General features: G+C 37.5%; 17 protein-coding genes, 3 long non-coding RNA genes and 1 other non-coding gene across 40 annotated transcripts; 17 read left to right on the top strand and 4 right to left on the bottom strand.

The window, feature by feature from the left end:
* The first annotated feature begins 16353 nt into the window (after positions 1 to 16353).
* LOC126600968 (uncharacterized) lies at positions 16354 to 20729 on the top strand. Of its 4 annotated transcripts, none has more exons than XR_007615649.1 (4): positions 16354 to 16797; positions 17009 to 18543; positions 19275 to 19308; positions 20262 to 20729. It is a non-coding gene; the product is annotated as an uncharacterized LOC126600968 (long non-coding RNA). The 4 variants fall into 4 exon arrangements; XR_007615647.1 differs by having other exon boundaries at positions 16909 to 18543; XR_007615648.1 differs by having other exon boundaries at positions 16354 to 17102; positions 17245 to 18543.
* Positions 20730 to 22088: 1359 nt separating this feature from the next.
* LOC126600252 (nascent polypeptide-associated complex subunit beta-like) lies at positions 22089 to 24811 on the top strand. Its single transcript, XM_050266835.1, has 6 exons — positions 22089 to 22263; positions 23356 to 23423; positions 23793 to 23941; positions 24038 to 24094; positions 24342 to 24380; positions 24462 to 24811. The coding sequence occupies exons 2-6, from the start codon at positions 23356 to 23358 to the stop codon at positions 24638 to 24640; spliced, it is 492 nt and encodes a 163-aa protein (XP_050122792.1). The 5' UTR covers positions 22089 to 22263; the 3' UTR covers positions 24641 to 24811.
* A 3006-nt stretch (positions 24812 to 27817) lies between these two features.
* On the bottom strand, positions 27818 to 29368 carry LOC126600986 (putative GEM-like protein 8). Its single transcript, XM_050267679.1, has 4 exons — positions 29241 to 29368; positions 28805 to 29142; positions 28639 to 28719; positions 27818 to 28480 (listed from the first exon to the last, which is right to left on the bottom strand). Exons 2-4 carry the CDS (start codon positions 28992 to 28994, stop codon positions 27996 to 27998), a joined length of 756 nt encoding a protein of 251 aa, XP_050123636.1. The 5' UTR covers positions 28995 to 29142; positions 29241 to 29368; the 3' UTR covers positions 27818 to 27995.
* Positions 29369 to 29506: 138 nt separating this feature from the next.
* Positions 29507 to 30130, top strand: LOC126600987 (uncharacterized). Its single transcript, XR_007615654.1, has 2 exons — positions 29507 to 29743; positions 29838 to 30130. It is a non-coding gene; the product is annotated as an uncharacterized LOC126600987 (long non-coding RNA).
* Positions 30131 to 36375: 6245 nt separating this feature from the next.
* On the top strand, positions 36376 to 40454 carry LOC126599732 (probable metal-nicotianamine transporter YSL7). The gene is made up of 6 exons (XM_050266147.1): positions 36376 to 37038; positions 38038 to 38192; positions 38380 to 38477; positions 38564 to 38698; positions 38825 to 39014; positions 39125 to 40454. The coding sequence occupies exons 1-6, from the start codon at positions 36537 to 36539 to the stop codon at positions 40244 to 40246; spliced, it is 2202 nt and encodes a 733-aa protein (XP_050122104.1). The 5' UTR covers positions 36376 to 36536; the 3' UTR covers positions 40247 to 40454.
* A 63-nt stretch (positions 40455 to 40517) lies between these two features.
* Positions 40518 to 46187, bottom strand: LOC126599735 (DNA-binding protein RHL1). 6 transcript variants are annotated; one of them, XR_007615231.1, is made up of 13 exons: positions 45593 to 46187; positions 45401 to 45511; positions 44662 to 44748; positions 44366 to 44571; positions 43616 to 43731; positions 43241 to 43467; positions 42853 to 42946; positions 42718 to 42767; positions 42531 to 42579; positions 41740 to 41782; positions 41116 to 41150; positions 40803 to 40839; positions 40518 to 40683 (listed from the first exon to the last, which is right to left on the bottom strand). XR_007615231.1 is itself a non-coding variant. In XM_050266151.1 (13 exons), exons 1-12 carry the CDS (start codon positions 45926 to 45928, stop codon positions 40804 to 40806), a joined length of 1389 nt encoding a protein of 462 aa, XP_050122108.1. In that variant the 5' UTR covers positions 45929 to 46186; the 3' UTR covers positions 40518 to 40683; position 40803. The 6 variants fall into 6 exon arrangements, 5 of the variants coding, with proteins under 5 accessions (XP_050122108.1, XP_050122110.1, XP_050122106.1 ...); XM_050266151.1 differs by having other exon boundaries at positions 41116 to 41157; positions 41748 to 41782; positions 45593 to 46186; XM_050266153.1 differs by having other exon boundaries at positions 40518 to 40839.
* Positions 46188 to 46623: 436 nt separating this feature from the next.
* LOC126599730 (plastid division protein CDP1, chloroplastic-like) lies at positions 46624 to 51929 on the top strand. The gene is made up of 12 exons (XM_050266145.1): positions 46624 to 47219; positions 47557 to 47670; positions 47772 to 47909; positions 48250 to 48354; positions 48446 to 48568; positions 48852 to 49220; positions 49369 to 49464; positions 49603 to 49722; positions 50088 to 50153; positions 50240 to 51013; positions 51125 to 51315; positions 51449 to 51929. The coding sequence occupies exons 1-12, from the start codon at positions 46941 to 46943 to the stop codon at positions 51531 to 51533; spliced, it is 2460 nt and encodes an 819-aa protein (XP_050122102.1). The 5' UTR covers positions 46624 to 46940; the 3' UTR covers positions 51534 to 51929.
* Positions 51930 to 52355: 426 nt separating this feature from the next.
* LOC126599738 (succinate--CoA ligase [ADP-forming] subunit alpha-2, mitochondrial-like) lies at positions 52356 to 56191 on the top strand. Its single transcript, XM_050266158.1, has 7 exons — positions 52356 to 52712; positions 53407 to 53616; positions 53917 to 54087; positions 54310 to 54433; positions 55201 to 55262; positions 55465 to 55546; positions 55638 to 56191. Exons 1-7 carry the CDS (start codon positions 52497 to 52499, stop codon positions 55775 to 55777), a joined length of 1005 nt encoding a protein of 334 aa, XP_050122115.1. The 5' UTR covers positions 52356 to 52496; the 3' UTR covers positions 55778 to 56191.
* Positions 56192 to 59757: 3566 nt separating this feature from the next.
* LOC126599740 (DNA-directed RNA polymerase II subunit RPB7-like) lies at positions 59758 to 70098 on the bottom strand. The gene is made up of 6 exons (XM_050266161.1): positions 69817 to 70098; positions 68438 to 68609; positions 68263 to 68313; positions 67599 to 67664; positions 67445 to 67513; positions 59758 to 60042 (listed from the first exon to the last, which is right to left on the bottom strand). The coding sequence occupies exons 1-6, from the start codon at positions 69924 to 69926 to the stop codon at positions 59980 to 59982; spliced, it is 531 nt and encodes a 176-aa protein (XP_050122118.1). The 5' UTR covers positions 69927 to 70098; the 3' UTR covers positions 59758 to 59979.
* Positions 70099 to 70247: 149 nt separating this feature from the next.
* On the top strand, positions 70248 to 74775 carry LOC126599731 (dolichyl-diphosphooligosaccharide--protein glycosyltransferase subunit STT3B). The gene is made up of 6 exons (XM_050266146.1): positions 70248 to 71428; positions 71568 to 72104; positions 72479 to 72933; positions 73134 to 73256; positions 73875 to 73934; positions 74350 to 74775. The coding sequence occupies exons 1-6, from the start codon at positions 70502 to 70504 to the stop codon at positions 74477 to 74479; spliced, it is 2232 nt and encodes a 743-aa protein (XP_050122103.1). The 5' UTR covers positions 70248 to 70501; the 3' UTR covers positions 74480 to 74775.
* A 223-nt stretch (positions 74776 to 74998) lies between these two features.
* On the top strand, positions 74999 to 77407 carry LOC126599733 (putative pentatricopeptide repeat-containing protein At3g15130). The gene has a single exon (XM_050266148.1). The coding sequence runs from the start codon at positions 75234 to 75236 to the stop codon at positions 77016 to 77018; it is 1785 nt and encodes a 594-aa protein (XP_050122105.1). The 5' UTR covers positions 74999 to 75233; the 3' UTR covers positions 77019 to 77407.
* Positions 77408 to 79353: 1946 nt separating this feature from the next.
* On the top strand, positions 79354 to 83302 carry LOC126599736 (E3 ubiquitin-protein ligase RING1-like). 2 transcript variants are annotated; one of them, XM_050266156.1, is made up of 2 exons: positions 79354 to 80693; positions 83118 to 83302. In XM_050266156.1, the coding sequence occupies exon 1, from the start codon at positions 79518 to 79520 to the stop codon at positions 80682 to 80684; it is 1167 nt and encodes a 388-aa protein (XP_050122113.1). In that variant the 5' UTR covers positions 79354 to 79517; the 3' UTR covers positions 80685 to 80693; positions 83118 to 83302. The 2 variants fall into 2 exon arrangements, with proteins under 2 accessions (XP_050122113.1, XP_050122112.1); XM_050266155.1 differs by having other exon boundaries at positions 79356 to 80693; positions 83112 to 83302.
* Positions 83303 to 86226: 2924 nt separating this feature from the next.
* On the top strand, positions 86227 to 88782 carry LOC126599737 (uncharacterized). The gene is made up of 3 exons (XM_050266157.1): positions 86227 to 86907; positions 87047 to 87171; positions 87551 to 88782. Exons 1-3 carry the CDS (start codon positions 86779 to 86781, stop codon positions 88341 to 88343), a joined length of 1047 nt encoding a protein of 348 aa, XP_050122114.1. The 5' UTR covers positions 86227 to 86778; the 3' UTR covers positions 88344 to 88782.
* Positions 88783 to 89134: 352 nt separating this feature from the next.
* On the bottom strand, positions 89135 to 89821 carry LOC126599739 (protein phosphatase 1 regulatory subunit INH3-like). The gene has a single exon (XM_050266160.1). The coding sequence runs from the start codon at positions 89700 to 89702 to the stop codon at positions 89361 to 89363; it is 342 nt and encodes a 113-aa protein (XP_050122117.1). The 5' UTR covers positions 89703 to 89821; the 3' UTR covers positions 89135 to 89360.
* A 1205-nt stretch (positions 89822 to 91026) lies between these two features.
* TRNAF-GAA (transfer RNA phenylalanine (anticodon GAA)) lies at positions 91027 to 91099 on the top strand. Its single transcript has one exon. It is a non-coding gene; the product is annotated as a tRNA-Phe (tRNA).
* A 117-nt stretch (positions 91100 to 91216) lies between these two features.
* Positions 91217 to 91802, top strand: LOC126600540 (sufE-like protein 1, chloroplastic/mitochondrial). The gene has a single exon (XM_050267116.1). The coding sequence runs from the start codon at positions 91268 to 91270 to the stop codon at positions 91598 to 91600; it is 333 nt and encodes a 110-aa protein (XP_050123073.1). The 5' UTR covers positions 91217 to 91267; the 3' UTR covers positions 91601 to 91802.
* Positions 91803 to 91934: 132 nt separating this feature from the next.
* On the top strand, positions 91935 to 95500 carry LOC126600539 (probable ADP-ribosylation factor GTPase-activating protein AGD15). Of its 9 annotated transcripts, none has more exons than XR_007615466.1 (10): positions 91935 to 92398; positions 92516 to 92574; positions 92733 to 92823; positions 93238 to 93292; positions 93511 to 93601; positions 93702 to 93903; positions 94010 to 94121; positions 94327 to 94393; positions 94532 to 94712; positions 94960 to 95500. XR_007615466.1 is itself a non-coding variant. In XM_050267115.1 (7 exons), the coding sequence occupies exons 1-7, from the start codon at positions 92276 to 92278 to the stop codon at positions 94026 to 94028; spliced, it is 630 nt and encodes a 209-aa protein (XP_050123072.1). In that variant the 5' UTR covers positions 91935 to 92275; the 3' UTR covers positions 94029 to 94318. The 9 variants fall into 9 exon arrangements, 2 of the variants coding, with proteins under 2 accessions (XP_050123072.1, XP_050123071.1); XR_007615467.1 differs by having other exon boundaries at positions 94010 to 94141; positions 94532 to 94677; XR_007615465.1 differs by having other exon boundaries at positions 94010 to 94141.
* A 10022-nt stretch (positions 95501 to 105522) lies between these two features.
* Positions 105523 to 106656, top strand: LOC126599201 (uncharacterized). The gene has a single exon (XM_050265527.1). The coding sequence runs from the start codon at positions 105523 to 105525 to the stop codon at positions 106654 to 106656; it is 1134 nt and encodes a 377-aa protein (XP_050121484.1).
* A 2019-nt stretch (positions 106657 to 108675) lies between these two features.
* LOC126600182 (dehydrogenase/reductase SDR family member FEY-like) lies at positions 108676 to 112436 on the top strand. Its single transcript, XM_050266745.1, has 8 exons — positions 108676 to 109075; positions 109303 to 109423; positions 109514 to 109631; positions 109730 to 109866; positions 110063 to 110164; positions 110601 to 110693; positions 110897 to 110969; positions 111729 to 112436. Exons 1-8 carry the CDS (start codon positions 108843 to 108845, stop codon positions 111989 to 111991), a joined length of 1140 nt encoding a protein of 379 aa, XP_050122702.1. The 5' UTR covers positions 108676 to 108842; the 3' UTR covers positions 111992 to 112436.
* Positions 112437 to 112730: 294 nt separating this feature from the next.
* LOC126600183 (kinase-interacting family protein-like) lies at positions 112731 to 116808 on the top strand. Of its 3 annotated transcripts, none has more exons than XM_050266748.1 (3): positions 112731 to 112900; positions 114332 to 114505; positions 115606 to 116808. In XM_050266748.1, the coding sequence occupies exons 2-3, from the start codon at positions 114466 to 114468 to the stop codon at positions 116613 to 116615; spliced, it is 1050 nt and encodes a 349-aa protein (XP_050122705.1). In that variant the 5' UTR covers positions 112731 to 112900; positions 114332 to 114465; the 3' UTR covers positions 116616 to 116808. The 3 variants fall into 3 exon arrangements, with proteins under 3 accessions (XP_050122705.1, XP_050122704.1, XP_050122706.1); XM_050266747.1 differs by having other exon boundaries at positions 112731 to 113200; XM_050266749.1 differs by lacking the exons at positions 112731 to 112900; positions 114332 to 114505 and adding an exon at positions 115230 to 115385.
* Positions 116809 to 129753: 12945 nt separating this feature from the next.
* On the top strand, positions 129754 to 131514 carry LOC126599219 (uncharacterized). The gene is made up of 3 exons (XR_007615042.1): positions 129754 to 130135; positions 130622 to 130685; positions 131365 to 131514. It is a non-coding gene; the product is annotated as an uncharacterized LOC126599219 (long non-coding RNA).
* Positions 131515 to 138730: the final 7216 nt, after the last annotated feature.

The raw sequence follows: 138730 nt of genomic DNA, 5'->3' as shown, positions 1-138730 counted from the left end.
AGAGAAAATTAGCTTGAACTTGTAGCTATTCGTGGGTCATATATATATTTCCTCTTGGAGATGTATATAATGTATAGGTAGGGGTGGTTCGGTATGGGATACCGAAACCTTAGTCCCGATTCCCAAACCGAAAATTTCGGTATTCCCAATTTCAATACCGATCCCAAACCAAAATTTCGGGAATCCCAATTTTCGGTAATCCCAAAATAGTTTCAGTATTTCGGGACAATCGAGAATCCTGAAATATTTTTGGGCTTTTGTGATTATGTATTCCCAATTCCCATAGCTGTTATATTTTCACTGAAATAATCAGGTGCATACTTCAAACATTATTGTGCTTCTTGTTTTCCTTCGTTTCGTGATTGTTCTTCCATTACTAGTTTCAACTTCATACTCCCGATGAGTTACCTGCCATGAAGTTGAGGGGGTAGAAGGAATAATGCATGAATTGATCAAACGATATCGGTAGGCAACATTAAACTCTTAAACAACCACCAGTGCAACCGCGGATAAGTTTTATATGATATTTTCTTTTTTAGTATTGAGACGCAATTATAAATTTATAACCTATAGAACATAGTTGTTTTACCATTTAAGAATACACTAGAAGGCAAACCTATTACAGAAGTTATACCTTTTTGTGATTATGTGGAATACTCATTACACTTCTGGTGTTTATGTTCTCTACTTTCTTCAACAACTTTGACACTAATGTTTGTGTTACTTCCAGTAAAGGTGACTCCTATCAATGAAATAGAATGACACATAACACATATCATAATCCTTCATATCTTTATGTTGCAGGGATGAAAAATAAAGTAACATGATTTTTTCATTATTGTGCCAACATGATTTAGATATATTATTATCTCTGTGTGTATATATATATATAATAATTAAAAATATATATTTCTGTTCGGTATGGGAATACCGAAATATTGGAAAGACAATCCCGATTCCCATACTGAAATTTCGGTATTTTTTTGGGATAGCATACCCAAAATTTTGGGAAAATCGGTTTGGGACATTTTCGGTTTGGGATCGGTATTTTTTCAGTTTGGTTTGGGATTTTTGGGAAATTTTTTCACCCCTATGTATAGGTATTATAGCGGGTCATATATATATTTCCTCTTGGAGATGTATATAATGTATAGGTATTATATATGTAATAGGAAAAACTTAACCTTTGTCATGACTGTGATGGTAAGAATATAAACTACAAGTAGGTACTGTTAAGTGTTAACAAATTAAGTAAGAAATTAATATGAATATTTAGACAGTGCATGCATATATATAGTTTTAGTTTTAGACTTTTGATTGACTAAGACATGCATGCATATGAATAAGCATACGCCATGAATTAGCAAATTAGCAATTGCTTGCTTGCTAGGAGCAAGACGGATTCATAAAAAAGAACAGGATTTTATGGGAGCTCAGATCTCTGGGCTGCGCAACGTCATATATAAATATATATATAGAAAGTGTTTGAGTTGATGGTCACATATACATATTACGTACTTTTTATTAGTTCTCTTTTTTATGCAACTCATCATTTCATAATATATGTTGCATTCTTAGACATCTTCAACTATGGGCTAAATGCCAAATTGCCCTCCTATTTGCCCCCCCCCCCCCCCCAAAACCCAACCCTAAAAGCTAAAAGCCAAACCCAAGCCAAATTCCCACCAAAATTTAGCCCAGGATTCGATGTGAGCCTCACCAAAATGAATGAAATCCGGCGTCCGTGCGCCAATCCCCCTCCCCCACCCACTCGCCTGACACGCGTGACGCGCAATCCTTCAGACAGACAAGGCCCCACCCACGTGGGCCTGTTGGCCACCTTTCCCAGGTGCCCTAATGGCTACTTTGATCCGACGGTCCCGATCAACAGGCCGTTCCAACGGCCTAGATTCAAATTTAAATTTTGTTTGTTTTTATATTTATATATTTATTGAATCCAACGGCTGAGATCGAATAGAATCAAATCTAATGGTAAAAAAAAAGATCTAACGACTCAAATTTAAATCCAACGACTAAAATAATTAAAAAAATTTATTTAACTCAAAATTTACCAAAAAACTCTATAAATACCTATGTATTTGTTCAAACATCCACACAAAACTCACTTTTCTCCCACAATTATTCCAAATTTTCTTTCTACCATTTCCAAATTTTGTGTTTAAACATCTCTATCATGATTTTCATATTCTTTCATAGTGTTACATGAGTTTCATATATGGATTTAGTGATTTTTCAATATTTATCGAAATTTAAATATTTTTAGATTAAAATGTTCATAGAATTAATTTACGATAGTCTACATAATATTTTTTTAAAGTAAATTTAAGAAAAAAATGAGCCCAAGTTTATTCTTTAATAATCCCGGGCTAAAATTGTAGGTTAGAAGGATTGGAGTAAAAAAACTGTTTTTGGGCTAAAAACTAAATTGTTCAGGCTAAAAAATTTGGCTTTTAGCCCAACGGTTGGAGATGATCTTACGTGGACAAATGAGGTGTTCCATTTCATTTTCAATTCCATATCTGATGCAGTTGTTATTTGTATTTATTTAACAATCTGTTTTTACCATGCCAAAAATATGGAATATTTCCCCTTTTTTTTTCCTAATTTTAAATCGAATTTCCCATCGATGAAATACTACCTTGTATACATTCAAGCTTGTTCAAGGGTACTCTACGTCCACATTCGAACATTTTTCATCATCCCTGACTCCTGAGCGACATATAGCCAGACCGGACATCCGCAGGCCCACGGCCGAGCAGCTTCCATGAGCCCACCGTCAAGAGCCGTGAGAGCTCCACGTGCATGGACATGTTGCATCACCGAAGCATATATATCTAACTCCAGCTTCTGATTTGCCGAGGCCGGTGACTGGGACGGAAACAAATCTAAAGTATCTCCTCTTTTATTAAAAAAATAAAAAATAAAAAGGGAAAGAAGCACGTGGCTAGCGTGGCTATGCTTTTTATACATTTGCCGATTTCGGCTAAGGTAGAGGCCTAGAGGCAGTTGGTGTTGCGTTAGGATGCCGCTGCCTATATTGGACATCGATCGAGATTTTTACTTGATGAATGAATGATGATATGAGAGGTGCACGCCACTCCAGGCAACAAAGTATACCAGTCTGGTCCACTTCTTGCGTGCCACGTTGGAAGATTGTCAACGCAAAAAAAATGCTCAGTGGCCGCGCCTGGTTTTTTTTTGTTTTTTTTATTGTCAACATATGATTTATTGACCGAGGAAAATGTTATTGACATAAATTCTATAAAAAAATGCTAGTAGTTCAACTGGATAAAGAAGTTCAAACATAGCACATGATGACCCAACATAGCACATGATGACCCAAGACTTTGTCAGCTGAAGCAAATCGGCTTCGCCACAACTATTATATACCTCATCAATTCTTTGTTTGAGTCACCGTTACGCGGTTAGAATCACAAAACACAAAGGCTATAAAACAAAACCGCATATGCAAAGAAGTTCTAAATGAAAACAAATCTAATCCCTAATTTTACAACTACAAATATGCCCAAAGAATATGCAACTTTGCCTCTAAAATACTCAGCAAAAGAAATAAGCAATCAATAATAGTAACCATATCCACCACTTGATGACCAACTAGAAAAAACTTATGATGGCAATAAAGCAAGAAAATAAAACCCATCAGAATCGTAGAAGAATGCGGCGTGGAGACCCAAACTAGCTGCAAAGTGGTTTTGCACACATTCATCTGAGTGCGCAATATAAAATATCAATGATATTGGAAATATCGGTAGTCCAAAAACATGAAAATTTCGATGGAAATATCGGGATATTATCGATATCGATACAAATTGAATAAAAACCACGGAAATTGTAAGAAAAACTTGGAAATTTTTATTGAAACTTTGCAAGATGTTTATTTAGTCAATTATATATTAGTTTATCGCAAAAAATTGGAAGGAAATGCATTGCATGATAGATATAACTGATTTAAGTTGATTATATAGCGAGATGGCAAACATTGTGAGTGTAGAAAATATGTAGTAATTAATGAAAGAAGTTTAAACACACCATAATCATTTATATATAATGAATTAGTACAATATTTTACACTTTATACATTGCATGGTAAGATACATGAGTGACTTAGCAAGGTCTAAAATATCGATGATATCGGAAATATCGGTAGTCCAAAAAAATATCGGTAGTCCAAAAACCCGGAAATTTCGATGGAAATATCGGGATATTATTAATATTTTAGACCATGGCAACGACTTACTCTCGAGGTGGATAGCAAACACAGTGGTTAGAAGAGGCTTCTCAATGGAAAACAAGCATTTAGCAGACAAACTGGAATTTATGGACTGAGGAGTGGAAGAGTAGAGAAGAACGCACATGTGATGCACAACGGAAGAAGAACTAAGTAGTTGGTTCATTAGATTGAGAACACAGGGCAGATAAACTGTGACAACCCGTCCCGAATAAAAATATATTTTCTCCCCGAATGTGTGAAAATGATGATTATACCCTTGGGGCTTAGTGACATGGATTTACGTATATAGTTTTAAATTATTTTTCTCGTTGACGTAATTAAATTGTACGCGTCATCATAAACGTGTTGACGCGAGTTAGGGCCTAATCGAGTTCGTAACGGAAATGTTACGAATGAATAAGTGGAATTGGGTTGGGGTTGGTTTTATTTCCATTTGGACTCAATTGCTTAAACCCTAAATTCTATAGCCCAATTAGGGCTTGAGATTTGTTCTTCTTTTGGCTAACTCGTGACCACACACACACACGTGTAAGTCTGTACGACCCGAGTCCTCCAATCTTCAAACACCATCAAAACCTCACAGATCGAACTTCTAAGGACCACCTTCGAGTTCCTTGCATCCCCACGAGCCTATTTGTTCGAAGAAAGGATGTCGGAATCGAGAAGAACCATAAGCTCCGGCGAGGTCTTTGTCACTCCAATGTGATCGTGGACATTTCACGAGATTATAATCTAAAAAAGGGTCCTAATCGACTCTATAAGGATCCTAGGCTAGTTTTGGAGTGGTTCGAACGTCGATATACTCGGGTTTGTCGAGTTCCAATTTTGCCCGGTTGTGTTGAGCTATTTTCCAACCAGTTCCTGAAGGTTTTAGGTCCCCAAATATGTATGATTATGTTCTCCTTGTTGATAGCTTCAAATCTATATAAACTTTGTGAATTTTGGTTGAAAAACGAAGTAGAAACTAAGGTTTTAAGATTTTCCAGAATCCGGCGTTGCAGATGGCGGTCAGCGGCAGCTTCGGCGAAGCCACCAGAGAAGACAGAATATTCCGTCAATTTTGATGGAATATACTAACGGCGTCAAGTAAATTTAACGGAATATGCTTCTATTTAACAAAATATTTTTCCTAACGTCGTTGGGGATTCCATCAGTGTGCCAGGCATGTGCCTGCGCGTGGCTAGCACATGAGGGCGCGTGAGACATCAAATTTTTTTTCTAAAATATAGGGATGCTCGTGGTGTTGAGTAAGCCACGATGATATATTCAAACACCCCAATTGAGCAACACGTGAGAAGTTATTGCACGGTTTTGGTTATGTACTTTCGAATTAACGTTAAATTAGTTGTTTCGCATATAGGTGAGACGTTTCCAGAGGACGAGCGTAGCCATGCGAGACTTGGGGGTTACGACCCTGCTACATACCAGTGAGTGGGCTTTTGGTTTTCTATATATATGTATATATATTTTCCATTTTCCTATAAATGGTTTTAAATGGATTTACGTTTTTAAATGCCATGTCAATTGCATTACATTTTGGTATATGCATTAGTATAGATATGCATATTATTGCATGACGCTGCGGACGCCCAGGTAAACTTCAGGTGAGTACATATTGATGATAGTAATTTCAGTGTGTATGGTTATGTTTAGATGCATTTAGTGCTCATTATCTTGCACCCCGGTGTTAGTGCTCCATCCGAGACCAGGGTCTAGCCTTCACGTGATCATTCACCTCCCGCACCATACACTCACCTTGGATCCAAGGCAGGTGCTAGCCTGTCGTACAGACCACATTAGGTGGTTCCGACTCGTATATGACTTACGATACTTTGCACAGCCTTCATGTAATCGTAGCACTTGAGGGCATCTATTTACACCCAGCCTGTCATACAGACCATATTAGGTGGTTCCGACTCTTATGCAAAAATTGGTAGATGAGTTATAGGCTCAACCGTACATGTCACGTTAGGTGACTCTGGCTAACATATCAGTTTACATTGATTTATTTGACCTGTCTTACTTATTTCATTGCTGAGATACTTGACATGGCATATACTTGGTTTTCACTACCTTTGAGCATGATTTCTACATACGTATGTATTACTATTTTCTAGGAAATTATACGGGTATTACGGTGATGGGTTATTATTTTTGGAAAGAGAAATGGTTTTAAAAAGCTTTGTTTTTACCCACTCACATTTTCTGTTTTGCGCCCCTCCAGGTTCTAGTTAGACATTCTTGTTGGTAGCTTACGAGGACTCTACAGCGGTTCTGACATACTTCAATTAATGTAGGAACTTTATTTCATGTCCTGTATAATTAATACTTAGCCTGCTGGACTGCACTTAGGTTACCTATGCTCTGAATATATATATCTACACTTTAAATACCTTCACTCGCACTTATATATTTGTCTAGTGTAAACTAGTTGGTTTTGGTTTTTATTTACCCACATTTTCATATCACTATCACTTCCGCACTGCACACATGGCTACGTCACCTTCACGTGACGGCCAACATGCCTCGATTCTGGTCGGGGTGTGTCATAAACTATTCGGCGCCTCATCAAGAGTTTAAAACTCATAATCTTGAGAGAGCAATTTTTTAGTGTGATGAATGGGCACAACACTAATAATGCTATCAAATTATTATATTTATTTTTCACAAATTTAATTTTTTTCACTTGTAAGTGAGAGGTTTTAGGTTCGATTCTCTCCAAAGGCGAATTTGAACCACATTATTGTTACCTCATTGTAAGGCTTAGCCTACTCCCCACCCCTTAGTGTAGATAAATATAGTTTGTTTAAAAAAACATAACATATCAATTTTGTCATTTAGCAGTACACAAAATGTGCCACTTAATAGTACAATCTAGTGGTATTCCTTTTCACTTATAAGTAAGAAGTCTTATATTTTATTCTTGCCAAAGGTGAATTTGAACCAAATTATTACTAGCCCATTATGAGTCTTAACCCACTCATCCACCCCTTAGTGTAGATAATATCTTTTGTTCAAAAAAAAAAAATACATAGCACATGAAAAAATTATTACTTGACTTGACTTATGTATAAGAAGCCTATAAAAATTCTCTTCACAATGACATCCAGATAAAGCTAAAATGGAGTAAGATTATCTCCCCTCAAATCTTCCTCCCCTCCAATCCCCTCACCTTTGTACTTCTCTCTCTATAAAAAGTCAACTTATAGATAGAGAAAGACAAAGAGGAAAATGTGAGAGAAATATAGGAATTTAGAAAGAAAGAGAATCTTACTCCGACTGAAATGGAAAGCATGACCACAGGTCCACAACTACAGATAAGTAGCACCAATCATGAGTGAGAGTGGGGCCTGACCTGAGCTATTTTGGTTTGTTTTGATTAAGGTCATTGTGGATGCAAATTTCTTTCTCCTTGATCTTGGACAATTTTGCACCTACAAAACAATTAACACCTTAGGTTAAGGCCAAGAGCCTCACGCGCCCATGATGAATGGGGGGGCTTTGGCCGAAGAACCTCCAATGCCAAAGTTAGAATTTAGAGAGAAAGAGTGTTTAGAGAATTTTGGGATTTTTGCCAAAGTGTTGGAATTGGTTTTTTTGGTGAGAATGAGAGTATATTTATAGGGATAGGAGGTGGCTAGGGTTTTTTGGGTTTAATTTAGGTTTAATTAGGAGTTACAAAATTGATTATTTGTATAAATGGGGTAATAAAATGGAGAAAGGTGAAAAAGGTTAGGAAAATGGAGGTGGCCGGCCTCTTAGCAGTTTTAGGTGTAAATGGGTGTTTTAATTGATAATTAAGGGATTGATTAGGTAATTAATCCCTTAATTAATCAATTTTTAGGGAACATGAAAGGAAAATATCATTTAGCTAATTGATTAGCTAAATAATGGAATACAAAATATATAGAATAAATTAGGTTTTAGGAATTACCTTATAGAAAGGATTTGATGAAATAGGCTTTAAATTGTTACCTATTTTGGGCACTTTTGACTTGGTTTAGGGATGATTGCCCGCTGCTCGCGCGTAGGAATCCCAGTATGCCTCAAGGGTATTTTTGTCCTCTTTTACCCAAGAATCCACATGTCGCCTTGCGATTATTTTTGGCTCCACAAATGCCCCCACACCTGTTGGGCTGCTCGTAGGAAAGGGCAGCAGGTGTATAGATCATCTTGCTTTAGGAAACGTGGGACTGCTTCCTATTTTGATGTAGATTCTCTCTTTAATAGGAAATTAGATCCTTCTAGGAAAGGGAAATAAATTTCTCTCAAAGCCTATTTAAGTCCACCTTAAGTGGGTTATTAAATCAACTTTGGAGAGCGAATTATTCTACCCTACAAGAGAGAGATAGCTTAGAGGATATTTGTTCCCCTCCTCTAGCAATTTTCTACATCTTACCCGTGCAAATGACCGTCTTTCGTTGCTTTCTTCGTCTTCTTCATGTCGCACTGAGGTAAGAAAAAATTAATTTTCCTTGTCTTCTTCTTGGATGGTGCTACATCAGGGCAGCCGTCGGGGTGGTGCGGCATGTTGGCTGACATGGGCCAGGAGTCTGCTCGGCATGGGCCGATGAGGTATTGTGGCATGGACCACTGCTTTAAGCTGCTCGACTTGGCTTAAACCAAAGGCAGCTTGTATGGCTGGGGCCACGGATTGTGGCGATGTGGCGCAGTGCTAGCTGAGTCACATGGCTCATGTCTTTTTGGGCTTTTGGACATGACGCGAGCTAGGCAGGTGATTGAGAAAAATGAAGAGGTTGCGGGCCTCATGAGCTGCTGGAATGTTGGGTTGAACTCTCATGCTGGGTACCACGAGTGGCGTTGGCTACTTTAACTCTCTTCGTTAGGAGAAACGTGGGCTGCTCCCAAAATAAGAGGTGAATAGGATCAATGCGGATGCATTGGCTCGTCCAATCACTGTTGTGGATCCTGTTGCAAGTGAATGTGGGAAAAGGGATCTTCCCTGCCTGCTCAAGAGATGCCGGCTAAGAAAAAACCAAAGACTTATTTCGCTGCTTATGCAAATGATGAAAAGTTGATTACTGCTTATAATCAAATGATCCACTTCAAGAGAATCGTCGATAGGCTTGAACCCCAAGTGTTGGAACTTCAAGGTGTACTGAAGATCGACGAAAGTTTGAAGAAATAAGTGGATGAGCTGCAGCGCGTCCATGTTGGTATTGGTGAAGTAGTTGGAGAAGTTGGTGCCCAGGCTGGAGCAGTCAAGGGTGATGCCGCTGCTAAGAGCTTCGCGGCTGCTGAAGGTGTGGCGACCGAATAGTCGTGGGATGTTCAGGCTGCTAAAGTGTAGTCATCTAGGTAGCCTTTAAGATTTTCTTTGTTTTTCCTTGTAGCTCTTGTTTTGCTTGAACTCCTTCAGCCTTTGCTAGTCGTTTATAAACATGTTTTCCTTAGCTTTTCTTCATTTTTGCTTCTTTTGTTCATGCCCTAACCTTTAGACTTGATAGATCAGTGGCAAACATGCTACTTTTTTATAAGCAGACAAGCTCGCGTAGCCTATGCAGCCGTAGATGTTGGTGTAGAACTTTGCAAAGTCGTTAGCCATTGGGTTGGCAGCCGGATGCCTTACTTACAGAAGCAGACAAGTCCGCGTAACCACTAGGCTGTTAACCTTGACGTTCTCCAATTCTGTAGGTTGCGTAGCAAGTATCACAACACTTTAGGACTTGGTGTAGGTTATTCCACGCTTGGCAGAAGTGAAGCTTATCGACTACGTAGCATGTCGGCAGTGGATAAAACTTTATATATGCGTGCTAGCTTGTTTAACCTTTCACAAGAATGTGTGGTTGTATAAGTCTAGTGCGGCTTTACTGCTCGAAGGGCAAGCTGTAGGCAGTCTTCCGGAATCCGTAGGCTACCTTAGTGCACTCGGTAGCAGCTTTAGGATTCCAGGGCAGCCGTCCATCGGATGTACTGCGTAATGTGCCATCTCCGTCTCTAGGGCCCGGTTCCTCACGGATTAGGCTAAGAGACCCAAAATCCTTCAGTTAGCTAAACCTTGAAAAAACCATTGCAGCTACTTCTAGGAATCCCTTCGCAAGCCATCGTGCATCTAGTTATACTAGGGCAGCCCGGCTCATCCACGTCTGGATATTCAGAGTGTAGAGTTTATCCTCCCATTCTTGGAGAGCTGACCCATGTGGGTGTCGGGGAATTGGTTTACCTTCTCGCGTTAGAGAGCAATTAGTTTACCCTCTCGCACTGGAGAACATGGTTGGTCCCTCTGGGGGTGCAATTCCTACGGTAAGTCCCTAAGAAAGGCGCAGTCTTCTTTTGAAGTGTAGGAGTGATCAGTTGTTGTAAGCATGCAGCCAAGCCAAGTTGTGATTACTTCTGAATTCCTCATTAAAAAACGAGTTAAACGAACGAGAACTTAGATATAAAGTAAGAACTGCATAACAACTGAATAATCCTCGGTTGGTGAGGTAGTGCCCTTCGAGCTGCTTGAGTCTTCAGGCTTTGATGTAGCGAGAGGTCACACATGGTACTTCCTCAGATTGTAGGCGTTCCACTGTTTTTCGATCTTTTTGTCGTTTTATGATGGCGAAGGTGTAATTGTTCTTGCCACCTACTCTGCTGATCTTGTATAGACTTTCCTAGATGGGATCCATATTTTTGGAGCCTTTTCTACTGGTAGTGATGAAGGTTTTTCTTATGACCAGATCTCCGGGCTGGAACTGCCGGATCTTGGCTCTTTTGTTGTAGCTGGAGAGGAGCTAATGCTGGTAAGCTGCAATGCGAGTGATAGTTTGTTCGCGCCTCTCTTCTGCCAGATCTAAGCTTGTAGCCATCTCCATTCGATTGCTCATCTTTTGGTTGTGTGATACGCCATAGACATTCTTGGAGTTCGTCTGGCCATTTTCTTTTCTTAATGGTGGGGGATTTCTTGTGGCAGTCGAGGATCATCTTAGTGGATGCTTTGGCTCGCTTATTGCCTTGAGGATATCTTAGCGTAGACATGTGCTGCTTGATACCATATTTTTGGAAAAACTTCGCCAAATTTTTGCCCACGAATTACGGGCCGTTGTCGATGACGATGGATTAAAAGATGCCAAATCGGCAAATGATACTCCTTCATATGAAGCGCTCTATGTCTGCCTGAACCATGATCGTCATGGGCTCTGCTTCTACTTATTTGGTGAAGTAGTCGGTTACCACGATCATCATGCCTTTGCCCCTGGTAGTCTGGCTGGTGATTAGCTAGGACTCGGAATGAATGGAAAGTTTTTTCACCACCAAGTCTTTTGTCATTCGAATGCCTGCTAATGGGGCTTCGTACTCTGCTTCGTTGTTAGATGCTTTGAAGTTTAGAGTGATCGCCTGCTTAAGCATTGAAACGTCTGGGGTGGCAAGAACCACGAATACTCACGAGCCTTCGTAGTTGGATGCGCCGTCGACATGCAAATGCCAGAAATCTCTATTGAGGGAGCAGGTGTGGCTAAAGTGTGCTCAGCTGCCTTCGGGGCGTCGTTGGGCCGAGTTGTTACGTTCGTCAGAAAACTTTGCATCTGCCAGGGTCTACGCCTTTATCGTCGCTGGTTTGGATACGACGAAATAGTGCGTCATGATGACGACTGCTTGCATTTGAAGGTAAAACTTAAGCTTTTGGGTTACAACAATTATCGCCAAAGTTAGCTTTTGAATTTTTAATAGCATCGAGGAGAGCTTTTGAACTGTAGAATACAGGTAACTGTAGAATACAGGTAGTCGGGCCTCCAGCTCTTCTCGCATGATGGTAGAGCTTATTGCTACTTTAGATACCGTCAAACATGCGAATAAGTCATCCGCTGCTTCTAGGGAGGTGATGTCGGGTACTTCTTCAAGTTCTTGAATGTGCATTGGCGAGCCTCATCCCAAAGTGCATGCTTCTCTGCCTAAGTAAAAGAGTCTGCTAGAGTTAGATCTTCTTTCATGATCAATTTTCCGAATAGCGGGTGGTCTGCTGGAAGTCCTTTTTAGAAGGCTGCTCTAGGTATCGAGTCATTGCATCCGACTATTTTTGCCTTCTCTACTTTGAACCTTCTTACATAGTCGCGAGGCGATTCTTTTGGGTTCTTCTTGACGTCGAACAAATGGTCAGACTTCTTTTTGATCGAGCGATAAGATGAATATTCTTTGGTGAAAACCAAAGAAAGTTCGTAGAAATTCTGGATGGATTGTGGCGGCAGGGTGTAGAACCAATCTTGCGCATCACCTTGTAGAGTGGTGGCGAATATCTTGCATATGAGATCATCGTTATTTCGATAAAGGATCATTGCGCTTCGGTAGTGCTTTAAGTGTCTCTTCGGGTCTTCAACCCCTTTGAAAGATGTGAAATGTGGCATGCTGAACTCGCGTGGAGGCTCTGTCTGCTCGATCTCGTCCGTGAAGGGTGACCTGCTTATGTTGGTCATGTTTCGTCGTAGTGCCTCGTCGGTGACCTCGTTGCGTTGGAAATCATGCAATCGCTTGGTCAATAGTCTCTCTACTTTTTCCTGAATTTGCCTTTGTTGGGGTAGCGGAGCTCTCAGCTGCCCCCAGCCATGACTTGCTGGTCTAGGCTGCTATTCCATGTGTTTGGCTCGTCTATGCCACGGATGCAGTGCATGTGGTGCGTTCCTAGCAGGCGAACGAGTTCTTCGCAGGCTGCTAGTTGAACTTGAGCTGGATTGAGTGACTACTTCTCTCCGTCCGTCGTGTTGCCTACTCTGATGTGAGGTGGATGATGCTTCTTGTGGGCTTAGCAGCGAATGGACAATTTGTCCGAAAGGTTACTCATGTTGACTATCGGAGTATGACCCCAACCGTGAATGTATGCTCATCCGTGGGCCTAGTCGAGAGTGCATGTTCCTCTGTGCGCTAAGACGGGAATGTACACTGCTCAAACGTTCGGCTCGTGGCTGGTCGAGTGGCTGCTTACCGGAACGCTGCTGGAAAGGTCCATCTGCCTTTGTCCTACTTCGGGATACCTCGTCCGGGGCACGTTGGATCCTGATGCATTGCAAAAGTTGATTCACCAAGGTTGTTTGTTGTGCAAGAACGCTCGTCAACTCTATGACTTGTCGAGACAAGTATTGTTCGCCATTTGGATTGGAAGAGCTTGGAAGGAATGCGCCTCCTTGGGCAGTGGAAGGGTGGTAGACTCCGGGCGCGAGATTTGAGTTGGGAAATGTCAAATCCACGAAAAAATATGGTGAGAATGCCCCCGGCTCGATGGTAGGTCCGGATGGTTGAGATAGTCTTGGGCCGACTTGGGCTGCTTGGAAAGCTACTGGAGCAGGATGGGCCGTGAGTGTGGGCTGCTCAACTGGAGCTGGCTGGGCCATGAGAGTGGGTTGCTCGTCGGGAGCAGGCTGGGTCACGAGAGCAGGCTGCTCGGCAGGAGCAGGTTGGGCGGTGAGAGTGGGCTGCTCGACGGAAGTAGGCTGGACCACGAGAGTGGGTTGCTCGTCGGGAACAGGCTGGGTCACGAGAACAGGCTGCTTGGCAGGAGCAGGCTGGGCCACGGGAGTGGGCTGCTTGACGGAAGCAGGCTGAACCACAGGAGTGGGCTGCTCGTCGGGAGTAGGCTGCTCGATGGAAGCAGGCTGGACCACGGGAATGGGCTGCTCGTCGGAAGCAAGCTGGGTCACGAAAGCAGGCTGCTTGGCAGGAGCAAGCTGCTTAGTATATGATGCATGCGAATGAGAAGCTTGGGCCCGGGCCCCTACAAACTTGGATGGCACAACTTGGGTCGTGGCCTTGGTGCCGTGAGCCTTGGATGGCACGGCTCGAGCCATGGTGAAAGCACCATGGACCTCGCCACGGGTGGCTACCGAGGTAGCCACCGTGGTGGTTCCCATGGTGGAAACTCGTGGTGGTGGTGCTGCTCCACTTATTGTCGCATTTAGCCTCACGGATCTCCGCAATCCCATTTCTTGAACATTAGAATTTTCACTTGTGGAATTTTCTAAATTTCTAGCCATTATATTTTGCTTATACGTTTTATCAAAGAACCTCTGCAAGTAAAAAATTATAATAATAAAAACGTATGAAAAATATTCAAATGGACTAGAAAATAAAGAAAAAACCTTTTTGTGCGAGAGTCTTCTACGAGTATGGATTTCAACTCTCAATGAAAGTACCAATTTGTGGATGCAAATTTCTTCATCCTTGATCTTGGACAATTTTGCACCTACAAAACAATTAACACCTTAGGTTAAGGCCAAGAGCCTTACGCGCCCATGATGAATGGGGGGGTTTGGCCGAAGAACCTCCGATGTCAAAGTTAGAATTTCGAGAAAGAGAGTGTTTAGAGAATTTTGGGATTTTTGCCAAAGTGTTGGAATTGGCTTTTTTGGTGAGAATGAGAGTATATTTATAGGGATAGGAGGTGGCTAGGGTTTTTTGGGTTTAATTTAGGTTTAATTAAGAGTTACAAAATTGATTATTTGTATAAATGGGGTAATAAAATGGAGAAAAGTGAAAAAGGTTAGGAAAAGGGAGGTGGCCGGCCTCTTAGTAGTTTTAGGTGTGAATGGGTGTTTTAATTGATAATTAAGAGATTGATTAGGTAATTAATCCCTTAATTAATCAATTTTTAGGGAATATAAAGGAAAATATCATTTAGCTAATTGATTAGCTAAATAATGGAATACAAAATATATAGAATAAATTAGGTTTTAGGAATTACCTTATAGAAAGGATTTGATGAAATAGACTTTAAATTGTTACCTATTTTGGGCACTTTTGACTTGGTTTAGGGATGATTGCCCGCTGCTCGCGCGTAGGAATCTCAGTATGCCTTAAGGGTATTTTTGTCTTCTTTTACCCAAGATCCACGTGTCGCCTTGCGATTATTTTTAGCTCCACAACCATTATCTGTCCAAGGCTTTTTAAGCCATCTCCAACCGAATGAGGGGTAAAGGACCATGTTTAGCCATATAGCCTTGTAAGAAATTTTATTTTAATGAACAGTGTCATATCATATTTTATACCATCTTCAACCAAGAGGATCATAGGCCAAATATAATCCTTTGACAAAAAATTCATCTCCAATCGAGGAGACCAAAAGGCTATAAGCCAAACAGAACCCCCTCAATAAATTATTATTTTAATTGAATTAATATAGGTAATTAAATTAAACGACCATATTAAAATAAGGTTTTCGGACATATTTTAAGTGCCACCTGCCACAATAACGAAAAAAGTGTGGTATTGTTGCACCTGCCACGAAGTCAAGCTTGACATTCTAACGTTGGAGGGCTGGCTGGAAATGGCTAACCCGCTGACCTATTTGTGGGTTTTGGCCCGATAGGGCCCACAAACCATTTGACCTAGCCCTCGGTTGGAGACGATTTTCGTGTCATTTCAAGCTATTTTTAACCTTATGACCCTTTGATTGGAGATATGACCTTATTGCTCCAAAGAAGGCTCAAGAAACAACAGGCCTAATGGTCGCTAGTGAAGGGTATTTTTATCTTTCAAAAAAATCGAACATTCAAAATGTGCAGAAAATTGCAACGGTCCGCTAATCAAATGCTTCCCTCTGGGGAGGGAGGGAGGGAGAGAAACCCTAATTGGAAAAGAAAATCCATTTTTCTTTTGTGGGTTTGATTTGATACTTGGATTTTTCTATTTACTTATTATTTTGGATTGGCTTTTTAGTCAAAATGGTTTTTGAAATTTGCATAACACATAACTGTAATTCTCAAGATTTAAAATTAATAGAAGTGATCCCTGAGATTATCCATCATCCATTATTTTGGTAATTTTGTTAAAAAAACTTCGTTAAGTTGAAAGTATAATACATAACTTTAGACCCTGAGATTTGCATAACACATAATTTTGGTCCCTAGATTTGCATAATATATAACTTTAGTCTCTGAAATTGTCTACTATCCATCATTTTGATCATTCCGTTAAAAAGCTTAGGGACCACTTAACAGAGTTTTTTAATGGAATGACCAAAATAATGGATGATGAATAATCCCAATGACCACTACTATTGATTTTAAATCTAAAAAACTAAATTATGTGTAATGAAAATCTCAGAAACCATTTTAACTAAAAAAAAAAACCCAAATTTTAGAGCAGCAAGAGCTATATATTTAGTAAATAGAGAGAGGGAGAGGGAGAGAGAGAGAAACCCTAATCGGAAAAGAAAGTCCATTTTTCTTTTGTGAGTTTGATTCGATACTTGGATTTTTCTATTTACTTATTACTTTGAATTTTAGAGCAGCAGGAGCTATTTATTTAGTAAATAGTTGATTTGATAAGTTGTTTGTAAATTGCCTGCTCTCTAGTTTCTATTTATTTGTTATTGGGTGTTGGTGTTAAAGAATCAAGAGTTAATGGCCGCCGTAGATTTGAAGAAATCAGCAAAAACCCTAACAGCCGGTGATGAAAGTAAGATTACAAGTCGGACATCGGAAAATATGATCAAGCCTTGTCACTCCCACTTCTACAAATCCTAATCCCAGTTCCAATCCCAATATCCCAATCCCAATCCAGGAGGCTGATTGCCAACCCCAGCTTCCGCTCAGGTAAGTAAACCATCCCTTATTTCTCCACACCTTATACTACTTTCTCATTACCTTTCCTTTATAAAAACAATTCTGTTTAAAATTAGTCTATATGTTTTTGTAAATGTGTAGATATAGGATTATAGCGGAATTGTTTGCTCATATGAACTGTTCCTTGAGATTGCTTCTTCTGCGTAAAAGGTCGCCTACTGTTCAAAATGTTTTTGCTCAGGTGAAAGTCATGGCACAAAGATAATGCCTAACCCTTCACAATATTCCTGTTTGATAGTGCATTTCTTTCATATGCTGGTTGGCGCCTAGCGGTGGTGGGTGTTGCTTTTCCACTTATAACCAAGTGTTCTTCTTTTCCTTTCCTTTCCTTTTTTCAGAAAGTTCTTGCACATGCATCTTACTTAACTGAAATTTGTACTTCCGGAAACCATAAAGATAGATAGTATTTTGGTGCAGGACTAGAAAACTCTATGCACCAATCCAGATATGAATATCACCTTGCTAGTTGATGTTGTAGAAACTCACTCTCAAGTATCTGACTTTATGGCTCTGCGCCAAGTTTTTAATTTTAGGCTTATTCATTTCTTTGCCCTGCATCCTGAGGTACGCCTACTCTTTCTCAGAATATTTTCCCCACTTTTCCTTCTTCAATATGAAAGACTGCTGCAAGCTCCTTGATTGGTTCTAATAGGTATGTTTTAGCAAATGAAACTTGACTATATAAAACAGAAGATGTGGATCTCAACTGTATAGGACATGAATAATGCCTAAAAATGTTAATTTAGCTTCATTTGAGTGACATATGATAGTCTCGTGGTATATGAAATGTTAGCGATCAGATTGAGCTGGCTTCAACTTAGTGATTCTGCTTTGTAGGATCGGGATTAGTTATTTGGTGACACCTAAAAGATGAAACAGTTGCATGCCAGAAAGTTTGATTGAGTAATTTTCAGATGACTGCCCATTTTGTATAAATGTACAAAGAAAAGATTAAGTTTATTTCAACAAATTGATTATGTTTCCTCCACTTGGGCATACCTCTTTGCATCCTGTATTTGATTAATCGGATAGGTAATATTCTATGTAATATTTGGGTGTTAAAAGATAAAAGAAATGAACTCGTGCATTTTTATTTTTGAGATCAAGGCTTGTGATGTTCTAGATGCCATTTTGGTAGAGCCTTTTAGCCAAAGACAGCGTGTTGTTGTTGCTCAAACAGAAAAGACCCAACTCTTAGCATCTCCATCCCCCACACCATCTGATGGTGTTAGGAACAACAAAAATGGGCAGAATAAAGTATTTACTATTCAATCTTCCAATTTTAAGAGTAAATCGGAGCTAGATATCTAAAAATGGGAAGTAGAAGGAATCATGTTTTGAGTTTCATATTATCAACCACACAGTACAGCTGAACCACCCACAATGCTCTATTGCTTCAAGTGTATCTGAAAGCCCTCATGTAAAGCTCACCTCATCTGCTGACAGTTTCAGGTACAACTACCTGCACTATTGACACCAAGGAGACCAATGCCCAGTTGTGACGCCGAGCATGAGACAATAAACAGCCAATCAACATCATGTTATACGCCTGCAAAAAGAATTCTAAACTTCTCGCACTCGGAAGGTGATAAGATTGCATTGGATTGTATGACAGATTAGTCAGACTACTACAAAGTTGTAAACCAAAACATCCCTAAGACTACAGAAACACCTTTTGAGGATGAAAATGTTACTTTTTCTCTGGAACCACAAAAGGTATGTTATTTTAGAACTTTTCAATTATTCTAGTAAATTGGCATTGGCATACTTTAAATTTAGTTCTTTACTGTTTTCTTAAACTTGCATAGTCATAACTTTCTTTTCTAAAGGGTGTTGAATTGATTGACTTGGGGCAATTTTAAATTTTGTCAAGTGAAGTGTTTATTTCAAGGTTCATGATGAGATCAACTAGATTTACTGCATCAAAACTCTGGTATTTTTCCTCTGGTGTGTGTGTATTCATTTATCTTAAGAAAGTTAATACTATCCATCAATTCTGCATGATATGACACCAGGAAATATAATGATGTTACTTTTGTCCAAGTAGATATTGTTTATGAGAACTTAAATGTGCAATCCCTTTTTTTGTACTTTTTACCTGTTACATTATTTGAACTTAATTCTGTCTCCCACTAACGTGGAGCCTATAGGTCAAGCAGATAATTGGTTACGCTGATAAGGATTCCAAGAGGAATCAAAACAGTGCATCACTGTGCCATCAAATCTCTGCTTGCATAGATGATGGGGTTACTATAGTTCACGGGATATTCAAGTCTTTAAACTGGTCCCTAATCACAAATTGTGCACAAGATATTTATGACTTATGAGTAGCTTGGATATTGTTAAAAGAAGTGTGTGTCAATGAGTTAAACTCTTACTTTTTTTTTTGTTGCATTATCTAAACTAGGTGTTTCATGACTTGACCTTTTTTTTTTTTCTCTTTTCAGGAGAAGTCAAAGAACATATTGATCTTCTTAAAAGGTATGTTCCAAATTTGTTCCATATGGAGTTGTATTCTAGTGGAGATATTGTGCACAAGTAATCTTCATTTTTATTTCGTTAATTTGTCAGTAACATCCTTACACATGAAGAGATGTCTGGTATGTGATTAGAAGATTTGATAAGATCAATGTTGTTAGGCCTTTTCCAGTGACATCAGTTTCTCGTAAGAATATCAAAATTTTTGTAAAAAATACCGTGAGAAATATCCTTCTCGTGTCCCCCAAAGGAAGGTTCTTATGCGTTGCCCACTATTCCCCCTGCGGTGGGGAATGATCTTTCTGGCCCATGGTGTGCGCAAAACCTTATAACACAAGGGATGAGCACATGATAGGTTGTTCTTTTTAATGTTAATGTTGGGCAGGAGCACCCACGCAATGTTAAGAGAATCTCAAATTGGTTAGGAACGTTGAATTTGTTTTTACTACAGTGTATTATTCGATTGAAGGTTATGTAGGGGAAATCTCAGGTTTAACCCTTAATAATAAAGCATTTCTAGGATCTCTTGTTCAGGTGTGGTCATATATCTTGTTCAAATTTGGTATGTCTTGTTCAGTTTTATGAGGGAAAAATTATATCAAGAAGTTCCTGATTATCCTTTGTAGATTACAAGTTTATTTGTTGTGAAGAGACTATATTCACATTCCAAATTACTTTTTCCACACTTTTTAATTTTTTTAATATTTTTTGATATTCTACACCTGACTAACACTTGATAGAAAATATTAAAAAAAATTAAAAGAGTGTGGAAGACGTAATTTGCGATGTGTGAATATAATTTTTATTTTTGTATTATGGATATTTGTTTTTCATCATCTTATTCAAAAGCTTGTCACGACGATTTTCTTTCATACTGTTTTTTCATTTTAGAAGTTGGAAGCAAATCAGTTGTCTGTCAAATTGATATTTTTTTGTCTGATGATAATGACGTGCAGAATCAAGAAGGTGGCTGATTCAAAATCAGTTGTGTCAAAGTTTGAGGAGAAGAGGATACAAGTGTACAAGTGACACTGTGACAAGATTCGATCAACCGGAATTAGATCCTCTTCGGATCTCCTCACCGAGGATCCGGATAATCAATTAATACCAACCGTTCATCAAAGATCGTGCAGTCATAATTGAATGTTTTTTATATTTTAAAAAAAGTAAAGTAATCTCATTTTGTGTGAAAATTTTAAATTTCTTTTTTTATGACCGTGCGGTATTTTGATGAACGGTTGTTATTAATTGATCTTCGGGATCCCAATGAGGGAATCCAAAGATGATCTAATTCCTTTAGATATATAAAAGAATAAAATTGTGATCGTACGATTTTTGATGAACCGTTGTTATTAATTGATTCCGGGGATCCTCAATGAGGAAATTTGGAGAGGATCTAATTCCCGATCAACCAATTGAATTGATACAGCGGCCCTGCAATGCAATATATATATATATTTATTTATTTATTTATTTGTTGACAAAAAAATTATGAATTTATTCGACAACTTGCAAAAAAATATGAACTTATTCGACAACTTAATTCATTCACATGAGATGGGCAGGCATGGTCATTCACCTTTAGATTATGAATGGTGAAGAAAAATGAATGTGCTTTTGAGCCTTAATATCAAATTCAAAGGAGGTGATCACAAATCATTGATTATCCAGAGCCCATGATTTCATCGGTTTTAAACTCATGACCTCTTTTAATATAAACATGACTAAGAAGACACGTTACACATTGTTAAGAAAACTCACGAACATTATTAATACACTATTCCACTAGAATAAGTATTAATTCAAGAAACAAAATACAATTTATAATGTACTTACTTATTGACTGTATATTTGTATAGATAGGTATTTGTTCACACGTGTGATGACAATATTTGTATTGAGTTTGATATTAAGTTTGTGATTCTTGTGACTTGGGTGGGTGGATCGGTAACTAATTATAAAGTATTTTTGTAAATATTCTATCATTTGTATAAAAAAAGAAAAGACAAATTTTATGCGTGTCTTTCATATGGTATAGTAAATGTATGTGCTTAATATATAGTTGTTTATGTATCTATATATAAAAAAATTATAATGTAAATTAAGCAAATATTCTTATGATAGTTGTTTATGCATCTTTTAAAAAAAATTATAATGTAATTTAAGCAAATATTTTTAGGAATACAACGATATGTTGGCGCTTAAGAGTAATGAGATAAATTGGTATCAAAGTTATTAGCCATGAAACTCAAATATAAGACTCTTTTACTTACGTGTGAAGAAGAATACCACTAATTAATGGCAATTGAGTAATTAGCTAGAAAAAAAACTTTTTAAAGGTGATATGAATAAATTTTGTAATAAGGCGAGACATACGAGGTCAAGTTCAACTTGTAAGCGAGACATATGGCATCAAGTTCAAATTATTTAGAAATCTTAAATGTCATTAAAAAAAAATTATTATTGGTCTGGTTTCTATAAAAATTAAGAAATTTAGAATAACAATGATGGAGATTAGTTGAAAGAATACATAGACTCAAATCCACTTGTATACCTTATTTGCATCTCAATGGAAACTGTACTTTTAAGAAAAAATTAAACCAAAATCTAAAATAAGTCTAAATTTAAATTTGTCCACCATTTGGAAAAGAATGTATATAAACCTTTGGGTTTATTTTCTTTTTCTTTTTCCTTTAGCCGACGCGGGCTGGAGTGTACATCCCATCAGAAAACGAGGTGATAATCAAACCCTATCAGGAACGCACCACGTGGCAAGAGAGGTGGGTTGGTGACCGTCGGATGTTGAGGAGAGGCGAGAGAGGGTTTTTATAGCGAGAGAGAAAACCTAACCATAGCGCCGTCTGAGGTGAAGGCTCTGGATTCGTGATCTTTTTATCTTCTTATCCCGAACGCACAAACCCTAGGGAGGCCAAAACCCCCAAATCCCCCAACGCCAAGGTGAAGACTTTCTCACTCGCTCTCTCTCTTGTCGTCAATCCTTTTATTTTATTGATGGAATCTGTTCCTGTTTCTGTTTTGTTTACTGGAATAGGTCGTTTGTTTTATTTCTCTTGTGCTTGTTTGCTGGTTAATCAAGTGATTGAGGATGGTTTATTGAGCAGTGCACCCATTGTATTGTGTTTGTTTTTGTTTGTAATTTGTTGCTGTTTGCGTCGTTGAAGCTTGTTCGTTGGTGGGTAAAGCTAAATCAATCATTTCTGGTGCAAATTTTGTAGTTTTGGATTTCTAGTTTTGATCGTGTGGACAGCCAAAGAGTACGTTTGAAATGTTTACTCGATGGGATTCCGAATGCATCTGCCACAGCTGTGCACTTATTGTTATGTCGTCATGGGTGTCACTGTATAAGTAGAAGCGTCTTCGGGCGAATGGTTGTGATAGTGCCCAATTATGAATTGTGAACGTGAACGGGGTTTTACTTCGACAGTGTCACCAGTATTACTTTGTCAAATTTGGTAGACTTGTTTGTATTCAGTCGTATAGGTCTATATATATATATATATATATATACACACACACATATATTCTCTTGCTTACTTGTCATTGTGGCCTTATGCCTTTAAACCGCTTGCTTATTCCCATTTCATTATATGTCTCCTAACATGGTTAACTTGTTCTCCCATCTTTTAAAGAAGATAAACTGAACTTTGAAGATTTTTTTTAATGTTTATAGGATTTGGAAGATGTTTTGAACTCAATTATTCAGTGTGCCAAGTTGTATAATTGATGCGTCTTTTCTTTGGTTGCATGTTGTCACCTCATGGAGTGTTTTTATTGAAGTTTCTATAATTCATGCTTATCTTTCTTAATACAATATGAGATTGAAGAAACAAGATAACCGAAAGTGGAAATGAATTGTTCATTATTTGACACTTGTAAAACAAAAGGCTTTGTGAGCTGGAGGTTTTACTGCTTAAAACTTAGATTAACAATAATGTAATTAAAGATGCAATGTTTTGTCTCTTGAAACTTTTTGTGCATGTCTCAATTAAAACTCATGACTTCATCTCATTATACACTTACTTTATGCAGATGAATAGGGAGAAGCTTATGAAGATGGCTGGTGCGGTTCGCACTGGTGGGAAGGGCAGCGTGAGAAGGTGAGTTAACTCTCACTTTGAAAGTCCTCTTGTCCACCAATCTAATTCAGAGTCCGAATCTTCAAGTGCTAGCTTTAATGATTATGTGTTGGATATTCTTGTGATTGATGATTTATGTGATGTGGTTACCCTGATGGTATGTTGAGTAAATTGTTTTTACTATGTTTTGCTTTTCTTAAGAGGATCTTCATTTGGCGTTTGATCGACTTCTTTGTGCAATCACTTTATAATAAAAATTACTGCCTGTTTGGCAATAGTTTCAGTATAAAACATAGTCATCAGTGGTTTTGTAGTTATCTCACTTCTGTTGCATTATCTTCCTGTTGTCTGTATGTGATTTTGCTTATTAATTTATTCTCTTAACTTCAGGAAGAAGAAGGCTGTTCACAAGACAACCACCACAGATGACAAAAGGCTTCAGAGCACCCTTAAGAGAATAGGGGTGAATGCTATACCTGCTATCGAGGAAGTTAACATATTTAAGGATGACGTAGTTATCCAGTTCATAAACCCCAAAGGTGAAGCCAGCCCTAAAAAACTCTGGTCCTGTATATTATCAGTTTGTTTCAAGTTTTTTCCCCCTAATAGTTGATGATTTTCCTTGTACGTTTCAGTTCAAGCTTCAATTGCTGCCAACACTTGGGTTGTTAGTGGCTCTCCTCAAACAAAGAGTATGCTACTATTTCTTTTGAGTTTTTTTGAGTTTGAAATTTGTTTAGAATATCAGACCATCTGGCAAAACAACACACTGCTTGAGTTTTAAAATATCAAACATATTTTCATTTGTGTGGCTGTGCCCTGACATCACGATGCATTTGGCTTTTGATGGCCAATTCTGTTGTTGTTTATACCTTTGATTGTCTTTTTTTAGATTTTAGACATATTTTCATGTAACTTGACATATAATCTTTATTGTAGAGTTGCAAGATATTCTTCCCAGTATTATCAGCCACTTGGGTAAGTGTGCTTGTAAACCTTTTTATTTTGTTCTTGACAGAGAGTTGTCAAATTCTTTTTCACACCTTTGATTATTTTCAGGGCCAGATAACTTGGACAATTTGAAGAAGTTGGCTGAGCAGTTCCAGAAGCAAGCACCTAGTGCTGGTGGAGCCGCTGCACAAGAGGACGATGATGATGAGGTTCCCGAGCTTGTGGCTGGGGAAACATTTGAAGCCGCTGCAGAGGAGAAGAACAAGGAGGAGAATCAAGCTTCTTAGGGAATTTTAAGGGGATTTTGTGTCATTTTATATACTTTTGACGCCGGGGAAGTTTTTGATTTTGTTTTTACCTTGTCATGTCTGACCATGTTTGATGGATTCTCCTTATGATACATTGGGTAGTAAGTCACTCTTATCTTTTGGTTAAAATTTAGTTTTACTATTTCTTAATTTTTGGTCAATTATTGTGCTTAATTGTGTTGAAATTGGATGATCCTTGTTAAAATAACGAAACATGCAACAGAGTCTGCGAGGATGATCATGATATGCAAAAGCCTTCATCAGTAACCAAAAGCACCTTTGGCGGTTTTGCATCGAACAATTGATGAATCTGCATCTAGCAATGCTTTCATCATTACGCTCTCCGACTTTAGAAGGCAAATAGCACACCTCAACAGTTGGGAGTCGTCTATCAGTTGGCAGTTTGAGTGTAGGGCTGGTTTGGTATGGGATATTGAACTGAAAATGGCATGTCAAATCCTGAATCGAAAATTTTGGGGATGGGAATCCGACGACCGATCCTGAACTGAAATTTTGAGATTCCCAAAATTGAACCCGCATTAAAATCAAAATCATCTAGATTGAAATTGAAATCATCCGAACATGCATTAAAAACTCAAATTGAAATCAAGGACAAAGTGACAGTGAATCGGGGAACATTGATGGTCGAGAGAGACAGAGTGAAGAGATAGTCAAACGCACCTGCATCCTCCTCCTGACCCGAGCCCCCAATTTGAAACCCTAACCTTAATTCAATACCCCACACACACAGAGATTGGAGAGAATCGATAACGGGGGTAAAGTTGTGAGATGTGGTGGTGGCCAGAGTGGAGAGAGTTCTTCGGAGTGAGATTGTGAGATGGTGGGTGGCTGCTGAGCTTCGAATTCGAGAAGGAGAGACATAAAGAGTATGAGACTGAGGGAACTTAAGGTTTGAAGGTTTGAGCCCTTCAAACGAAGCCAAAATCTTGGTCGAGATCGACAATGTTATTAGCTGAGTTGCTGCCATTCCTGCAACGTGTTTTTCAGCAAGGGATGAGAAGTCGAGAGAGAGAGAGAGAGAGAGAGAGAGGTCAGTCAAGAAAGAGAGGTGAGTCACTTGTGTGATGTGGCCGGATTTGAAGACGGCAAATAGACGAGAGAAATGGGCGAAGGATGAGAGAGCAGGGTGAGGTGAGGTCGAAAGAGAGTGAGGGTTTTATTTGGATTCAACAATTGAGATTAAATCTCAACCAAATTTGATGACTGTTACAATCCCAAATATTCGAGATCGGTTCAGGATAAAATGAGAGAGTGAGGGCTTCATCCCCACCACCGATGCACTCACACATGTTTGAGAAAGATCGAGAATAAAATTGTGGGATCGGTTCAAGATTGGGTACCGAAATTTTTGGAATTTTTGATTTGAGATTTTTTCGATTTGGTTTTAGAATTTTTTCGGTTCGATTTGGAATTTTTGATATTTTTTTTCCAACCTAGAGTATCTGTAAGCGCATGTGTCGGTATCTTTCTCAAATCTTTCATTTTATTCTCTATGCGAGTACACGTATCATCTCCATCGTCCACCGTGAAAACCGCCCCAATGGTTCCCACTATCTCCCTGTCAAAACTTATCAAGACAAACCCTTGTTTCTGTGTCCTCACACGGCAAAGGTTGCGAAAAATCACCGCAAAATCAGATCCAAATTGGTTGTCTACTGAACTCAGGTAATGTTACAGGCCCACCGGAAAGCGAGAAACTTGTATTGTCGCCCAAGTCCACTGCGTGTTGTGCCTGCTTGCCTGCCAATGTCGTGGGTACTCCAGTGTCTCAATTTCTTTTTGCAACACTGTTAAACAACATATTCTGGAGTGCCGTGGGTACTCCAGTGTCTTAATTTCCACGACTACATGTATCACAAAGAAAATATTTGTTAGGCTATATTGGATTAATAGTTCCCGTGATGACAGGATAATCGGATGATAGTTTCATAATGAAAAAATTCGGATTTAAACCTTCGTGGTAAACTCCATTAGGATTCAAACTCAAATCAACATTTCCGTCAATTCTCCGTTAACTCATTCAGCCTTTATAACCAAAAAGAACAAAAAAAAAACTCATTCATCCAAGACTGAATTTTTTGCTTCATGCTTCGATTCCATTCAAAGCTCTTTTGCCCATAAGAGAAACTAGATTTAGTTTTTTTTTATAGGAGTGTGCTATCCACATACCCTTTTTACTTCTCATACACCCCTTGTTAATTTTTGTCCGTTAATTTCTTCAATTCATCCGATCCAACGGTCGAAAACCAAAAAATTGTGAGAGAATATCACACCCCTTTTTATATATATGCAGCACTAAAAAAAACTCATTTCGTCAACTTTTCTGTTAACCCACCCCGTCTTTTTCCCAGATGGAAGAACTGAAATCTAATCCCAAGAACCAACCAGCCAACAAAAACCAATCGATGGTTCGACAAATTCGTTGAGAATCGCACACCTATATATCAAGCAAAATAAAAGCCAAGAAACATGAAAAAAGGAGCATAAATCAATGGTTTGTTTCTGAGATTTGTTTCTGTGACTGTTAAATCCCCCTTATTTCATCTTGGACCTCCTTGTTGAGGATTGCACGTAATCTTTGTTTGGGGTTTGATTGTTTTGTACCGCCAGGTATGGGGCTGTTTTGGCCTCTACCTTTGATGAACACTATCGTTTTATCTATAATAAAAACAACAAGGGGAAACTGAATAGAGAGAGAGGAGGAGGCAGGCCGGAAGTCTGGAGAAAAAAATGAGAGAGAGAGAGAGATGGGATGCAGAGAAGCAGGCGGGCAGAGGTAGAACCCAAGTGGGTGATAAGCTATCCCGAAAAAAGCCAAGGGGAGAGGTGTGGGAATGTTAAGTACATAAATGTTAATTTTGGACTTGAATCCTAATGGATTTCACCACGAGTATTTAAATCAGAATTTTTTTACCACGGGAGCTATCCTGAGATTACTCTATTAGTACGAGGACCATTAATCCAATTTAGCCTATTTGTTTTAGATGACGGCGAAGGAGAACTAACAACATCAGTTATGATGTTTGTATGGTGAATTAATGTCGTATATGGTATGCGGACAGTTAATCCCCAATGTTTTAAAACAAATGATTTATAGAAAATTAAGCAACCCCAACCAGTTCGAAGAACCGCGCATGAAATTGACATGATTGATATTATAAACCCAGGCAAAAAAAGGGTAAAACTAAAACCTTGAGGAAAATAAAAACACATGTAGAAGCTAATTACTGGAGATGAGCCAGCTCTCGTTAATTTGCTCATCTCCAAATTACAAAACACGTCTTGCTAATTGCTAATGTGCTGCCTGCATTTTCTAGTTGTGGTTGGCAATGGAAAGGGCCTTGTGAAGATTTCTGAAAGCTTTCTCGTAGCGCAAGAATCCCATGAACCAGAAGTCGAAATCATCGTGGGTAACTATTTCAATGTACTTCTGTTGTGGTTTGTTGACATTCTCGCTTTGGTTCACTGTTTTGATCTTCCTTATTGGTATCCGAACTTTGTAATGCGTTCTGAGGAGTTGCAGTTGTCCAGCAGCAGCAGGACCAGAAGCAGGAGGAGAAGGGAGAGTGATGGGTCTTTCGCTGCAAAAAGCAAGCTTTTGGGTAGAAATGAAAAGGAGGCCAGGAATGGGACCGGCGGTGGTGGATAGGTAGCATTGGGAGGCCTTCAAGAGCTCTTCTCCTTGGCTGACACCGAATATCTGTTTAAAAATATTGGCCCTCCCACCCTCTTGAATGATTCTTGCCCCCAAACTCAACTTGCCCTTCACTGTTTCTGACAGCTTGTGCCCAAGTTTCACTGCAATTCGAATTCCAATTTATTCACATATGCAAGTATAAATATATATATATATATATATATATATATATATATATATATATCATCTATGATTGATTCTATAGCTTAATTAGGTTGTATTAGGAGGACAGGAATTAATAAGACCGACTGACTCTCACCGTGGTCGCGTATCCTGTATGCGAAACTGCTACTTTTCTTCCCTAATTTTTTGTTGAGGCCCTTCCTCGAATCATCTCCATCTGTACTTGCAAAAATATATACATTAACTACACTTGCAAAACAAACAAGCATACAGTAGAGAGACGAAGAGAGAGGGGGACGTACAGGTGGAGGTGGCTTTGAAGGAGGAAGATGAGTGTGCAGAAGAAGAAGGACTATGGCATAAGCTGATAGGTTCAGATAAAGAAGATGCCTGCCTTTGCCTTTCTGGTGTTGTATCACTATCATAATCATACGAGTGCATCATGTACGGACTGCTACTGGCAACAAATTGATCTGCAAATTTCTCATTCATTTCCACTTTCTAAACTTTCTGAACTCTGAAAGATGTTGTAAGCGTGTATAGATCTGCCTGCGTGCCTGCGTGCCTGCGTGCCTGCAGCCTCCTCTCCTTAAAAGATGGTGCTTCATGTGCTAATTTATCACCGTCTTTATAATTGTATCTGGCAATTCAATAGCATCAATATTATATTATATTATATTAGAAGAATTGCTCTTATTATATTATATTATATTCAAGCGACAAGCATCAAGCACCCACCACAAGGAAGGAAGTTTCAAAGATTCTGCTCATACATAATATTATATGGCGTTGTTGACTATATATCGAAGAACCTTGTTACCCTATTTTGAATGAAACATCCTTCTAGAACACGTCGCAATTTCATGGCAATTGCCAGTTGCCTGCCTAGGCCCAGGCCCAGGCCCATCTTGGAAAATTGTAAGAGGAAAAACTAGAGTCAACAAAGGGTGGCTGTGGCTCAAGGTCAAGAAGATAAAAGGACATTCAACTCAATTCAACAATAAGACAATTTGGATAAACCCCTAAAAGGAGGAGGAGGGCTACTCCTTCCCCCTTTCCATTAGTTGTGTACTTGTGTGCCTTTGTCTAGGTTTCACAACAAACTAACTATAAATTACAATAAAGAGAGTGTATGCTGCTGTCTGTGCTGTGCTAGAATTGCCTCCACCATATCCATGTGAGTCCAAGACTGCCCTTAACACCAGACTGCCAGTTCGGAATAGTGGCGGAAGGAGGATGAGGTAATTCGCTTGGCACCATTTCATTTGAGTTTTTGAGATTTTATTAGTGATTTGATTGGAAGGAATTGAATTGAATTGAATTTCCTAATGACAGACTAACCATGCCAGCGTTGTCTATTCAATAGCCAATATTTCTCCACCCTCCTATTGTCCTTGCCCAATGGCCCGACGGGATAAGATAAGGACCCTCACCAAACACGACAATGGCAATGGCACTGCCATCCCTTTTATTTTATTTTATTTTTTATTTTTTGTTTCTTTTCAATAAACAATATTATCTACACTAAGGTTAGTGGGGAAGTGGATTAAGCCTCACAATGGCTAGCAATTTGGTTCAAATTTGCTTTGACAAGAATCGAACATAATGTCTCACATTTACAAGTAAAACGGAATACTATTAGACCGTAGTACTAAGCGACGAATTCATCATCTTATTTACAAAAACAATAAAAACAATTCAAATTAGGATAACTCTTAAACTAAGCGAATGAGGTTTCTTAATCCAAAATGGATTATTCATAACTTTGCCAAATATTTTGTCAATGATGTGATTTTGACGCCTCTACACAAAATGCTCATCGTTTCTTTTAAATTACCACATTACACAAAAGGATTAAACCTGTAAAACAAGTCGAATAACACGACAAGGTTAGGAAAAAAAAAAAGACAAACATGTATGTCAAGATGCACATTAGTTTGAGAAGTGAGAGCTAGGCAAGCCAACATATAATCCTAAAACAAAGCAGCACGAGCAGCAGGTAGAGAGGAATCATGTCATATCATAGTTGGAGAAGACAAGCTCATGTTAGAAAAATTGTCACCAACAAAATTTCATTCGCGATAATGTGATAGGCGTAGAAAGGTAAATGTAAAATTTGTTGCCCCACGTAAGGAAATAAATATACAAAATAATCTAACGAAGGCCAAATTTGTGTACAAGCAAAATGATCATGATGCATGCAAAGGGATCATCTTCGGATTCCTTCCACATAATCCTCCTCATCAAACAATCCAGACTTTTGAAATTTGATCCAACAGTTAAAGTTAGTATAACTTTTAGAGTGAGCTTGTGTTTGTAGCCGTTGGATCAAATTTTAAGGATCTCGATTGTTTAATATGCAGAATTAGGTGGTCCATTAAGTAGTGTTCAGGGTTGTCCATGATACACTTGAAGCAAAAAAAAAAAGCTTGGAAATGTCCTTAAGAGATCCTTCGAATGTCTCGTATGGGACCCAAGAGTGCCCACCAATGTTTGGTAAAATGCTCACTCGATAGATCACTCGGCGGCAAGCATCTACAAAACTCGGTAGGATTCGCTTGGCATTTGTTAACATGCTCCCTATGAAGCTTTGTAGCATAGCTGATCATATGACTACATGTCAACTAATTGTTTGAGTGTTGTGCGCGCTGTTTCCATTTAAAAAAAAAAAAAGTTGAATCTTTTATATTAAGTTGAGAGTTGAGACCCCGAAATTAGAAATCCATATCTGTCACTGCGTGTTTGCGATCTTGCAGACGATGTATGATCTCTTTCTCAATCTCACTGGTTTGATTTATTTTTCTTTTTTAATCGGTACACACGTGTATAGTATACGCGCGCCCAACTAGGATCTTTTCCTAAACTATTCTCTATTCCTAAGGATAATGACATGGACCCGTAATTTTAGCCACATAATTTTATTTGTAGAACCAAAACTAAATAAAGCAGCACTCTGGGTCTCAGTGGCCATATCTGCCAATTATTTCGTGTTGTTTGGCTGATCTGTCTAGTATTCAACACTCAGGAATAACAATGGTTCAGTTTGAGAACGAAAAATGCTATATTTATCTCCACAACTACGAAAATTAATCATATTTATCCGCAAATTAACGATCAGGGATTATTCATAACAATACTCATTAGGTAACGGATTTCCCATCAATTAACGGTTATATCCATCTTCATCAATACAAAAATATATTCGTTCAGTTGACGCATAATAAATTAGTAGATATTAATTTCGTTATTAAACATTTAATGTATAAAATGATTCAATGAACGAATCTTGTAGAGTATAAAAATTAAAATATTGAATTTAAATCATTAACGATGTCGGTTGATATTTTATATCTCTCATAAGAACCATTAAACTCTCTTTGATTTTGATTCAAAACTTTTTAACTTTCTCACAAACTACTCAAACAATGCAACTTTTGTATTCTCAAGTAATGAGTTCGTTGAATAATGAATACACACACACACTATATATATATATATATATATATATATATATATATATATATATTATCGTTCAATAATATTATATAGGGTTTTTATCATAAAGATTTTTTAAATCAATCCACCATATCAAGATAGTCATTGAAATTGAAATGTAATTTTTGAAAATGAGTGTCACAAATCAATAGTCTTTCTGTCACATATATGTCAAAATTTTTGTTATGTGCTGATGTGACACATAACTAAGACCTACAAGTTTATTTAAATTTGTCATGGATTAAAAATGTTTAAAAAAAATTTAAAAAAATTTATTTTATATGATTAAAAATCCTAAAAAGGGAAAAAAAGAAAAAAGAAGGAGAAGATGCATTATCTTCTTCCCGAACTGAACTTGCAGCCCGTGAATCCCAGAATATCAGAGCTTATATTCTGCAAAGGTAGATGAGTTATTGTTTGGACCAAATTTACATCATCAGTCCGTGCAATCAAGATCGTTGAGTAAGTATAGTTCTTAACCGTCGGATTGAAAAGTGAAGATATTTTTGTTATTATTAAAAGATAATATTATGTTTTTTGTCATAGTAATTATTTTTTAATTTGGATTATCTTAGCATTATATCTTCGAACAAGTATACAGTTCGAGTGAACTTGGGATTATTGCTATCAGATTAGAGAAACTTGGTAGATAAGGTTTGAAAAGCCATGGTGCATGTGCGGATGGTTTATGGAGAAGCCTAGATAGGCTTGGCTTTTGGTGGTGATGTGATAAGTCTAAGATTTAATAGTCTTAGATAATGATGACAAGCCTAGGTAGGCTAGGCTATGATGATAAGACTTTTATTTGGATAGGTTTTTGTGAGGTTTGGAAAATAGTGAACATCTATATGAAGGATATGCCTTGGTCTCTTATGCGGATTAATTTCAGTTCCGCGGAAAAGAATTGCAGTTGGACTCTACAAGCACCATCAGGCTGTGCTAGGTAGATATCCAATGCTATAAATACATGAAGGCTACGCAACATTCAGGGACCTCCAACTTAACACACAAACTGTCATGCGCAAACCTTCGTTTTATGCGAAACCTCTCAACAACCTTGAGATTTTTATTTTCCTTTTTCGCCAACACATCTTCTTGAGATTTTTATTTTCCTTTTTCCTCAACACATCTTCAGTTTGGATAAACAGCATTGTGAATGCAACCGGTGAACATCTTCAGTTTGGATAAACATCACTGTTGTCGTAGAATCAGCCGATCGTGAAGCACCTTCAGTTTGGATAAACAGCACTGCGACGGGGCCGACTGGTTATCTATCCAAGTCTCGGTCGAGAAGGATTTTCGAATCCTTATTGGCAGAGGTCATCTCATTAGCCTTTTTGGCGAAGTGAAATGTTACAAGTTACTACATTCGGCACATTGAAAGCCGAATTTGATATTGAACTTCGCAGAACTAGCAGCCTTGTCTTCAGGCTCAAGAATTCGAAGGTCGAGATGTGTTCCTTCCTCGGCCGCAGTCGCAAGATCAAGAAGTCAGCAACGCACCCAACGCAACATCAACAAATTTTACACCTCGCTCGAGCTCGGCCAACGAGTTGGCATGCCCGCATACAACCGAAGGACGTAGTTAGCTCATTAGTTACTCGACCTGCGCGCCACGTAGGTTGGTAGTTTTTAGGGTCAACAGTTACAGAAAAATTAAACAAGAAAAAAGATACATATACTAATAGATTAATTATAAGGATAAGAAGAAAACAAGATGGAGATGATCCCCACCCTTTCATCCCCGGCTCTGACTACACCGGCAGTTTAATTTGAAACAAGGGATTTATGTCAAACGGCAGTTTAAAATATGCGTGCCTGTGCTTAATTTGAAACAAGGAAAGGGAATTTTTAACTCTTCTTATAATTTCCCATGGTTTCCTACTACTACTATTATTATTATTATTAACCTTTTTGGGTATGTTTGGATGAGAGTTTTATAAAATTCAAGGGATTTATGTCAAACTAAAAAAAACTGAACTATAAATGTAGCATAGAGGCATTAAATAAAGATGGCATTATCCACACCCATTCACCTCTCACTCAACCTTTGTTAATTTCTATAATTTGATTTTCTTCAATTCATTCGATATGACAATTAAAAATTGTGAGGAATGTAGAAGATAAAAAAAATGTGTGTGAAGAGTACCATCCTTAAACAAACCAACCATGAGCATTACAAAAGTATGTCAGTGAGATTTGCAAAACTCTAATTGGGAGGTGTCATTTACAAAACCCTTCCATATGCTTTTATAACCCTCATGCAGGGTTTCTCTAATCCCTTCCACACATTATTTTATGGTCAATTTCTTCATAACTTGACATCAATCCTTTGAATCTTGTAAAACCCTCGTCCAAACATACCCTTGATAAAGAACAAAACATGGGCAAAACAACAATTTTGGACCGTATAAGACAATACTCTTCTTCAACCAATCTTTATTTATTAACATATTTTTATCGTGTAAATGTGAAATTAAAGATTATTTAGTCATCTATATATATCAAATCAACAATTTTAATAAGAATTAACATCCTTATATTGAATGTTCTATTTATTTAATGATGGCAGTTATATATGTAAATATTAGTAAAGTGTAAATAATAGTCTTTTGTCGCATATGTAATACCAATTGTAACTCCTATATATATTCTACTCTAGAGATTAATGAATATACAAGAAATTCCCCATATATTGTTTTTATGTATTTTTGGTATTTAGCATGTTGAATTCAACTTTTAAAACATATGAATGACTAAAGGGCTAGTTAATGACTAAAGGGCTAGTTTGTTATTATTGTGCTTTAAAAAAAACTAATTTGCTTTAATAATAAATAGCTGTAAAATAAAGTTGTTAATTTTTTTTTTGTAAAGTGAACTTTTATATAAAACTGATGTGAATATATTAAATGATTAAAAATGATATGATATTAAATATAATAATTGCCAAAGAAAATAATGTCAGGGCAAAAATTGTAATTTTGTAAAATATATGGGGGTATACTTGCCATTTGAAAACGTTGTTCACTATGCTCTAAAGAAACACTTTTTTCAGAAGCATGGTAAACTCTACTTCTGTTTTTCTACTGTCATTGATAGCATTTGATGTTCCAAATTTTCTTAATAAGCTACCTTTAATAAAAGTACTACAACTCTAAATCAGCCCTAAATAATTTACAAGCAGTTGTGGTATGATGAAATAAGAAAGAAAAATGCTAAGAAGACTCTCTATAGATTAGAGTCCCACTTTGAAAAGTTTCCTTGACATTTCTAAGTAAGAAATTTATGACCTTATTTAAAAAAAAAAAAGGATACCCTCTTAACCGTTGGATTTGACTTTAATAAAATCATGTGGTTGAGATTCTGTGGTCTGTGATTTAATCTCAACCACATAATTTCATTAAAGTCAAATCTAATGGTTAAGAGGATGTCCCTATTTTTTTTTTAAAAACGGGATTCCTTCCCTTAAAAGGCCTGTATATATATATATATTATTTTATTTTTTAAATCTGGAACAAACAATATTATCTAAATTAATGGGAAAAAAGATAAGTTTAGCCTCACAATGAGCTAACAATAACGTGCTTTAAATTTATCTTTGACAAGAATCAAACCTAAAACTTCTTATTTATAAGTAAAAAAAAATACTACTACATTGTAGTTCTAAATAGCTAGTTATGAAAGTTGAAGCTTTGAAATGCGTGTCCGTAAGATAGATGAAGACGTAGATTTCGAGGTGTTGGTTGTTCAACTTGCTCGCTAATCCCTTTCCTTTCCCACCTCTAAGGCTGGTATTTATTTAATACTTGATAATTAATTGCAGAGAGTATTAATGTATGATGTATTCAGGATACGAATGATTAGTATTATTAGTTGACCTGAGTTGGCCGTTAACCCCTGGTTCCCTACTAAAAGGGAAGCCTCGCAGTTTCTTTCTCAAGCCAAGTGGAAAGAAGCGGATGAAGTTATTTGAATTTTTGAAATTTAATTCAACGGTTAAAAATAAAGATTTATTTTAAAAATTATATTAATTTTAACTGTTGAATTAAATTTTAAAAATCTGGATCACATCCGTCAACTTTGGTATAAAAGATTTAGAGATAATCTATTTCCAGTAGAAAAATCCGTATGATGGGGTCACTCTTGTGCACGCCTAACCTGTTACTCGTCCACCTGTCAAGTGAGAGTGTAGCTTAATTTGTATATTTCAACATTTCTGTATCGTCCGCACTCCACGACCCCACACACACACGAGTCGCAGACGTATTCAATATTCATGTCTCTTTCGTTTCCTTGGAAAAACCTTTCCCTTTCTTTTACTCTGTTTTTTACTCCTTTTTAACTTTTCTTAGAATATCATCAAATTTCAGTCCTTTATTTCGCTTTAAATTGCAGGCTCCTCCTTTCATGGACTCTCTCAGTAGTGAGTCGTACTCGTATTATATATTCCACACTACTAGGACTACTACCACCACAGGCAGGCAGACAGGCAGGCAGGATTCCAATACATAACAATTGTACAATAGTATTAGTAGTAAGATGGGGGGTCTAGACACTCAGAGGCCGTATCAACTTGAAGAAGATGATAACGATCGTCATCATCATAACATAAATTCATCACCATCATCAGGAGATGCGGAGCTGGATTCCCAGCACCAGACTATGACAACGAACAAGAAGAAGAACAAGTACGTGGTGGTGGAAGACGATGACGATGACACGGCAAAGGAAGAATTACTGTCGGTGGAGAAGTTGTTCGAGAACCAACCAGTGCCGTCATGGCGGGAGCAGCTCACGTTCAGAGCCTTCTTCATAAGCTTCGTCCTCAGCATCCTCTTCAGCGTCATCGTCATGAAGCTCAACCTCACCACCGGTATTATCCCCTCTCTCAACGTCTCTGCGGGTCTCTTGGGCTTCTTCTTTGTCAGGACTTGGACCAAGTTCCTCGAGAGGTGCGGCCTCCTCAACCAGCCCTTCACCAGGCAGGAGAACACCGTCATCCAGACCTGCGTCGTTGCCTCCTCCGGGATCGCCTTCAGCGGTGCGCTATTCTTTCATTATTCTTGATTTGCTAGTTTCATCAGATTAATATTCAATTCAGAACTAGATCCTCTGCCATCCATCCATCCGTCCGTCCATCTTAAGGATGAGATGAGACCGAGGGAAACTACCGTGCCCAACATCTTAAACTAATACTTCCATTATTTTGTTGATTTTCAATTATATATTTGCTTCTGTGACTGTCATGCTGGCTAATCTTCTTGGAAGAACCTGAGTGTTTTTTCTATTAGGAAACAGGAAAATTATTAAAACGAACCAGACAACCATGTTCATGACATAAATACATCACTAATATATATACAGAGTACAAGTATTTGTTTCATTTGTTTTTTTTTTTTTTTTTTTTTTAACTTTCGGGGATTAAGCAGTTAGGCCGTCACAAGTTTACTTGATTACTATTTGATGTATATGTAATTAAATAGTAGGACCTTTTTTACCAGAGGAGATCAAGAAAAGGGGGGAATCTGATTAGTTGTCAAATGTTAGGCAACTCAACCCCATGAGGATACACAGGCGAAGATTTTCCAACAGATCAGCTAGTTGTTCGTTATACTGGTGGCTGTATCAAGGGTTTGTTGGCTGTGCGTTATTCTCTCCAAACCATGTCAGCTCTTGTGTTGAGATTGGTCATGGAGATTGTTTACCTATATTTGACGCCACACCCCCAGTCTTGTAAATCTTCTCTTTTTAATAATATTATATCGTTTCTTCTAAAAAATAATGAAGAGCTAGCTAATAAGCCACTGTTAAAACTGGATCCATCACTGTTAGAGGACTGAAAATCTTCCATTGTTGAATTCAGTGTGCTGCCAGTATTAAGAGATGCCACAACTTTGCTGTGGCCCGAAAGGTTGGACACAGAGGAGTCATGGATTGTGTGGCTGTGTTGCGTACTAGGATGCATCCTGCTATATATTCCTAGTGTTAAATTCCTTCCGTTTGATTATGTATTGATATGTTATGTACAAACTGACCACAGGAGGGTTTGGGAGCTATCTGTTTGGAATGAGCGAACGCATTGCCCAGCAATCCAAAGACAGGAGTGACACAAAAGATCCAGGATTGCTCTGGATCATTGGCTTTCTCTTTGTTGTTAGCTTTCTGGGCCTCTTCTCAGTCGTGCCTCTCCGAAAGGTACACTAGCTACTAGACACACACACGCATGCGCGCGCGCACCCACCCACTCAATGCATTCCATTTCCTATCATAAGATAGAATCCATTATGTATAGTTCGCAAATAGAGAAAAGAGCATTGCCGGGCAGTGTATATCAAAGTTTAATGTATACATGTTCATTGACATATATGGTTGGTAATTTCAGATCATGATCATAGACTTCAAATTGACATATCCAAGTGGCACTGCAACTGCTCACCTTATCAACAGTTTCCACACTCCCGAAGGAGTCAAGCTAGCCAAGTAAGGCACCATCAAACCTCATTCCTATATACACACCAGTTGTGTCTCTCTAAACTCTAATGACTCTATTCTACTCTTTTAATTAGGAAACAAGTAAGGGAGTTGGGCAAGTTCTTCTCCTTCAGTTTTTTGTGGGGGTTCTTTCAGTGGTTCTATACTGCCGGAGACAATTGTGGATTTGCAAGCTTCCCTTCACTTGGCCTCAAAGCGTATCAGAATGAGTAATACTTATATACCACCCCTGCCCCATCCTTAATTGGTTTTCTTATTTGCGTGCGATGATATGAATAAATGTTCAGTTCTGGTTATTAATCATACGTGCTCCTGAATTGGAATTGAATTCGCAGGTTCTTCTTTGATTTCTCTGCAACATATGTTGGAGTGGGGATGATTTGCCCCTACAATGTGAACATATCAGTTCTTCTTGGAGGCATTCTTTCCTGGGGATTAATGTGGCCTCTCATAGAAACCAGGAGTGGTGATTGGTACGATAAAGAGCTCAGCCCAAAAAGCATGAATGGCCTTCAAGGTTACAAGGTGATCGGTTTTCCAGCTCAAGAAAAAACCTTAATTAATAATAATATTCTTCCAATGCATATATGTAAGGATGTGTGTCAATGGAACTTATCATGTACTTGTTTAAATAGGTCTTCATTGCCATTGCCCTGATCCTTGGTGATGGGCTATACAACTTCGTGAAGGTGCTAAGTCGAACCCTCATTGCCTTGCAATCTCAACTCCGAAGCAAAGATGCAAGCGGCATCCTCCCTGTTAAGAAACATCAAGGCTCTCCAGATGTGAGCTCTGAGCTGTCTTATGATGACCAGCGGCGGACCCAGCTGTTTCTTAAAGACCAAATCCCAGCGTGGATAGCTGTTGGAGGGTATGTTGTGTTTGCTGCAATCTCAATTGCCACTGTGCCGCACATATTTCCCCAACTCAAGTGGTACTATATATTGGTCATCTACCTCTTTGCACCCACGTTGGCTTTCTGTAATGCATACGGTTGTGGCCTCACTGACTGGTCCCTGGCATCCACTTACGGTAAGGTGGCCATCTTCACGATTGGGGCATGGGCCGGTTCTGCACATGGTGGTGTTCTTGCTGGACTAGCAGCATGTGGAGTTATGATGAACATTGTGTCGACAGCCTCTGATCTAACCCAGGATTTCAAGACCGGCTACCTAACCTTGGCTTCCCCTCGGTCCATGTTTGTGAGCCAAGTCGTTGGGACAGCAATGGGTTGTGTAGTTTCTCCTTGTGTGTTTTGGCTCTTCTACAAGGCCTTCAGTGACCTCGGAATACCTGAAAGTGCGTATCCATCTCCCTTTGCTGTTGTGTACCGTAACATAGCTGTCTTGGCGGTAGAAGGTGTAAAATCTCTACCCAAGAACTGCCTCTTGCTTTGTGGCATCTTCTTTGGGGCGGCCATTGCCATAAACGTGCTCAAGGATTGCCTTGGTAAAAAGAGGGGACGCTTTGTTCCACTACCAATGGCAATGGCAATCCCTTTCTATCTAGGGTCGTATTTTGCGATCGACATGTGCATTGGGAGCTTGATAGTGTTTTTGTGGGGAAGGGTAAACAAAGGCAAGGCAGACGCTTTTGTCCCTGCCGTAGCTTCTGGTTTGATTTGCGGGGACGGTACTTGGACTTTGCCTGCTTCAATACTCGCTCTTGCCGGGGTTCAGCCGCCAATTTGCATGAAGTTTTTGTCAAGCTCACAAAACACTAGAGTTGATGCATTCATAGCTGGTAAAGCGCGCTAATTAAGTTCATCCCCATCCCCATGCCTCCCCCTATGCATGATATCATATATGTGTATGTATATATATGAATCATCTGTACAAGTCTTTGGAAGGAAGGTTTGCATCGAATTTGCTTATGAAACAATCAAATATTATCTCCCAATAATCTAAAAACTTAATCCTGGTTGGTGGACCGCTGTGTCAATTCTCGTCAACTGGTAAATGTTCATCATGGTGGATCCAACTCTTTATTTTTTATTTTTTGTTACTTGTATATTTGTAGCTCAGTAAATGGTAAAAACCGCTTTCAAATGCCTTGTCTAGTTTTCTTTACTTTAATGCTCAACTTATGATTACATGGAGCAATGATCCCTTAATTTTAGTTCTTGAACCACAACTCGGAATTGGACCCACGTCCAGAAGCCAATGCTTCAACTTTCTCCAATATAAGGCAAGGCCTATCCAAATCATCAACAACACTCTACTTAAATGTGACGACGCTACATCAAAATAATAATGTTTGATGTGAGTGAAAATTGCAATACATGGCAACGTGTCAATTTGTGAGACCACTGACCTCAAGCAGCCCAATCTTCATCACTAAGATCCGTATCCTACACAAAGCATAAACTCAAGAAATCATTATTTTCGACAGTAATTAAGGTCAACTTCCAGTCAACATGGAAATGTTATTACTAGAGCACTGCATCCAAAATCATTATCAGTTTAAAAAAAAATCATGGCAATTTCAATGATCAGCGCCCAAAATGCCAAGGCACCAGATATGCCATCACCAATCACGCATCTTAATTTCAAGGAATTGCACCAAAAAATTAAAAAATCCATATCCATGACACTATAATTAAAATTTTAAATAAAGTAGGAATTACCTGCGATTCTGAGGTGCTTTCTTCAATATCATCCTCTTCAACCTACATGTTTATGCACACCTCAACACTTCAGAAAGTAGAATGTAATAATTACTTAAACAACAATCTTACCACATAAAAGGTAATCGAGCATTAACAAGTTAAGAGAGCAAATCTCTAGAATTGTAATTGGATAATCATGTTTTTGAAAAAGATCATAATGTTTAAGTGACCAGGCCCTTGCCCAGCTTCTGCAAAAGGGAGCCAAGTTTTTTAAGTTGGATACTAAACAGGCCCCCAAAATATATAATACATTTTACCAAATTAAAGCGCATCAAACATACTTCTATATAAGATATACTCTAAAAAACTCCTTTCTGGCTGGTTAGATTGCATTATAAGAGCACTATCCACCTCATCATGGCTAGAGATGCCCTCTGATAAACCACTTCCCTCTTCTTTTCAATCTTTCCACCTCCACCCCCATCTCAAAAGGAAGCACAAAAATACACAATCTTACTTTTACACTGAGAAATACATTTTAATTTAGAGTAAAAGCTTTGATAACAATTATTAACTAAAAATCCGCACAAAATAAAAGGGAAACAATAATGGCCACAGTACAAAAAGAATCACCCCAGACACAAACGTACCTCATTTTTTTTCTTCTTTGCCAGGCTTTTGCCTCCTACAGAAACACAGACGTCATAAGTGCTAACTTTCCCACATGTAGATGCATGCATAAGAGAAACAAATAATAAAAATAGAAAAAGGTAACTATCCGGGAGATGTATAATAATAGAAAAAAGGTTGCAATTCCATAAATATTTAATAAACTAGATCAAATTATACACTCAAAACCATATCACATCCGATGCCACTCTAATCTGACATAGTGTTGCTAACGAGCAAACAATGATGAAGATGTGAGCACAGAGGCCTGAAGGAAACAACAGCTGTTTAACTCTACCTTTATCACTGCTCACATTATCATGAGAACTCCCAACTAATGAAAACAATTACTCCTGTATGCAGCACTGAACAAGGTGAAGTTGTAGTTTTGGGCAGCACTCAACAACCCCACCATCACTAAAAATTAATTGAGCAATAAAAGACGGAAAAAGATCATGCACCTCATCAGATAACAAACAGTTACTATTCCCAGATAGGACGTCAAGAACTCCGCATTTCATAAGTTCATAAACACACAATCAGTAGACTAAACTGTAATCTATACCACTCTTACCAAACTTGACTAAAATGGTTATATGAATCTCCCTCCTCCTACCTCCTAAGCATACTGATAAGTTCATAAACATGTAATCACCTCTTCATCAAATAATTTATCTCCTCGAGTATACTGACAAGTATATATTTATTAGCTACCATAATGGGCACAGAGAGAGAGAGAGAGAGAGAGAGAGAGAGAGAGAGACCCGCATCCTTTTCCTTGGCAGTTTTTGCCTTTTTCCTGGGTCCTGCATCCTGCAACAACAACAAACTAGGTCAGCTACAACACTCCGATGCAAAGCAGTCATGGCGAAGACAAGGATAAAATCAGCTAGAATTGTAGTTTGAAATGGCAGGGAGAAGGGGGAAGGAGCATTAAGAACAAAATGTAACCAGATTAACCTTCTTCCTTGAATCAGTTTGGTGCGGCTTCTGGCCAGAATCTGGAAAACATCAACATCACTCACTATTCTGAGTACTCAAATCCCAATATTTTCATAATAAGCGTAATTTGGAAGAATTAACAACCTTTGGGAGATGCAGGTTTCCTTGGGCCTTTTGGTGTTTTATGAACCTGTGAAGAGGGAAGCTGTACTTGACTTTGCATGCTGGAGTCCACTTTCTGCAACACATTGAAAATTTTCAGAGCATTGTAAGCATTAAGAGGAAAAAGAAGGAAAATTCTGATAAAGGGAATAGAAGGAAAATTCTGATAAAGGGAAGGAAAATGGCAATGCATGATGCAATGTTCTCTTTTTGACATGCCAAGAATCATCAAGTTCACTCTGATTAGCTGTTTCATTTTGGTTTTCAGTTACATGCTTCGTGGTAGTTCTGAAACATACCCTAGCTACATAACAAGTACTCGCAAATCATAATCCTAAGAATAAAAGTTTAAAAAAAAAAATAGACTTACCTTCTTCTCCACTTTCTTAAACAATGTAGATATAGTAGTTTGAATGAGCGAACCATGATTTCTATGAGAGTCCTCTTTAGATGTAGTCCCAGCAAAGGCAGAATGTGACTCTTTCTTTGATTTAGCTTCGGACAGAGAGGAATCTTCATTTTGCTTGGGAGTTTGAGCTCCTTTCATACGATCCTCATTATCAATGTCTGCATCTCCAAAGCTGAGATTGTCAGTCTGTATCTACCAGTTAAGGGAATCAGTTGCAATATAGCAAGCTGAGATGGAAGTTTGATACAAGGAGCATGGTAAACCTGAGTTCAAATTACGATATATATAATTAAAATGCTGGAGTTTACAAAATTAAGACAGTAAAATCTAGGATATTTCCACTACTGTGCTTCCCAGATGAAGAATCAAGTCTTCCAACTTTTTTATCTTCTCCTTCAGCTGAGGGGGTATCACTTTCAGCAGAATCATCTCCAGAAGAAGCTTCTCCAAACCTGAACAAAGTGACAGATCAAGAGTTGAAGCAAGATATGGGCACATCACAGGGCAGTAGGTGCTCATTTCTTTTATTAATATTCAATAAAAAGAAAATATATCAAAATGGTTAATTATCTATGCTACGTAAGTATGTAACTGAAGGTATTTCGCAGAATATCATGAAGACAAGTGTCTAATAGTTTACACAGTATTCATAGAGACTACACAACATTCCATGATAGACCATAGACTGAAAAGTAATGAATGCATTCATGTCTTCCACAAGCTACATGTGAAAGCACATTGGACATAAGGGCCCTTTGTAACTATTTGCAACATGTTTGATTGTTTTCTTTTTTCCTTGGAATGATAAAACTATACTACACAGAGGAACGTTAATTAGAAAGGCCTGAAAAGGAAAATATGGACATGTTGCTTAAATGAAAAATAAAATGTTGGTTTCATTACTATCCTTCAAAGATGGCCTCAGAACATATAAGGTATGTCTGTGTGTCTGTTTTCCTGTACAAATATGTATACCTATATATGTATCATAGGTTGCACACTTTGTTTTGCATGTATTTAATTTATGCAACTGCTGATTTCTTTATGAGAATATCTAATGAGTACAATAAAAGGCAATGCCAGTACTTGAATTTTTTTCCTGCAGTTCTTGCTGAATGTCGAACTGGTGTTGCCTTCATTAATTCATTGTTTTCTTCATCTGATAAATTATCTTCAACCTTGTTATGTGGGGAATACTCTTCAACATATGTAGTTTCATTTTTACTATCACTTTGCTTTTTGGCAGATGTTGAACCTGCGCCACCTTGAAAGTCGAACTCAGAGTGTTGTCCCTGAGACCAACAAATTCCGACAGTAGATCATCAGAAAGCAGCGATATGCACACCCTACAACATGTATAACCTATGTGAATAGAAACCAACCTCAGTCAATTCCTTAGGAAAATCAAGTTGGGCTTCCTCGGGATTCTCATCTTTTGTCCCAATCCACCAAGCATCGGAAAATACAATCTGGGACATGAAAAGCTACTGCTGATAAGCCTGATATAGATATGTAAAACATGCTTTCTGAACCTCAGTTTCATACAACAAGCACCCGACCTTAGACAAACAATAATATAAGTGTATATAACGGGTAGTGGCGCATGGGAAGTTCTGAGAACTGAGAAGCTTAGAAACATATTGTTCTCCAAATCAAAGGAGAGGAAATTTGTTGGAAAGGGGTCCTTGAAGGAATTACAAAACAAGAAGATTCCAGGTGGAAGTTGTATAAGACAATAACTCTAAAATCATTATGTACACATTTGCCTTTAGGAGTTACAACGTTTAGAATACAAGTTTTCAAGCATATCAGCTTTGCAATTCTTCTGCCTCATTCTCTACCAACAAATGGCTGATATGAAACTATCAACTCCCATTAACCCTATTTTTTTTCTTCTCATTTCTAGAAAATTGAAAGAATTGAAATGATTATATCGAAAATCATTCGAGCAGGTCAATCCTCCTTGGTCAAATTCATATGATATTTTAGAGCAGTTGCACTGGTCATCAACCAAGCCTATGAACAAAATGATATATATGCATATATATACCAAAGCAGCAACTTGAAAATCAATGCGGTAAACAAAGTTGTACTTGTGCAGAGTTATAAAAAGGCACCGACCATATTATCGAAGTAGTCCTCGCACATGACACTCTTTCCACCCTTGGGGAACTGCATTGTCAGATACCTGTTCTTGGGGAACACAAGAGTCCCAAACAACTTCATCTGACCCTGAAAAGTGGAAACAGAAACAACTGAGACAAGTGGGAGAAAGAAAATCGGGGATGAAAGTAGTAGAGGTCACCGACCGACCAGAGGGAATTGGAGGTAGAGGACGGGGTTCTTGGTGTCCAAATCCTTGAGGTCGCCGATCTTACCACCTCCAATGGGGGCAAGGAGGCCAGGGAAGGAGAAGAGGAACTTGTTCTTCCGCTGAGATTTCTTCACAATGTCCTTGCCATGCTGCTTAAGGACACCGTTTGAAGGTGTGAGAGGCGCGAGGGGCTTTGCAGGGATCTCTGAGAGCTGGTTGTTGGAGAAGGCGAGGGCTTTGAGCCTCTTCCGCTGCGCGACCTCAGGTTCTGCCTCTGCCTCTGCCCCTTCATCATCTTCGTGTTTCCGCTTCTTCGATGACGAGGTCCGCGCCATTTTGATTCAACCGGACCGGAGACCACCAACCCTACCTCCTGTCTCTGTAGGGTTTTAAACCTCTCTCTCTAAAATGTCTATTGCACCCAACAGACCCGACCCAAGTATTGTCCTAGAGGCATAAAAGTTCTTGGAATAGGCAACCATGGATCATATCTTACTCGGATGTTCTTCCCCTCACCCACCCTCCAGCAGATCCCCGCTTTTAGCACTTTCCGGGATCTGCTTTCGAATACCTTCGTACAAATAAAAATGGGAATGGGCCTATCCGACTAATGCCTGCCTATGCCGATCCAGTGCGAAGCTCCGATAATATTTATTTTAACCAAAAATTATATTGTTACATTAAAAAATTAATCTTGTATTATTTATTTTACTTTTTATTTTGTCTTTAGCGTTAAAACTTAAACATAGTGTTATAGTCATATATAAAATTACTACAATGGTTTTACTGACTTTTGAAAAAAAAAATTATTTTCTTTGAACATCCATAGGACTTTGAAAAAAAAACAATGTGGTAATCAGGGCTGTTAAATTTTTATAATTAATACAAAGAAAATGAAAAACTTAAAAAATAAAACAAGGATATTCTACATTTAGTAAATTATTTTGGGGTTCAACGAAATGTATGAGAGTAAATTAAGTGCCTAGAAAAAAAAAAAGTGTCCAGAAAGGAAATATAGGTTTGTACAGAACCACTCAACACAAACACACAAAACCCATTCAACCAAAAGACACCACAATTCACGATGGTAAGAAAAAAGAAATCCACAACAAAATACGCAAAATTTGCATCCTTTAACAGAAAGCAGAAAAGGGAAGAGTAATCCAAATGTTAATTAAAATGTCTCGTTGTCAGTCCAAATCCACAAGGGAGGAGTAATGAGTGTGTTTTGTGCTTTCTTTCCTTCTTTCTTGTTCAGCACAGAAACCCTCCATCCTTTTGCCATTCCTTCATTTCCGATGTGAAAATTTCCGAGTTTCTTCATTAGTGACAGTCAATTAGGAAGCCATGGTTGGTGCTCTGTCTCACGCCTTGCCAGGCATTCCGTCTTGTTGTTGCCTTTGCCGAATCGATAATCACAAGGAAGATGGCAAGCTCTGCGTTTGGGGTTTCTCCACCTCCAGAGAAAGAAGCGACTCTGGAATCGGAATTGTTCGGGTTTACAAGAGGAGCCTCTTGGGTGACAACCTCACCGGGCGCTGGACTCTCAACGCACTCGACACCCACATTGGTGTCGAGACTGCTCCTCGTCACACCACCGTTGAAATCCCCGTCACCTGTTACCAGGTCGCTTCTTTCGTCTTTAATTTGAATGGGCTCTGTGTTTGTCAAATTGTGATTTTTACTTGTATTTTCTCTGTGGTTGAGAGAGATCCTGCAATAGCGACATATATTATATATGATATATACAAGTCGTTGAACATTGCCATCAAAGACCTTCAAATCACTCTGCTATCCTTACGTTAGCCATCCTAGCAGCGTAGCAGCCTGGCAGTGCCATAATCAAGTGTTTGTCTTAGTGTTTTAGTGATTAAGAAATTTGTTTCTTGTGTTATGATTTCCCTATTTTCGGAACTTCATTATAGGTCACCATTTACTAAATGCTAAACAAATGACTTTGCAGCTTATTGGCGTTCCTGCTAAGGCTGAGAAAGATGAGGTTGTTAAATCAGTGATGGAATTGAAGAGTGCCGAAATTGAAGAAGGCTACACTTTGGATACAGTCCGATCTCGCTTGGTACACACCTGGATTTTTATTCTTTGCTATTTATTTTTTTAATTAAGTTGTGCTATGTATTATATAGTTTAATTCCGTTTCTCTTACGGGTTTGTTGCCAGGGTCTCTTAACGGATGTGAGAGATAAGCTTCTTTTTGAACCAGAATACGCTGGCAATATTAAGGAAGAGATCCCACCTAAATCTTCCCTACGAATTCCTTGGGCATGGTTGCCGGGTGCTCTTTGCCTTCTTCAAGAGGTAAAGCTTTGTCTTTGTGCACTCTTCTTAATTTGTAATATAATGTTGCTTCTTTGTTCATTTTCTTCCCTTTAAAGAAAAATAAATACGGTTAATCACTGATTTAATTAAAGAGGAATTGAATTCTTTTTTCAGATATTAGTTACCGTACTATGTCAGTGAAACTCCATCTGGCACAGTGCTTTTCATTGTGGATTCTTGTAGATAATTTATTAGCTGGAACTGTTTTCTTCTTATTTGTAATTTTATACAACAACTTTTTGTTTTGGTCTAATTATAAACGAAAAAGGATTTTGTTTTGCAAGACACGGGTATATGATATTGGATTTCTCCATTATAGGTTGGGGAAATTAAGCTTGTGCAAGATGTTGGCCGCGTGGCTGTTCAGCATCCAGATGCTAAGCAGTATATTCATGATCTTCTTCTTTCTATGGCATTAGCGGAGGTAAGGCATATCAGCAAAGAGGTCAGGATATTGTACCATCCGTTTCTGCATTGTTATGCTTCCCTTTCTCATCTTAGGTGCTTTCTTGAAGTGTGCAACTGCAAAGGTTGGTTTTGAGAAGAACAAGGTGTCCCAAGGATTTGAAGCTCTAGCTCGCTCTCAGTGTCTTCTAAGGAGTAGAAAGTCTCTTGGTAAAATAGCATTGTTGTCTCAGGTAATACTCTCATCTTCTATTCTGTCAATATTTTGTTATCTGGTTTATCACTCTGGAATGGGACTGTTGTTTTTGGGTTGCAAAGTAGCGACCAGATATATACTAATAATCCAAAAGTATAGTGGATCAAATGTTGAGATGGATCATGGACCTGCTGGTTGAAATTTGTAAACTATGACAAATTTCTGTTTGAAAACATTTAACTTTATTCCATGCTTGTACTTGCCCAAAAGTATACTTGCTCATGCTGCTGTGTAAATCATATGTTGGTCATGTTTAATAGATAGAAGAATCTTTGGAGGAGCTTGCACCTGCTTGTACATTGGAATTGCTTGGCATGTCTCACTCACCTGAGAATGCGGAAAGAAGACGAGGAGCAATTGCAGCCTTGCGTGAATTGGTCAGGCAGGGACTTGATGTGGAAACTTCATGCCGGGTTCAAGACTGGCCATGCTTCTTGACCCAAGCACTGAATAGACTAACGGCTTCAGAGATAGTTGATCTTCTTCCATGGGATGACTTAGCTATTACAAGGAAGAACAAGAAATCACTTGAATCGCAGAATCAACGGGTTGTAATTGATTTTAATTGTTTCTACATGGTATTAACAGCTCATGTTGCACTGGGTTTTTCAAGCAAGCAAAAGGAATTGGTAAGTTCATTATTCTCCTAGGTTACTTGCTTTGAAATAATTAATTTTGAATAAGAAGGCTGATGGAATAGTTCCCTTCAAATTCTCTCGAGGGTGTTGTTGTCTGTTCCATTTTGTTAATTTCAGTATTTATCATATGGTTGTGCAGATTGAGAAAGCAAAATCTGTATGTGACTGCCTGATTGCATCAGAGGGTGCTGATCTGAAACTTGAGGAAGCTTTTTGCTTGTTCCTTCTTGGTCAGGTACATTTTTCAATTTCCTTTTAGTTTTATGTCCTGCACTGTTTCATAAAGTTGTTTTGGATATCTTGCATAGACTGAATTTGTTTTCCTTTTCTCCTTTCTGTTTTCTCTACTACGAAATATTAACTTGGTTTCCAGGGTGATGAGGCTGCGGTTGTTGAAAAGCTTCAGAAGCTGGAGTTGAACTCAAATTCTGCTGCACGAAATTCAATCTTAGGGAAGGAAGTTAAGGATACTTGTGGTGCAACTCAATCATTGGTACATCTCTTATGGGTTGTTGTTGTCTCCCTATTTACACAGCGTATATTGTGATCAATGCGGTCTATTTATGTATCAACTTCTTTTAATTAGTGGCATGCACATCAACATTCCAAAAAAGCATACACTGGTAGCCAGGGGCCACTCTAGCTCTTAATCAATTTTCCTTTACTTTCTCTGTGTCATGTCATTTGTTTCAGGAAAAGTAAAAGTTGTTTTTAGCCTGCAGAATAGATGGTTTATCATGAAAATGCATTGTGTTCCATGTTGTGCCATTTCACACTCTACTTATTTCAGTACAAACTTTATGTTTGTTTTCAAGGCCAGTACTTTCTCATGTCGGACTGCCTGCTGAACTTAATCAGGAAATGTGGCTGAAGGATGCTGTCCTTGCTGTGTTTCCAGATTCACAAGATTGCCCTCCATCGTTGGTGAGATTCACAATGATGGATTGATTAAGGATTTTAGTTTTGTTTTACCAGACAGTTTATGCATGTGTGTATGTATGTCTTTGCAGGCCAACTTTTTTGGTGGTGACAAGAGAACTCCTCTGAGCAAGAAAAGCAAAGTAGCTCCACAGAATTTGCCTATCATAAGTCAAAGACCAATGTCCGCTGCTTTTGTTTCAGAACGGAGAGATTTTGATAAATCTTTTTCCCATATGAACTCTTCTCAATATCTTGGAACAGCTGTTAAGCAGTTGGCTCCAACTGATCTGCGAAGTCCCTTGATATTGGGCAAGACTGGCAGTGGAACCAGTGCCAATGCATCATCAGTTCAATTGGAAAGGAATCTTGGCATGGACCGCAGTAAAGTTTGGGATGGTTGGTTTGCGAGAGGAGTTTTGGTTGGAAGGATCACTTTAGTTGGAGTACTGGGGTGCATTGTTTTTGCTACCTTAAGATTAACAGGATTGAAAGGAAATGTAATGAGAAGTGCTTCTCAACAGGCCTCCAGTAAGCGAAATATGCACACAAGTTCTATTGCTTGGACAACAAATCCATCTGCGGATTCTAATCTAGTCCCTGCTTATATCAAGGGGAATGGACTAGCTGGCAGATTTAAGAAGCTTTTGGTGACTTTTATGAAGCCGGTGGGGACTTTCTCAGATGCTGGAAATCGGCAGATTCCGTATTTGTCCTCTTCAACGGCTGTGTTTCGGAGACTTATGTCTATTGAAGAAGCTAAAGACCTTGTGAAGCAATGGCAAGCAATTAAAGCTGAAGCTCTGGGGCCCACTCATGAAGTTCACAGCCTCTCTGAAATCCTTGATGACTCAATGCTTGTTCAGGTGTATTTAAGCTTACTTCCTTTTACATGTTCTTTTCCTTGATGATTCTTGCAAGTTTTACTGCTTTACGGTATGGGTTTGGGTGGTTACGATTGCATGCATGGTTCACAGTGGCAGGCTTTGGCTGATGCTGCAAAAGCAAGGTCTTGTTATTGGAAGTTTGTCTTGCTACAACTGTCTGTCCTACGTGCTGAGATTTTATCAGATGAAGTTGGAGGGGAAACAGCAGAGGTTGAGGCTGTCGTAGAGGAAGCGGCTGAACTTGTTAATGAATCTGAGCAAAAGAACCCAAGTTATTACAGGTGAGTTGATTGAAGGGGTTATGATTATTTTTGTGGTTTCTGTTACTGTATTTGGTGGGGTGGGGTGGCGTGTGGAGGGGGTGATGATTATCGGGGCTTGTATTTGATTTCTTTTCTGTTGGAGTGATTGCAGCACCTATAAAATTTGGTATGTTCTAAGAAGGCAAGAAGACGGTTCGTGGAGGTTCTGTGAAGGGGAAGTGCAGACACCATCATAGCATTAGCCTAGCCTAGTTGCTGCTGTAAGCTTGAACCGTCCACGCCGAATAATGCTTTTCTAACTTGGTTCCTGCCTCCTATCTGTAATTTTTCTTGTGGAGGAGAGGTCCCAACTAATTGGAGATGTGGATCTAAATTGAGGGAGCTTTTTTTTTTTTTTTTTTTTTTTTTTTTTGTTCTTTTTTCGCAGAAGTATGAAAATGGTTTGTGTTGATAATTCTTTTAGTTGTGATTATGTTGATAAATTGTTTACATGAGCTGGAATAGAATGAGCATTGCTTTCATCGTCGTGTGTTTGTTGGCTTTGAACAAAGGAATTGTTTGAGACGTGTACAAATTATTGATTAATTATCCAACTCCAAGGACTAGGAAGGAGGATCGAGTTTCCAAATTTACCATGTCATCTTGTTATGCTAATTTAGCCATTTTTCTTTTTAAACCGAGACATTACTTAACGGGAAATTTGTTGCATGCAAGTTTTATGTGGAAGATGTGACGCGTTAGAGGTCCGAATATACTAATAATTGTCACATGCTTAAGTCAAAACTAGTAGGACACTCATGGTTTGGTAGTATTTCTTTCACTTTGAATTAAAAGATCTTAGGTTCGAATCTAGTGGATGACGAATTTGATATCAAATTAAATTGCCTATTGTGTGGTTTAAACAAACTCCTCATTCTTTTAGCGTAAAAATACTAATGTACTAAAAAAATAAAAAATTAAAAAAAAAGTCAAAACTAACAGACAAATGTCTGCCCCTTAAATAAGAGGTTTAGTGGGTTAAAAGGAGGTTTAAAGAAAGAAAAACAAAGGAAGCTTTGGAAAAGCAAGCCCAGCCCATGTTAAACCACAGCGCCCCACCCCACGGCACAAGAATCTGAGACTAGAGACCATTTCTTTGATCGCGAATTGAAGCACACATCAGACGACTATCAGAGAGAGTTTGAACGCCAATCACGGTGATGGGTCGTCAAGCCGTAGCCAAGCTGATCCGTTCGATCGCATCGCACAGAACATCTCCGTCAACGTCCCTACTTCAGCGCCGCCATTACTCCCCGGCTCCGCCACCGCCCCCCGCTGTCTTCGTTGACAAAAACACTCGCGTCATATGCCAAGGCATCACCGGCAAGAACGGCACTTTCCACACCGAGCAAGCCATCGAATATGGCACCAAAATGGTATCTATCACTTGCATTCCCCTCTCACTCTCTCTCTCCCTTCTCCAAATTGGTCTCTATATGTGCTTTCATCTGTTTCCGATTTTCGTTTGCTTTATTGAAAATTCTAGGTTTTTCTCAAACGCATTCATACAGGCCGGGCCTTAGATGTGTATGCAATTTTACTTGAAATTTCTGCTAGTGATTTACACAAAGCCGAAAGCTCCGGAATCAATTACCAAATTACTGGCGCCACCTGAGATTATTTTGCTGTTTTACACTTTTTGGGATTTCCTTTTGATTCTCGTGCTGCTATGTTTATGTATTTAGATTCATTTGCTCATGTGCTTAAACTTGTTTGTCTCTTACTAGTGAATATCGAAAGCGGAGTTTCAAATTGGTAAAAATAATTGGGAATTGTGTTCATGTTGACATGTAAACTCGCGATGTGGGTTTCCTAATGCGGCAACGCTAATGCAATATATTAAAGAAATCCCACTGTTTACTTACTAGTAGCAATGCGTAACATAGTCAAATGAACTGCTAGATAGGAGTGCTTGCAACTAATTGACTAAGTTTAGTTTCAAGGTTAATTTTCTATAACAAGCTTTCTTTCTGAAATATACTAAAAAAAAAAAAAAACTTAGAGTGATCCATTTTATTTTTCCTTTCTTTCTTTTGTTGATTATATTTGTATACGATTGTGCTGAAACAGGTGGGTGGTGTAACACCGAAGAAGGGTGGGACTGAGCATTTGGGACTTCCTGTTTTCAACTCAGTTGCAGAAGCAAAAGCTGAAACAAAGGCTAACGCCTCAGTCATATATGTCCCCCCACCATTTGCTGCTGCTGCTATTCTTGAGGCAGTGGAAGCAGAGCTGGATCTTGTTGTTTGCATCACTGAGGGGATCCCACAACATGATATGGTAGTGTTAATTTCACCAATATCTTTAAATAGGAAAAATAAGATCACCATGTTTGTACTTGGGATGATGCGCCAGTAGTCTCATCTTTTGGGACTTGTAAAGAACCTCTAACCATATTTATTGAGTTCATCCTTCATGGACTATCATATGACTTGGAATACAGACTTCATTGAACTTGATCGGGGCTCTGATAATTATTTTCAGCTCACTAGTTCACTGAAAGCGTAGTTATTAATCTTGAATCTGGTCTTCTGTGATTCGTGCGAGTGTGTTATTGAAGCTAATATTTATGAATTTCAGGTGCGTGTCAAGGCTGCTATTAACAGGCAATCTAAAACTCGGCTCATTGGGCCAAATTGCCCTGGAATTATTAAGCCTGGTGAATGCAAAATCGGAATTATGCCTGGCTACATTCATAAACCTGGGCGTATAGGAATTGTTTCTCGATCTGGTACCTTGACCTATGAAGCAGTGAGTACTAATTTTAATCCAGGGGGACTGGGAGAACTATCCGATTAGCCTCTACAATTTTTCCTCTCCAACATACAATTTTCATATTAATTTGGTCCTTTCAGTAGATTGGATACTCTTATTATGATTCAATCTTCAGCTTTTCTTGTTTGATATTTGAATCTTGTGGGCACCAGTTCAGTTCCTTATAAATCTAACTAATTTTTTCCTTTTACCCTGCAGGTTTTCCAAACAACTGCTGTTGGCCTTGGACAATCCACCTGTGTTGGTATTGGGGGGGATCCATTTAACGGTACAAACTTTGTTGATTGCATTGACAGATTCCTACAAGATCCTCAAACAGAAGGTTAGGAGTTTGAATTAGTTTTTCTTTTCATGTTGCAGTTGATCAAATTGCAGATTGAATGGAAGGATATGCATCCTTTCATCCGCTTGTGTATTTGTTTATATTGCATGCATAGGTTCATATTTATGCTATGAGTGTCCATAAAATAATTGATTGTATTCGGACCCTCCTGTTTCCCATCTCTATCTCACACAGACACCCATATTGTCTTAAGTCATACAGTTATCCAGCTTTGATGAGGTAAAACAATACTCTGTCAGCGTTAGTTCAGTTTTAAGGTTCAACATTGGAGTATATGTTCGATGTTAAAAATCAGGTTAGTTCACCACTGCTGGAAATTACATTAGTACACTGAGCATTGTAGACTAGACGACATCCCTGGATTGACATTGACCGACTATAATTTGTTGAGTCAAATAGAAAGTGTTCTTATGCTCCCATTTTCCAACCCTTTTTAGGGGCTTTATGATAAGCGTCATGTTCCAACTACTTTGACTGGATACTAATTTCCATTTAAAGTTCATCGGTCGTTTTGGGACTTTTCTCTTTTATGATTTTGGATGCTCGTCCATTCTACTATTTTTGGCTGGCTGACATTGTGTATGTTGCTTAAACACTGCGTTAACCAACTTTTTCTTGATGTAAAGTGTATGTATTCATTTCTTACATCTGTCATCTGTGTGGATGTTGGTGAAGTATACAATAAAACATGTCTTGAAGTAGAGGACAAGTAATTTGAAATTAATTCCAGAATGTGCGTGTTTTAGGTATCATTCTTATAGGAGAGATTGGTGGGACTGCAGAAGAGGATGCTGCTGCATTGATTAAGGTAGGAATCTCACTAATTTTTGTTTGTATACCATAGTTCATAGGTTTCTTCTGGTGTCTGAACATCTAAGGACCTGTTGAGCCATACATGATTTTACTTCTCGTAGATTCTCAAAGTTAGCTTCATTAACAGTAAGTACTGGTGTCTATATTTGTTGTCTGGATATGGGTTGCTCCAACTGATTCTCTGACCAATTAAACAGGAAAGTGGAACTGAGAAGCCTGTTGTTGCATTTATTGCTGGATTAACCGCACCTCCTGGTCGTCGTATGGGTCATGCTGGAGGTATATAATTCTTACCCTCTCTCTGTCTCATTGTCTAAGGATGAGTGTGTGGTTTCCTATATGTTATGATTACTCACATCTGGTTTTGCAGCTATTGTGTCGGGGGGGAAGGGTACCGCACAAGACAAAATCAAGACACTAAGGGAAGCTGATGTTACAGTGGTGGAGTCTCCCGCGAAAATTGGGTTAGCCATGCTTGACGTCTTCAAACAGAGGGGCCTTGTGAATTAGCAGCTTGACAACGGCAGTTCATTAGCAATCACACCTATAATATTCTATGGCAAGATGTCAAAAACAAGATGATTGTCTTCAATTTTTCACTGAATATAACTCAATTGCGGTGGAGCATTTGAATGCTCCGAGATTTCTTCCCCCATTAATTTGGTTTTTGCGATTGTTTTTTCATACATAAGTGATTTGAAGGGATTCCATAATATGAATATTGTTGCTGTAGACAGATTCTGCTCAGGGAATTCACAGATTCTGCTCAGGGAATTCATTTCGTAACTTAAAGGCTGAATGCCGACTGCCGAGCCAACAACAATGTTGTAATACAACTTTTTACTGTCCAATCTGATTAGAAAAACAAAGAGGACAGAGGGAAGGGTCTTCAATCGAACTTTTATTTCTTTTTTCTGGTTACAACGTTTGTTTCTTTGCTTGATAATGATTTTTAGGGTAGTGCAATTCACACGCTCATTTTTACTTCTCACACACTCCTCTCAATTTTCGGTTGTCGGATCGAATGAATTGAAGAAGATCAATGAATGAAATTAACAAAGGTGTATGGGAGGTAAAACTGGGTTTACGGATAGCAATACCCTTTGACTCTTACGTTTGTTGACCTTATTAGAGATTGTTACTGGCACTAAATTACTAATACAAACGGATTGTATACGACCACTGATAAACACCATAATATTGTTGGGTAAATCGCCAAAATGATCCTTGAGAATTGCATAACTCATCATTTTGGTCCCTGAGATTTCAAATTGATAAAAGTGGTCCATGAGATTGTTCACCATCCATCATTTTGGTCATTCCGTTAAAAACTACATTAAGTGTCCCAGAGCTCTTGGCCGGAAGTTTGGGCAATTTTTCAAAGCTTCATAACTCAATCGTTTCTTAACCAAATTCGACCCATAATATATCAAAATGAAGATAGGAAAGTGAAGAATAAGATTATACCATTTTGAAGCTCAATGGTTACTGGAGATTGCTGAAAAATAGCCTCAAAGTTGACTGGTCCGAGTGAAAACTTGAAAACTCGCCGGAAACTGGATAAACTTTAAACGTTCATAACTTCTTCAATACTCAACGAAATCAAATGATTCAAAACGAAAATCATACTTCTCGACGAACTGAAGAGAATGGTACTTTGTTCGACAGCTAACTCGCCGTGTTTTGGCCAGAAAAAGGCTCAAAAGTGGCTAACTCGAGACCAAGACAACCACTTCAAGCCGTTTTCCGGCCAAACCACGAAGAGTTAGCCTTCAAAAAATGTACCATTCTCTTCGTCTCGTTGAGAAGTATGACTTTTGTTTTTGAATCATTTGATTTAGTTGAGTATTGAAGAAGTTATGAACGTTTAAAGTTTACCCAGTTTTCGGCGAGTTTTCAAGTTTTCACTCGGACCAGTTAACTTTGAGGCTATTTTCCGGAAATCTCCGTCAACCATTGGGTTTCGAAATAGGTATAATCTTATTCTACACTTTCCTATCGTCATTTTGATATATTATGGGTTGAATTTGGTTAAGAAACGATTGAGTTACAAAGCTTTGAAAATTACCTAAACTTCTGGCCAAGAGCTCTGGGACACTTAATTGAGTTTTTAACGGAATGACCAAAATGATGGATGGTGGACAATCTTAGGAACCACTTTTATCGATTTGGAATCTCAGGAACCAAAGTGATGAGTTATGCAAATCTCATGAACAATTTTGACAATTTACCCTAAATGATATTCACTAGGCCACGAGTAAAGAAACCCTTCTTTTACTTGTTAATTTTTTTTTTTTTTTGGACATCCATTTTTCTTCTATAATTATGAATGCTTTCTCTTAAATTTTTTTTTGTTAACAGTGGCAAAATGCATCCGTTTTGTTTGCAAAACCCTATGAGTGTCCAAATAAAATAATTGTCTTCCTTATAGAACCACTCTCATGTGTTTTGGCCAGACTTTTTTTTTTTTTTTTTTTTTTTTTTAATTTTTATTCGAAGTGTTTTGGCCAGACTTTACAACCGCATTGGGATGTGAAAAATGGTAGAAGAAACCTCTGATGCATAGATAATGCTTCTAACCACTTTAGAAGCCAACTCTTGCCTTGCTAAACTTTTAAAGTCTGTTTGGTACTCTACTTAAATCTAATGAACAATTCATTTAACCTATTTAATTTATTCAGTGAACAGTAATATACCCCATAAACAGTTTAATTGGCCAAATGCATATCCAACCCTAAAACTAAATAGCCTAGTCAATTTTATTAAAATATTATTAATTTTTATTATAAAGTAATAAAAAAATAATTTGATTTTTAATTTCTGACTTTATAAAAAAATATTATTAATTTCTAACATTTAATTTATTTTTTTTAAAGTTTTTTGGTTGAAAAATCTGGACCATTGATCTAAAAATCGAATGGTCCTCATTGTGCCATGTCAGTAGCCATTAAATTTCAATTTCAATTTTTTTTACCGTTGGAAATCCAACGGCTCAAAAAAATAGCCGCTGGAAATCCAACGATCCTCATTGTGCCACGTATCCACACGGAAGAACACCATAGTGCTCTTGCATAGTGGGCCCCACCTCTGCGATGTTGTCGGCCACTCGTGACCACGTGCACGTGTTTTCCACACGCCAAGCGCAAAAAAAATTGAAATGGCATGTGACGTCACGCTAGCGTCAGCATGATGTCACATAGGGCGGGCCTTGGCTCTACACATTTTGGGCCACCCTATAGGACGGCTTGGGCTGTGTGTCAGCCTATTCCCAGCCTATTAGGTTGGGCTGAAGCACTTTTTGTGCCTGTCGGGCCATTTTGTGGACTGTGAGCCGACCTACCCTTTGGGGTAGATTTGCTCTAAACTCACTCATTTCTTTTCTCTCTCTCTCCTCCCCTCTCATTCCAACTCTATCTCTCTCCCACTCTTTTTTTTTTTACCCTTTTTGGCTCTCATCCAATCTGCTCTCTTCATTCTCTCGGTTATTTTTGAGAAAATTTTCAGTGTGATCAGTATACAGGGTGGTACACCACGTGTCATTATACAAATAGTGGGATATGTGTGTTAAAAAGTTTAACTTAAAAAATAAAATTTCTCACCACTTATATAAAAACACGTGGTGTACCACCCCCCTGTGTTCCAATCACAATGAAAAAATTGTTCTTTCTCTCACTCCTCTTCCTCTTTATCTCGTCCGATCATCTATCTTATTTTTCTTTCCTTCAATTATCTCTTACTTTCTTTCCTCATTTCTCCTCTTTCTCCCTTTCCTCCAACCCTCTCTTTTTAGATCTATTTGTCTAATTTAAGTCGTAATATTTAAAAATTTTAAATCGCAAACCAATCAAATTTTTGAGTCTTAAAGAAAATTGTTTTCAAGAAATATTCTTAAGATATGTTTTGAGAAATGATAAAAAATTTCATATAGAATACCAAACAGACCCTTAGTTTTCACAAGTTACTTCGATTTAAGCGTGAAAGGACTATTACCCTACACGTGAACGACAAATGACAAGGCTTGGATAGAAATCTTGATTTTTTTTTTTTAACAAACAACACACAAGGGGGTGGAAGTGAAATAAGGTTCATAATGGGCTATCAATTATGTAGTTCAAATTCGGATTTGGATCCTCTCCTAAGCCCAAGGAAATGATCCTCTTGACCAAGGAGTGTGAGCCGTTGGATTTTCATCTAACAGTTATAATTATTATAACTTTAAAAGAACCCCCTATTTGTCGCCGTTGAATGAAAACAACTGCTCACACTTCGTGGTCAGGAGGATCCTCTCCTTGGGCTCAGGAGAGGATCCAAATCCTTCAAATTCACCTTTAACGAGACTTAAACTTAAGATTTCTCACTCATAATAAGTGATGAGAAATATCACTTGACCATAGTACTAAATGGCAACGGACTTCACCAAGCCTGAGACGTACTCTGGACCACAGGGATGATCTATGCAATTTAGACGAAATACTATGTACAAATCGACCGATCACAAAACAATAAAACATGAATTAGTACTGTTGTGACTAGTAAATATAAGATTAGAATGTACACAAATTCAAGAATGGTTTTATCTGTTCTAGGATTACAAGGCAAGTCTAAACGTTCCGCCAGTTAAACACAAAAATTCCACGCTACTCGGCTATGCAACAGTTCAAATGCCACAAGGCAAACGGGCAAATGTCTATGCCCACAATATCCCAACTTCATTAAGCAGTCGTAGGATCGTTTATCACACCCAAGAAATCGTCCTTTATGGTGCCAATGCAGAACTGCAAAATTAGAGGGAAAAACTAGTATCAGAAGCAAACAAAAAGACGCTAAATATCATGAAGGACAAAACGATTCTAGCCCCTTTCTATAGAAGTGGCTTCAGCCAGGCTCTAAGAAACTACAACAACAACAACAACAACAACAACAAAGCCTTTTCCCACTAAGTGGGGTCGGCTATATGAATCCTAGAACGCCATTGTGCTCGATTTTGTGTCATGTCCTCCGTTAGATCCAAGTACTCTAAGTCTTTTCTTAGAGTCTCTTCCAAAGTTTTCCTAGGTCTTCCTCTACCCCTTCGGCCCTGAGCCTCTGTCCCGTAGTCACATCTTCGAACCGGAGCGTCATTCGGCCTTCTTTGCACATGTCCAAATCACCGGAGCCGATTTTCTCTCATCTTTCCTACAATTTCGGCTACTCCTACTTTACCTCGGATATCCTCATTCCCAATCTTATCCTTTCTCGTGTGCCCACACATCCCACGAAGCATCCTCATCTCCGCTACACCCATTTTGTGTACGTGTTGATGCTTCACCGCCCAACATTCTGTGTCATACAACATCGCTGGCCTTATTGCCGTCTTATAAAATTTTCCCTTGAGCTTCAGTGGCCTACGACGGTTACACAACACGCCGGATGCATTCTTACACTTCATCCATCCAGCTCGTATTCTATGGTTGATATCTCCATCTAATTCTCCGTTCTCTTGCAAGATAGATCCTAGGTAGCGAAAACGGTCGCTTTTTGTGATCTTCGCTAGATTGCTCCGGTCATTAGTGTGAATAAGTATATAAATGGATAGAGATAGGAAAGCAAACACAAGATGTACGTGGTTCACCCAGATTGGCTACGTCCACGGAATAGAAGAGTTCTCATTAATTGTGAAGGGTTTACACAAGTACATAGGTTCAAGCTCTCCTTTAGTGAGTACAAGTGAATGATTTAGTACAAATGACATTAGGAAATATTGTGGGAGAATGATCTCGTAATCACGAAACTTCTAAGTATCGGAGTGTGGTGTCGTCTTGACTTGCCTTATCTGTCTCATAGGTAGATGTGGCATCTTCTCTGGAAGTACTCTTCCTCCATCCAGGGGTGGTATCTTTAACTGGTGGAGATGCACAAGGTAATGTATCAATTTCACTTGAAGCTTACTTGTAGTTTCAGGCTTGGTCAAGCGCGATACAAACCATGTAGTAAGAGTCCCCCAAGTCGCCGAGCTAGGGGGTCTGCTGAAAGAGGTGACAGACAAGGTAAGCAATCAGAGCTCCGACTGATTGTTCACCTTCTCCCCATCTTGCAGCAGCATGAAGGATAAAGAGAAGAAAAATGAGAAGAGATGATATGAGATACTTTTGCTTTTGAAGAAGTAACTTTCCACAGGCTTATTCTTGAACTGAGCTGGAGGGTTTTCTGGTTTCCTCCAGAGTATAAGGCCGACTGAAGAATTTGAGGGTCAAAACAAGTCCATCAAATCTAGAGTACGTTCCACCCTGCTGATATGGGATACTTTTGCTTTTGACAGAGTAATGGATGTATCGGCACGTGTGCTGTTACGCTTGTCTCCACATGCTTCCTTGTATCCTTCGCACTTGCCCTATCTGTTCCTCAAGCAGATGCGGAATCTTCCCTGGAAACATAAGATGTTGAAGATGAGTACTCGAGAGCAATGCCAGGTAAGTAATCAGGTAAGGGGTTCCAGGCAGTCAGTTCCTGGCTGGAAGCTTGATTCCAAGTGCTGACTGATTGCTCTCTTTCTCCTTGTCTTGCAGGTAAAAACAAGGCCAAAGGAAAAGACAGGGAAAAAGCATGATATGGGATACTCTTGCTTTTAACCCTGATGATATGAGATATTCTTGCTCTAGTATAGCTTGTTTGCAGAGGTATTATTGGGGGGAAAGAAAGCTGAATATTTCGAAAGGCTTCGTTGGGAGTGCCCTCTCAGATATGAGGAAGGGTTGAGCATTTTTGCAGGTCTGCCTGTCTGTTGGGGATGGAGGTCGACATATATAGGAGTCTCCCTAACAAGTAGTAATGCTATTCCTTTACCCTGCTTGGTCATAGCACGGTAGTGGGAGCTGCCAGTTTCACATGTTTTAACTCTGTCAGAGCACTTTGAAAAAGTGGTCTGTGGTATCTGGCTCTCGAGATTCGGAGAACGATGCCTCTTCGATTTTTGAGAAAGTAATCATGCTGGGGGTCTGACTCTCGAGATTCGGAGAGCAGTGTCTCTTCGATTTTTGAGAAAGTAATCATGTTGGGAGTCTGGCTCTCGAGATTCGGAAGGCGGTGCCTCTTCGATTTTGGAGCAAGCAATCTTGTTGGGAGTGTTGTCTCGAATGTGAGTAAAGGTTGGGCATGTTTGTTAGTCTACCTTGCCACGAAGCACAAAGGTTGACACACAGGGACTTTCCAATTATCCAGCAATGGTACTGTTCCTTTACCCTCTCTTCGATTTTGAGAAAGTAGTCATGTTGGGAGTCTGGCTCTCGAGGTTCGGAGGACGGTGTCTCTTCGATTTTGAAGCAAGCAATCTTGTTGGGAGTGTTTTCTCGAATGTGAGTAAAGGTTGGGCATGTTTGCTAGTCTACCTTGCCACGAAGCACAGAGGTTGACAAACAGGGACTTTCCAATTATCCAGCAGTGGTATTGTTCCTTTACCCTTGTGGGTAATAATATGGTAGCTAGAACTTCAAAATTTATATGTCTAAACTTTGTTAGTGCTGTTTCTTTGCTATTCTTTTACCTTTATTGGTCAGAGCGATGTAGTGGGAGCTGCAAGCTTCACGTGCTCAACTTTGGCAGAGAACTTTGGCAAAGTTATCTGTGGTACCCATGAGCTATTGTTGCGTGTGGGAAGTGGGTGATTGAACAGTAAGATTCATGTGCTTTCTACTTCACCAGAAGTCTTCGACAGAATGCCCATAATTTCTGCAAAGCTGAGTGTGCGTGTGACAGGTGCTGACAAGGCTAGAAAAGTAGGTGCCTCTTCGATTTTTGAGATCGGCCCTCGTGGTCTCTGAGCAGCCCAGCTTTTGAGAAAGCGAGCGCCTCTTCGATTGATTCGGAGAACGATGCCTCATCGATTTTTGAGAAAGCAATCATGCTGGGGGTCTGGCTCTCGAAGATTCGGGGAGCAGTGTCTCTTCGATTTTTGAGAAAGTAATCATGTTGGGAGTCTGGCTCTCGAGATTCGGAGGGCGGTGCCTCTTCGATTTTGGAGCAAGCAATCTTGTTGGGAGTGTTTTCTCGAATGTGAGTAAAGGTTGGGCATGTTTGCTAGTCTACCTTGCCATGAAGCACAGAGGTTGACACACAGGGACTTTCCAATTATCCAGCAATGGTACTGTTCCTTTACCCTCTCTTCGATTTTTAAGAAAGTAGTCATGTTGAGAGTCTGGCTCTCGAGATTCGGAGGACGGTGCCTCTTCGATTTTGGAGCAAGCAATCTTATTGGGAGTGTTTTCTCAAATGTGAGTAAAGGTTGGGCATGTTTGCTAGTCTACCTTGCCACGAAGCACAGAGGTTGACACACAAGGACTTTCCAATTATCCAGCAGTGGTACTGTTCCTTTACCCTTGTGGGTAATAATATGGTAGCTAGACCTTCAAAATTTATGGGTCTAAACTTTGTTAGTGTTGTTTCTTTGCTATTCTTTTACCCTTCTTGGTCAGAGCGATGTAGTAGGAGCTACAAGCTTCACGTGCTCAACTTTGGCAGAGAACTTTGGCAAAGTTATCTGTGGTACCCATGAGCTATTGTTGCGTGTGGGAAGTGGGTGATTGAACAGTAAGATTTATGTGTTTTCTACTTCCCCAGAAGTCTTCGACAGAATGCCCATAATTTTCGCAAAGCTGAGTGTGCGTGTGACAGGTGCTGACAAGGCTGGAAAAGTAGGTGCCTCTTCGATTTCTGAGATCGGCCCTCGTGGTCTCTGGGGAGCCCAGCTTTTGAGAAAGCGAGCGCCTCTTCGATTTCTGAGATCAGCCTTCGAGGTCTTTGAGCAGCCCAACTTTTGAGAAAGCAAACGCCTCTTCGATTTCTGAGATCAACCCTCGTGATCTCTAAGCAGCCCAGCTTTTGAGAAAGCAAACGCCTCTTCGATTTCTGAGCAGGCGCCTCTTCGATTTCTGAAGCTCCGTCGAGTGCAGATTTTTTTATAGGGGCTGGCATTAAGTTCCAAAGCACACTTGAATCTCCACCAGTAGAAGCTTCATTCTTGCACTTCTAAGATCTTGATTTGTCCGACCTCTTCTCTCTTCAACACCTTTGAAAATGTCTGGCCCCTCCGACCGTCGTTTTGACTTGAACCTTGTTGAAGAGGCAGCCCCGCCTTCTCCAGACAACATATGGCGCCCATCCTTCGTCTCCCCTACTGGTCCTCTTACCGTTGGGGATTCCGTGATGAAGAATGATATGACCGCTGCGGTGGTGGCCAGGAACCTTCTCACTCCCAAAGATAACAGACTACTTTCCAAACGGTCTGATGAGTTAGCTGTTAAGGATTCGCTGGCTCTCAGTGTTCAGTGTGCAGGTTCTGTGTCTAATATGGCCCAACGCCTATTTGCTCGAACCCGCCAAGTTGAATCATTGGCGGCTGAAGTGATGAGTCTCAAACAGGAGATTAGAGGGCTCAAGCATGAGAATAAACAGTTGCACCGGCTCGCACATGACTATGCTACAAACATGAAGAGGAAGCTTGACCAGATGAAGGAAACTGATGGTCAGGTTTTACTTGATCATCAGAGATTTGTGGGTTTGTTCCAAAGGCATTTATTGCCTTCGTCTTCTGGGGCTGTACCGCGTAATGAAGCTCCAAATGATCAACCTCTGATGCCTCCTCCTTCTAGGGTTCTGTCCAGTACTGAGGCTCCAAATGATCCCCCTCCGGTGCCTTCTCTTTCTGGGGCTCTACCGACTGCTGAGACTTCTCCTAAGCAACCTTTGTGAAGGCTCCCTCTTGTGTGTTTATTTTGACTCATGTATATGTACATATTTGTAGCTTATCGGGGATATCAATAAATAAGCTTTCCTTCATTTCAACGTATTGTGTTAGATACACCAAAGCCTTCTTCGCTAAGTTCTTTGAATTTTCTTTTGTTGAAGCTTGTATGTTGAAGCTTTCTGAGTGGAGCATGTAGGTTGGGGTAGTGTTCCCTTAATTTTCCGAGTGAGAAAAACTTCTCGGTTGGAGACTTGGAAAATCCAAGTTACTGAGTGGGATCGGCTATATGAATCTTAGAACGCCATTGTGCTCGATCATGTGTCATGTCCTTCGTTAGATCCAAGTACTCTAAGTCTTTTCTTAGAGTCTCTTCCAAAGTTTTCCTAGGTCTTCCTCTACCCCTTCGGCCCTGAACCTCTGTCCCATAGTCGCATCTTCTAATCGGAGCGTCAGTAGGCCTTCTTTGCACATGTCCAAACCACCGTAACCGATTTTCTCTCATCTTTCCTTCAATTTCGGCTACTCCTACTTTACCCCGGATATCCTCATTCCTAATCTTATCCTTTCTCGTGTGCCCACACATCCAACGAAGCATCCTCATCTCCGCTACACCCATTTTGTGTACGTGTTGATGTTTCACCGCCCAACATTCTGTGCCATACAGCATCGCCGGCCTTATTGCCGTCCTATAAAATTTTCCCTTGAGCTTCAGTGGCATACGGCGGTCACATAACACGCCGGATGCACTCTTCCACTTCATCCATCCAGCTTGTATTCTATGGTTGAGATCTCCATCTAATTCTCCGTTCTTTTGCAAGATAGATCCTAGGTAACGAAAACGGTCGCTCTTTGGTATTTCTTGATCTCCGATCCTCACCCCTAACTCGTTTTGGCCTCCATTTGCACTGAACTTGCACTCCATATATTCTGTCTTTGATCGGCTTAGGCGAAGACCTTTAGATTCCAACACTTCTCTCCAAAGGTTAAGCTTTGCATTTACCCCTTCCTGAGTTTCATCTATCAACACTATATCGTCTGCGAAAAGCATACACCAAGGAATATCATCTTGAATATGTCCTGTTAACTCATCCATTACCAACGCAAAAAGGTAAGGACTTAAGGATGAGCCTTGATGTAATCCTACAGTTATGGGAAAGCTTTCGGTTTGTCCTTCATGAGTTCTTACGGCAGTCTTTGCTCCTTCATACATATCCTTTATAGCTTGGATATATGCTACTCGTACTCCTTTCTTCTCAAAAATCCTCCAAAGAATGTCTCTTGGGACCCTATCATACGCTTTTTCCAAATCTATAAAGACCATGTGTAAATCCTTTTTCCCATCTCTATATCTTTCCATCAATCTTCGTAAGAGATAGATTGCCTCCATGGTTGAGCGCCCTGGCATGAACCCGAATTGGTTGTCCGAAACCCGTGTCTCTTGCCTCAATCTATGCTCAATGACTCTCTCCCAGAGCTTCATTGTATGACTCATTAGCTTAATACCCCTATAGTTCATGCAATTTTGTACGTCGCCCTTATTCTTGTAGATAGGCACCAAAGTGCTCGTTCGCCACTCATTTGGCATCTTCTTCGTTTTCAAAATCCTATTGAAAAGGTCAGTGAGCCATGTTATACCTGTCTCTCCCAAAAGTTTCCACACTTCGATTGGTATATCGTCTGGGCCTATTGCTTTTTTATGCTTCATCTTCTTCAAAGCTACAACCACTTCTTCCTTCCGGATTCGACGATAAAAAGAGTAGTTTCTACACTCTTCTGAGTTACTCAACTCCCCTAAAGAAGCACTCATTTCATGTCCTTCATTGAAGAGATTATGAAAATAACCTCTCCATCTGTCTTTAACCGCGTTCTCTGTAGCAAGAACCTTTCCATCCTCATCCTTGATGCACCTCACTTGGTTTAGGTCCCTTGTCTTCTTTTCCCTTGCTCTAGATAGTTTATAGATATCCAACTCTCCTTCTTTGGTATCTAGTCGTTTATACATATCGTCGTAAGCCGCTAACTTAGCTTCTCTGACAGCTTTCTTCGCCTCTTGCTTCGCTTTTCTATACTTTTCACCATTTTCATCGGTCCTCTCCTTGTATAAGGCTTTACAACATTCCTTCTTAGAAACTAAATGCGTAAAAAACTGACTATGGCGGAGAACCAGGATCAAACAAGCAGGAAATTCATCAGAATGTAGGGTTGGATCATGATGATCATCCCACCACACCACATTCAGTATGATTTAGTGTTGAAAATTCAAAATATGACACGCTGACTAATCAAGGGTAAACAGGACCATTCCTAGAAGGCTAGGATGACGCTGCTACTTTACGCCTCTAAATCATCCTCACCCTACCCTTTTCGTCCATAACTAAAGCTGAATCACTTGGACAGTACAAGGAAAATGGCAAAACATAAAAGTCACGGAGAGAAGAGAAAACAGATTGAGGGTATACAATTTCAGTAGCATCTACTCGGGTTCCAATTATCTTTAATCGCACTTCGCTGTCTTTCTGAATCTTAACCTGCAAAATAACAAGAAATCAATGTTTAACCGTATAAATCTAAGCTAAAAGAAACAGCTGAGAATCAATTGAAACAGAAGCATACTGATCCATCTGATGTTGTATAGTTTGGCATATCCCCAATCTGGAACTCCATGTCATCCGGTATCAACTACAAAACAAGATGAGGACATTAACATACACTGTATATGGAAAACATAATGATTATGACATGTTAGTTTAACCCATTAACTGAGACAGCAAAAGAAACAAGTACTCTTTAAACTCCAAAAACCAGAAACCTATAATCCAAAGAAGTTGAGAAAGTACAAATCTCATAGAATTATTGCTTATGAGAATTATTCCTTTGTATAAAAGACTAGTAGACCACTACTTATGCCACACCTCGACACTAGTTTCCAGTGAGGACCGAACTCGAGGCGTGCTGGCCATCACCGGTTGGGTGACAAAGCCAAAATACAACATACATAGATTATGTTTTAAAGAAAGATACAAGATTGACTAACTTAAAAGTATATCATTCCTTAGACTGACATTTTATTTAAAAAGTTGAGTAGAACTTGTTATTTGGAAGGAAGGGGGTAAATGACGGCAAAGGTAAAAGAATAACATAGCAACAATACAACCCAAGTCCTTGCAAAAGTTTACAACTTTGTACTCGATAACATTATGGAAAACAAAGTTTTCTAACAAGATATGGATAATGCTTATCACTGCTCAGAATAATCAAAGGGGGAAGAGATACTTACGTGGTTCGAAACAAAGATTTGAACAGGACCAGCCTCAGCAAAGAATCCCATCTATAAAATTTGGAGATGACATTACATTTTCTGCAGTTAGTATTATACAGAATACAAGAGCTTGCAAAAGCAAAGTAAGAACACTGATGATAAAACGTTAATAGGTGAAAGAGGAAAAGCATACCTTGTTGACCATGGTAACAACAGCTTCTAAGATCTCTCCTTTGAATGGTCTGAAAACAACACACTGGTACTTGATGGGGAATGAGACGAAGCCTGTCCCATCACGAATCATCCCTTTCCCAATGTTTTCTATGCCCGTAATTGCTACCACAAATCCATGTTGACCACTGCACAAAAAGTATTCATATCAACTACTAGATCCATCCCAACCCGTGATGGAGAATCTGCCATATATTTGGTTTGAAAGACACTAAGTAAAGCACTTGAATGTCAATATTGAATTGGATAGGAGAAAAGAATGTGGTAAAGGATCGACAAGAAGCAACTTTTGGTTTGTTTTCGTGTTCTGACGTGTATTGCATAACCCAACAGCATAAAGCAAACAATACAAGAAAAAATAAAGCCGAAGAGAGAGAGAGAGAGAGAGAGAGAGAGAGAGAGAGAGAGGACAACCTGCAAGTGCCTTCCAGGGCCGGTCCAGAGATTTTTGAGGCCCGGGGCGACGTAAAAAAAAGTGCCCTAACTTTATGTAAGAAAATTATTTATTTTCACACATAAGATATCGAAAAAATTATACTTAGAAAAACACTTCAAACTCAATAATTTAGAACCACATAAAGACTAATTTATTTTGTATTGAGAGAGGGAAACAAAAAAACTTCGGGCTTACAAGTAGATAGATGATGAGTTTTGTTTTCCATTTGAACTTTGAATGTGTTTTTGAATAAATCGTGAGATGTTTTTTTTCTTATTTACTAACCTTGTCAATATGGGACAAAAAAATAATGATGTTTTCGAGTCTTTAATTGATATGTATTATTAATGAATGGGCACTAAATTAAACATTTTGATGACACGTCATATAATTTGCAAATTTGGTCTACGTATTATTCTTTGTTGAAGATTAGACTTGAATTAAAACGAATATTTAAAAATAACAACCCACATAGCTACTAGATAGTAACTAAAAATAAATTACCAACCAAACAAAAATTTGTAAAAATTGAAAAGAATAAACATGCACATAGCATTTCGAATTTAGGACCTCTTGGTAATTTTAAACAACAAAAATCATTGTTTCTAATTAAACTTCTTGATCCTTTAACCAAATTTTCTAAATTTATACTCTTATAAAAAGAAATTTGTAAAAAAAAGGAAAGTAAATAAGCACACATGGTGTTTTGAACCCAAGACCTCCTTATTATTTTCAAATGACAAACCACCACTTCTAGTTAAATTTCTCTATCTTTGAATCAAATTTTATAAATTTATACTCTTATAAAAACATATATAAATATACCGCTCTAATAATTTTGGTACCCCTAATTTTTTTGGGCCCTGGACGGTCGCCCCTCCTGCACTGGGTCTGGGCCGGCCCTGGTGCCTTCGACATCTTTCATGAGCTTGGAAACGAGATTTTCACGGAGATTGCGGCCAAAGTGGCGAGGATGAAGCTGCATGTTCCTCTCCAGCACTATATGGAAGAACATCTTTCCTTCTCCCTGAATCTCTCAATTCTGATTGACGAGTTGGAAATTGAGAATTCGATGTTTGCCCTAACCCTTCCAACTAGGAACTTCTTACTTCCTTCTCTCTCCAGAGAGATACTCTTTCCCTCGCTGTAGCAAGGCAGATACCTAACCTTGTCTCCGTGAGACGAAGACATCATAGTAAAAAGGAAAACCCAATTCGAGGGCCCAGCCAGCCCATATAAAGCAAAAGCCCACAATATCCAAGTCCAACACTGTTAATGTTGGACCTGCGGGAGATTCTCCTAAACAAGTTGTGTCGCGGCGAGTGATGGCACTCGTAATCGCAGGAGCAGATCCCCTTCCTGATCCTTGATCCTTGTCTGTCGTGCTTGTGTCGTCCCTGTGATCGCACTTGTAATCGCAGGAGCAGATCCCCTTCCTGAACCTTGATCCTTGTCTTTCGTGCTCGTGTCGTCCCTAAAATGTCACTCCTACCACTTTTAAGTGTACAAGTGAAACGCAACTGAAAAGTGCAAACCCCTGAAATTCAGTTCGCTCCAGTTCGTTTCTTTCTCAAACGAAACACCAACATCATGGTCGGAAAAACGGAGCCCCTCAACGCCACAGCCACCACGAAAACCGGCCAATCTCCGCCCCTAGCCACATCCATGTCAGGTCTCCTCGGCAACTTCTCGTTCAAAACCCTAAAACTGAAGACCAAGCAGCAGGAGCTCCTGATCCGAGTCTCCATCCTCTGCTTGGTCTACGTCCTCGCCTTCATCACCCGCCTCTTCAGCGTCCTCCGCTACGAGTCCATGATCCACGAGTTCGATCCCTATTTCAATTACCGTACTACCCTCTACCTTACCGAGAAGGGCTTCTACGAATTCTGGAACTGGTTCGACTCCGAGAGTTGGTACCCCTTGGGTCGGATCATCGGCGGCACCCTCTACCCTGGCCTCATGGTCACCGCTGCCATCATCTACTGGGCCCTCCGATTCCTCAGCTTCGCCGTACACATTCGCGAAGTCTGCGTCCTGACCGCTCCATTTTTCGCCTCCAACACCACCCTCGTAGCATATTTCTTCGGTAAAGAGATTTGGGACACCGGCGCCGGCCTTGTCGCCGCCGCATTGATCGCCATTTGCCCCGGCTACATCTCCAGATCGGTGGCCGGCTCCTACGACAATGAGGGTGTCGCCATTTTCGCCCTGTTGCTGACGTTTTACTTGTTCGTCAAGGCCGTCAACACCGGCTCGCTCGCTTGGGCGTTGGGCTCCGCATTGGGCTACTTCTACATGGTCTCTGCCTGGGGAGGTTATATCTTTATAATTAACTTGATTCCCCTTTACGTTTTGGTGCTTTTGATCACCGGGCGATATTCCATGAGGTTGTATGTCGCCTACAATTGCACTTATATTCTCGGAATGTTGCTCGCTATGCAAATTCGCTTTGTCGGCTTTCAGCACGTTCAGTCTGGGGAGCACATGGCTGCCATGGGCGTCTTCTTCTTGATGCAGGTTGGTAGGTTGTTTTCCTTAGGTTGCTTTTCCATTCCATACATTAACTCAGTTTATCTGTGTCTTTTTGTCAATTCATTTCTTGGTACTTACTTCATTTTTCATGTTTGTTTGGTGACACGGGGGATGGGGTTGGCAGGTATTTTACTTCTTAGATTATGTCAAGCACCTACTAAGTGACTCTAAGATGTTTCAAGCCTTTTTAAGGATCACTGTCACCTGCGCTGTAGGCGTTGGTGGTGTTGCCTTGGGAGTCGGCACTGCATCTGGCTATATCTCTCCATGGACAGGGCGGTTTTATTCCTTGCTAGATCCAACATATGCCAAGGATCACATTCCTATTATTGCATCTGTCTCTGAGCACCAACCGACGGCTTGGTCATCTTTTATGTTCGATTTTCATATCTTGCTCTTCCTTTTCCCTGCCGGTCTCTACTTCTGCTTCAAGCGTTTGTCAGATGCCACCATATTTGTAGTAATGTATGGTCTTACAAGCATGTACTTTGCTGGTGTCATGGTTCGGTTGATTCTTGTTGCCACACCTGCAGTTTGTCTTATTAGTGCCATTGCTGTCTCTGCGACTATAAAGAATTTGACACAGTTGGCAAGGGCAAAGGACAAGGTTTCCCAAACTGGTTCCACCAAAGGCACCAGCAGCACAAAGGGTTCTTCAAAGGTGACATCTTTACTCCTTTATATGCATACATACACACAAACATATACTTGCAGTGTTGATCTCTTGCTCACTGTTGAATACAGAGTCCATACTCACCGTCTATTTGAACCAAATGCAATGGCTGATATTTGAGTCTCTAGAAAGAAAATTAATTTTCTGAATAAATATCTGCTGTCTGATTTGGATCCGTGGTTAGTGAGTATGGATTTTGGTTCTTAATGGTGGCTAGGAGATCGTGATCGTGCGTTTAGAACCACCCATGTGATTTTCTTTTGAGATATTTTGGTGTTATATATCAAGTACCCTTTTTTGTTTTATTTTTTAATTACAGTATATAACACGTAGTATCTTGCTAACATATGTGTAACAAGCAGGGTTCAATTGATCAATCTCAGCCTTTTCAAAAAAATGGTGCTCTTGTCTTACTCTTTGGTGCATTCTACTTGCTTAGCAAGTATGCAACTCACTGTACCTGGGTCACGTCAGAGGCATACTCATCTCCCTCAATTGTTCTGGCTGCGAGGGGTGCCCATGGGAACAGGGTCATATTTGATGATTACCGTGAGGCATACTTTTGGCTTCGTCAGAATACTCCTCCAGATGCTAAAGTGATGTCATGGTGGGATTATGGGTACCAAATCACTGCAATGGGAAACAGAACTGTTATAGTTGACAATAACACCTGGAACAATACGCACATTGCTACAGTTGGGCGTGCAATGTCATCTTATGAAGATGAGGCATATGACATAATGAGATCGCTTGACGTCGACTATGTCTTAGTTGTATTTGGTGGTGTTACAGGTTATTCTTCTGATGATATCAACAAGTAAGTTCATAAGAATTTATTTAAACTTTTGAACATCACTTGCTATTTGGTAAAGCATTTTATGACAGTGTTGTCTGACGTTTCTATCCATGTTTCTGAAGCTTCTTCAGAACCATTTTGTTCAATATAATTGAAAGTAATAATCTTGTTAGTTATTTTTCTGCTTTCACTATATAGTAATACAAATTTCTTCATGCCAGATTTCTGTGGATGGTGAGAATTGGGGGTGGAGTATTTCCTGTAATTAAGGAACCTGATTACCTTGTTAATGGTGAATATCGTGTTGACAAAGGTGCAGCTCCCAAGATGTTGAACTGTCTCATGTAAGTTTCATAACGCAGCTAAGATGTGCAAACATATGTTATGTGCATACATGTGAGATTTTTTAACAGAGCTAATGATTTCATCTTTTTCCCTAGTGGGACCACACCTTACTTCATTTCACGAACATAGTAAAAGAAAAAACACATGCGTCCAAAGGGGTTCCATAATCCAGAACAATTTGTGTGTATGAAAATCGGTATGATGCCTTAAAGTAGGCAAAAATGGAAAACCTATGCTTGTTACACTGAGCTTATGATTATGATTGTTCTTTTATGAATGAATTCTCTCAAACTTTTAGTCATAAAATAACACCTTATATTGGCTTGAAAATAGTTAAAGAGCTAATTGGTTTGATGATGTTTTGGTTTGCAATCCTTAAGGCCTAGTGATTGATATAAGTGTGCTGTATATCATAATGTAAATCGAGTTTCATTTCTGCTGGACCACTGGTTCTAATGTGTGGGGTATTAGGGTGCTATCTCACTCAAAATTAGTCAGAGACCCTTCGATGAATTATCCATTTGAAAATTATTATACCATTTGTGTTCCTTATGTATTATGTCTAGTTCTGTACAGGAATGATTTTTTATTTTTTTTTCCATTTTTATGGTGATTAGGTACAAGCTGTCTTACTATCGATTTGGAGAGCTGACGACAGAGTATGGCAAACCACCTGGGTAAGTTTCACGAGCCTTGATAACAACTATAGGTGTGCATGCTTCCGTGCAAACAAATGCACAAGTGTAATGCAAAAGCACAGCATGTGGAGTATGAGACACTACAACAATTGTCTAAACTGATTGACAAATAGAAAACCTAGAAACCGGAGTCCTTATTGAGAGAATGGCCATAATATTCCAAGATTGATAATTCTAGGTGCTCTTCCTGAGTTTTATATTGCATTAAAGGCAGCAGTAGACTGGTAATTTACCGCTGGCTTGGGTTTACACTACTAGTTGAAGCCTAGTACATTATTGGGTGAAAATGGAGAGTAAATTATTGCATAAGCACATCTGTATGCTTATATGCTTGCAGTGCATGAGCATGTGCAACCTATGCCAAATAGCTGATTGTCGTTGTTTTGATTGACAGGTATGATCGTGCACGGGGTGTTGAAATTGGAAATAAGGATATCAAACTTGAATACCTGGAAGAGGCATTCACAACATCGAATTGGATTGTTCGTATTTACAAAGTGAAACCACCAAATAATAGGTGGTAAGTCCGGCTCTCTTGCAGCTACAAGGAAGGAAAGGACAATAGTGAAGGAACATGGTTAGATGAAGGGCGGAGAGATTGGAGTCTTGAGATAGGGTTTTTAGAAGATAGTAAAAGCGTATTTTTCTTTTCTTAGACTTGGTTTGTGGCACTGAAGTTACTGATCTGATCCGGAACCCTTAATTGGAAGGTCGTCTTTTTGCCTCTGAATTACAACGGTTTTGTTCATTGTATCGTTGAGAGATTTTACAATGTAACATTTGAGCAGTTTTAATTTCAGTCGTACGATAAATTATTAAATTTGGTACGTTATCATAATATCATTATTACTTTTTGAAGAGAGAATATGAAGATTGGATGAGCCAAAGGCACCATTCATGCATGCAGTGAAGGGGCTTGTTTTTTTTTGTTTTTTTTTCAAACGATATATTTTATTAGATTAGATATTAGATCAGTTACCGACGGAGTTTGAAGTCATGCCGTTATGCAAGGGTTCAACATTGTGGTAAAGGACCACTTGTTTTTTTTTTTTTTTTTTATCAAGTGGTTCGTTGTGGTTGAGGAATTTCATGATTAATTTCCGCATAGGAAACAGACCAACAAGTTTCATAATTTGAAAAGGTAATTTTTTTTTTTTTTTAGTGCAAATTAAAATTTGACAAAAAAAAGAAGAGAAAATTAAAATTATTCCTAAAGAAAAACGAGACAAAAACCAAAGCAGTCACGTTGGATAAAAAGTAAACAACTTGGGTAGATAGATGCTCCGTCCCCGCTCCCGCCCGGGTACTCGCGCTCTTCTTGGACATACATTTACGCTTATCGTATCAAAATCCACACACAACTTGGCCACAGGGGAACAGACTTACTCCGGTTTCTTGCGTTATTGTGCCCAGACCTCTAACTTACCCCATGGCAGAGCACTCCATGCTAAACTCATCAGAGGCCTTCTGCCCTTCTCTCCTTTTCTTCAAAACCATCTACTCAACATGTATGCTAAATGCGGCGATCTTATTAATGCTCTCCAACTGTTTGATGAAATGCCTCACAAGAATGTTGTGTCGTGGTCTGCGGTCATTACGGGCTTTGTCCAACATGACTCTCCTAAGAAAGCCCTGTCTCTGTTTGGTCGTATGCACCGGCACGGCACCACCAAGCCCAATGAGTTTACCTTGGTTAGCGCCCTCCACGCCTGTTCCTTGTATGGGAATCTGACTCAAGCTTACCAAGTCTATGCATTCATCGTTAGGCTAGGATTTGAGTGGAATGTTTTTCTCAGTAATGCGTTTTTGACTGTTTTAGTAAGACATGGAGAATTAAAAAGTGCTTTGGAAGTTTTTGAGAATTGCCCCAATAAAGATATAGTGTCTTGGAATGCTGTGATGGCTGGCTACTTGCAGTATTCTTATTTGGAAATACCGACATTCTGGTGTCGCATGAATCTCGAGGGAGTGAAACCCGACAGCTACACATTTTCGAGTGTTCTCACTGGGTTGGCTGCTCTCACTGATCTTAAAATGGGCGAGCAAGTTCATGCACAGCTTGTCAGGTATGGCTATGGGGCTGAGATTTGTGTGGGGAATTCGTTGGCTGATATGTACATTAAGAATCAGAAGTTAATGGAGGGCTTCAAAGCCTTTGATGAAATGCCTTCAAAAGATGTGTGCTCATGGACCCAAATGGCTGCTGGGTGTCTTCAATGTGGGGAGCCAAGGAAAACGCTTGAGGTTATTGATCAAATGAAGAAAGTGGGTATAAAGCCTAACAAGTTCACGCTTGCAACTGCCCTGAATGCCTGTGCCAATTTGGCTTCCTTGGATGAAGGGCAGAAATTCCATGGCTTGAGAATTAAACTCGAAACCAGTACTGATGTTGATGTGTGCGTGGATAACGCTCTGCTAGACATGTATGCAAAATGTGGATGGATGGAGGGTGCAAGGCGTGTTTTTCAGTCAATGAAGGATCCGTCTGTGGTGTCATGGACTGCAATGATCATGGGGTGCGCACAAAACGGGCAAGCTAGGGAAGCTGTTGAGATTTTTGATAAGATGAGGCTGGAGGAAGACAGTATTGAGCCAAATTACATCACCTTCATATGTGTACTCTATGCATGTAGCCAGGGCGGGTTTATTGATGAAGGATGGAAGTATTTTGCCTCCATGACTCATGACCACGGAATCTCCCCAGGAGAAGACCATTATGCATGCATGGTGAATCTTCTAGGCCGAGCAGGATGCATTAAGGAAGCTGAGGAATTAATCCTGAGCATGCCCTTTAAGCCAGGTGTTCTGGTTTGGCAAACTCTTCTTGGTGCTTGCCAGATTCATGGCGATACAGAAACTGGAAAGCGGGCGGCAGAGCATGCGTTAGATATAAACAGAAGGGATCCATCAACGTATGTGCTACTGTCAAACATTTTTGCTGGATTGAGCAATTGGGATGATGTTGGGATGCTTAGGAAACTAATGGAGGCTAGGGATGTGCAGAAAGTGCCAGGATCCAGTTGGATTGAACTGGAAAAAGGCCAGGCATCATCACCTCTGTAAAGACCGGCTTAATTCCATTGGTACCTGCTTCCATATTCTCATCCACTTACTATTATTCAAATGATAAAATCTTAGACAAGTAGAAATTCCTTCTCCTTGGAATTCCTACATGCTGTTTAATTGGGTGGAATTCGTTGGCTTCTCCTTGAGAGCTAGATTGTTCCACGGCTGTGGCCCGTGGGGAGGTAATGATACAAGTGCTATTTATCATATTATCAAGTTAAACATTATTAGTCAAATTCGTTTTAAGCCATGTTAGGCAATAAAGCATTTCTTTAAAGTCAGAAACGATTATATTATATATGTGTACTATATGATTTCGTCCCTCAGATCATAGACCAAAACGAGTAAAGCTTTTATATAGTTAGAGGCTGAAGTGTTTCAAACTATTTTAAAGTGATTTGTATATGCCTAATTTCATGTCATTGCTCATGTATGGATTTCTGAAGTGAGCAATAAATCCTAGGTACCTAGCATAGGGTTTACTTGTTATACATGCTATAGTGATAGCTTGTACTTGTACCTCGGAACGTAAGAGGTGAAGCAATGTGTTCGATGTTACACAATCAGGTGGAGTTGCTCTTTTACTTTGGAATCAAGGTAGGGTTTCTGGGAAACCTTCTATTATTTAGTTTGAATATTGCTTCTGTATGTCTGTTTGTTATTACGTTATTATGAAGGTGGTTTGAATCTGAATAATGTTTCGAAATGTTGGTCGAATATGATTGATGATTCTAAAGGCGAGTTGGTTTTCAATATTGATTTTATGATTATCCTTGCTATGTGCAAAGAGAAATGGAAACTTTCATAGCTATTCATGATGTGAGAATGGGTTGAATTATTAGAAAGAAATTTTGGAAATGGTGCTAATGACTAGGAGCTTTTGTGTAGTTGAGCCCAACTCTGTAGGCATCAGGTCTTAGGTCAACCCAAAACGCACATGGGCTTTATGCGTAATTCGGGGCTGGTGACAAAAGGAGGCAAAATTAGATGGATTAACGGGAAATAGAGAAGGCGTTTTGCATTGCACTCATGCATATAATTTCGCACGTGTATTTAAATTACTTCAATGATAATTAAATTTTAGCTCTTTGGATTTGGGGTTTTTTACTAACCTCAGGTCCGGGGGTTACAACCTCAAAAGATTTGCTTGAAAATGATTAGGGTTGTTTTCTTGGCATTCCACATATTGTTGCATACACCCCATGCTTAAAACACCTCACACTCATTTTTTAAACTAAAAACTAACTTAATACACCCCACTTACTAACCAAAACTACCCTCACACCCCACACCAAAATCCACCTCAAGTCTTCATCTTGTCCCAAAAAAAAAAAATTAGTCTTTGTCTTGAGCACATTTGCAACCTCCAAATATCAGTTTTGACTAATGTATTCATTATTTGTTGCTTCTTCGTTTCCAGTACTGTGAAAAATCACTTTGGTTTAAGGAGTTCATCAAAACTCATATCAGCTGTAGTCTTTTAATTCATGAATAATGCATTTTGGCAGATCAAGAATTAAGAATAGCTAAATAAAGAATGAGCAATAAGGGAAAGAGAGGAAAAAAAATCAAAATCTTTTTAAATGATTTGGGGTGCAGGAAGAAAATAATTGTTTTTTTTTTTAATTTTTAGGGCTTAAATAGTTATTTTATACAAGTCATTTAACATTAAATATTGAATGGGGTGTATTTAATAATTTGTGGGGTGCTAGTAAAAAAATCCAAATGAAAGATTTTGCAAGTTTGAAACAAGTTAAAGCATTGCTTGGCATTCAAGCAAAGTAAGCATGAATTCATGACACAATATTTGATTTCATACAAATTGAGCCTTTCCTTAAATCGGCCCGATTATTCGTCATCACTTTTCCAGCATATATGTTGCTGTAAATCAAAATGGAAGCTTGCATAATGTTGTTATTTTTAAGTTTTCTTTAAATAACCTTATTTTTTAAATTGTTTAATAAGAAAGAGGGAATTTACCGTCATTTGTTAATTGTTAGCAAAATGTGGGGAAAAGAAAGTTGTAGCTTAAAGCCTTTATAGAATTTACATTTAATAAAAAAAAAAGAGAAAAAACCAAATGTAATCATTAAAAGGAAAAAATCTAAACCCATAAATATAGGAATAGGGTTAGGATTAAAAGAGTAAAAGGAAAAAACCATTTTAAATAGGATGAAAAATAAGGAATTAAATTAGAAAAGAAAAATGAAAGATAGCGTTGTAGTGTATTAGGACAAAGAGTCCACTCCTAGTAGTCCACAACCGTCGTGTGGTCGTACATCGGCGCGCACTCGCCTAAACGCCACATTTCATCCACTCATTAGTTACCACTTTCATCTCTCTCTCTCTCTCTCTCTCTCTCTCTAAAAAAGTAAAACTCCCTCCCCTTAGCCAAAAGTGAGCCTTGAGTTTCAGGTCTCCCTCGTTTCGTCCTCCATATAACCTCGCCCGTCCTCTCTGCCAAATCTCTCCCTCTCCTTTCTCAACCCAAGAGTCATGTCGTCCTCGGGCGGCCACTCCGGCAGTGTTGGCGGTCCGATCGCCCCTCAGCTTTACTTCTGCCACCGGTGCGACCGTACGGTTTCCCTCACCCCCTCACCTACCTCCGATCTCGTTTGCCCTCTTTGCAGCGGCGGCTTCCTCGAAGAGATGGAAACCCCCAACCCTAACCCTAACCCTTTCCCCCCCAATCCTTTCTTCTCCTTCCCCTCCTCCGACGCCCCTCCCTTCGCCTCCAGCGGATTTCCCCTCCTCTTCTCCTCCTCCGCCTCTGGTCCCGCTCCCGATTCCGCTCCCGCCCCTGCCAATCTCGCCGATGATCTCTCCTCCCTCTTCGGTGGCGCACCCTCACGCTCCTCACCCTTTCAGGACCCCGACGCCTTCAACCCCTTCGTCTTCCTCCAGAACTACTTGCAAACCCTGAGGGCAAATGGTGCCAATGTCCAGTTCGTGATCGATGGCAGCCCTGGCGGCGGCGGCGGGGACCCATTTGGTTTTCGTGTTCCCACCAATCTTAATCTCGGCGATTACTTCTTTGGCCCGGGCATCGAGCAATTGATCCAACAATTAGCCGAGAACGATCCAAACAGGTACGGCACCCCACCTGCCTCTAAGTCCGCCATCGTAGCCTTGCCGGTTGTGAAAATCTCAGAGGAGTTGTTGGCTTCGGATTCGTCACAGTGCGCGGTGTGTAAGGATTCATTCGAGCTCGGTGAGGAGGCCAAACAGATGCCCTGTAAGCACTTATACCACTCGGATTGTATTCTGCCTTGGCTGGAATTGCATAACTCATGTCCTGTCTGTCGCCACGAGTTGCCCACTGATGATCCTGAATACGAACAGAGGATCCGTGGGGACTCCGGAAATGGCAATCAAACTAGTCAATCTGCGGCTCCTGGTGGGACTAATATTTCTATGGGCGGTGGTGGGAGTGGTAGTGGGTTTGGGTTAGGAATTGGCACGCCATCTCTAGACAATCCGAGTCCAAGTCCTCGAACGGTGGAGCGGAGGTTTACCATTTCCCTACCACGCTTTTTTGGGGCACTTGGTGGTCCGGCCGAGACTAGCAATACTGGGAGTGGAAACAATGAGGAGTCGAACTCAGGGAATAGGGGAAGGCATAACCCTGGATCGGAGGAGCCTAGGCAAGAAGATCTTGATTGAGCACAATTGGTATTGCACTTGTTACTTACCTAACACATTCATATATCTTTGTCTTCCATTTGGTTATTCTGACCTAACAAGCTTGAATGTGCCTGTCAAACTTTGTTATTTATATCCTTGGCAAACAATGATCGTTAGCTCCTTTATTTTTGCATCACTAGTTTAACTCATATTTTCATGAAAAATCATGTAAATTTGAAGTCTTTATTTGATAATACTTATTCGTAAACCTTCTATGTGGCAAACTTGCAACTGGATTGTACCTTAGAAACATTGTTTTGCACGAGTTATTTGTAGCTAATCAATGTGGGATGAAACGACTGGGAGTCCTATAGTGTTAGGTAAAAGGAAGAAACTGTCGTAAGCAGTGGGTCATATTGGTTTCTCCAGAAGCAACGTGCAACCAGTGAAAAATGCTAGAAAATACATATTTAAACAACGACAAGGGTATGACTTCCCCATTTGTGGTTAATCTACCATGACATAAAAGTCGAACACCTACTGCGTATTAAAAAGATATCTTCATGTAACAGTCCTGGTAGACCTCCATTCATCTAAAACTTCCAACAAGCCTCAACAATCTTATAAATTACCTTCTTTGAACTAGTAAAAGTCTATAATGCATACCTGAAGAACTCTGGAAATATACAGATGTGAATTGTGGATGCATATCTAATAATACTAAACCATTGTGTATAACACACATAAATGCCGCTGCGTTGGTTGATACTCATAATTATTGTTATTTTGGTGTATCCAATCGCCGTACTGTGATATGGCTGATATCACCCGTATCTCCTGAGATGGTTGTAGGAGGTGACTTTAACGACATCTCTAGGATAATGTTTGATATCCTAGACAGTATGATATTTGTTTATAGTTGAGAGATCTACGAGGTGCATAAGCACCAATGCCACGACATACTAGGTTTATTATATGTAAAGGCTAAGATCACCATCTGCAGTGTTCTAGGGTAATGTTGTCTAACTCTTGGAATAAACCTACTCTGTCCAGGAGTGAACCTTCTGTTCTTTTCTTGTGTCTTAATCTGGTGTCCCTGGTCAGGGTAGTCATAGATCACCATTCCAATCATGTATGATTATGAATCTATATCAGTGACCTTAGTCTCTAGATTTGAGAATATGTGACTCATCCTTCCTGATTTATTTCAAAAGATCAAGTTGTTCTGAGTTTTTTCTATTTTATGTATCCAACTTTTGAAGGTTACTCTCAAAAAGTGAAGAAGAGATGGGGTTGGATGTATAGGTGGGTCGGAGTGCTTTATAAATTTCACGCGGTAATTTGGCTATAAGCTAGTGGGACAGTAGTTATTCTGCTCATATTCCACTTCCTAAATGTGGAAGTTATGAGATACAAATTCTAAGCAGTAGGTTGACCATAAGCTATTGGGGAAGTGGTTATTCTGCTTGTTTTCCAATTTTCTAAATACGACAGTTATGACTTGCGAATTCTTAGGTTTGTTGGACCCTTGAATCGTTGGATGCATCAGATTTTTTATAGGAGCATACTTGTTTGCATTTTTAGTTAAATTGTAATACTCATAATTCTCTTGTTGCTATCAGAATCATCTGAAGTTGTGTGCTGATGAGATTTTTGTATTGTGTTCCATCCATTCAAAAGAGTTAGACCATACAAAAATCTAGGCTGTTTTGTTTGTATCAGTATTGGATAGTATGAGTATTTCTATCCATTCAAATCAGATTTTAATGTTTATTTCTCTTTTCCATTCAAATCTAGGCTGTCTTGTTTGTATTAGTATTGGATCGTATGAGTGTTTCTGTGCGACCAAGTTTTTTAAGCCAATCCATACATGAATGAGGTTCTTTTGTTTTAGTATAGTGAAACTTGAGGAAATCAATATGGATCCTTGGTTGGATTATTTCGAGTGCATGTTTGACTATATTTCCAGCAGCATTTATGTGCATGATTCATTTAGTTTATGAAGCAAGTCCTTAACATAGCTTTATGTTATAAGTTCTAAGACTTTTGGGATTGCTTGGTGTCTAGGATTGAATTGGAATGGATAACTCATAAAATTCAAGGTATATTGAAGGTTGGTGTATGATTTTTCATTTATAGGGTATTAGAAGTGGAAGATTAGACATGAAGGAAACTTGTCCCTTCTAGTCCTTTCATTTGGGGGGATTGGATCCATCTTCTACTTTTAAATTGGACACAGTTTTTCCATCTCTTCCTTCAAAATATGTTGAATACTGTGAAATATTCAATCCTAGACATCAAACGAGTCCTTAGTGCTCTTTTTTTCTAGTTTGCCATGTGGCGTCGTGTTTAGTTTTGAATTTATGTGCTCTCAATGTTTTCTCTCCCTCTCTCTATCTCTCTCGCTCTGATATTATAAATTTATTAAGTTTTCAATTAAATGGTTGCTTTGTCTCTTTTTGGTAGGTACAGTTGGCAGATTGGATATGCAACCAATTGTTGAACAAAGAGAAAGATCTTACACATTAACAGTTAGTGACAATTGTTTTTCTCTAAATATTTTGTCCTGATAATCATAGGTAAATGTCCATCGTTATTTTTCATTGTTGTGAATTCTTTTATAGATTCATCATCAATTTATGAGAATTTTATGTGCATGATCCGTGTTGTCGAGTGTCGTGTAATTTTTTTTTTTTTTTTTTTTTTTTTAATTTTGGTACCATGGTAATTTTGGGGATATGTCTGTAATATGAGGCATTGTCTTTCTTTCTTAATTGGCTTATATTGTAGTGTAGCTGTGAAATGGTTTTGATATTGTATCTCTGATTCTATATATTTGTTATTGTCACGCCCACCCCACCCCCACCCAAATTGTGATTAGGCGCCCTAACCACGGAGTTTATGGCCGTAATCGTGAATCCCTTTAGTGGTGATGAACTTGACCGCCAGTATGTAGTGAGTAGAAATGGAGATTGGTGTTGCCATGGCCGTGTTATTTGACCGTGTATCAAGAATTTAGTAGCCAAAAATCACATTGTGTCTGATACCTTGGAGTAGGTGGCATTTTGGAGCCAACTTGACCCAACCCACCCATTAAAATCAACATTTGGGTGGATGATTAACTGGTTAGGTCGTTAACAGATGGACCCGTTAATCGCATGTTATTTTACGGGTCATTTTGAGTCTACCTACATACCCTCTAAGCACCAGTTAAGTAAGGGTGTTTGTGTAATTTTAATAAATAACCTAATCCAGCTTTCTTTCTTGTGCATTACCACAGAACCTTTTGCCTAGTTTGCATTCTTCCAACTTCAAATACTATACAAACTCTCTCTCTCTCTAGACTGTATAAAACTTTGCATATAAATTTACCTGACAGCCATCTCTTCTGCAAAATATATTTTCCATGCCAATGATTGATCCTCATAGATATCATTTCATTTTGGTTTCATGGTCTGTATAAATAGTAGCTTGATTAATATTAAAATGGAAAAGACAAGATTATAGCAACATTTCCAATTGATTTTAGGGCATGTTTACTTACAAGAAACAGGAATTGAAATCATTTTGATTCATGAGTTCATTGCGGTAACAAAAATATGGATATGGAAATCATTTTATTCTTTAACTTTCTCATGCGTTTACTTACACGTAAAGATTAGAAAAGCACAATTTTTTCTTAAAATCCATAAACAAATACTAAAAAATAAGGAATCGGATTGACTAGGAGGGATTGGTTGTTTAGATTCTCTCTTCTTACTTATCCAGTTATCCTACTTTTAAGCTTTCCCTTTCATGTCTTTTCCAATTTTTGTTAAATAAACATGCCGTTGCTGCTACATAATGGATGACCCTTTTAATGTGGATTGATATAACAGTCTTTTTACCCTTTTAATTTGGAATGATATAAAAAATGTTACGAAGACATCGTTAATACTAAAAGAGGATGCAAAGTTGAACTTAAAATACATTATATATGTATGTATGTATGTATGTATGTATGTATGGTGAACTGTCATTTTAGTCTATGAATTATCACATGAATGAAAATTAGGTCTTTAAACTATTTTTTTCAGAAAAATAAGTCCTTGAATTATAAAAATGTGCCAGTTACATCCTTAATATTATATTCAAAGCTTAAATTCAATTTTCCGTCAATTTAAGTCATGTTACTTGCATGTGATACACATTGAAGGGTAACTTGATAATTTTACATAAAGAAATAGTGTGTGGAGTGAACTTTTGAAGGTAAATAAGACGTTAGATTTGCAATTTATATTAAATGTTAAGGGCTTATAGGCGAGAAAAGAACAATATTACACTCTAAAGTGTGTCAAGTGACTTAATTGACGAAAAATTAAATAAAATAACTTTGAATATAATAGTTAGTAGGGATGACATTAGCAATTTTAATGAATTTAGGGACTTATTTTACTGAAAAAATAATTTAGGAACCTAATTTTCACTGAGTTGATAGTTCAGGGACTAAATCATCACTTTACCTATATATTTATATATCTATGTTAGGATGACTTACTAACTTATTGTGATGAAGTTGAGTCGGTAGGTCTATATCACGTAGAATGATTTTTTCTCTTCATTCATTATCTTTTACTTGAACGGTTACGATTAAGGTACATCAACATCTTGTATTGATTTTTTTATAGAAACAAAAAGACAAAAAGCAAAATGTGAGAAGAAAGAAGGAAATGAGATGAGAATATAAAAGGAGATGAGAGAATTCTATTCTCTATCACATGCATTAATGAAATAGTTCAACATTGTCCCTCTTTTTCTCCTCCTCCTTGTGCCCCCGTTGTGCTCTTCTCCAAAAAAAAAAAAAAAAAAGCTTCCAACCGTATGTAGGGGGAAGCAAGTCTAAGTGGGAATGCAAATACATATACGCATACGACTACGAGAAGGAGGGTGGGGCCCGGAGGTGGGACTGGGAGAGTCGTTCCTTCGCGTGACTTTATCGTACGATACAAAATGCTATATAAGACGATTAAGATAGAAAAAAAATTATGGTAAGAGGTGAAGTTTGTTAAGATTTATGTGTAAAATTAAAGATTTTATCTAATTTTTTGTTAATTACTAACATGTGATAAATTTGGAGACTAGGGAGATTAAATTTGGAGAAATTTTTTTAAAACTAAACTACATTGAAGTTGAGAGTTGGTTTATTCCTTAACCGTTGATAAACGTGTTCATTCTTATTGGTGACACATCATTTAGTTTGCTAATTTTGCTTTTAAATTTAGTCACCCTAACATTACCCTAGGCTAAAGTTGAACCCTCCGTTTGTTAGTGTGTGATGCTACATTTGAGGTTAATTTTATCGTTTTAGTCTCGTATGCAAGCCTAATATACTAACAATTAATGAAAATTGGCGAAATTTTTAATTTTGAGCTTAAAATACTAAAAGACTTCACTACAAGGTTTAAATCCTAGTTTTTTTTTTTTTTTTCAATAAAAATTATTTTTCAACTACTGTATCACCACATAAATCTGCTCCAGAAGAGTGCCCTATTAGACCAATCAAAGCCAAGAATTGCACAAATGAAGAAAAGAGATAGAAAATGAAAGAAGAACAGATAGGTGATTCTCTAATAATCTAATATTAGGCATAAAAATAAAATGAAAGAAATGATTGAGTGTTACTGCTGCTGAGCCTGAGAGATGTGTCGGTAGTCGGTTCGGCTTCTCCCTCTCTCTCTTGTCCGCTGTCCTCCTCAAGTCCTCCATCAACTCAACTCAACTCTGTCATTCCGCGTCAAAGGAAAATATAATATTATTATTTTATTTTGAATGTTTGAAAAATCAAATAACAACTGTCTGCCTGATGCTTCTTCTCCAGCAGCACAATCACCATCACCATCACCATACAAGAAGAAGAAGAAGGCCAAGTATTTGACTTTTTTGTGGACTTGATTTTTCTTTACAATTTAATATTATTTTTATTCTTTCTCTTGTATTACTGTATGGATCTGGTTTTGTGTCGGTTTGCTTTCTGAAAAACTCTCTTACCCCCGAAGTCCCATTGGATTTGGATTGGATTTGAGGCACTCGGCACTCGGCACTCAGCTACAGCTGCCAAGGGACGAGAGATCGGAGAAGAAGAGGCATATCAATTATGTCTCCTTCCAATACAAGGTCGGCCGAGAATAATGGAGGAGGAGGCGGCGGCGGCAAGAATTACATAGAGCACCAAGTCTCAAAGATGGACACACTGGCCGGCGTTGCCATCAAATACGGCGTCGAGGTTTCCAATTTTTCTCTGATATACCTTTTTTAATTAGCTTCCTGCCCTGCCTGCGCATTGTTCCTAATTACGTTTAGTGCTTACTAGTCTTAATTGCCAAAAATTGGTATGGAATTGATAAATGGTAAACACTAAACAGGTGTGTGACATTAAAAGGATGAATGGGTTTGCTACGGATCTTCAAATGTTCGCTTTGAACACCTTGAAAATACCTTTGCCCGGAAGACATCCTCCCTCTGTTCCTTCTCCAACCACAACCACAAGGTAACATCTTCTCATTTCTCTCATTCCGATTTCCAACAATTTATAACAAGAAAGAGAAGAGATATCATCTTTTTAATGTGACTCTTGACTCTTGATCTGAATCCTACATTTTAACATGCTACTTGTTACGTCTCTATGTTCGGAATACCATTGCTAGCGTAGATTTATTATTCCTGAAAACTTGATGTTAGGGTTCCTTCCTTAAGACTCTTTATTGTTTATAACAAGGTTGAAGCATTTCTTCTTAAGTTATGACGTTTTCTTTACCAACTTTCATGTCGGAATGGATGCTCAAGTGCCTCTTAGTCTCTCTCTCTCTCTCTCTCTCTCTATAGCTGCCGCTTTACGTAAAGCTAATCATCTGTATAACTTATTGCAGAGAAAACGACGTTGAAAAATCCACCCCATGTCTTGGCCAATCTATTGTGCTAGAACCATTCTGCTCTTCTGTGGGTTCAAAACCTCCCAATGAGAAGAAGGCCACTACAGCAATGAGCACTTTACAGAAATACTATGGTCTAACATCTCCAAACTTGAAGGGAAAAGCGGAAGGCACCGAGATGGCTGTCTACAGAAGTCGAAGTTCTGAATCCTTTGATCAAAGTGCGGTCTCACCATTATCTGACCCTCTAAGTCACCCTAAGAAGTCCAGACATTCTTCCATTGATCTGTTGTCGGATAATGGTGCAATGGCTGATTACCTTGCAGCAGAACTTGGAAATGGGCAGGGTGAGAAATCTGATGACAAATCAGTCCGGAGGCGTCAGAAAGCTGAAGTTGATAATGGGGCTGTCACACCTGAAAAGTTGTTGAAAGGGGAAAACAGTGGTGGGACCAGAGCTTCAACAGGAAATGGTTTAGCCATGAGGCAGAAGTCATCAAGCCGAGCATCGCTGCCATCTGATTCGGAGTCAGGATGGTTGAACTCTATTCCGGTGGGCATGGGGGATTCTATCACTGTCATGACAGACGAAATGGCTGTGGTTCAGAAGTCGTCAAGCACACCAAGCTTAAAAGACCAAGACGGTAATAACACATCATCAATTTGGCCAACTTCAAGGTGGAGCTTGACACAAGACATTCAAGCTCTGTCAAGTGCAACGATGGCCAGACCAATCTTTGATGGCTTACCAAAGCCAATAACTGGCCGCTGGAAAACTGCCCTTGATTAGAGAAATTCATTAGCACTGTGATATCATCGATTTGTTTCCTTACACTCGATCCAGTTGGCTGAAAATTTCTCAGCTACAGATTACGCCAAAGGCATACATATTCTAGAGCTGGTGCAATATTAAATATACTTGACAAGGAGAGGATAGAAGGAAAATAAAGTGAATAAGATATGACATGCAGCACTATGTTTATAACAGCATATAAAGTGTGAAACAGTAGATGCCATGCCGCAGCTTGAGAAAAGGAGATGGTATTGGTATATGGCCAAATTATTTATTGTTTTGTTCTTGTTTGCTGTCATGTGTTAGTTTGTAATTTGTATCGAAAAATAGGAATCTGGCTTCTTGTATTGGGTCATGTTATGTGTTATTCGTTGTATAATGTATGTGAGAATTGTTTGTTGCTTATTGGCAATGTAGATTGAATTTGTTAGCACAACACTCTCTTCTACTTCATCTGTTGCATCTTCTATTGGTGGTTTGTGCTCACTGGCTTTATATTGACACTCTCAGTAAGAAGCAACTTTGCCTCCACCCACCACTCCAGGCTCCAGGCTCCAGGCTCCAGGCTCCAGCCCATGTCTATGGCCTCATGCTCGGGCTCCGACCGACGGTGGTTTGCACATTTGAGGGCGGAGACAATTGAATTCAATGAGCTTAGGAAGCAAACCAATTGTTATCAGAAACATTTGATGCAAACATTTGGTTGTGAACTTTTTTTCTTCCCTTTTTGAACTTTCAACAGCGAAAACAATCTAACAGATTGCACTTGTATGCAAGATTTGTACAAGTTTTGGATTAAAAAACAACATTACTGAAATTCATCAGCACCATATATCAATTCTCAATTGACGAAAACCAACATCGACAAATTACTACATATCACAAGGATTTTGGGGCATTACAATTCTTTGTTTTATCACTCACAAAACCTAAACCTAATTCATTAGCCCCTTCTCCTTCTAACAAACACCTAGGCGCATTACAAACATCGTCACAGATCCACAATATTACTGATCAGACGGCGTTTCTGTTAATGCCTGAAGAAGAAGGTGAGGGGTGATGGTCGTGATCGTGGTCGTGGCGGTGATGGTGTTCGTCATCGTCGCTGTCGTCCTCGTCGAAGGGCTTCTGCTTGTGGAAGATGCAGCACTTTTTGGAGCTCTTCTTCTGCATGAACTCGTTGTCCACCGTCCCTTCCTTCCACGACACCTGCTTCTTCTTCCGATTCAGCCTCAGCACCACACCTTCCGATTGCGACGACGATGCGCCCGCGTTCTCAAGGGTGATGGTCGTCGTCAAGCTCCCGCTCGTCGTTGGTGCTGTTCTGCCTCTACCTCTGCCGCCGCCGCCGCTCATGCTTCAATCGCAAATCGAAATCAATCGTCTATCGCAAAGGCGTTTGGCCTGGTTCACTCGGTACCAGGTCTTTTTTGCCTCCCTTTCCGATTTTTTTTCTTCTTTTCTTTTTTCTTTCTTCTCTTATTTATTTAGATTAGAGTTGTCTACCTTTGACCGTTCTAACCGCTCACCGACACTTGCTTGCTTGCTTCTTCCTCCTACTTTCATTTTGCGTAAATTATATTTCATGCGTACTTGTATACGGAATTAGATCCCTTCCGGATCCCGAGATCAATGAATATTAATCGTTCATTAAAGATCGTGTGGTCATAATTAAATATTTTTTTTATATTTTTAAAAGTAAAGCCGTTTTGTTTTTCGTAAAAAATATAAAAATTGTGACTGCACAAACTTTGATAAACGGTTAATATTCATTGATCTCCAGTAAAGAGATCCGGAGAGGATCTAATTCCCTTGGATACAAGTTGATTTGAATGATCATTTGATATTGCTTAATTTTGTTAACTAATTCTTGTACTTACTGTACTGATCGATGTCGATCAGGCTTTAGAAAGGAACACTTGAAGGATGAGACGAATAGTATGGGAATCGTTACAAACCATGGCGAACGTCCTTTGAAGGAAACTAATGAAAACACACGGAGTCGCTTCCACAAAGAAATCAAACTTTCAGACAAGTGCGATCCAAATGACGTTCGCGCTAAGTTTGACAAGGCAGGAGTTCTTACAATTATAATGTCGGTTGCACATGATGATCATTACCATGAAAAAGTCGTAGCAGCAGCTGCAGATGAACACAATAACAATGCCATTGACAAACAAAAATCAGCAACAACCGCAACTACTAATTACGATCAAAGTAGTGATTATGATCTTAATAAATCAACAAGCTACGAATTTAAGAGCCAAAGGATTATAGTTTCTACAAATTTGAAAATGGGAAAAGATGTTGCAGTGAAGCTTGTGCCGGCGGCTGCCGTGATTGTGGCTTTTGGATTTGGCGCATATGTTGTCAAATATTACAATAAATAATGGACCACCATAACCATGTATACATACCAATTAACTAATGTTTATCAAATTCTAATTAATTAATTAATAAAAGGGAATTGTTATTGGCATTCCAAAAATCTCATTTTACACTCAAAACTTTATATAATTTAAAAGAAAAATATACTTGTGAGGAGTGTAGAATGAGATTTTTTGAGTGCTAATAACATCTTCCCAATAAAAACGTCATTTGAATTTTTATTCTGTTAAGTTGAAAAGGAAATGGCCGGTGTATGGATATAATTATATACCCAAGTGAACTGCCATCGATTGCGGGGATAGCTCAGTTGGGAGAGCGTCAGACTGAAGATCTGAAGGTCAGGTGTTCGATCCACCTTCACCGCACATAGAATATTTTTTTCTTTTTTCAATTCGTTATTTTATTTTTATTTTTTTTTCAAGCGTTATTTTATTTTTATTTATTTTTCAATTGAAAAAAAACTTAAGAAAATAATTAATATATGAATTTGACCTATTCTGAGTGTGGCGGTGCTGGAGAGCGGAGAAAGAGAGATGGGATCGAGAGGAGCAGGGACGGTGGTGTCGCAGCTGACACGAGCGAGCAGAATGAGAATGAAATTGCAGACGGCGTTGGAAGCGAGCGTTTTGGAGATTGAAGACGTGTCGCATCAGCACGCTGGCCATGCCGCCATGAGAGACAAGGCCAATGCCAATGGCGAAACTCACTTCAACCTCAAGGTCGTGTCCCCAAAATTCGAGGGGCAGAACCTGGTGAAACGACACCGCATGGTCTACGATGCCTTGGCTGACGAGCTCCAGTCCGGCCTCCACGCGCTGTCCATCGTGGCCAAGACTCCGCAAGAGATTGCCCCCAACCCCAAATAATAGGATTCGAAATTCCACCGAATGAAAACTCTCTTGTGGTTAATCCAATTGCTGATTGGTACTCGCTAGTGTTTTATCTATGCAGCAGGATTTGTCAGATTATTATTATTATTATATATTATGTATTTTTTGTTGGTTTTAAATGTGAAATTGAAATGCTTGCTTATATTTTAGTTATACATCCAATTTGTTTCTTCCAGAATTATGCTATGCGCTTTGATTATAATTTTGCAGTTTTCAGTTGCGGTCTGCGCTTGAATGAATGTTTTGCATTTTGCAAGTATTGAGAGAGAGAGAGAGAGAGAGAGAGAGAGAGAGAGAGAGAGAGATGAAAATATGAGGCTTGTGAGAGTCAAAAGTTTAAAAACTCAGACAGAAATAGAAGAGAACAGGAAATAATGGAAAATGGAAAATGATTGTAGGCATGCTTTGAGGAATGCCAACCGTTTTTCCTTGGAATTAGTTGAGCCTCTACCTTCATTCCAGCCTCTCTCTCACTCTGTCTCTCTGTCTTTCTGTCTCTGTCTTTCTCTCTCTCTCTCTCTCTCTCTCTCTCTCTCTCTCCGTGCGTGGGCCTTGCCTTCCTTCGCTCTCATGCCTTAACGCCTTGCCTCTGTTGTTGTTGTTGCTGCTGCTGCTGCTGCTGTGTATGTGTTATTGTGTTGTTGTTGTTTCATGTCCCGTATCATCCAAACCAACAAACTAGCGAAGGTAGGAGCACAAGCACACACACTCACACTATCAACAATGAACAACAAAGCCTCTGTTTCGAAAGACCTCAATGCCAAACACGTCAAGGTTTCCTTTATTTTCTCTATTTCAGTCCCTCTCTTTTCCTTGCACATTCTTGTGCTACACTTACATTTCCCATTATTGTTTCTGTGTTGTGTTGCATGTTGTCACTTGTGCCTCCAGATTTTAGAAGGTCTTCTTAAGCTGCCACAAAACAGGGAATGTGCTGATTGCCGGAGCAAGTACGCATTTCACATCCCTCTCTTTCCTTTTGTGTTGCATATTTTTACTACTGTCTTCAAGTGCTATTCTCGGCTATATTTCATATTGTTTGGTCATGATTGTGGCAATTTGATGTCCATATTAACATGATCTTCGTGCTGCAATGTATTTCTTTCAGAGCTCCGCGATGGGCTAGTGTCAACCTGGGAATATTTATTTGCATGCAATGCTCAGGAATTCATCGGAGTCTTGGGGTGCATATTTCAAAGGTTTATTTTTATACCTATCATTTCTCTATTTCCTAGTTCATATGCTGTTTGTGCCGGTAAGGTTTTTTTTTCCTTTCCTTTCCTGGCTTCTCAAATTCAAATGGATTGGTACTCATTGAAGAAATTGAACAGCCATATGACTAGAGAATTATTCTTGGTTTCTGAAATTGTTAAAGATAAATAATGAGGCCATTTTATACCTTCTGAGTAATCGAAAATGTTTTGAATGACAATGGTGATTGGCATCTTGAATCTGCTATGAGGTATTCCTGTGGTCTGGTCTACTGGACTACTTTTATCAAAGTTAAGTAATATTCTATATTTGATTGTCAATCTGTTTGAGTAGCATATGTTTTCATACTATTGCAACTCTATGTTCTAATAATAGCGTAGCCTGGTTGATCTTGGAAATAGGTGCGGTCTACAACTTTGGATACATGGCTGCCAGAACAGATTGCTTTTATGGAATGTAAGAACACGACTATGGTAGCTGATACTGATGCATTATTTGTCATCTTAGTGCCATCTTTTTTCCTCTTTTTCCTCGAAATCATTTAACCAAAGTAGTTGTTAGAAAACATCAGTTCAGTATTCATATTTTTTCCGTGTGTTTTTAATCTTTTCTAACTGACTACTATCTTCTGATTCATTATCTTGCTAAATAACTCTCTATGCACTTTTATGTAGCCATGGGTAACGAAAAGGCAAACAGTTATTGGGAAAAAGAATTGCCACCAAATTTTGACAGAAATGGGACTGAGAAATTTATTCGGGCCAAGTAAGTTGTTTTCGGAAACTAATTATGAGCTTCATGTGGAACATGGAGAATGTGTTGGTTATTATTTCCTTCTGCTCTTAACTTTCTAGGGAACTTGCAGGTATGACGGAAGAATGTGGGTTGTGAAGAATGCAAAACAACCAGCTCTGGAACCAGTAGATATGAGCATCCATTCCAACAATTTGGTAAAGGGTGGAGCCACATCTGGAGCTCCTAAGAAAACAAGGAGACATTCTCTTGAGGAAGCAATGCTTTCTACGAACCTGGTGGAAGCTGCTCCTACAGTGGCAAGGTCCCGTGGGGTAGATTTTTTATCTGGTTATGTTTGCTATGTTATCTTGATGAAAATGCTCAAATTTTTTGTTTCTGACCCTTAATTGAGTTCTTATGGGTCTTGCTCATTCTTAGACCTATAAGGGAGCTTTAGAAAATTGGCTGTTTAAAGATGAGAGCAAGAAAGTCGAGATTCTTTGTTGCCGATATCACTTTCTTAGGAGTTTATGAGATTGAGAAATTAGGTCTGGTGAAACAAAAAAAGGTTTTCTCTTTTGCCTAATATTTGTCATATATGATCCATAATTTGACTTCATAGATTATTAAGCTGCTATTTGCCTCTACCCTTTAATATATACCTATCATACTGTACTTAGGCCTCGCCCAAGTTTTCTGGAAGAAAAATTTATAAGGTCCATACCAAGTAACCTATTATATAACTGATTTCACGTGGCGAAAAGATGACACGAATGAGAAAAGTCACTACCCATCAGGAGCTATCTGCTTCCGTGATTTGTTGTATGTCTACTCTTTCATGTCTCTTTGCGTGCTTTGTCAAATGTGTTTGTAATGCTCTTATCTTCTGTAAGTAATTTTTATGGTACTTTTGACAAGTCGAAGGCATTTACTAGTTAATATTTACCTTGTTTATTGCAGGGCTCTTTAGATTTGAATCATAAGTTTACTACTTCACCTCCAGCAAAGGGGCCACCACCTATGATGGAATGTGATGCAGTCACAAAAAAGATCAACGGTACAACAGACCTATTTGGCTTGCTTTATGTTCACGATGCAAAGCAGAAGTATGCCACTCCCCCACTCTGGCAAACTTTTGATTGTAAGAAAATTATAGTAACATGTTTCTTTTTGTTACTTATATTTTTGTAGTTGGGTAGGAAGTAGTAAAATTGAAGAAAGGGAGACGGAAAATAACTTGAATTTGAGTAGTTCCTCCTTAAAAACCCCGGCAAAAACATGTTTATAATTAATACATGGAAAAATGATTTCTACTGTCATGTAAAATTGAGTGTTAAATTGTAAACACTAGACTCAGCTCTAACCTTGTGATCATCCATGATTTGCAGGAGAAGATGATTTTTTGAGTTAAGGCCATGGTTTATAACTGAACTGGAGGGAGCACTGACTCTGTATTTATTCCTACCCTAAAATTGTAGGGTTGGGCATCAAGGTTTGCTGTTTTCATTTGATCTTGGCAGATTTTGCTCTTCTTTCCTATTCGTATTCCTATTCCTATTCCTATTCCTATTCCTATTCTAGGGAGTACTAATGTCGCACACTATGGATTATGGAAGAAGAAAAAATGGTGTAAAGGAAAAAGAATTGTATCAGATGATATGCAAGAAAACGCTCGGGCTGAGTCTGCAGAACATGCCATTAACTTAATTGGTTTCTTTGCTTGCAAGAATGAGGTTGTTTGACCGCCGTATGTATTTGCGTTTGTTCTCACGTCCATCGATCACCTTCAAAACCAAAACTAGTTTCTTCTGTAATAAGACTACATTTATTTTCCTTTCTTGTTCGTTCCATCCTTGTACACTGCAACAGAAGAGGAGAAGAGAAGATCAGATGGGATCTGAATCAATCAAAACATTTATTTTCTTTTTCTCCCGTGTCTTCATCGATCTCATATTCTGTAATAACAGAGACAGAAAAAGAATTAATAAACAAAAAAAGGAAGATATGTACGTAACTCTTAGGGAAGAGATCCCATCCGGATCTCTCCCATCAAATCCTAGGGATTTGGAGATTCCGACTCTTGAAATTTGATTCAACGGTTACAACTATTATAACTTTTAGAGAGCGTTTTGTTTCTAGCTGTTGAATCAAATTTTAAGGATCCGGATCTCCGGATCCCTAGGATTTGGTGGGAGAGATCCGGATGGGATCTCTTTCCTAACTCATAATAGTAAACAAGAGCAAAAAATTAATTGATCTGCTTGGAGTTGGACGTTCATCATTCATGATTTGAAAATTGGAGTCCCACAATCCAAGGAATATTATAACTAATAATACAGTGGGAAAACAAAGGCCTTTTATATAAATGATCATGTAATGTAATGTACTATTATTATTATTATAATAAGGGCACATATAGCTTTCATTAGATTTGCAAATCATACGGTCAAATTTGCCGACACTACTAAGTAGCAGGACTGTGTTGCAAATCCTATGAAATACAAAAGAAATCTGAATTCGACTTTCATTTTAACCCCCTTAATTATGCATGCATACTTACAAACAGTTGATCATCAGATTATATGCTAATTAACTATAGAATTACATGTACAACAAGATTTAAAACAAGTGTCTAGGTCTCTTACGCATTGACTCCATCGATTGGTTCGTTTTAATTTAATTGGAGAATGTCAGAAGAAGAACATATATCAATAATTGCATTGCATGTACGTTATATATATAACCAAATTGGATGTTATATATATGTTGTTATCTAATTGGAAGGATTTGACCCAAAATTTCAATTTGGCTCCTAGAGATCATGGATTTATAACTTCCCTTCATACTTTGCTTTCTTATATATATTCTTCTATACAATAATTATATTCCAATATATAATATAGGGTAAAAGACTGTTTACTACCCTTATGTTTCGTGGTTTTCAACATTTAGTACATCAAGTTTTTTTCGTTTCAAAGTCATACCTAAAGTGTAAATTTTAGAGTAGTCTCATACATCCGTTAGTCAAACTGTTAAATGTGCCGTTAATTGTGACGTGGCGCCCATGTGGACAATGACTGGGCGCCACGTGTCAGCCACGTTTTTTTTTTCTTCTTTCTTCTTCTTCTTCTTCCTCCGACTGCAACTTTTTTTTTTCTTCTTCTTCTTCCTTCTCCTTCTTCCTTCCTCCTTCTTCCTTCCCCTTCTTCTCCTTCTTCCTTCTTCTTCCTTCTCCCTTCTCCTTCTCCTTCTTCTTCCTCCGAATCTGGGGAAGTTTCTTTTTTTTTTCCTTCTTCCTCCTCCTTCCTCCTTCCTTCTTCCTTCTCCTTCCTCCTTCTTCCTTCCTCTTCTTCTTCTTCTTCCTCCGAATCTGCCCATATTCGGTTTTTATTTTTTTTCTTCTTCCTTCTTCTTCTCCTTCTTCCTTCCCCCTTCCCCTTCTTCTCCTTCTTCCTTCTTCCTTCTTCTTCCTCCAAATCTGGGGAAGATGAAGGTTTTTTTTTTTTTTTTTTGAGGAAGATGAAGAAGAAGGAAGAAGGAAGAAGGAGAAGAAGGAGGAAGGAAGAAGGAGAAAAAGAAGGAAGAAGGAGGAAGAAGGAGAAAGAAGAATAAAAAAAAAAAAAAAAAGTTGCAGTCGGAGGAAGAAGAAGAAGAAGAAGAAAGGAAAAAAAAAAAGCCGAATCTGGGTAGATTCGGAGGAAGAAGAAGAAGAAGAAGAAGAGGAAGGAAGAATGAAGAAGGAGGAAGGAGAAAGAAGGAGAAAAAAAAAAAAAAAAAAAAAACTTCCCCATATTTGGAGGAAGAAGAAGAAGAAGAAGGAGAAGGGGAAGGAAGAAGGAGGAAGAAGAAGAAAAAAAGTTGCAGTCGAAGAATAAGAAGAAGAAGAAGAAGGAGGAAGAAGAAGAAGAAGAAGAAGAGGAAGGAAGAAGGAGGAAGGAGAAAGAATAAGGAGAGAAAAAAAAAAAAAAAAAAACTTCCCCAGATTTGGAGGAAGAAGAAGAAGAAGAAGAAGGAGAAGGGGAAGGAAGAATGAGGAAGAAGGAGAAGGGGAAGGAAGAATGAGGAAGAAGGAGGAAGAAGAAGAAAGAAGGAAAAAAAAAACGTGGATGACACGTGGCGCCCATTTATTGTCCACATGGGCGCTACGTCACAATTAACGGCAGATTTAACAGTTTGACTAATGGATGTATGAGACTGTCCCAAAATTTACACCTTAGGTATGACTCTGAGACGAAAAAAACTTGATGTACTAAATGTTGAAAACCATGAAATATGAGGGTAGTAAACAGTCTTTTACCCTATAATATATATAAGAGTGAAATGACATGTCAACTGTTGACCCTCTCTCTCTCCATATATAATATATATAAGAGTGAAATGACATGTCAACTGTTGACCCTCTCTCTCTCTCTATCTCTCTCTCTCTCTCTCTCTCTCTCTCTCTCTCTCTCTCTCTCTCTCTCTCTCTCTCGGAGCATCTTCTTCTAATTTGATACATGTATAATATCCAATAAATATAAGGGTGTGATATTCATACACCTCTTTTTACTTTTTACTCACCTTTTTTATTTTCGGCAGTTGAATCAAGGGAATTAAAGAAGATCAAATAACATAAATTAACAAGGAGTGTATGAGAAGTAAAAGAAGATGTGGATAGCACACCCCTAAATATATATTAATTACAACCCTTCACTTCATCATGAATTAATCACGAACGAATCGAACCATCTTTCAATTAATAACTGAGACATGCATGCTTTTGTCGTCCATGATTTTAATTCTGTGACCTCTATATATAATGCATCTAAATATAAAATTAATTGGACCTTTTATAAAGGGCTATGACATTAATTAATTAATTACAAGGGGTCATCTTCAAACTCAAACCAACAAAATCATGTGCAATAGGGGAATCGATGGGGCTGAGTCATTACATGGAAATTGGTTTCTTTATATAATAATCATCTCTGTCTCATGTTTCGTTTTTCCTGATGGAGATCTGCCTTAATATTAAGCTTATATATATACAAGTAAGAAAATTTTAGGAATATCATATTTTTACCATATTGATGCATAATTTAATGGGAAAAGTAACATACACATAGCACACGGTAAATGATATGTTGGTTATATGCGTTATGTGACACACAATGTGAAAGTAACATTCAAACTAATTAAACAACCAACTGCATGATGAACAAGCACCTAATCTTAATTAATTAATTAATTTCGGGCTTTTTCTATTTCTCTGTGTCCGAGTTCACACAACTCACTGTGTCTGTGTGGCCATCTCCCTTTCCTATTGGATAATATACCATTGCCATTTACCTAGCTAGCCATGTGTCATGTGGGTGTGAGTGTTTGGTGATCGCAACTTGAATTGAAAGATTGCTAGTTTGTTTTAATTTCATATATAGCATTCGACAAGAATATAGAAATGGTCAATTTTTTTTCTTTTTACTAGGCAGGGACATAGAAATTAAAATGTGAAAGAAAATATTACCTAGAAATATTTTATGAGTTGGGACAAATATCATTTTTCATTTAGAAAGAAGAAAAAAAATCGGAGAATAAGCTGCTTTTATGCGGCAGGCGAGAGGCCAGTGCTCATGAAATTAAACCAACACTGATGGTGAGGTGAGGTGAGGTTTGTGTGTTTTTCTTTTCTTTTTATCTTGTCGATCGCGGAGAGCCAATTGGTACGGATTCAATCATACAACCGGCCTAGATTATTGTCCTTGCCTGCCCTAGCTAACAACTCTCTCTGCCACCAACTAATTACTTTACAAATTTTTATATTAATTAGCTTCAATTCTGCATGCAGAATAGTAACATGCTGGAAGGAATTGCAATTTGTCAGTGTATCGTTATTTGAATTTGCCTCTCAAGTTCTCAACTAAGACACTTAAGACATGTCTAATAACCATTTTGTTTTTTTTTTTGTAATTAGTTAGAGATATGTGTTATATATATATATATATATATATAGAGTATAGAGAGAAAGAGAGAAAGAGAGAAAGAGAGAGAGAGAGCTTGTGTTTATATATATTATAGCTAGGAAAGTGAAAAGTGATGGTATATAAATATGTGTATGGAGCATGCAAAGGATATCATGATTCGTGAAAAGATGATGGCCATAGATACAATATAATATTTGATTTGATATATTTGCAAAATGCAAAAAGCAATTATAATTAGTACGTGACTTATTGGTGCTTAGCTTGGGAGCAAAGCAGGTGCCACCCCAGCAAATTGGAATTGGTGGCTTTGGTCGTCCTTAGTCTTCCACCCCAAGCAACGAACCATCATATCGTGTAATTAAAGACTCACCATCAATACAACCATGTATATAAAGCACGCTGAGCCCAATAAGTCAATGTGTGCCATTTCCACTCCGACTCTCTTTAGGAGGAGAGAGGGACCACTAATTCACCCTTTATTTCAAAAAGTAATATTAGAGAGATCAAAATTTTTAAATCAAATTGCAAATTAAATGATGTGTCACCCATAAGAAACAAGTATGTTAATCAACACTTAATTAATAATCCAATCATCTACAACCACATTATTTAGTTTGCAAATTTAGTTTAAAAAATTTTGATCTCCCTTCTATTTCAAATTATTTAGATGTGAAAGATCCTTCCACTTCCAATTCTAATTCCAATTCTTCTTTCCTTGAATGGTATATAAATTCTTAATATATATCGCTGCGTAGGGCCCTTCCAAATCATATATTTCCTTGTATGCATCATATCATATAAAAACCCTAATTCCATTGTGCAGTGGCCACTTGGCAATTAGCTAGGGCGAGGGAAAAAGTTAAAACAAAAGGGATAGGGCGCCGCTTGGTGGACGCCCACCACTAGCGGCAGAGCTTCAAAGTTTCCAACGCCCATCTTCAAACTTCTCCTCTCTTTCTGCCTCTCTGGTTTGGTTTCTAGTGGGAGATGAATATACATAGGCTATTTGTATATAGGGGTAAAGCCCCTACCAGCAGTGTGTGTGACTCCAACATATGTCTCCATCTCTTTATATAAACATTAATCAAGCGGTAGCTACTTGAAACAACCAACAATACAATTCATTATATATTCACTGCGTTGTTTGCTTAATTGTTAATCTTAATTAATTACAAGCAGCTTCCATTTATCCCTAATCAGTAATAAGGAAAGCAGATTGTGGTTTCAATTCTTAGAAGTTAGAAGATGATATATATACACGTGTGAATCGACTTGATAGCTAGGTCGAGGGCATGGACATCAATCACAAAAACTTTTCTTCAATTCATTAGTTTCTTATACGTATATAGCTACACGTATCATAATTCATAGATCGTCGATATCTCACATGGAGATGGAACTATATTCTAGTAGAATTGTTTATTAATTAATCTTGCCGTTGCTGCCGATGCAATCGAAAGAAAATTAAACTGCAGTAGCAATTTAAAAAGCATATGCATGCAGTACATTGTGTATTATATATTTGGTAGAGGATAATGATAGGGGGTCAGTGGTAATTAAGTTGGTCACCCAAGAAGCCAATTTATAAACAAAAGTAATCTTTGAAAAAAATTCACCTCGATATACATATCTATATATCTAGAATGTTACTGCAAATAATATCATTGTTACACCTCTACTCATATAATAGTATGGAACAAGAAATCAAGGATGTATTTGAAATATTTATAGGCAATACTCTATTCATTCTTTTTAAACATAATAACATTTATTTTTAAAATTTTACATACTGTGTTCGTGCTCTCGATCTAAAGTTGACCTTTTAGAGCTTTCCTTCACCTTATACGTCAAATTAATCATCACAGTGGACTAAAAACTCACTCGTTTTACCATGAAATCCTCTACAAAGTGCTCAAAAAACTTCAAAATTTGTTTTTAATAGCGGAATGAGAGTATTAACCACGCTCGAACATGCCAATTATGTCCTTCCATGTGTTCATTGCTTGAAGGAATACATCAACTTTTGTTGTTGTTTGTTGATATAACGGATTATCCATGAAGGACTTCAATTGCCAAAATTGAAACTACATGTCCTTAAGTGAAAGATCCTTCAAACTAAGAGAGCAATATTCTTATAATTTTAATTTTGTTATATTCATAATTGGTAAGATATCCCAATCATGTTGACTTATAATTACTTAAGCATGTGCTGATTGGTAGCTAGCTAGTACTATGTACAAACAGTTTTATTCTTGTATGCTAATAAACTGGTTTTTCATCAAGAAAAAACGATCGAGCTCAACTTTGTCACCGACTCATCAAAGCAACTAGGTACGTATGTCAAATGAAAAGGAAACCCACGATGGAGAATTGGATGTATCGATCGCAAAATACACCAAGAGGGGATTACTGTTTACCTAACAATGTTGGGCTTGACCAAAGAGGGATAGTGATGCATAATTATTAACGACAACTCAACCTTCAGTTGTTGATCCCTCAACGGGTATGTGTTAACCAAAATCAAAGCCAAAGCCAATACTGTACTGTTTGTGATCGTGACTGTAGAAAGATTTCTCTCTCTCTCTCTCTCTCTCTCTCTCTCTCTCTATTGTAAATGTAATGCCATCAATCACTAGTAGAATTACGTATTAGTAGTCTAATATGTACACTGTAGCTCATGCCAAGTGACGTTATTTTACTTTTATTTGCTTGCTTTGCTACTATAATATATCTAATGACTGTGTTAAAATTAATATCTATCAAAGAACGAAAAAAGAAGAACCAACGCATTATAAACTTGTATTCTTATTCGATTAATTAAAATAAATAAAATACAACAAAGTATCAAAACGACTATGCAACCAAACGGCTACGTTCTTGTTATACTTAATTCATACAGAATTACAATTAAAATGCGTGCTTATAATGACCTAATTATGAAACACATAATAAAGCAATCTTAATCCCTAATAAAAATACAAAAGGAACTATAATTCTTATCTTACGATAAAACCACAAACATAATCAACATTCTTGTGTTCTTCATCAGTCATTGGCTATCTTCAACATTCCTCCTCAGCCCTTACCTCTTGGCAATTAGGCAATCAGCACTGGCAATGATATGATGTTCGTAGCTAGCTGCAATGTATTGGCTGACATGAAGCGTGCCAGTGCCTGTGCAACTTTTGATAATCACGACAAACGACTCCGACACATTTGAAGACGAATCGAAACCAACGGTACAAGTTCATTTGGGTTAAAGTTGTAATTACAGTTGGTTAGAGGAGAGAGGTAGGTTCCAAATGAACTTGTTGGGACATGGCAGAGTGTTTTTGGTACTTAGTGAGTGACTAGTGAGCTATCAGTTTCAACGCAGAATATTCATAATATAGATTTCGTAAACAAAGTAGTATAATGAAAAAACGATCGTGGAAAAGCAGAACCAGGCAACCACAGGGGGTGGGGTGGGGTCGGAGAGATTTTTTAATGTGATCAGTACACATAGTGATATATCATGTGTCATTATATAAATGGTGAAATATGTATGTTAAAAAGTTAATAACTTAAAAAATAAAATTTCCCACCACTTATATAAAAACACGTGGTGTACTATCTATATTCCCCGTCACAACGAAAAATTTCTCGTAGGGGTAAAGAAATCCTCTCTAGATCCCTTCAACCAAATCAAAGGATCCAGACCCTTGAAATTTGATCTAACGGCTACAAATAAGGAGTCCCTTTAAAAAGTATAATAATTTTAGCGGTTAGATCAAATTTTAAGGCTCCGAATCCTTTAATTTGATGAATTTGGTGAAAATAATCCGGAAATAATCCCTTTCCGTGGGGGTGGTGGCTAGTGCATGGCTGTGGGTGTTCCCTGGGGTCAGACAGAAGGAGACCCCCAATGGCCCCCAATGAAAGGGAGGGTCCATTTCTGCTTATCATCAGCCTGGTTAACTTATGCCACTTTCATCGCATGCAAATGCAATGCATCCTCCTAAATTGTACAAATTAAGATTTGAGATATATTTGTAATATATATTTCCTTCCTTAATAATTTGTAACTAAAATGATGATGAGCACCTAGCTAGCTAGCTTCTACTAGATCTAAATAATTATCCAGGGTAATTAAGCTAATAGTTAGCTTGGTATCCAAGAAGAAATTACAAACTTTGATTAGTTGAGTGGGGTTAACAGAAACACGATGATCAATATCATCATCTACTCCTATAGGCTATAGTTGTATATACATATAAAGACAGAAGCTGGTTAATATTTGTTTGTTTGAAAAATAGTGGAGGAAATTTAGGAATGGAGAACAGCTGCTGATTATCCAATATCCACCCACCAATTTCCAACCAACCCCTCCAAAAACAACAACTTAAAACTATATATATACAGCTTCCATTCCATTTTGGCTTAAGGAATAGAGAAGGAGCTAGGGAGGGATCTTTTGTTGAGCCAAGTTTACTTCCTTAATTGGTTAATTTGTTTACAGTTTGTACATAAACTGTTCTTTACAAAATTACAGTGTAAGTTGTTACAGAGAGTGCATGGTCATGACTCAAGCTTAGCATAGCATGTGGAAATATGGGATCTTTTTGCTGCAGGGTTAGTTCTTAGTGTTAGAAAATTCCGGACTGAAAAATTCACAAATTAAATTGCAATATATATATATATATATATATATGTCTATTAGAAGGTTCCATTCCTAATTCCATTAAGGCTTTTTAGGATGACATCAAACTCATGTTGAGCTAGCAGGTGGATAAGTTGTGAGATAATATCAGTGTGTTAAATCAATAACACGTCACATTAAAATTTAGTACTTGATAGTGATAATTAACTGTGTTGTATAATGAGTTGAGCATGCACTTATTATGAATTATATTTAGAAGTAGGACTGAGCCGTGGATGAAAATAAAGCGGCATGGTCCGAGATCTAATGGAGATTAGATTTTAGTTAATTAATCCAAAACTTTGCTCGAACTTGTAACATCAACTAATTTTCTAATTTGGTGCTGGTGCTGGTGCTGATGCTGGCCCATATATGACCATAATAAGAAAAGAAAGGGTACTTTAATAATAGAAAGAATAATGTGGCAAACGTCGAACAGTTTGGGAGAGGACGTGAAGATTGGACGGCAGAGATTTGATCAATTAGGAGTAGTTGTGGGGAATTTAAGTTTAAGCGCCTCTCACAAGCACAAAGGGCCCTTCCCTTTCGAGTTTTTAAGCCCTCCCTCCCTGTCCCTGCCTCTTGGTCCTTGTCCTTGCTCATCTTAATTTCTGTCTATCTATCTATCTATCTTTCTTTCTTTCTCTCTAAACAAAAAGCCCATTAATCTCTGCATCACCATTGAAGTCGAAGAGATGCAAAATCCGTCTGCAACTGCAAATGCAAACTGCATCCGTTCTCTGCTTTACTTTCTGTCCATTCTTCGTAGCTCTATATGAATGAATTAATCCTAGTCCATTAGCCCACCTTCATTCCCTCTTCATTTTCTTCTTGTTAATTTCTCTTTTTCTTAGTTTCTTTGTTTATATATATGATATGGGAGTGATCCAATTTTTTCATGTGATCCCATCCTAGCTAGGCTATAAAGGCTGCTCATATACATATTTTCATCAAGTGCCACGCAACTTAATCATCTTCTTGTCTTGAGCCTTAAGGTATAAATTTATTCCAGCAAATTTTTATGCTGTTTTAAGGAACCCTTTCGTCTCTCTCTCTCTCTCTCTCTCTCAGAGTTCCTAGTCTCCGTGTCTAGCCTAAGTAAAGTAGTCTTCAATTTCCCAAGTCCCTACTGTTTCGAAAATGGCGGTTTTATATGCTATTTTGGGTCTCATTTTGTCAAGCAGAGGCACAGCGTGTGGTTTTTGACACATTCTCTGCTTCTTTCTTTCTTCTTATTTTGAATTTGAATTTCTCTCAGAACTTATCCTTCTTTGGATTAGGAATTAATTATAATTAGGATACAAATTAAGATGATGGCGGATGCGTTCAAAAGAGGAAGACTGGAAACGGCAATCTGGGCAGCAAAGGTGTTGCTGCTTTGTGTAGGGACAGTGTCGACAGTGGTATTCTTCAAAGCAGCAATCATTCCTTACTTGCTCAACCTCTGTCTTTCCATCGTCCCTCACATCCGGACTTCTTTCAAAAACTGCTGCTCCTTATCTCCTCTTTACATCTACATCATCCTCAACTTTATCATCCTCACCATCGCTGCCTCCTCCGCTTTCCAACGCCAAAACCACAACCACAAGCACCACCTTTCCTCTTCTTCCGTTGCCTCCGGCGACACTACTAAAAACAATGCCAAGACCACTGACAACATTGACCCCTCTCACGATTTTATTTACAGTCCAGACAACAACACCGACAACAAGTACAACAGCAGCCAATCCCAGATGCTGTCCGCCCAGCCGCCGCAGCAGCAAGACAGATTATTCCAAAGTCATCCGGAAGATGATGCAACTTTTCTATTCTCTTCATCATCTCTAGACAACCATCCGTACACATTGAATAATGAGATGATCAGTTGGCATGACATTCACACAGTACAAGAAGGTGTAATTCCAAATACTATTCTGCGTACTAGTACTACTGCCTTTGAGTATGATGATCATCAGCGATCTGGGCCTTCACCGGAAAAGTGCTGCGGTGACTCAATGCCAACGGAGGAGGAGGAGGAGGAGGTGGAGGCGGATGATGACACCAAGACATTGGACACGACATGGAAGGCCATCATGGATGGGCAAGGCAAGGCAAGCGGTAAGCACCTCAAAAAGAGTGACACTTGGGACACGCCTCCTCGCCTAACCGGCCGGCAATTGGCCATCACAAATACCAAATTCAAAGACCCACAACGTCAATTGAATCAATGTAACTTGGATGATGATCACGATGACGAGGACGATGCAGTGACATGGGCTCGACGGGAGCTCAAGAAATCGGACACGTTTAGCGACAGAGTGTCTTTGAGAAGGCAAAAGTCGATGAGTCAGGAAGAGTTGAACCAGCGAGCAGAGGCCTTCATCAAGAAGATCAACAATGACATCAGACTTGAGAGGCTAGAATCTGATCAACGCCGTTTCAGGGAGATTGCTAGCACTGCCATTTAGCTTCTACTCGTACTATTATCATAAACCTTTTTCCTTTCTTCTTGGTGTGTATTTAATTATCTTCGTTTTTGTTCATTTACTTTTATATGCACAAGGAATACCCCGAGAGATTCTCTTGCTGTTCATTAAGCTTGTTTATCTCTTATGTATTTGTTAATTAGTTATCAGCTGGCAGAAGCTCATCGAGTACCAAACCATTAGTTTTATATGTATGGTTATTATATATGTTGATTCATAAACTTTGTTTTAATTAGTACTACTATTGCTATTATATTAGAGTTTTGTGGGAGAAGACTCAGCTGAGAAATACCTTTTTGGCCTTTGGCTTAAACACTAATCATCTATATATGCTGTCGAATCTTTTCAGGTAGACTTGTGTTTTCTGGAGGATTATATTTTAAAAAATAATAAACATGCGCATCTTTAATTATTCTCTCACTCATTCATGTTTAGTTTTGTGTGTTGATTCTGTTTAATTTAATTAATTGGATGATAAAAAAATATAAATATTTCCTTTATGTATTAATTAGAGAACGATCCTTCAACTCCTTGTTTACAATTTTGTTTAATTGATTGTATGACTATCCAGAATCCACTCCACCATATAGATGATATATGATTATATGTAGCCTGTAGGCATGTAATTGGTTAGTGTAAGTATCAAGCAAGGATAGGAATATGTATAGGTTAGGCAGGTTTTAGTAGGCACTTAGGAGTGAGGACAGCATCCATCCAATTTAGAATTTACAACCAATGGTTTCTCAGCACTAATTCAAGATTAAGCCGAATTTTGAAAACAAACTAGTGTATGCTCAAATCTGTAAAGAATTGAGGACATTGTCTCACCTCCCATACTGTACGTAGAGACTCTCCTCTCTACCACATAAGGAAAAAGTCTTTGCTTTCTAAACTTGCGGAGACTATGGGTTCGTTTAAAAATGATTTTAAAATGACTAGAAGTGCTTTTGGTGAAATTGATTTTGGGTTCCAAAAGCATTTAAGAGCTTTTTGGAAGAAGCACCAAATATGTGCTTCTTCCAGGAAGCACGTAAAGTGCTTTTCAAGAATAAGTTTTAAAAACATTTTCACCAAAAACGCTTTTAGTTATTTTAAAAGCACATCCAAATGAGCTCTATTTATATTTTGAAACGAGTAGAATATATTATTTTAGATTTAAAGAAAGAAAAGGCTGTACTGAAATAGAATTCGTATTTGATTAGCAATGTGGTGTAGAATATCAATAATCCATTTTTGATTAGTAATGTGGAATTTGTGTGGATTTAAGATTAAGAGGCAGGCTAATAAGAGTTTTTGGGCCAAGGGAGGAATAAAGAATCTCCAAGTATCAAAAAAGGGCCCCTGCCTGCGAGACCTGCCACCAAAGACAAAATACAAAAGTTGAGGGTCTCTTGGATTTCATTCAAGTTGAGCGACCTTGTGTAATGACTAATGAGCTGGTCGAAAGCGCCTCCCTCCCAAGTCCCAACAGGCACAAGTAGACTTGTGGTCTATTCTCTATAGGGTATAGATGAATGATGATGCCCTGTAAGCTGTAACCCAACAAAACAACTTTTCAGAATTTGGCATAGCATGAGAAATGAACCCTTTTAACCCAAAACCTTGGGCTACAGGTCTCTCTAGAGCCTCTACACTAAAGCAAAGCCATCCAGGGGAGGAGAGATTCTAGCTAGCTCATCCACAACAGTAAGGCCTCTACCATTTCACACGGCAGGCCCAGCGCCTCGAGTCCTCTTCACTCCCTTTTAACTTAATCCTAGCACCTATCAAAAATGGAACTATATTAATAAGTAGATGTGTGATATTCACATATCTATTTTTATTTCTCATATATCTTTTTAATTTTCGACAGTCTAATTAGATAAACTGAAAAAGATTAAGGACAGAAATCAACAAGAAATGTATGAAAAGTAAAAAAATATGCGTGGATAGTACATTTCTAATAAGTAGTTCAGTCCAATCCAGTATCCAAACAAATGCATCCTTAAAAGTCGCCACAAATTAGGGGAAAAAGATAAAATAAAATATTTCCCAGAATCACACACTCGCAAGTCGCAACAGCCACTACCAGTCTGCCATTGCCACTATATGCTGTATAGCTACGGAGGCTCCAGCTACTGTTTTGTCTTTCGTCACAGGAGAGAAAGAGAGAGAGAGAGGAGGCTGAGATGGCGGCTGCGGTGGCGTCGTCAAATCCGAAAGAGGAAGTGAAGACGAAGAATAAGAAGGAGGGATTGGGGTGGATAGAGTGGATGAGGGGGTGGTTGTATGTGGTCTACGAGATGCTGTTCCAGAGAATCACCGCCAGCCACTTGCAAAACCCCATGCCTTTGCCTCCCGTCAACGATCTCACTTGCATTGTCACTGGATCCACCAGCGGCATCGGCCGCGAAATCGCCAGGTCTCCTACTTCTCCTTCCTTCAAATCTCCAAACATTCACGAATTCAGTTTCTTGTTAGCTTGTTTATTTTAGTATAAATAAATCAACTCGATTTGCAAGATTGTATTAGGATTCGGGGCTCCGCCCCTCTGTTTGGTTACTGAGAACTTTTGATACCCTGGTGCCCATTGCTCAATTTCATTTCTCAAGTTCGAATTATATTTGCTTGAACATGAAAACTGAACAGGCAGCTAGCGGAATCAGGGGCGCATGTTATAATGGCGGTGAGGAATACGAAAGCGGCTAATGAGCTGATCCAGAAGTGGCAGAATGAATGGTCTGGAATGGGACTTCCTCTGAATATTGAGGTATCTTATGAACATCCCAAGGGCCACCGCCAATCTACCTTTGATTTCATTAATTGTATGCAAATATATAATTTTGTATAATCTTTATAGGTAATGGAACTTGATCTGCTTTCATTGGATTCTGTCGTGAGATTTGCCGAAGCATGGAATGCACGTTTAGGCCCTCTTCATGTTCTTATCAACAATGCTGGGATATTTTCAATTGGAGGTTGATCCTTTTACTGACATTTTTACATATTTCGAAGCTTCGTCTCTTCAGAATCTTATTTTTCATTTACTGGAATACTCTGCCTATGGTGTGTTCAGAGCCGCAAAAGTTTTCAAAAGATGGTTACGAAGAACACTTGCAAGTGAATCATCTGGCTCCAGCACTGCTATCCGTCTTGCTATTGCCTTCCCTCATTAGAGGCTCTCCGAGTCGAATTGTTAACGTGAATTCCGTTGTAAGTTCTATGATCATCGTGCGTAAAATTTACACGCCTGTGCTTATGCTTTTTTAGGTATATACGATACATATAACTTTCACACACCTATTTACACACACATGGAATATTGGCGCTATAATTTATTTCACAGTTTGATATTCTTGTTTTACTGTTATATAACATAAATCTGAGAATGCTGTCTTTCTTTATATAGATGCATTATGTTGGCTTTGTTGACACAGAAGACATGAACGTTGTTTCCGGGAAAAGAAAATTTACAAGCTTAGTGGGTTACACAAGCAGCAAGCTGGCACAGGTGCTCTTAGAAGTCTTTATTGTTTGTTGGTTTGCATATTTTAGCTGGAACAAGCTTGTAAGAGCTACAAGCTTTCCTCCCTATCTGTGTCTGTGGAAAGGAATTAGGTCCTTTTGATCCGTAAACTGTTAGCTACTCTATGTGGAATACAAGTGTCTCTGTCTTTATTTAGATCTTTTTAGTTACTTGGTCCTGTACATTGATCAAGTGCTTGATAATTGGGTGCTATAACTTTAGCATCTGCTTGTCTTTTTCGGCATTCCTTTTATGGTTTCAACATCTGCTTTGATGTCTCTAATCGTTTGTAAAAGCCGGTCATCTATTATCCAAGGTTGGACACTTGCACATAATGAAATGTCAATTAACTGCTGTGGTATGTATATAATTTCCGGAGCTGTAACATGACTACTCTAACCGAGTTGTATTTGGATTGCAGATTATGTTTAGTAGTGTCCTACATAAGCGCCTGCCTGCTGAATCTGGCATTAGTGTAGTATGCGTTTCACCTGGAATTGTCCAGACTAATGTTGTAAGTATCTCGATGCTTTCCTTCCCCCTCCCTTCTTCGTTACCTCGAAGAAGGATATGCCTTCAAGGTTTCTATATGAAAGTTTAATTAACAGTCTTGCATGTTATTGGTTTTATGTACCTTGAAGATTTTATATTCAAAGCTTCTCTACATATATAGTATATTGAGTTTTATGTATCATTTTGGGTTTCAATTAATTGCAGGCAAGGGATCTACCCAAGATTGTTCAGGCTGCTTATCATCTAGTACCTTATTTTATGTTTAGTGCTCAAGAAGGTGTGTCATTCTTGCTATTACATTTCATTTTCCATTTTACCTTCTTACTTATAAGATACTGAAGACACCCCAGAAGAAAGGTTTGTAAATATAATCTTTGATGAGTAGTTAATATCATTTTGTATTTTACTGCAATTAGTAAAGCTAGAGTTGGGCCATAATTAAAGTCACATGATCTTGTTAGTTGGCCAAATAAAGTTTATAAAAGATAAGACAGAACAGAATAGAAAGGTCGGTTCTTCTCATCATCTTCCTGTCATGATCCTGTTCCTATTCACTTTGTTAAACCCTAAGAACTCGCTTAAACTCACCTACGAGTTTTAAACTAAAGAACAGCAATAATGCTAAAAAAATCTCTTTGTCGATAGGAATGTCTAAGAAACTGAAACACATATATGTGCTACGAAGATGTGGCTTGTTCTTTTATGTGCAAGATGCATATATGTTACCTACTAAATTTGAAATGTAAATATAAAAAAATGAAACAAAGATTAATCCGAGTAGCCCTGGGATCATCCTAGACTTGTGAAGTTTGGATGAAACCTCGTCTTTATGATAGATTATTTCTTGATCACTTATTACATTACGAATTTTTAACCTATCAGGTACTGTTGACCTTGCTCCTAGGTGATCTACTTAATAGATCCGAGTTTTACTGCTATGCAATAAATGAAGCGTTTGATGCTTCTAGAAAACTGAACAAAAAGAGGGGAAGGGAGGGAATGTGAAAATCATATTGTAATGATTTATTGTATGCAGGTTCTAGGAGTGCTCTGTTTGCAGCCACTGATCCCCAGGTTCCCGAGTACTGTGAATTGTTGAAAACGGATGATTTTCCTGTTTGTGCCTTTATTTCTCAAGATTGCCGTCCAACGAATCCTTCAGAAGAATCGCATAATGTTGAAACTTCTCACGAGGTGTGGGAGAAGACATTTGAGATGATTGGCCTTCCTTCTGATGCGGTGGACAGGCTTATAGAAGGGGAAGAAGTTGCAAGCAGATACGGGGCTCATGGGGAGTAGCCTTGTTGCATGATATGCTAGAAGTGCGTGTCGAATGCTCAGCCTAGATAATGTGCGGAAGGGTAGAATACAGAAGAAAGACTGGAGCGCCACAATCATCTGGAAGAAATCTGAAGAGATGGTGCTGCGTTGTACACCACTTTAATTGTTTAGATTTGTTTTAGTCTATTGACGTGTGCGGAGACAGAACGATTAGGAAGGTCTGATGTTGGTATTTGGTTCACCCCCGCCCTTCCCACTGGTTTAATTGTTTTCTTACTGTAAACTAATGTTTTCAATTTCGTAGACAGTGTAGAGAATTATTTAGAGACACAATTGTAGTCTTAAAGATGAGTAGTGACTTAAGAATAGAGGTGCTCTTCAACACGCATTTGTGATTTATTGTGGACTTACCCACACCCACGAATTCAGATTTCAATGAGATGGGATGGATGTTATGGAACAATGCAAGATACAATAGTATGCCTGATTTTTTTCACCATCAAAGTAAAACATGTGTTACATTGGGAGAAAGACTTGAGTTAAAAAAGGTAACCGCCATCGAAATGTTTTAAACCATTGATGCAAGGCCACGCGAAAAGTGTTATAAATAACTTTATATTAGTGGTTTGAAAACGCTGGAGTGACTGGTGTCCATGGAAGTCTCTTTCTCTTCGTAGAGTTTAAACTTGTAAGTAGCAAGGAAAAGAGGATTTGAAAATACAAATTTGAAAGGAGAGCAAGTACATGGGAGAGTACATGTGTCGGAATGGGAGTGGTCTAAGTGAAGCTAAAGAAAGACAAAAAGAGAGAGTAGTTGCGAATTTTTGGGGGAGAAATCTTTGTTGCATATATACACTCAAGCGCGCCGACTCTCTTTGAATTCTCTCTGGTCTCCATCCATATTATGATATTAATCAAGAATGAAGGGTAAGTAATAAATATTATTAGGAGCTTTGCTTAGGCTTGGCTTTGCTTTGCTTGTCAACAACTCAGACTGAGAGTCACTCACCATATTCTCACATACGTTACTCTTCTCTCTTTGGGCCTGCATCTGCCTCTGCCTCTGCATCTTTGCCTCTGCATCTTTGCCTCTGCATCTGACTCTGCCTTTGCCTCTGCATCTGCCTCTGCCGCTGCCTTTGCCTTTGCCTCTGCATCTGCCTCTGCCTTTGCCTCTGCATCTGCCTCTGCCTCTGCCTTTGCCTTTGCCTCTGCCTCTGCCTGCAGGTAACTCTCTCTCTCATGGTTTCTTTTCTTCTTGCAACTTCCCATTCTTACACCATGATCCTGTTGGTATACATACACGACGCATATCAGTTCATTGTTTTCTTTTAATCTTGGGCTTCTTTCTGTCCATGTGTGTGTTTAATTTATTTATGAATGCACCAGTGCATAGTATGGAAGCCATCATGATTTGAAATTTTGAATGCCATACACAGTCCGAGTCTCCATAGTTTAATATCTCAAGAGTCTTTGATTAAGGTTTGACTTTTAACTTCTTAACAATTAATTTAGGATGGTGCTCCACTTCTTTTTATTTTTTATAAATTTTATGTTAATTTTTATCTTTAATTCTCTTAATTCATAAATTTGACAGTCGAAATAAAAAAATGTGTAAAAGATAAAAATGTATTACGAATATCACCATTTTAATTTATTTTTTGTGTGTATGTATTTTGATTTGTGGGCAGATGAGACAAACATTTAGAATTTGGAAGGGAACTGTGATTGAGATTCCAACAAACAAACAAACAATGAAACAACATCATTTGTTTAATTAATTAATTTTCCATTTATTAGTTGTTATTCTGTCTGTTTTTGAGTGTGTGTGAGAAAGAACGAAAGAATAGAAATTAGGACGACTCTCCTAAAAGTAGTTATATAAATAAATATTACTTTTCTCCATGAAAATTGTGCACGGGAAATTGAGTCATGATCACTGTTCCAAAACCACGCGCCATGTCTAGAATTTCAGATATACTTGTGAGTTATTGTGAACAATGACCATACATACATATGCGAAATGAACAGTTTTGATACTCGTCTTTCGAATTCATTGCTCGTCCTCCTCCTCCTCGAGATCTGCGCTGTAATGTCTTGTACTACAAGGCAAAGAATTAAGTTTGTGTGGTGCTGCTGCTTCTGCTCTCTTCTCTCAGAAACATGAGTCAGAGGGATTAGATACAACTTACAAGTGTACGTACTGTCTCCGTCTTAAATGCGTTTCAGAGACGAAACCCTACTCCTGCTCTTTCTGTTTCCACATGTTTTTACTGTTCATGAATAGCTAAGCTATGTTTATGTTTTGCTTTTCTTTTATTAATTTTATATAATTTATTCACTTTTAATTTTATAAAGATATATCGATGGGATCGACAGCGGTGTAGAAACAAACAACAACATCAGCAGCTTCGTCAAATCTTCCTTCTTCTTCAGTTGTGTCGTCGGCTCCTCCAAGTCCAAGTAGTTTTATCAGCAGCAACAAGTCCACCATGAATCGGAAACCCACATGCCTCTTATCCGTCCGCGACGGTAGGAATATTTTCACTTGAATCATTTCGCTTCTCCATTCAACTTTTACTCGTGGACCGGCCGGCAACTGGCATGCAAAAATCGTTTGGTCTTTCTGTTCAATAATACAATGTCGCATGAACAAATATTCAGATGATGGTGTTGTATTATTGAATTGAAACGCCTACGTACTCATTTATTTCAGTCATTTTCTATAAATCTTTGGCCATCTATCTGTCCATCCATCTTAGGAGGTTTTTCGTGCAAGTGCACATGTGATGATGTGATGTGATGTGACTAGGTAACGTACGTAGCCTGAGTTTACCATCTTTGGCTGTCTATCTGTCCATCCATCTTCCTTTGTGTTTGAATTTCAAAACTCGATCTGATAGAGTCGTAGTGAGTAATCTAGTAGGCTAAAAGGGCATTGGCTTGCAGCGGTATATAATTTGATTTTGTTTGATACTTGCTCGAGGCAGGAAGTCAGTGACCTTTCTTTTTCCCTTTTTCTTTCGTATTTTTCATACTCTATGATACAAACTCGTGCTAGGATTAGAAATAGGATTCAAGAAAAGAGAGAAACTCCTTCCGTCTGTTTGTTTCAATATTCTTTGTTTTCTTTTTCTTTCTTTTTTAACAATAATTCTGCATGAATTGGTGCTAACATTTTATTTTATTTTAAGCTCATACGATATTGAATTTAATTATAAAGCCCCCAAGATATAACATTTAATTACTCTTGAAATAATGAGTGAGGGAATCTTATATCTTGATGGATGGAGAGTGACATATATGTTCTCCCCGGTGGAAATTGGTCCTTTAGTCATTTGGTGGTCCTGCTGCTGTCTTTACTTTACCTCCCGTTGGCTGTTGTGAAATTCAAAATCTCATTTCGAATTAGGTGCTCTGCTCAGTCTCCATCTTTTATATTTGTTTATTTGCATGATTAATTTGTTTGTTCAGCATATAATGTGAATATTTTTTGCCTTGGAAATTGGCTGTCCATGCATCCTAGGCTCTAGCTATCTCATATACGTTGAACAAATATGAGCGGAAGGGAAGGCTGCATTCTAATTCTAATTCAAATAAAATTAACGAAGCCTTGGTTGTTATTATGTCAGATATAGAAGAGAGGATGAAGATGCTGGCATCTCACACAGCTCAACAAGACACTGGAGACACCTTCGCTGAACGCGCCGACGCTTACTACAAACGACGCCCTCAGCTGCTCTCTCTGCTTCAAGACTTATACAATGCCTACGTCACTTTATCTGACCGTTACATTCATACAATTGCCAAAACCAATCATCGCCGTGGACACTCCTCCCAAACCTCAATCATTAATAATGACTGCTACGACGACTGTCATGACCAACAAGATGCCGATAGCGATACATTAAGCCAGATGGATTCAGACGTGGGCAGTTCCCTCTCCTATCAGCCACAATTATCTCTTGCTGCTGCCCGGGATGATAACATGGTGTTGGATTTGGATGCAATTGTTGCGGAGGTTGTGATGAAGAATGTGGAATGCGATATCTTACTTGATGAGGCCAGCACCATGGGGAGGCGATGCAATGAGTCATCAAGGAAGATAAAGTTGCAGAAGAGCTTGCTGGAGGTGCTGGAGTCCGAAAGGCTCATACTACTGAATGAGAATGCTAAGTTGGGGTACAAAGTGGGTGCATTGGTGGAAGAGAACAAAGCCATCGCGTCCGAGTCCATGTTCATTAGGAGGAAGGCTGGAGAGCTGGCTAGGTGTTTGCTGAAGGTGAGGGAGGATCAGAGGGTGTGCATGCTTAGCCGTAAAATCGAGGACCTGCAGGGCCAGATCTATGGGTTGGAGAAGAGGAACAAGGAGTACTATGAGCAACTTGTGAAGAGAGACCAATGGTCCTCTCAACTTGTACAAGAAGAGAGTAGGAGCATAAACAACAAAAGCAAGTATAACGGGAATGAAGTGAATTTGGAGGTTTGTTTCCAAATAGGGAAGATCAATCGGAGGCTGAAGAGAGGTAATAGCAATGTGAAGGATTTTGGCACTGCGAGTGGGAAGAAGGGTTGGAGTTGGTGGGGAAAGGTCAAGAACATGGACTTGTTTCCATGCGGACATAATTCAAGCTCTACTTGACCTCAATGGTGTCTGTCTGTTTGATTACAAACTAAACTTACGTTAATGGTGGTCAGTCTGTTTATATTTCGTTTATCGTTCTGTAGAATCAACACTGTCATGAACCTGCTGACTCCATGGTGATTCTGCCTTATATTAGTTTCATGATCCAGTAGAATTTGAGGCTCAAATTGGCTGAAACCTACTAATTAAATCAAGCGTGTCACGAAATTTGCGTTTGTCGCGGCTGCTGACAAGGTGATTTCTAAACATTTTCCCCCGTTTTCTGCACAACCAGCGCAATTTTTATCTGATCGGTCACCCGATGTAAATGTGGATGAACTGGATGGCCCGCCCGGTTTTGGTCCTCGAACCGAAAATAGGGTATACTCGCCTATCGGCGAAGAAGATTTCTCTCCTGTGCTTTCAAATTCTCAAAAGATCTCAAAAGAAAAGGTGCAGCTAGGACAGATCGACGGGTACTAGTACAGTGAAGCTTGTTTATTGGGGATTTGGATCCTCTCCTGACCAGATCAGGATCCTCGGGATCAAACAACATTGACCGTTGGATTTTATCCAACGGTTATAATTATTTTAACTTTTAGAGGGATCTCCTGTTTGTAGCCGTTAGATCAAAATCCAACGGTCCATGTTGTTTGATCCCGAGGATCCTGATCTCCTGCTCAGGAGAGGATCCAAATCCGTTTATTGGAACATTCGAGGTATTGATAATGATGATTTTTTAACAAAAAAAATAAATAGTGTTATTCACACAGTTATTTTTACCTTCTATACACTCTTATTAATCTTAAGCATTTGATTTTCTTTAATTTATTCGATCCAACGATTAGAAATTGAAAGGTATGTGTGAGAAATAATAAATGGTGCGTGGTTTGCATTTATGTGCCCATGGTCAATTTTGAATGGGTAATGCTTGAGAGATCAACTATTTAAATCAAATTTTATAAACTATATGACGTGATCATTGATAATTGAATTATTACTTAATTGTTGGTTAACGTGCTTATTTCTTATTGATGACACATCACATAGTTTGCAAATTTTGCCTACCTAACATTGCTCATTTAGAATTAATTTATCCAACTTAAGCCTACATTTGTGTCATTTTCCTTTTTTATCGATAAACTTCTCAATAATTTGTAAAAAAACATTTATTGGCTTTCAAAACTCGGATATCACTCTCTCTCTGCAATATTTATTTATTTTTCTATTTTGCACATTAAAAATCCGCAAAAAGATCACTTTGTACTAATAAATTGTCCAATTGCTTCAAAACTTGAATTTTCCACAAAGGCTGTGATCTATAAGCCATAATTTGAGATCGATTATGCAAATTTCTAAAGTAAAAAACATAAGCCTACATTCGTGTCATTTTCTCGATTGATAAGATTCTCATTTATTTGTGTAGGGCATTTAGTGATTTTTCTAAACTCAGATATCATTTTCACTCAAATGTTTCTTTATTTTTAATTTACACATTAAAGATTCATAAAATTTACTTCTACATATTAATAAATTGTTCAAATGCTTCTAAAGAGCTTATAAAACTTTTTTTATTACGTAAACCCAAAAAATTGCAAATGTTCAAAATTGGCATTTTTTCACAAAAATTGTGAGCTATAAGTCACGATTTGAGATCGATTTTGCTAAAATTTGAAGTAACAAACTTAAGCCTACTTTCATGTTATTTTCGTCGTTGATAAGCTTCTCAATAATTTCTATTGGGCATTTAATGATTTTTCTAAACTCGGATATCACTTTCACCCCAATGTTTATTTATTTTTATATGTTACACATTCGTAAAATACTTTTGTGTATTAATAACTTGTCCAACAGCTTCTAAAGAGCTTATAAAAGTTTCTTTAATGTGAAATCCAAAAATTTGCAAATGTTCAAAATTTGCATTCTTCACTAAAATTGTGAGCTATAAGTCACGATTCAAGATCACTTTTGCTAATTTCTAAATTAATGAAATTAAGCCTTATTTCGTGCCATTTTCGTCGACTGATAAGCTTCTCAATCATTTATGCAGGGCAATTTATGATTTTTCAAAACACGGATTTAACTTTTGCTCTCCGTCAAAGTTTATTTATTTTTCTATTTCACACATTAAAAATTTGTAAATAATACTTGTGTGCGTCAATAACTTGTCCAAATCTTCTAAGGAACTTATAAAACTTTCATTGCGTAAACCAAAAAATTTGGAAATGTTCAAAATTTGAATTATCCACAAAAACTGTGAGCTATAAGCCACGATTTTCCTAATTTCTAAAGTGACAAACTTAAGTCTATTTTCGTCTCATTTTTGTCAATTGATAAGCTTCTCAATAATTTATGCATGGGCTTTTAGTGATTTTTCAAACTCAGCTATCATTTTCACTCTCCACCAATGTTTATTTATATTTCTATTTGACACATAAAAAATACTTATGTATATCAATAAATTATCCAATTGCTTCTAGAGAACTTACAAAACTTTCTTTATTCGTAAACCAAAATATTTGCAGATGTTCAAAATTTGAAATTATTCACAAAAACTTTGAGCTATAAGTCACGATTGAGATCGATTTTGCTAATTTCTAAAGTAATGAACTTAAGCCTACTTTTGTGTCATTTTCGTTGATTGATAAGCTTTTCAATCATTTGTGTAGGATTTTTAGTGATTTTTAAAGCTCGGCTATCACTTTCACTCTCCGCCAATGTTTATTTATATTTATATTTGACACATAAAAAATCCATAAAATTTACTTATGTGAATCAATAAATAGTCCAACTGCTTCTTAAAAACATACACAACTTTCTTTATTGCGCAAACCAAAAAATTTGCAAATGTTCAAAATTTGTATTTTTTGTGAGCTACAATTTGAGATCGATTTTGCTAATTTCTAAAGTAACGAACTTAAGCCTCTTTCGTGCCATTTTCCTTGATCGATAAGGTTCTCAAGAATTTGTGTAGGGCATTTAGTGACTTTTCATAGTCGGATATCACTTTCACTCTCTGCCAATGTCTATTTATTTTTCTATTTTACACATTAAAAATTCATGAAAATTACTTAGGTGTGTTAATAAATATTCTAATTGCTTCTAAAGAGCTCATAAACTTTCTTTAATGCATAAACCCAAAAATTTTCATTTTTCAAAAAACTGTGAGCTACAAATTAAGATATGATATTGATTTTGCTAATTTCTAAAGTAACGAACTTAAGCCTAGTTTCATGTCATATTCGTTGACCGTAAGCTTCTCAATAATTTGTGAAGAGCATTTAGTGGTCTTTAAAATTTGGCTATGATTTTCACTCTCCGCCAATGTTTATTTATATTTCTACTTGACACATAAAAAATACTTATGTGTATAATAATTTGTCCAACTCTTTCTAAAGAACTTACAAAACTTTCTTTATTGCGCAAACCAAAAAATTTGCAAATGTTCAAAATTTGTAACTTTCACAAAAACCGTGAGCTATAAGTCACGATTTGAGATCGATTTTGCAAATTTCTAAAGTAACAAACTCAAGCCTATTTTTGTGTCATTTCCATCGATCGATAAGCTTCTCAATAATTGTGTGTGGTATTTAGTGATGTTTCAAACTTGGCTATCACTTTCACTCACCGCCAATGTTTATTTATATTTCTACTTGACACATGAAAAATACTTATGTGTATCAATAACTTGTCCAACTACTTCTAAAGAACTTACAAAATTTTATTTAATGCATAAACAAAAAAATTTACAAATGTTCAAAATTTGAATTTTTGAGAAAAACTGTGAGCTATAAATCACGATTTAAGATTGATTTTGCTAATTTCTAAAGTAATGAACTTAAGCCTACTTTCGTCTCATATTCTTTGATCGATAAGTTTCTCAATAATTTGTGCAGGGCTTTTGGTGATTTTTCAAACTCGGCTATCACTTTTAGTCTCAACCACTATTTTTTTTTTGTTTCTTTTCACCCATAAAAAATACTTATGTGTATCAACAATTGTCCAACAACTTCTAAAGAACTTACAAAACTTTCTTTCATGCATAAACCAAAAAATTTGCAAATGTTCAAAATTTAAATTTTTCACAAAAAAACTGTGAGCTATAAGTCACGATTTGAGATCGATTGTGCTAATTTCTAAGTAACGAACTTAAGCCTACTTTTGTGTCATTTTCGTCGATCGATAAGCTTCTCAATAATTTGTGTGGGGATTTTAGTGATTTTTCAAACTCGACTATCCCCTCACCATCCGACAATGTTTATTTATATTTTTACTTGACACATAAAAAATCCATTAAGAATACATGTGTGTATCAATAAATTGTCCAACTACTTCTAAAGAACTTATAAAACTTTATTTAATACGTAAACCAAAAAATTTGCAAAAATTCAAAATTTGTATTTTTCACAAAAAGTGTGAGTGATAAGTCACGATTTGGGATTGATTTTGCTAATTTCTAAGTAATGAACATAAGCCTCCTTTCATGCCACTTTTGTCTATCTATATGCTTCTCAAGAATTTGTGTAGGGCATTTAGCTTCTAAATAATTTGTAAAGAGCATTTAGTGATCTTTAAAACTTGGCTATGATTTTTACTCTCTGCTAATGTTTATTTATATTTTATTCGACACATAAAAAATACCAATAAATTGTCTAAATGCTTCTATAGAACTTACAAAACTTTCTTTATTGTAGAAACCAAAAAATTTGAAAATGTGCAAAAAATTTATTTTTCACAAAAATTGTGGGCTATAAATCACGATTTGGTATCAATTTTGCTAATTTCTAAATAACAAGCTTAAGCCTACTTTCGTGCCATTTTCATCTATCGATAAGCTTCGCAAAAATTTGTGTAGGCATTTAGTGACTATTCAAAACTCGGATATCACTTTCGCTCTCTGCCAATGTCTATTTATTTTTCTATTTTACACAAACAATTTGTGAAAATTACTTAGGTGTGTTAATAAATATTCTAATTTCTTCTAAGGAGCTCATAAACTTTCTTTAATGCATAAACCAAAATATTTGCAAATGTTCAAAATTTGAATTTTTCATAAAATTTGTGAGCTATAAGTCACGATTTGAGATCGATTTTGCTAATTTATATAGTAACGAACTTCAGCCTAGTCTCGTGTCTTATTTGTAGACCATAAGCTTCACAATAATTGTGAAGGGAATTTAGTGATTTTTCAAACTCGGCTTTCACTTTCACTCTCCGCCAAAGTTTATTTATTTATTTTTTACTTAACACATAAAAAATATTTATGTGTATCAATAAATTGTGTAAGTACTTCTAAAGAACTTATAAATTTCTTTAATGCGTAAACCAAAAAACTTGCGAATGTTCCAAATTTGATTTTTTCACAAAAACTGTAAGCTATAAGTCACGATTTGAGATCGATTTTACTTATTTCTAAAATAACAAATTGAAGACTACTTTCGTGTCATTTTCTTCATTGGATAACCTTCTCAATAATTTGTGTAGGACTTTTAGTGATTTTTCAAATTCAACTATCCCTTCACTCTCCACCAATCTTTATTTATATTTCTACATGACACATAAAAATCCACAAAAAATACTTGCATGTATCAATAAATTGTCCAACTGCTGCTAAAGAGCTTATAAAACCTTTTTAAATGCATAAACCGAAACATTTACAAGTGTTCAAAATTTGAATGTTTCACAAAAACTGTGAGCTATAAGTCACGATTTGAGATCAATTTCCCTAATTTCTAAAGTAATGAACTTAAGCCTATTTTCGTTCGTGTTATTTTGGTCGATCTATAAGTTTCTCAATAATTTGCATAGGGCATTTCATGATTTTTCAAATTCGACTATCACTTTCACTCTCCGCCAATGTTTATTTAAATTTCAACTTAACAAATAACAAGTTCGTAAAAAATACTTCTATGTATCAATAAACTGTTAAACTGCTTCTAAAGAACTTATAAAACATTATTTAATGCGTAAACAAAAAAATTCGAAGATGTTCAAGATATCAATTTTTCACAAAAGCTATGAGTTATAAGTCATGATATGAGATCTATTTTACTAATTTTTAAAGTAACGAACTTAAGCCAACATTCGTATCATTTTCATTGATCGATAAGTTTTTCAACAATTTTTCAAACTGATCTATCACTCTGACTCTCCGCCAATGTTTATTTATATTTCTTTTTGACACATAAAAATCTAAAAAAAATACTTATGTGCATCAATAAATTGTACAAATGCTTCTTAAGAACTTATAAAATAAAAAAATTCATGCGTGAACCAAAAATTTATATTTTTCACAAAAACTGTTGGTATAAGTCACGATTTGGGATCAATTTTGCTAATTTCTAAATAATGAACTTAAGCCTACTTTTGTGCCATTTTTGACACACCCCGTCCCGAAGGAGGGCATGCTGGCCGTCACGTGAGAGTGACGTAACCATTTGCACAGTACAGAAGCTTTAAAGATACAATTTATAATTTGATACACCCGAAGGTGAGTCCTAATTTTGTCCAATCTGTCAGAACACCGTCGAATTCCTCGTAGTCACCACACCTTTGTGATTCTTGAACCTGGAGGGGCGCAAAACCAAAATTGAGTGGGTCAGTAAAACAATTCTTTTCCAAATCCAAACATTTCTCAAAACGTTGTAACCCCTCTCCGTAAAACCTGTATACTTTCCCAGAAATGTAAATATAATATATATATACATATATATTCTCAAGACTTCAAGTCGTTAACTCAACATTTCATAACAATTATGCCATGCCACATCATCTTAACATTTCTCATATTAATTATGCCATGCCACATCATCTCAACAGTAATAAGGTATGAATGCATCAACATAATCATATCAGGTGCAAGAAAGTAATCAACCGTAGGCCCTCTAATAGCCCTGTACGGTTGAACCTAGAGCTCAAAATCTATCACTCTCACACTCTGCCGGAGTCACTCCGCGTGACCTGAACGGCCTTCTGCACATAAGTTACGCTCTAGTGCTTCTCATAATCATCTGTGCACATAATCTAAGGTCACCCACCAGTCGGAATCTCACTAACACTCTCGCGACTGGCCTGTCGTACCCACTCCGCGTGGACTGTACGACTAGCATCTACTTGGATCCAAGACGAGCGTGCGATGCGGTGAATACTATAAGCACTAAACTATGGTGCAGGATTTGAGCTCAATATACATCAACATCATCATAACAGAAATAAATACTCACATGTGCGTCCACCGCACCATTTCATACATATGCATCATAAATCAATTCTTACCCGTGCGTCCACCGCACCAATTCATACATATGCATCATAAATCAATTCTTACCTGTGCGTCCACCGCACTAATTCATACATATGCATCATATATTAATTCATGCATGGCATTTCAACTCACATTTCTATATACTTTTCATATCAATTCTATGCATGGTATTTCACTTCCCGTTTTTCCACATAACTCATATGCATTTCATTTTAAACATATTTTCATTTCAATTCAATTTCTGGGAAACGTCAAGTATATATATATATACGGAAAACAAAACTGCCCACTCACAGATTACATCGACGTCTCGTAAGTCCCTGAGCATCCCTTGGCCATGCCCGATGCCCGCATAAACCTCACCTATACAAAAGTAACCAATTTGACGTTATTTAACGCCTAACCCAAATCTTAGTTAATAACTCCTCATATATTGCTCAACTTGGGTATATGAATATACCACGGTGATCTACTCGACGTCACGGACGTCGACATATTTTTAAAATAATTTTTTACTGTAGAACGCGCCCCCACGCGCACCTTCTTCTTCCTTGGGTCGCCGGACTGGTTTTTCCGGCGGCCGTTTTTCAAATTGTCATAACTTTGTCATTTCTCAACGAAATCAAGTGATTCAAAAACAAAAGTTGTAGCCCTTGAAGAGACAAAGATAATGGTACCTTGCAAAACACCTAGTTCGCCGTGGTTTGGCCGGAAACTTCCTCGAAAGCCTCGGAGGTCGCCGGAAACTGGGTATTTTTCAAATGAGTATAACTTCTTCAATACTCAACTAAATTGAGTGAAACAAAAATGAAAGTTGTATTACTTGACGAGACGAAGAGATTGATACCTACCTAGACTCCTAACTCGCCGGAGATTCGCCGGAAAATGCCTCGAAAGCTCCGGCCAAACTTTGAACTTGTCGATCTCCGTGTTCTTACGTCCAAAAACTTCCAACGAAGCACTCCGAGCTTCCTTGAGACCTCACTAAGCTCGCTGTGATCTTGTTTTAGCCTAAATCGTAACCATTTAAAAGATCATGAACAGTACATAAACACGGGACCTTAAAAACTAGGGTTTTCCGAAGCAAAACTTACCTAAAATGGATACCATCGTGATCGTGAAGTCTTCATGGTTCCAATGGTGGTCTTAGATTCGTCGTTGGTATAGATTTAAGGTGGTTTTGTGGCGGTCCGTGTGAGTTCGAAGGAGAGGGAGAGAGAACTGAGAGTTTCGTGAGGGAGGAGAGAGAGAGACAGTATGCAGAAAATAGGGAGAGGATTGAGGGATGTGGGGATCCCTCGTGGTCCTTTTCCAATCCCCAACTCCAAACCACAAAATTTTAACCTAAAAATCTAAGTTCCATCCTTAATAAATTCCATTTTATTTTCAAAACTTAGGAACCTAGATAATTAACAACTTGAGCTTCACATACTTAGTATTTCTTAAGGGCAATTTCGTCCATTCACAGCCACGAATGTAATATTTTGGAACGGGCTGTGACAATTTTCGTCTATCGATAAGCTTCGCAAGAATTTGTGTAGGGCATTTAGTGACTTTTCAAAACTTGGATATCACTTTCACTCTCTGCCAATGTCTATTTATTTTCTATTTTACACATAACAAATTGTGAAAATTACTTAGGTGTGTTAATAAATGTTCTAATTGCATCTAAAGAGCTTATAAACTTTCTTTAATGCATAAACCAAAGTATTTGCTAATGTTCAAAATTTGAATTTTTCACAAAAATTGTGAGCTATAAGTCATAATTTGATATCGATTTTACTAATTTCAAAAGTAACGAACCTAAGCCTAGTCTCGAGTCATATTCATTGACCATAAGCTTCTCAATAATTTGTGAAAAGCATTTAGTGATCTTTAAAACTTAGCAATGATTTTCGCTTTCCACCACTATTTATTTTTATTTTTATTCGACACATTAAAAATCGATAAAAAATACCTATGTGTATCAATAAATTGTCCAATTGCTTCTAAAGAACTTACAAATTTTTCTTTATTGCGCAAACCAAAAAAATTGCAAATGTTCAAAATTTGAATTTTTCACAAAACCTATGAGCTATAAGTCACGATTTGAGATCAATTTTGCTAATTTCTAAGGTAACGAACTTAAGCCTAGTCTCGTCTCGTGTCATATACGTCGATCGTAAGCTTCTCAATAATTTGTAAAAAGCATTTAGTGATCTTTAAAACTTGGCTACAATTTTCACTCCTCGCCACTGTTTATTTATATTTTTATTCGACACATTAAAAATCAATAAAAAAATACTTATGTGTATGGGCAAATTGTCCAACTGCTTCTAAAGAACCTACAAAACTTTCGTTATTGCGCATAACAAAAACATTTGCAAATGATCAAAATTTGTATTTTTCACTAAAACTGTGAGCTATAAGTCACGATTTGAGATCGATATTAATAATTTCTAAAGTAACGAACTTAAGCCTATTCTCATGTCATATTCGTCGATCATAAGCTTCTCAATAATTTGTGAAAAACATTTAGTGATCTTTAAAACTTGGCGATGATTTTCACTTTCCATCACTATGTATTTTTATTTTTATTCGACACATTAAAAATCGATAAAAAATACTTATGCGTATCAAAAAATTGTCCAATTGCTTCTAAAGAACTTACAAAACTTTCTTCATTGCACAAACCAAAAAATTTGCAAATGTTCAAAATTTGAATTTTTCACAAAAATTGTGAGCTATAAAATCACTATTTGAGATCAATTTTGCTAATTTCTTAAGTAACGAGCTTAATCCTAGCCTCGTGTCATATTCGTCGACCGTAAGCTTCTCAATATTTTGTGAAAAGCATTTAGTGATCTTTAAAATTTGGCTATGATTTTCACTCTTCGCCACTATTTTTATTTTTATTTTTATTCGACACATTAAAAATCGATAAAAAATACTTATGTGTAGCAACAAATTCTCCAAATGCTTCTACAGAACTTACAAAACTTTCTTTATTGCGCAAACCAAAAAATTTGAAAATGGTCAAAAAATTGATTTTTTCACAAAAACTGTGGGAATCACTATTTGAGATCAATTTTGCTAATTTCTAAAGTAACGAGCTTAAGCCTAGCCTCGTGTCATATTCGTCGACCATAAGCTTTTCAATATTTTGTGAAAAGCATTTAGTGATCTTTAAAACTGGGCTATGATTTTTACTCTTCGGCACTATTTATATTTATATTTTTATTCGACACATTAAAAATTGATAAAAAAATACTTATGTGTATCAACAAATTCTCCAAATGCTTCTAAAGAACTTACAAAACTTTCTTTAATGCGCAAACCAAAAAATTTGAAAATGGTCAAAATTTGATTTTTTCACAAAAATTGTGAACTATAAGTCACGATTTGAGATCGATTTTGCTAATTTCTAAAGTAACAAACTTAAGCCTAGTCTCGTGTCATATACGTCGATCATAAGCTTCTCAATAATTTGTGAAAAGCATTTAGTGATCTTTAAAACTTGGCTATGATTTTCCCTCTCTGCCACTATTTATTTATATTTTTATTCGACACATTAAAAATCAATAAAAAATACTTATGTGTATGGGAAAATTGTCCAACTGCTTCTAAAGAACCTACAAAACTTTACTTATTGTGCATAACAAAAACATTTGCAAATGTTCAAAATTTGTATTTTTCACAAAAACTGTGAGCTATAAGTCATGATTTGAGATCGATTTTGATAATTTCTAAAGTAACGAACTTAAGCCTAGTCTCGTGTCATATTTGTCGACCATAAGCTTCTCAATAATTTGTGAAAATCATTTAGTGATCTTTAAAACTTGGCGATGATTTTCACTTTCCATCACAATTTATTTTTATTTTTATTCGACACATTACAAATCAATAAAAAATAATGTGTATAAAAAAATTGTCCAATTGCTTCTATAGAACTTGCAAAACTTTCTTCATTGCACAAACCAAAAAATTTGCAAATGATCAAAATTTGGAATTTGCCCAAAAATTGTGAGCTATAAGTCACTATTTGAGATCGATTTTGCTAATGTCTAAAGTAACGAACTTAAGCCTAGCCTCGTGTCATATTCGTCGACCATAAGCTTCTCAATAATTTGTGAAAAGCATTTAGTGATCTTTAAAACTTGGTTATGATTTTCACTCTTTGCCACAGTTTATATTTATATTTTTATTCGACACATTAAAAATTGATAAAAGATACTTATGTGCATCAACAAATTCTCCAAATGCTTCTAAAGAACTTACAAAACTTTATTTATTGCGCAAACCAAAAGATTTGCAAATGTTCAAAATTTGAATTTTTCACAAAAACCGTGAGCTATAAGTCACGATTTGGGATCGATTTTGCTAATTTCTAAAGTAACGAACTTAAGCCTAGTCTCGTGTCATATTTGTCGATTGTAAGCTTCTCAATAATTTATGAAAAGCATTTAGTGATCTTTAAAACTTGGCTATGATTTTCACTCTTCATCATTGTTTATTTATATTTTTTTTCGACACATTAAAAATCGATAAAAGATACTTATGCATATCAATAAATTGTCCAATTGATTCTAAAGAACTTACAAAACTTTCTTTATTGCACAAATCAAACAATTTGAAAATGGTCAAATTTTGAATTTTTCACAAAAAATTGTGAGATATAAGTCATAATTTGAGATCGATTTTGCTAATTTATAAAGTAACAAACTTAAACCTAGTCTCGTGTCATATACGTCGATTGTAAGCTTCTCAATAATTTGTGAAAAGCATTTAGTGATCTTTAAAACTTGGCTATAATTTTCACTCTTCGTCATTGTTTATTTATATATTTTTTTTCGACATATTAAAAATCGATAAAAAATACTTATGTTTATCAATAAATTGTCCAATTGATTCTAAAGAACTTACAAAACTTTGTTTATTGCACAAACCAAAAAATTTGAAAATGGTCAAAATTTGAATTTTTCACAAAAATTGTGAGCTATAAGTCACGATTTGAGATCAATTTTGATAATTTCTAAAGTAACGAACTTAAGCCTTGTCTTGTGTCATATTTGTCGACCATAAGCTTTCTCAATAATTTGTGAAAAATATTTAGTAATCTTCAAAACTTGGCTATGATTTTAGGGAACTTTAACGAAAAACACCTGGTACTGTTCACTTTAACGAAAAACCACATTTTTACACTAAAAAGTCAATCCTGGTACTATTCATTTTACCCTTTATTTTGTCCTTATCATTAAAACTCAAAGTTTTGGAGCCCTTTTCATTAGTTTTCCTATGATTTAACTCTCCACCATTGTTTATTTGTATTTTTATTCAACACATTAAAAATCGATAAAAAAATACTTATGTGTATCAGTAAATTGTCCAATTGCTTCTAAAGAACTTACAAAACTTTCTTTATTGCACAAACCAAAAAAATTGCAAATTTTCAAAAATTGAATTTTTTCACAAAAACTGTGAGCTATAAGTCACTATTTGAGATCAATTTTGCTAATTTCTAAAGTTACGAACTTAAGCCTAGCCTTGTGTCATATTCGTTGACCATAAGCTTCTCAATAATTTGTGAAAAGCATTTAGTGATCTTTAAAAATTGGCTATGATTTTCACTCTTCACCACTGTTTATTTATTTTTTTATTCGACACATTTTAAATTGATAAAAAATACTTATGGTATCAACAAATTTTGTAACAACCCGTCCCGAATAATTTTACGGAATTTAGAACGAAAGGGTATTTTGGTAACTTCATTGGGATTTGGCTAGATATTTTGAACTCTTGCTTTTGGGTCTTAATTTGTGTGCCTGGTAGGGCCTACTTCTTTTGGTTTGTCTCCGCCCGACCCAACCTCTCTTTCCTTCTCTCTTTCTTCCCTTCTCTCGGGAAACTCTTAAACTCTCGAACCTCTCTCTCACAACTCACTTTCATCCTCTCCCTCCCTATTCGTGAGCAAACCCACACCCACACCTGCAATGAACACCATCACCCACCACTAGTGGTAGACCTTCTCCCTCCCTCATTCTCTGTGAAGCACAGAGAATGAGTCCAACAACCCTCTCCGGTGAATCTCCACCACCTCTGACATGGGTAAGCCTATGAAACACTCCAAATACTTCTCTTTTTGTCCCTGTAGTTCATTTCTGACTATGTTGGTGTAATTTGGATATGAAACTACGAAGAAACACCTTGGATGAGCAAAACCCAGATTCCCGGCTTCAACCGTGGGTTTTCAGATGACTTTTTCGGCCAACTCCAACCACTACTTGGGAAACCAAAGGTATAATCCTAATATACTCTTGTTTGTCTTCAATTTGGTGGGTATATCATAGGTTATGGTTGAGGTTCGAGGTTGACTAAAGCTTGGGAAACTCCGACATTCTTTTTTGTCGAAACCAGCCTGAAACTGGGTCGACCCGACCCGGTAACCCAAAGCCCAAACCCAATTACCCAACCCAATTGCCGAAGCCCAGAACCCCAGGCCCAAACCCAGAACCTAGTCGGCACGTGGGCGCATGTATTGGTCGGTGCGTGGAGCACACGCGCCTCCACGGGGGCGCCAACGAATTTTCAAGCCAACTTTTCGACAATTCAAATCGGTGCATGGCCGTCCGGGCCACCGGCCTGTGGCAATGCGTAAGGGCGCGTGGGGGTACCCGAGGTCCCCCTTATGTTTTTCAACATCTTGAATCCGTTTATGACGTCCGTTTCCCGAAATTCAACCGTTTTAGTACAGTTTTATTAATTGGTACCTTTATGTTCTTAGGTGCAATTGTTTATGGCGTTTCTGTCCTCTCTAGTTTGCACGGCTCTTCGACGGTGAAATATCTGTGAGTGGACCCCTTCTAAAATGCATAATTTTACTATTAAAAATGCATACATGAAAGCATGATTTAATGACTACGTTTGATGAAACGTTTATGAGTAAATTGGTTTCACGCTTTATGAATTATCATGCTTTATCGACTTTACGTTCTTTGTGGTATATATGATTGATGACTATACACCTACTTATGAATGTGGTGTTACGATATGACGTTTTAGTTACTGACCTCCGTTTGAGATATATATATATATATATATATATATATATATATATATATACACATTAGAGATATTATGTTAATATTTTTATGTGCTTATTTAGTAGTTATTCATACGATCTGCCTATGGGCGAATGATATCATTATATGGCTTCGATCGGGTGATGTAGGAGCCTACGGGCGAATGATACTTATATATTGGCTTCGGTCAGGTGATGTAGGAGCCTACGGGCGAATGAAGTGTTCTATATGTCTTCGGGCAGGAGATAATACCACTACTTAGCACACTATATATAATACATGTTTTACAAAGGTTTTATGGCATGCTAGGGTTTTTGGAAAACCTATTACATATTATGCTATACGAGTTTTCTAAACCTGGGGGTTAGTATGTTAAAGTTTAACTGTTTTAGTATTACTTATATATTAACTTGGTCCGCTCATGTTTTGTTTTGTGCCCCCTCAGGACTTAGAATCGAAGCGTACAATCCCAGCATCAAGGCACTCTCGCATCGGCATCTTCGAGTCCTTTTGGTTTAGGACCCATCCCTTTTGTTCATTAAATTTTATATTATTACTTTTAGTGTCTCAGATTAGTTGTATGCTATGAACACGTTCCTCAATTGCATATTCATTATATTTAAATTTATATGTTTTATTTATATTCGCATTTCTTCATTGTTCTCATGCATCTTATTATGGCTTCGTCACCTTCGGGTGTCGGCCAGCACGTGCTTACCCTGGTGTTTGAAGGACATTAGGGTTCGGTGTGTCAAATTCTCCAATTGCTTCTAAAGAACTTACAAAACTTTCTTTATTGTGCAAACCAAAAAATTTGCAAATGTTCAAAATTTGAATTTTTCACAAAAACTGTGAGTTATAAGTCATGATTTGGGATCGATTTTGCTAATTTCTAAAGTAACGAACTTAAGCCTAGTCTCGTGTCATATTTGTCGACCGTAAGCTTCTCAATAATTTGTGAAAAGCATTTAGTGATCTTTAAAACTTGGCTATGATTGTCACTCTCCGTCATTGTTTATTTATATTTTTATTCAACACATTAAAAATCCATAAAAAATACTTATGTGTATCAATAAATTGTCAAACTGCTCCTAAAGAACTTACAAAACTTTCTTTATTGCGCAACCAAAAAATTTGCAAATGTTCAAAATTGAATTTTTCACAAAAACTATGAGCTATAAGTCATGATTTGGGATCGATTTTCCTAATTTCTAAAGTAACGAACTTAAGCCTAGTCTCGTGTCATATTCGTCGACCATAACCTTCTCAATAATTTGTGAAAAGCATTTAGTGATCTTTAAAACTTGGCTATGGCTTTCACTCTCTGTCATTGTTTATTTATATTTTTTTTTCGACACATTAAAAATCAATAAAAAATACTTATGTGTATCAATAAATTGTCCAATTGATTCTAAAGAACTTACAAAACATTCTTTATTGCGCCAACCAAAAAATTTGAAAATGGTCAAAATTTGAATTTTTCACAAAAACTGTGAGCTATAAGTCACGATTTGTGATCGATTTTGCTAATTTCTAAAGTAGCAAGCTTAAGCCTAGTCTCGTGTCATATTCATCGACTGTAAGCTTCTCAATAATTTGTGAAAAGCATTTAGTGATCTTTAAAACTTGGCTATGATTTTCACTCTCCACCACTGTTTATTTATATTTTTATTCAACACATTAAAAATCCATAAAAAATACTTATGTGTATCAATAAATTATCCAACTGCTTCTAAAGAACTTACAAAACTTTCTTTATTGCGCATAACAAAAAAAATTGCAAATGTTCAAAATTTGTATTTTTCACAAAAACTGAGCTATAAGTCATGATTTGAGATCGATTTTGCTAATTTCTAAAGTAACGAACTTAAGCCTAGTCTCCTGTTATATTTGTCGACAGTAAGCTTCTCAATAATCTATGAAAAGCATTTAGTGATCTTTAAAACTTGGCTATGATTTTCACTCTCTGCCACTGTTTATTTTTATTTTTATTCGACACCTTAAAAATCTATAAAAAATACTTTTGTGTATCAATAAATTGTCCCATTGCTTCTAAAGAACTTTCAAAACTTTCTTTATCGCCCATACCAAAAAATTTGCAAATGTTCAAAATTTGTATTTTTCACCAAAAAATGTGAGCTATAAGTCATGATTTTGAATCGATTTTGCTAATTTCTAAAGTAACGAACTTAAGTCTACTTTTGTGCCATTTTCATCTATCGATAAGCTTTTCAAGAATGTGTGTAGGACATTTAGTGACTTTTCAAACCTTAGATATCACTTTTGCTCTCTGCCAATGCCTATTTATTTTTATTTTTACACATTAAAAATTTGTGAAAATTACTTAGGTATGTTAATAAATATTCTAATTGCTTCTAAAGAGCTTATAAACATTATTTAATGCATAAACCCAAAAATTTGCAAATGTTCAAAATTTTAATTTTTCACAAAAACTGTGAGCTATAAGTCACGATTTGAGATCGATTTTGCTAATTTCTAAAGTAACGAATTCAAGCCTACTTTTGTGTCATTTGTGTTGATCGATAAGCTTCTCAATATTTTGTGTAGGGAATTTAGTGATTTTTCAAACTCGGCTATCACTTTCATTCTCTGCCAATGTTTATTTATATTACTACTTAACACATAAAAATCCATAAAAAATACTTATGTGTATCAATAAATTGTCTAACTTCTTCTAAAGAACTTATAACATTTCTTTAATGCGTAAACCAAAAAATTTGCAAATGTTCAAAATTTGAATTTTTCACAAAAACTGTAGGCTATAAGTCACCATTTGAGATCGATTTTGCTTATTTCTAATGTAACGAACTGAAGCCTACTTTCGTATCATTTTCTTCAATCGATAACCTTCTCAATAATTTGTGTAGGGCTTTTAGTGATTTTTCAAACTCGACTATCCCATTCACTCTCTCTCAATATTTATTTATAATTCTACTTTACACATAAAAAAATCCACAAATTGTCCAACTGCTGCTAAAGAGGTTATATAACTTTTTTAAATGCGTAAACCGAAATTTTACAAATGTTCAAAATTTGAATGTTTCACAAAAACTGTGAACTATAAGTCACGATTTAAGATTGATTTTGTTAATTTCTAAAGTAACAAACTTAAGCCTACTTTCGAGTCATTTTCGTCAATCTATAAACTTCTCGATAATTTGCATAGAGCATTTCATGATTTTTCAAATTTGGCTATCACTTTCACTATCTGCCAATGTTTATTTATATTTCTACTTGACACACAAAAATTCCGTAAAAAATACTTCTGTGTATCAATAAATTGTTCAACTGCTTCTAAAGAACTTATAAACTTTATTTAATGCATAAACCAAAAAATTCGTAAATATTCAAAATTTCAAATTTTCACAAAAATTGTGACCTATAAGTCACGATTTGAGATCTATTTTACTAATTTCTAAAGTAACGAACTTAAGCCTACATTCATATCATTTTCATCGATCGATAAGCTTCTCAACAATTTTTGTAGGGCTTTTAGTGATTTTTCAAACTCATCTATTACTTTGACTCTCCACCAATATTGATTTATATTTCTTTTTGACACATAAAAATTCAAAAAAATTACTTCCGTGCATCAATAAATTGTCCAACTGTTTCTTAAAAACTTATAAAACTTTTTTTAGTGCGTAAACCAAAAGATTTGGAAATGTTCAAAATTTATATTTTTCACAAAAACTGTGGGCTATAAGTCACGATTTGGCATCAATTTTGCAAATTTCTAAATAACGAACATAAGCCTACCTTCGTGCCATTTTTGTCTATCGATAAGCTTCGCAAGAATTTGTGCGGGGCATTTAGTGACTTTTCAAAACTCGGATATCACTTTCGTTCTCTGCCAATGTCTATTTATTTTTCTATTTTACACATAAAAAAATTTGTGAAAATTACTTAAATGTGTTAATAAATATTCTAATTGCATCTAAAGAGCTCGTAAACTTTCTTTAAAGCATAAGCCAAAATATTTACAAATGTTCAAAATTTGAATTTTTCACAAAAACTGTGAGCTATAAGTCACAATTTGAGATCTATTTTGCTAATTTCTAAAGTAATGAACTTAAGCCTAGTCTCGTGTCATATTCGTTGACCATAAGCTTCTCAATAATTCGTGAAAAGCATTTAGTGATATTTAAAACTTGACTATGATTTTTACTCTCTGCCATTGTTTATTTATATTTTTATTCAACACATAAAAAATCCATAAAAAATACTTATGTGTATCAATAAATTGTCAAACTGCTCCTAAAAAACTTACAAAACTTTCTTTATTGCACATACCAAAAAAATTTGCAAATGTTCAAAATTTGTATTTTTCACAAAAACTATGCGCTATAAGTCACGATTTGAGATCGATTTTGCTAATTTTTAAAGTAACGAACTTAAGCCTAGTCTTGTGTCATATTCGTCGACCATAAGCTTCTCAATAATTTGTGAAAAGCATTTAGTGATCTTTAAAACTTGGCTATGATTTTCACTCTCTGCCACTGTTTATTTATATTTTTATTCGACACATAAAAAATACATAAAAAAATGCTCATGTGTATCAATAAATTGTCCAAATGTTTCTCAAAAACCTACAAAACTTTCTATATAGTGCAATACTAAAAAAAATTGCAAATGTTCAAAATTTGTATTTTTCACAAAAACTATGAGCTATAAGTCGCAATTTGAGATTGATTTTGCTAATTTCTAAAGTAACGAACTTAAGCCTATTTTCATGTCATTTTCGTCGATCGATAAGCTTCTCAATAATGTGTGTAGGGCATTTAGTGATTTTTAAAACTCGGCTATCACTTTCACTGTCCCCCAATGTTTATTTATATTTCCACTTGACACATAAGAAATCCATAAGAAATACTTCTGTGTATCAATAAATTGTCCAATTACTTCTAAAAAACTTACAAAACTTTCTTTAATGCATAAACCAAAAAATTTGCAAATGTTCAAAATTTGAATTTTTCACAAAAACTGTGAGTTATATAAGTCACGATTTGAGATCGATTTTGTTAATTTCTAAAGTAACGAACTTAAGCCTACTTTCGTGTCATTTTCTTCGATCGATAAGTTTCTCAATAAGTTGTGTAGGGATTTTAGTGATTTTTCAAACTCGGCTATCACATTCACTGTCCACCAATGTTTATTTATATTTCTACTTGACACATAAGAAATCTATAAAAAATACTTATGTGTATCAATAAATTGTTTAATTGTTTCTAAAGGACTTATAAAATTTCTTTAATGCGTAAAGCAAAAAATTTGCAAACGTTTAAAATTTGAAATTTTCACAAAACTGGTAAGCTATAAGTCACGATTTGAGATCGATTTTGCTTATTTCTAAAGTAATGAATTGAAGCCTACTTTCGTGTCATTTTCTTCGATCGATAACCTTCTCCATTGGCTTTTAGTGCTTTTTCGAACTTGACCATCCCCTTCACTCTCCGCCAATAATTTATTTATATTTCTACTTGACACATAAAAAATCCACAAAAAATACTTGTGTGTATCAACAAATTGTCCAACTGCTTCTAACGAGTTTATAAAACTTTTTTCAATGCGTAAACCGAAAAATTTACAAATGTTCAAAATTTGCATGTTTTCACAAAAACTGTGAGCTATAAGTCACGATTTTATATCAATTTTGTTAATTTTTAAAGTAATGAACTTAAGCCTACTTTCGTGTTCTTTTCGTTGATCTTAAGCTTCTCAATAATTTGCATAGGGCATTTTGTGATTTTTCAAATTCGGCTATCACTTTCTCTCTACCAATGTTTATTTATATTTCTACTTGACACATAAAATAATCCGTAAAAAATACTTCTATGTATCAATAAATTGTTCAACTGCTTCTAAAGAACTTATCAAACTTTATTTAATGCGTAAATAAAAAAAATCCATAAATGTTCAAAATTTCAGTTTTTTCACAAAAACTATGAGTTATAAGTCACGATTTGAGATCTATTTTACTAATTTCTAAAGTAACGAACTTAAGCCTACATTTGTATCATTTTCATCGATCAATAAGCTTGTCAACAATTTTTGTAGCGCTTTTAGTGATTTTTCAAACCCATCTATCACTTTGATTCTCGGCCAATGTTTATTTATATTTCTTTTTGACTCATAAAAATCCAACCAATATACTCCTGTGCATCAATAAATTGACCAACTACTTAAGAACTTATAGTACTTTTTTTTAATGTGTAAACCAAAAATTTGCAAATGTTCAAAATTTATATTTTTCATAAAAACGTGATCTATAAATCATGATTTGGGATCAATTTTGCTAATTTCTAAATAACAAACTTAAGCCTACTTTCGTGCCATTTTCGTCTATCGATAAGCTTTGCAAGAATTTGTGTAGGGTTTTTAGTGACTTTTCAAAACTCGAATATCACTTTCGCTCTGCGAGTGTCTATTTATTTTTCTACTGTACACATAAAAAATTTGTGAAAATTACTTAGGTGTGTTAATAAATATTCTAATTGCTTTTAAAGAGCTTATAAACTTTCTTTAATGCACAAACCAAAATATTTGCTCAAAATTTGTACTTTTCACAAAAACTATGAACTATAAGTCATGATTTGAGATCGATTTTGCTAATTTCTAAAGTAACGAATTTAAGCCTAGTCTCGTGTCATATTCATTGACCATAAGGTTCTCAATAATTTGTGAAAAGCATTTAGTGATCCTTAAAACTTAACTATGATTTTCACTCTCTGCCACTGTTTATTTATATTTTTATTCGACACATAATAAATGCTTGTGTATCAATAAATTTGTCCAACTGTTTCTAAAGAACTTACAAAACTTTATTGCGCATACCAAAAAAATTTGCAAATGTATAAAACTTGTATTTTTCACAAAAAATATGGGCTATAAGTCACGATTTGAGATCGATTTTATTAATTTCTAAAGTAACGAACATAAACCTTAGTCTCATGTCATATTCGTCCACCGTAAGCTTCTCAATAATTTGTGAAAAGCATTTAGTGATGTTTAAAACTTGGCTATGATTTTCACTCTCTGCCACTGTTTATTTATATTATTCAACACATAAAAAATGCTTATGTATATCAATATATTGTCCAACTAATTCTAAAGAATCTACAAAAAAATTTGCAAATGTTCAAAATTTGTATTATTCACAAAAATTACGAGCTATAAGTAATGATTTGAGATCGTTTATGCTAATTTCCAAAGTAACGAACTTATGCCTATTTTCGTACCATTTTCATCGATCGATAAGCATCTCAATAATATCTATAGGACATTTAGCGATTTTTCACGGTCGGCTATCACTTTGGCTGACGCTAGTGTTTATTTATATTTCTACTTGACACATAAAAAATACTTATGTGCATCAATAAATGTCCAACTGCTTATAAAGAACTTATAAAACTTTCTTTAATGCATAAACCAAAAAATTTGCAAATGTTCTAAATTTAAAATTTTCATATAAACTGAATTATAAATCACGCTTTATCAATTTTGCTAATTTCTAGAGTAACGAACATAAGCCTACTTTTGTGTCAATCAATAAGCTTCTCAATAATTTGTATAGTATTTAGTAATTTTTCAAACTCGGCTATCACTTTTACTCCCTGCCAACATTTATTTATATTTCTACTCAACACATGAAAAATGTGTTATCAATAAATAGTTGAACTGCTTCTAAAGAACTTATAAAACTTTCTTTAACGGGTAAACCAAAAAATTTGCAAATGTTCAAAATTTTAATTGTTCATAAAAATTGTGAGCAATAAATCACAATTTGAGAT

Source organism: Malus sylvestris, chromosome 14 (assembly GCF_916048215.2).
Source record: "Malus sylvestris chromosome 14, drMalSylv7.2, whole genome shotgun sequence".
Taxonomy (NCBI): Eukaryota; Viridiplantae; Streptophyta; class Magnoliopsida; order Rosales; family Rosaceae; genus Malus; species Malus sylvestris.
The sequence above is the reverse complement of the archived record's forward strand: the minus strand, read 5'-3'. Positions and strand labels throughout refer to the sequence as shown.

Bases quoted from the DNA above. Each gene is read 5' to 3' on its own strand.
- LOC126599736 (XM_050266156.1), top strand. From the start codon at position 79,518: ATGTCGTCCTCGGGCGGCCACTCCGGCAGTGTTGGCGGTCCGATCGCC.
- LOC126599740 (XM_050266161.1), bottom strand. From the start codon at position 69,926: ATGTTCTTCCATATAGTGCTGGAGAGGAACATGCAGCTTCATCCTCGC. The intron at 68,314-68,437 runs GTATGCTTTTCC...CAAATTTTATAG, and splicing joins TTGTTACCATGGTCAACAAG to ATGGGATTCTTTGCTGAGGC. The intron at 67,514-67,598 runs GTATGCTTCTGT...GTTATTTTGCAG, and splicing joins ATACAACATCAGATGGATCA to GTTAAGATTCAGAAAGACAG.
- LOC126600182 (XM_050266745.1), top strand. From the start codon at position 108,843: ATGGCGGCTGCGGTGGCGTCGTCAAATCCGAAAGAGGAAGTGAAGACG. The intron at 109,424-109,513 runs GTATCTTATGAA...TAATCTTTATAG, and splicing joins GACTTCCTCTGAATATTGAG to GTAATGGAACTTGATCTGCT. The intron at 109,632-109,729 runs GTTGATCCTTTT...TGGTGTGTTCAG, and splicing joins TGGGATATTTTCAATTGGAG to AGCCGCAAAAGTTTTCAAAA.
- LOC126599733 (XM_050266148.1), top strand. From the start codon at position 75,234: ATGCTCCGTCCCCGCTCCCGCCCGGGTACTCGCGCTCTTCTTGGACAT.
- LOC126600540 (XM_050267116.1), top strand. From the start codon at position 91,268: ATGGGATCGAGAGGAGCAGGGACGGTGGTGTCGCAGCTGACACGAGCG.
- LOC126599737 (XM_050266157.1), top strand. From the start codon at position 86,779: ATGTCTCCTTCCAATACAAGGTCGGCCGAGAATAATGGAGGAGGAGGC. The intron at 86,908-87,046 runs GTTTCCAATTTT...AACACTAAACAG, and splicing joins CCATCAAATACGGCGTCGAG to GTGTGTGACATTAAAAGGAT. The intron at 87,172-87,550 runs GTAACATCTTCT...AACTTATTGCAG, and splicing joins TCTCCAACCACAACCACAAG to AGAAAACGACGTTGAAAAAT.
- LOC126600183 (XM_050266748.1), top strand. From the start codon at position 114,466: ATGAATCGGAAACCCACATGCCTCTTATCCGTCCGCGACG. The intron at 114,506-115,605 runs GTAGGAATATTT...TTATTATGTCAG, and splicing joins CCTCTTATCCGTCCGCGACG to ATATAGAAGAGAGGATGAAG.
- LOC126600986 (XM_050267679.1), bottom strand. From the start codon at position 28,994: ATGAATGAGAAATTTGCAGATCAATTTGTTGCCAGTAGCAGTCCGTAC. The intron at 28,720-28,804 runs GTACGTCCCCCT...TTGCAAGTACAG, and splicing joins CTTCAAAGCCACCTCCACCT to ATGGAGATGATTCGAGGAAG. The intron at 28,481-28,638 runs GTGAGAGTCAGT...TTCGAATTGCAG, and splicing joins ATACAGGATACGCGACCACG to TGAAACTTGGGCACAAGCTG.
- LOC126599738 (XM_050266158.1), top strand. From the start codon at position 52,497: ATGGGTCGTCAAGCCGTAGCCAAGCTGATCCGTTCGATCGCATCGCAC. The intron at 52,713-53,406 runs GTATCTATCACT...GTGCTGAAACAG, and splicing joins TCGAATATGGCACCAAAATG to GTGGGTGGTGTAACACCGAA. The intron at 54,434-55,200 runs GTTAGGAGTTTG...TGCGTGTTTTAG, and splicing joins ACAAGATCCTCAAACAGAAG to GTATCATTCTTATAGGAGAG.
- LOC126600539 (XM_050267114.1), top strand. From the start codon at position 92,276: ATGTCCCGTATCATCCAAACCAACAAACTAGCGAAGGTAGGAGCACAA. The intron at 93,293-93,510 runs GTAAGAACACGA...ACTTTTATGTAG, and splicing joins ACAGATTGCTTTTATGGAAT to CCATGGGTAACGAAAAGGCA. The intron at 93,904-94,009 runs GTAGATTTTTTA...GCTCATTCTTAG, and splicing joins CAGTGGCAAGGTCCCGTGGG to ACCTATAAGGGAGCTTTAGA.
- LOC126599735 (XM_050266149.1), bottom strand. From the start codon at position 45,928: ATGGCGCGGACCTCGTCATCGAAGAAGCGGAAACACGAAGATGATGAA. The intron at 42,947-43,240 runs GTAAGTCTATTT...AATGTGTTGCAG, and splicing joins TTAAGAAAGTGGAGAAGAAG to AAAGTGGACTCCAGCATGCA. The intron at 42,768-42,852 runs GTTGTTAATTCT...GATGTTTTCCAG, and splicing joins GAAACCTGCATCTCCCAAAG to ATTCTGGCCAGAAGCCGCAC.
- LOC126599739 (XM_050266160.1), bottom strand. From the start codon at position 89,702: ATGAGCGGCGGCGGCGGCAGAGGTAGAGGCAGAACAGCACCAACGACG.
- LOC126599731 (XM_050266146.1), top strand. From the start codon at position 70,502: ATGGTCGGAAAAACGGAGCCCCTCAACGCCACAGCCACCACGAAAACC. The intron at 72,934-73,133 runs GTAAGTTCATAA...TCTTCATGCCAG, and splicing joins TCTTCTGATGATATCAACAA to ATTTCTGTGGATGGTGAGAA. The intron at 73,935-74,349 runs GTAAGTTTCACG...TTTGATTGACAG, and splicing joins GAGTATGGCAAACCACCTGG to GTATGATCGTGCACGGGGTG.
- LOC126600252 (XM_050266835.1), top strand. From the start codon at position 23,356: ATGAATAGGGAGAAGCTTATGAAGATGGCTGGTGCGGTTCGCACTGGT. The intron at 23,424-23,792 runs GTGAGTTAACTC...TCTTAACTTCAG, and splicing joins GGGAAGGGCAGCGTGAGAAG to GAAGAAGAAGGCTGTTCACA. The intron at 24,381-24,461 runs GTAAGTGTGCTT...GATTATTTTCAG, and splicing joins CAGTATTATCAGCCACTTGG to GGCCAGATAACTTGGACAAT.
- LOC126599730 (XM_050266145.1), top strand. From the start codon at position 46,941: ATGGTTGGTGCTCTGTCTCACGCCTTGCCAGGCATTCCGTCTTGTTGT. The intron at 48,569-48,851 runs GTAATACTCTCA...CATGTTTAATAG, and splicing joins AAATAGCATTGTTGTCTCAG to ATAGAAGAATCTTTGGAGGA. The intron at 49,465-49,602 runs GTACATTTTTCA...CTTGGTTTCCAG, and splicing joins GCTTGTTCCTTCTTGGTCAG to GGTGATGAGGCTGCGGTTGT.
- LOC126599732 (XM_050266147.1), top strand. From the start codon at position 36,537: ATGGGGGGTCTAGACACTCAGAGGCCGTATCAACTTGAAGAAGATGAT. The intron at 38,193-38,379 runs GTACACTAGCTA...TGGTAATTTCAG, and splicing joins CAGTCGTGCCTCTCCGAAAG to ATCATGATCATAGACTTCAA. The intron at 38,478-38,563 runs GTAAGGCACCAT...TCTTTTAATTAG, and splicing joins GAAGGAGTCAAGCTAGCCAA to GAAACAAGTAAGGGAGTTGG.
- LOC126599201 (XM_050265527.1), top strand. From the start codon at position 105,523: ATGGCGGATGCGTTCAAAAGAGGAAGACTGGAAACGGCAATCTGGGCA.